Below are 144,179 nucleotides of genomic sequence, written 5' to 3'. Positions count from 1 at the left end.
GAAACCGAGAAAGAAAAAAGAAAAAGGAAAAAAGAAAGAAGAGAAATAAGCAAAGAAGCAAGGTGAAGCAAAATAAAACCACACCTTGTATTGCATACTGCCAAGAATTTAGCCAAACCTTTTTGATATAGTCCTACAACCCCTTTTTGTGATCTAACGCTAAGTGTCATAAGCATGATAACATTGTGTTTAATCGTAAGAAGAAATACACAGAAGAATAATATATCCAGCATTCTACAGAACACCCACGATGTCTTCCTTTCAAAGTCAAAGATATACTTCAAACTATATCAATCTATTGTATCGATACACACACACACACACACACACACACACACGCATATATATATATATATACATATATATATATATATATATATATATATATATATATATATATATATATATATATATATATATATATATATGTATGTATATATATATATATATATGTATATATATATATATATATATATATATATATATATATATATACATATATATATATATATATATATATATATATATATATATATATATATATAGTGAAGTGTATTGCCACTTAAGTGTGGCTGTTACTGTTGCTTTAGCCCCAGGAGGACATCTCCTCCAGCTGGCTTATCGACACACTACTGTGTCCTGTTTGTTTTGCCAAGGGAAGTTATCCCTCTCATCGTGATCGTAGCACGAACGGACCCGGGTTTCAGGGTCATTTCCCTTCGTCAGCGTCCGATAGCTACCGACCTTCGATGAGAGATATAAATGTCCTCCTGGGGCTAAAGCAACAGTAACATCCACCCCTAGGGGTCAACCACACTTAAGTGGCAATACACTTCACTTTATCGTGCAGTTACTGTTAATACTTCATTTAGAGAATTAACATTGCTTATATATATATATATATATATATATATATATATATATATATATATATATATATATATATTTGTTTATTTATATAAGGGCATTACTATACAAGAATGCCTGACGCTATGAGGGACTCTAAGGTCAGACTACGATAAAAAACACATTTTTACCGAACCCGAGGAAATGCAACTCTCAAAGCCAGCCCCTTAAAAACAGACTGAATTATAGATCATGATTTCGTAGTTATTGTAGTATTATACAACTTCTACTCGTCAGTATAATATGGTCAAGATAAATAGAAGTAAACAGAAAATCAACATACCAAACGAACACTGTGTATCCAGCATAGTATATAGAAGACTGTTTATCGCTATTTACCTATGTAAGTGGTGGGAATTTCGAATTGCATCTCGGTACATGTGTTTTTTTTTTCAGAATAAATTCAGCACTGAATATATTCTGGTTATATATTTAAATTCAATAACAGGATGAATTCTTTTACAAGAATTTATCAAGTAGCTAGTGTGAAAAAAACTTCAAAAGGGGAAAAAAAGACCATCATTTATTCCCAAAATATATTTATTTATATAAGGGCATTACTATACAAGAATGCCTCACGCTATGAGGGACTCTAAGGTCAGACTACCATAAAAAACACATTTTTACCGAACGCGAGGAAATGCAACTCTCAAAGCCATATATATATATATATATATATATATATATATATATATATATGGAAAGATATATTGAACATATGAGAGAATTATAAATCGTATTTGAACCTAAAATAAAGCAGCACTAGATTAAATTTTCAGTAAAGCAATGTCCTGGGATTTCTACTTTTTGGTCATTTCCGGCGGCCAGAAAAAATACAATATTGTGCCGTAGATTGGCTACTGCTGCTGTTACTGTTGTTGTTGTTGTTCAACTACAAATCAATCTTAAAACTGCAATCTTTTGCATGACGGTGTTCCAGTCGCAACTATCCTGTCGTTTGTATTGCAAGAATAATATAGCCAAGACTAAGTCGGTGAGTTGGTAGCGTCGTTACATTGTCAATCAGAATGTCTTGCGATATTTATTCTTACTCTAGGTTCTCTAAATGCAAGTCCTACTAAAGTTGGCTTGCCCTTCAATCCTTTCAGAATCGATAAATAAAGCCTTTATATATGCATGCATACATACATACATACATACATACATACATACATAACATACATACATACATACATACAACACACACACATACATATATACATACGTGTGTGTGTGTGTGTGTGTGTGTGTGTGTGTGTGTGAACAGTACAGAGTGGAGGATTGGCAGAATGGTTAGAATATCGAATGAGATGCCTTGAGGTATCTGTTCCGGGTCGTTGCGTCATGGAATAATATTATTTTAATTAATTTGTCATGCAAGGGTTACAAATCCAGGCATGGTTTGGTATTATTTGTCCTCTTTGCCAAACCATATACTATCCCGTACATGCAAATGTAATTCTGAGAAAATCACGAAGTAGTTTAAAATATATTGTACTCTCAGGGATCAAACCTTATGAAGAAAGCAATAATTACGTGACAAATTTAATGAAAGGGGTGTTAAAAAGTTAATTATAAATTATAATGCGGTGCTGGCTGGAAAGACATTATTTTCAATCAGTAGTTTGACATCTTCATGAAAATAAGAGATAATGATCACTAACGAATCTCGGTGGTACTTTCCCTCCCCCCCCCCTTTTTTTTTTTTTTTTGGCGGGCCTAGGGTGTTTTTTTTTTCTTTTCTTTTCTTTCTTTTTTTTTGTACAGTAATGTAAACTTCGATTCTGAAGCTAAGTCAAGATAATGTAGTACAGGTGAATTTTGAATTTTCTTTTTTAATCTATTGTATTCTTTTTAATGCTATTGTACGATGTCTAGACCACAGTAACACATATAAAAAAAAGAAGGCCAGGGAGAAAGAGAGAATTGCTCTTATTTTTCTATTTTTTTAATTTGTTTTATCCAATGCAATAAAACCTTGCGTCATCTTCAATGATGATATCACTATATCATTCGTACCTTCCAAGTTGGGTAATGCAGTCTACGTAATGAAGAATCAGAGAATCCATGAAAACTAATTCTACCGTCTTATAAAGTTGACTGTGCATACTAGATAGTGGTGCATTCAAATATCTTTTAACCTTTGCCTTCTTTGTGTATCATATGGGATACACAGGATATATTTCCTTGGCGTTCATGCATCCTCCAGAGTAATTTTTTACTTTTTTACTTGTGTCAGTCATTTGACTGCGTCCATGCTGGAGCACCGACTTTATAGTCGAGCAAATCGACCCCAGAGCTTATTCTTTGTAAGCCTAGCACTTATTCTATCGGTCTCTTTTGCCGAACCGCTAAGTTACGGGGACGAAAACACACCAGCATCGGTTGTCAAGCGATGATGGGGAACAAACAGACACACAAACACACACATACATATATGTGTGTGTGTGTGTGTGTATACATATACGACGGACTTCTTCCAGTTTCCGTCTACCAAATCCACTCACAAGGCTTTGGTCGGCCCGAGGCTATAGTAGAAGACCACGCAGTGGGACTGAACCCGGGACTATGTGGTTGGTAAGCAAGCTAACTTACCACACAGCCACTCCTCCTTGAGACTAATGAAAGAAAATCGTTATCTTACTAAGAACGTATGAAATAAGAGCTAACTAAAAGTTTAAAAACAAACATAGACGTTTAGAAGAAACATGAAAATGCTTTGGACAGGTATAGCGTCAATTTGAAAATTTTCTTGCGGTGGTAATGATGTAAATATCCAAATAAAGTTATGTGCGACATATGTATAGTATTAATACGGTTGGTGTTTAGCCTAGGGTCGGCCTTGATCCAACAAACCTGTAATCAAACCATTGATTCAGTATTGATTATCTTGTCTTCCGTTTTATCTCTTTTAAACCGAGTATTTAAGTATGCATTATCTAATTTGTTCTTCCGTTTTTGATCACAGGATGTGATTTGAGGGAAATTTGACAGCTGTATCTAGCAGGTGATACCATCACGTAGAGTAGTCAGGGGTAAACTGTGACCCGCAGAACTGTCTAAATGACACTCCTAACGAAAAATTACCTTTTTTAGTAGTGCGGCCCACTTGGTGGTGAGCCAATGTAATGCAACCTGCCTCTGAAGAAAAGGTTACCTGACACACAGGCTTCCTCTTTGGCCTGTATGGATTAGCAGAATCGTGTGAATCAAAGTATTTCAATCATTTCAGCTGTGATTTTACTAAGAAGGATTTTACTAAGTTGAAATATAGATAATTCAACTGTGGTTTAATACTCCAGTTCAGTATGGAGAACCAAAACGAACATTATCAAATATCACATGCTTCTTTTTATTTTTAAGATAAGCAACAAAAAAACAACAACGGCGGAAACCTACAGGAAGGTATGTGCTGTGTCCGGAGAGGATGCTGTTACGGAACGCGTATGCCAGAAGGAGTTTTCAACATTTCGATCGGGAAATTTTTCGGTTCAAGATGCACTTCACTCTGGTCGGCCAACTGGGATTAAAAGCGAGACCAAGCGCCGTTATACGACGAGCATGATCGCAGACATTCTTCAAATACCCAAATCGGGTGTTGAAAACAAACTGCATCAACTTGGTTATGTCAAAAGGCTTGATGTTTGGGTCCCGCATCAATTGAATGAAACTAATCTTGTCCAATGGATTTCCATTTGCAATTCGTTGCAGAAACGTAAAGAAAACGATCCATTTTTTTTTAAAGAAAATAGTGGCAGAAGGCGGAAAAATGGATCGTCTTTGATAATGTGAACAGTAAACAATCCTGGAGAAGTGTGCCGAACCACCACAAAGAATCTTTAAAGTAAGACTTCACCTGGAGAAGGTTGGGAAGTTTTGCCGCAGCCTCTGTACCCAGCTGACCTTGCGTCCCGATTTCCACCTGTTTCGGTCTATTCGAAATTCATTGAATAGAAAGTCCGTCAACTCTGAAAAGGATGTAAAAATTCACCTGGAAGAGTTTGCCAGGAAATTCTTTGGGCAGGGAATAAGGGATCTGCTCACAAGATAGCAGGAGATACTAGAACTATTATTGATTTTAAAAATCACTTTGTGTTTAAAACTTGCATCTAATTTTCGCTTAAAAAAACCGAAGGACTTTTTGGCCAACCCAATACATATATGTGTGTGTGTGTGTGTGTGTGTGTGTGTGTGTGTGTGTGTGTGTGTGTGTGTGTGTGTGTGCGTGCGTGTGCGTATTTGCATCTACCTGTTTCTTATGCCCATTCTTCATGAGATATTTTAATATATTCATGGATACACATTCACACGCTCAAACATACACACACACGTGTATATGTGTGTGTGTATAAACCTTTCCCTTGTCTTTATATGAATAGGTGTGTGTATGTATGCGCGCGTTCGTGCTTGCGTGTGTGTGTGTGTGTGTGTGTGTGTGTGTGTGTGCATGCGTGCCTGTGTCGTTGCATATTCTTGACAGATATCAAATGTATAATAAAACCAACAACACCAAAGATATCTCTAGAAACAACAACCACCACCAGCACCACCACCACCACCACCACCACCACCACTACCACTACAACTACCATCTCTACGATTACCACTACCACTACCACTACCACCACTACTACTACTACTACAACAATAATATCTATCTCGTAACCCAATGTGGAAGATTTTGTTTTTTAAGGCCACCCATGAATTTTTTGAAAGGGGCGTACAAGTAATAAAAACTATCTTCCCCCCCCCCCCCCCTTCCACGCCACCACCACTACCTCTGTCATCCTACCACTCACCACGCCACTATCCCACCATTCCTCTATCCTTCTATAACAGAACTCTGGCATCACTAACAATTACAGCCAATACTACAAAATGAACACACACACACACAAATACAGATTTATATGCACCTATACACACATATACATACATACACGCATACATACATATACTGATAGACACTTTCTCTTTCTCACAGTCAAATATGCATATACGTACACACGTACAAACACACGCACACATATATATATACTCATACCACATGCATATACGTACACACACATACACACACACACACACATACGCTCACACTACTTATCATCCACTAACTTAAACAACAAAACCAAAATGAAGCGACGTAACATAACAACGCAATATAAAATATGTAAGTAGAGCGGAAATTAACTGGAAGAAGACGAAGATGAAGAAAGAAAGAAAGAAAGAAAGAAAGAAAGAAAGAAAGAAAGATTAGAGGAAGGTGTGTGTTGATGATGATGATGATGATGATGATGAGAATGATGCTGGTGATAACGGTGATGTGGAAGATTATGATAATAATAATGACGTCAAGGACTGCGGTGAGAATGCAAGAAACGGTATAATGATACATCAATATGTTATCGTCTGCTGAAATACGACGTAGTTAAAATGACTTCGTTATGTAATCCGTTAAGATAGCGACCAGACGGCTGCCACCGACAGCATAAATTTTAAGTCACTAAAATAAAATGACAGAGACTGTATACCTTCTATTACTTTGTACTGTACAAAGGATGAGAGAATTGAGAAACTTTGTGGAAAGGTGACTAAATGCGGTACATCGGCAGAATCGTGAGAACGTCCGACAAAATATCGTGCGGTATTTTTACAACGTTTATATTTTAAGATCCAGTCTTATTGAGATTGATTTTGTCTTTCATCTTTCCACGTTCAATGAAAATATATTAGTCGAATTGAATGATATAATCGAATTGACAACGGGCTGATACACGTCACCTGTATGTGTTTGTCTCGTCATATGTTACCAAACGAAGCCTACAGACACAAACCTGAAACGGTGTTCTGTATAAATTCCCGTTGGTATTATTTTGTCTAAAATAAAATTTAATTAATAATAATAATCATCCTTTCTGCTATAGGCACAAGGTCTGAAATTTGGCGTAGAGGGGATAGTCGATTACATCGACCCCATTACTTGACTGGTACTTAATTTATCGAGACCGAAAGGATGAAAGGCAAAGTCGAATTTGAACTCAGAGCGCAAAGACGGATGAAATGTCGCTATGCATTTTGCCCAGCGTGCTAACGATTTTGTCAGCTCACCGCCTTAATAATAATAATCATTTCAAATTTTGGCACAAGGCCAGCAGTTTGGGAGTGGGGGAGTAAGTCGATTACATCAACCCCCAACGTTCAACTGGTACTTATTTTATCGACTCCGAAAGGATAAAAGGCAAAGTCAACCTCGGCAGAATTTGAACTCAGAGCGTAAAAATGGACGAAATGCCGCTAAGTATTTTGCCCAACGTGCTAACGATTCTGCCAGCTCACCGCAGGAATCATCTAAATGAATAGGTAATATAAGGAAGCTTTGATAATGAAAATGCATTGATCAGGAAAAGCAATAAAAGTTACCAACCAATCATTTGCTTGTAATGTTTTTTGGGGGTTTTTTTTTGTATTCTGAGAAAACATATGTTCATTTTGAAGTATATTTGCCACCTAAATGTGGCTAACCCTTAAGGGTTGAGGCTACTGTAGCTTGTAGCTCCAGGAAGACATCTCCTCCAGTTGTCTATTGACACACTATCTGTGCCCTGTCAGTATTTGCAAAGGGAAGTCATCGTTCCCATCTCCAGCCTGACGTGATACACAAGGACCCGAGTTTCTGGGTATTGACCCGTCATCAGCATGTGACAACCACCGGTTGGCGATGGGAAGTGATTCTCAATGCAAATATATATATACTTTTCCCAGTGACAAAAAGTCACTGATTTCGAAAAAGTGGAAACAAGCAATAATAATTCTCTGTGCGAGGTATAAACTGTACCGCACGACATCGTGAAGTATTGGGTTGGCAACTAAGTTCCCACCGTTTTTTTTAATTAAAAATTTTTTAAAGGTTTAATAAAAAATAACAACTAATTAATCAATAATGTATTCACCTTTGTTGTTTACAACTTCTTCCCAACGTTCAACAAGATTTTCAATACTTCGTTGGTAGAAATTGATTCAACCAAGGTCTCAATTCTGCATCAGTACTGAACGAAACTCCGCGCATAGTATTTGAAAGAGATCGAAAGAGGTGGAAATCCGTTGATGCCAAATCAGGAGAGTACGGCAGGTGTGGCAGCACTTCCCAGCCATGCGTTTGAATGGCTTCCTTGGTCATATTGGCGATATGAAGGCGGGAGTTGTCGTGCAGCAGAAGAACTCCATGCTGCCGATTAGGACTTTTCTCTTGAATAACCGTGTTGAGTCGTTCCATCTGTTGAACATAGAGTTCCGCGTTGACCGTTTGGTTCCGTTCAAGCAATTCGTAATAGATAATCCCTTCCCAGTCCCACCACACGCACAACATCGTTTTACCCGGATGAAGATCTTGTTTCACGCGCGGTGTCGCTTGTTTACCGGGGTGAAGCCATTCCTTACGCAACTTCATATTGATGTACAGGCACCATTTTTCGTCGCCAGTAACGATTCGGTCCATGAGTTGAGCGGTGACGAGCAAGCAAGCCAGCGGAGATTGTGGCTCGTTGATTTTTGTTGTTGTCACCTAAAGCATGCGGAACTCATGCTCCATACTTCTGAACCTTTCCCATCGAGTGAGGATGCTTCTCTATAGTAGTGTGGGAGAATTCCATTTTTTTCTGCCGGTTCCCTTGTCGTTTGACGAGAATTTTTGTGCAAAAGTTGTATTAATAGCGCTTCATCGAACTCAACCGGGGGGCAGAACGAGGTGCGTATTTGAGGTCAAAATTTCCATTTTTGAACTTTGCATACCAATCACGAGCGGTTCTTTCAGTTATGGCATCCTCTCCATACACAGCACAAATGTCGCGAGTAGCTTTTGCGGCCTTAGAACCTTGATTAAAAGCAAAAAGAAGGTGTCGAAAATGCTCGTTTTTCTTAACTTGACATTCCATCTTAATGATCTGAAAATAAACAAAAATTAACTAAAATTAACTAGAAAAAAAAATAGATTCCAAAATGACTCAAAAATAGAATTCTCGAAAAAAATAGATTCCAAAATTTAAAAAACGGCGGGAACTTAGTTGACAACCCAATATATTTGCCACCTAAATGTGGCTAAAATTTCTATCTATTGAAAAGAATAGGTGCAGGAAACAGGCAAGAGCTACTAAAAACTATCTAATTCCCTGACAAAATGGTAATGAAGAACTACAAACAACTACAGACTAATCAGTGCATTGTATTGGTCGACTTCAAAAGACCTTACGGCATGGATTTCTCCATTTGGATTAGGGAATCACTTAGCATGTTTGGCATAGGCGAAAACAGTATCAATATCCTCAGTGCTAGAGTAATACACTGGAAAACAAACTAGATTGTGAACACGAGATCACTGGGAAGTATTTTCCAGTGCGATTCTTTCTCCTCTTCGTTATTTGTTATTGTGCTATTACCTGTCCCAATGGCAGAAAAGTCAACATGAACTACAAACTGCAGAGAAATGTACATTTTCTAAACAATCTATTCTTTATGGATGACTCAAGATATTTGAAAAAACAAAGATCGATTCACTTGTTAACATGGTAAAGTGTAATGCAATAGCGTTGGAAAGGGATTTGGTGTATCAAAATGGCCTAGTTTAGCCATGCAAAGAGTTTTAAAAAAGGACCAGTTTTAGGAAGAAAGAAATTTAGAACTTGATAACATACTGAAACTCGATGATATCAAGCGAAAAGAAATAAAGAAAAGGGTAAAACCAATACATTTGGACAGATTTAATCTTGCATTGAAATTCAAACTTGATTCAAAGAATTTGATAGATAGAGTCAACACAGAGCGGTTGCTGCATGCGTTATAGTGCTAGAATATGGAATTGGACGAAAGATAAAAATAGATACATCACACAGAAAAACTAGAAAACAAAATCTTAATTATATATGGAGTGTTTCATCTGTAGCTTAATGTCAGCCTTTTTATACATGTAACGGAAGATTGGAGGGTAAGGACTTAAAAGTTTTTTTCTGATTGTGTGGAGTGAAAATAGAAGTCAATAAACCACTATCTTCAAAAGAGTGAAAAAGAACTGCTTGAAACATGTGGCAATAGAATAGAACTAGAACTTACTTCTGCTGAAATTAAATAAGATTAAGCATATCAAGGCAGGATATTTTGTGAAAGAAAGGAAGCACTAGAAGAAATGTAGTTACGTACACAGTTCTACGGAGACGCGAAGAATAAGAAAGCTCATGCTTCTGACTAATGTCTATTGCTTCGGAGTGGTGATTTAAAAGGGAAAGGTTCTTGATGGCTACCCAAGATCAAGCTCTAAACACTAATTCAAGGTGTAAGGGTATTTAGCCCACGGCTTCGAAGAACAATTGTAATCACTATGTAATCAGCGAAAAAAAAGATTGATTAGACGTGGTTGTGTGGTAAGAATCTTGCTTCCCAGCCAAACGGTTCCGGGTTCAGTCTACTGCATCGCACTTTGAGCAAGTGTCTTCTACTATAGCCTCGAATTGACCAAAGCCTTGTGAGTAGATTTGGTAGATGGAAACTGAAAGAAGCCCATCTAAATGAACCTAGTAAATCAAAAATTCTATGGAATTTTGAAACTAATATTGCGTCCATCACCAACCTTATGTCCTGCATTAACCATTAGCATTGTGCATCTGTCCCACGGAATTTCTTTTTCTTACACATTTTCTTGCGGTCATTAACTGGCAACCGTCCAAGAGGATCGTTGACGCTCTTGATTTCACAGGTCTTCAGAAGGCCTGAAATTTGTGTGGAGAAGACTAGTCGATTACATCGACCCCAGCATTTGATTGGTACTTATCTTATCGACTTCGAAAGGATGAAAGGCAAAGTCAACCTCAGCGAAATTTGAACTCAGAACACGAAGACAGACGAAATGCCGCTAAGCATTTCTCCCGGCGTGCTAACGATTCTGCCAGCTCGTCGCCTTCGTTATTATTAATAACTAATAATATTCATCGTTGGTTAGTAGTTTGGTTAAGCTACTTAGTATGAAATTACTCTCCCTGCCTCTCTCACTTCCTATTACAGTCATTATACCGCCTCCTATGCAATTACAATTCCTTTTCCTCCTCCTTCTACTGTTATTACAGCTACTAGCGAATCTACCTATCTACGATGGAGACATAAAACGAGGGAGGGAAGTCATAACAACAGTATGTATTGAGAAATGTGTAAATGTACTTGATAGATGACTGGGTGATATCACATTATTGTTGGTGATACAGCATTCTATTGCAGCTATATGACGTGTTTGCGACTAAGTGACATGTGATGACGATTCACTCCCGAAGTGAAATAGGTTCCCAACGTTTGTATCATGAATGGTTATGTGGACCACTCCTAACAAAAGTCAGAGCTTCCTTCGACCACTACATAAAAAGTATTTAGAAAAAAATGTTATTTAGATATACTTTTATTTTAGTTGTTTACACTATTTTACGCTTGTTTATTCTCTTATACATTCAAAGTTCACAAATTTCCTTCTTTAAATTATGAATCATATTCCTTTCGATAATATCAATATGATTACAAATCTTCTTTGTAGACGATATTTTCTGTTTGGTCGACACTAATTTTCAAATTACTGGAGTCTGTTGCTCTATTCATAGTGACGTATAACTGGCCGTGTATAAACATCGGAATGGGTAAAAATACACCTACACAATCTAAAGTCTGGCCCTGTGCCTTGTTTGCTGTGAATGCATAAAAAATCAAACTAGGACTTACCTCTCACTGTTCTATGTGAATAATGTCTGGATGTTCTGGTACCGTGGGTTATTTTGGTTGACAAAACTGAGATGTAAACAACAGCCGCTTCGATTAGCCTTTTCGAATCCTGTTCGGGACTGATACACTTCAATAACCACTAAATAATCACACACACTATATACTGACACATGCTTTTTCCATTTTATTTTCGCTATTAGCCGGTCTCGCGACCCACTTCGTATCTACGATGGGACTACGAACTATAACGATGAAAATCCAGAGTTACTCGTGGACGGTGAATTTTTAATAAAAATGCGAAGGTGGTTCATCAATTCAAAAATTGATATCCACGAAATAATCATACTTTCTGATTTTTTAATGCTAAAAACCTTCCTGACGACCGTCATTGTAATTCCGAAAAATATCGTAATCATTGGTCCAGCCGCCTGGCCGTGAAGAGGGAACAGACAAAGAGACGGACAGACAGACGGACATAACACCCATTATAGTAAGATAGCAAGTCTGTTTATCTACAATCGGAAATAAAGGGATGGTATTGCACATCTAAACCCTCTAAATTCACGAACTATACGGTGGGGAAATTCAGAGTTAATCCTCGTCGCCGGAATTTTAGCAAAAAAAAAATAAATAATCAATGGTGATTTATTATTACAAAACTCAATATCCACTAAATAATCATACTTTTTCACATTTTTTTCCCCGCTAAAAACCTTCCTGATTACCTCTTTCGTAATCCCAAAAAACATCGTGACCATTAGTCCAGCCGTTTGACCGTGAAGAGGAAACAGACGGACAGACGGACATAACGCCCATGATAGTAAGATTATTACTCCTCTATATTCTCCTTTTCTTTTTACTACTTCGACGAATTTCAACTATTTTCAAACGTTACTTTCGTGTAAAACTACTTCGCAGCCGATATATAAAGGTCTATACTTTCAACATTAACACATTACTGTTATAGGTTGGTAGTCCAGAGTCCATGCTGCGTTTGTTTCTTCGTCGGGGTCACCACTTTAGTAGAAAGTGGGTTATTGCAGCTCAGCGGGCTGCGTGTTCGAATCACGTCGGGGGTCACCAGTATAGGAAAGTGGGTTATCCATCATTAGATGTATACCTGACTTTTCTATATAAAATTATAGAATATAACGGAACGCTGAACTCCAGACTATCAACTTAAACAACATTTATTTAGGTGGTAAATATATATATCTTTAGCTCTTGTTTGTTCTTACAGCTTCTGTGTGTGTGAGCTTTGTTGTTGGGACGTTGTTATGTAGATGTAAGCGAGCTGTCGAGCGTAAGTCCGAAAGATGGAGAGTGACAACTAAACACGTCCATGCTCTATTGCTGGCCAGCAAGAAAGAGATAGAATAGAAGCGGGAACGCTTGGTTGTTTAATTCCACGCATGCGTGAGACTACGCATGCGCACGGCGTTACTACACTGTCATATCACAGACAATATTGGGAATATATTTCTTCCACTGTAGTTAAATATCAGGTAATTCTACATAGATACAATGATTATAATTTTAAGCATGTTAAATTCCCGCCACCTCGTGAAGCATTATAAGTATGTTGAATCCCCGCCATCTCGTGGAATTTGATAGGTGAAAAGTAAAAAACAAAGCAGACCAAAAGAAAAGTGTACATACATGGAAACAAGCAAGACAACGAGTACAGACACCTGTCTAGGGAGGAACAAGAGAATATGACTTAGTAAAGAAAAGCAAGGAAGCAAAAGGTTCGGCAGTGAGAAGTGATGCCACATGTCAGTACAAAATCATGGAAGAGCTATCAGTCTCAGCAATAACAGTTCTAAAAAGACGAAAGTGTTGGTTTTTGGTGAGGCATGTAGCAACAACTCCGGCTGAAAAGCCAAACTTCAGAGATCGTTGATACATTCACGTCCTTGGGGAGCAACAGTTCTGAAGATAGGAACTCAGAGAGTAATGAGGAAAAGAAACTCGACGAAACTGCAGCATCCTTCAAATATCTGAACCACAATAGTCCAACTCATTCATCAATCTCAGCACTAAATTCTGCCTGTATGCATCCATCGTCATGTTGATGGCGACTTATGCCATTGGCTTGACGATGGATAAAAACACTCAGAGTTTCTCTTGACTGGAAGCCAGAGAGAGGGCTGTAGGAGGTGAGGCAGACTTTTCATGATCTGGTTGAGGATTATGGTGGACCTAATCTAGTCTTCTATAGGACTTGACCTAGAAGCAAGCCCACGACAGGGTATGCAAACGTGCTCAGTAGAGATCTCTCCTGGCCCTCTGATTCATGTGAAGCGGAAGTAACTCTGACTTAGATTACACTAACAGATGCGTACATATTTTTGCGTGTGTATATGTGTGCATGCGTATGTGTGTAAGCGTTTGGTAGTAGGACCAGTGGTGTAACTATATTTTGTGTCACCCGGGGTGGTCCCGGAGTTCGCTGTTCACCCGAAGCGGCACAATCCATCGCCTTTTACCTATATTAAAGAGTAGGATATGAACTCATGCTTCTACAATTCAAAATACTACAGGTATCTCGTTTGTTCTTTTAATAGACATTTACTTTACGCTGCCTCACATCTATCTATGAACAGAACAAGTGAGGGAGCAGAGCCAAGTTTACCTATAGGGCCTGAAAATCTAAGGGTCCTCCAGCCAAGGTGTATAATATTTTTGACACTCTCATAAGCATTTTGGGATGAGAGTCACACAAATGTGGGGTCTGTCTTTATCTAAGCCCAACAATGTGAGGGCGATATCTAATAGCAACAGCAGACAAATCTCTCTTGAATCACATCCTACGGTCTTGCAAAAGAATGCAACATTCAGAAAATAAATTCTTACCTAAAATAGCAGATACATCATGAAAAGCCCAATTAACTCCGGTATTCGTTTCGATATAGTATCTCTTATTGACGTACAGTGATAAATAACACTGTATAAATACATATATAGTAAAGTCTCTTTGTGTATTGTGTATATATATATATATATATATATATATATAGCTGGCAAAAATCGTCCAATAACAGTGGTGATGTTGCTAAATGTGCATTTCTGCTTCTTTGCACTTCGTCAGCAACAAGTATTCACTGATAACCACATACTAAGACAAAATCCGCTGTTACTCTTATAGAAAAAAGGATGAATAAAAATTCGTTATGTTGTATCTGCTACTAATATTACTAATATATTAGCACTACTATTTTTAATCAAATATTGCAGTTAATCATGTTTTTCATGATGTGTCTACTTTGATCACGCATGTTGCCATTTCAAACTAATTCTGCTTCGGTAGCACATAACGAATATTTCTACTTATTATTACTAAAGCAGGATATTCATGGATGCAAAGCCCTTGATTGTAGAACTGCTCGTTCAAAGTTGATAGTTGGCGTAGACGATTTAATCCTAATAAAAGATTTTGGCCAAATTTTAGGCTATTTCCAAAGTACGTCTTCAATGTCTCTGAAGTGTTAATCGTTGAAATAATCCATATAGTGATGAATGTTGGTTAATGGCAGAAAGAGTACAATCACAAATACAGTAAGTCGAAATGAGATTCCTCCGAAGTATCTCTGAATAACGTAATTCGACAAGATGTGTTGCTCGGAGATCAGAGAGCTTCCCCAGGTTGAGTCGCTACTTTTCTATATTGAAGGGGCCACAACTCCAGCACTGAGGACAGGTGATTAGATTGAGTCAGAAAAGAATCACAAGACAGATTCTTCGAGCCAAACCAAGGATAGACCAAGAACGAGATAGTTGGATAATATCTACAGTCTCAGCTTGTCACAATTGAGAATCCAGCAGGAAAGTGTAATGGCAGTTGCCTGTGACAGAGCCCTATGGAAGAGGTATCTAAAGATTCTTAACCACAACTACCTTCCCAGGAATAAGCGAGCAGAGAAGGATGGATAGATGGAAATATTCGCTCGTTTCTGATACAAGGGAGATAATTCGAGACATTCGCCAACATTGCTGACAGACAACCATAATTGCGACTATGGTCAAAGGAAAGTAAGTGATACGTGTGCGTGTCATCGCTAGATACTTAGAAATCTTTGAACCGGGGGTGATATAAACAACTGACGGGGACAGTAAAAGAGCAAAAAACTTTATCAACACCACTGGAGCAAAGATAGGTGTGAGTGGCAGGAGAAATGACAGCGAAATATTTCAGATGCTATCTGTTATTTAATATTAAATCATCTATAGAAGGCGGCGTGCTAGCAGAAACGTTAGCACGCCGGGCGAAATGCTTAGTGGTATTTCGTCTGCCGCTATGTTCTGAGTTCAAATTCTGCCGAGGCCGACTTTGACTTTCATCCTTTCAGGGTCGATCAAATAAGTACCAGTCACGCACTGGTGTCGATATAATTGACTTAATCCGTTTGTCTGTTCTTGTTTGTCCCCTGTGTGTGTAATCCCTTGTGGGCAGTAAAGAAATAAGAAACGTTAGTACACCGGGCGAAGTGCTTATCAGTATTTCGTCTGCCACTATGTGTTGAGTTCAAATTCCGCCGAGGTCGACTTTATCTTTCATCCTCCCGGGGTCGATAAATTAAGTGCCAGTTGTGTACTGGGGTCGATCTAATCGATTGGCCCTCTTCTCAAAAATTTCGGGCCTTGTGCCCAGAGTAGAAAAGAATATTAAGTCATCTCTATGGCGGCGAGCTGGCAGAAACGTTAGCATGCCAAGGTCAGCGATGTTTTTCATCTTTTTTTGGGGGGGGGGCGATAAACTACGTACCAGTTGAGTACTGTAGTCGATGTAATCGACTGGCACCCACATCCGAAATTTCTGGCCTTGTACCAAAATTTGAAACCAATATCTAAAACCAACATAAGGCGGCGAGCTGGCTGAATCGTTAGCATGCTGGGCAAAATGTTTGGGAGCATTTTGTTCGTCATTACGTACTGAGTTCGAATTCCGCTGAGGCCATCTTAGCCTTTCATCCTTTCGGAAACGACAAAATAAGTACCAATTGAGCACTGGGGTCGATGTAATTGACTTATCCCCTACACTGGAATTGTTGACCTGGTGCCAAAATTTGAAAGAAGTCTGAAGCCATCTCTGGTCATGTCGCGAATTAAAGCTAAAGTAACCGATTAATACTCGACGATAGCAACAAATGACACACCTGCACGAGTATGAATGGGTAAAATGTTTGTGTGTGTGCGTGTGTGTGTGTGTGTGTGTGTGTGTGTGCGTGTGCGTGCGTGCGTGCGTGTGAGAGTGCACATGTATGAGTGTATCTGAGCGGGTGTGGAGTGGTGTACACGTGTGTAAAATGTCGGAATATATACATATGTGGGTGCATCTAACTGTGCACGTGCGCATGTCTGCATGCGTGTGTGTGTGTGCGTGTGTGTGTGTATGTGTGTATGTGCGTGCGTACGATGATTGCCTCATCTTTCTCAAAATATGATATTATACACCTTCCCTAGAAGGCCCCCTCCACTCCCGCCCACTAGATTTCCAGGTCCTATAGCTAAATCCGGCAGTGCTCCGTCGTTAGGTAGATCCATAGATGCTTCCGTTGCGATTGGTAGATAAGAAACATATATATATATATATATATATATATATATATATATTTGATAGTCACTCCTGTCGATTTCGACTTTTTAGTGTTTGAAAGAAAGGATTTAAGATAAAAGAAGCTGCATCTATTTGCGATGGAAGCGTGAAATTAATTTGAGTCCTGGTATGGATTTTGCTATGAAACCACACAGGACAATGAAGATTTTGATTTTTCCTGTGATTTGACAAATGTGTCTGTTGATTGAAAAATATAATTCTTTTATTGTTGCTTCTACAATTGTTTAGATGCATCATGACACATTTTACGTCACTCAGATCAATCTAGGAAATAACTTTCTCCAGATATTAAATTAAGCTGTAGGGATTTAAGTGATTGTTTCAACTTAGCCTTATACCAAAGGATGGGTCTTCCTCTGTGTGTGTGTGTGTGTGTGTGTGTGTGTGTGTGTGTGTGTGTGTGTGTGTGTGTGTGTGTGTGTGTGTGTGTGTGTGTTGTAAGAAGCTTACTTCCCAGGAACATGGTTTTGATCTATGCAGAACCAAGTGATAAGAACTATTGCATTTTCAAATAAAAAAAAAGTAAAGGGTGAAAACAGACTAAACAAATTTTTCCACTTTTGCTACTGAATTATCTCCCTGGCATTATTGTTACTTCCCTTGCACCATTAAGCCGTTTAGCTTACACTTTCGTTTGTAAGCGAATTTATTTTTATTTTCTCAAATGGTGTTTCAGATACTCTTCTATGATAAGAAACTTAGTTTTAATTTCCAGTGAAAGAGTTTACAAAGAAAAATGAGAATTTCAGAATACGTTTCAGAAAGAATATCTGTTTGAAAAATGAAGATGTTAGAACAGAACACTCAATTTAAATATATTTTCATTCGAAGTGAAATGTAGAGGATTCGTTGGACACTGTGAGGTCTGTTGTTATTGCTTGGTCTAACTCATTGTAAAGTAAATACCACTATGTGTGATATCCAGACTACAGTGGAGAAGGCAAGCTACCGCATTTGGTTTAAAAGAAATGATGAGCACGGCTTGAAGAATATTGAGCAAAACCTAATAGTCATGTCAGTGAGTGGGGCCGGTGCGCAATGATGCCGTCGAGAAAAAGGCCCCGAAACGGCGCACATTCTCTCCTGATGACTCCTCAAACTTGCTAGTATTCAATATGCAGTACTTTCAACTGGTAGCACTTGTACCTGCAAGTCGTTTGCAAAAAAAATTATATAATGCAGCGGTTCTCAACCTTTTTTTTTTTATCTATGGATCCCTTTAATTACTATTTTATTTTGATGGACCCCATAGCTTCTCGATGTTTATAAACTAGTTTTACCGATACTTCTTTCAAAATTCCTACTTTGTTTTTCAAACATTAACTTGTGTAGTTTGAGCTACGTAAGAAACCCGTTTCTTCAAATAAATTGCATCTAAAACCAAATTTTTTCATGAGACCTTACAATACTATTGTGCGACCCCCAATTCACTATTTTATTTGCATGGACCTCAAAAAATCTTATATGAACCCCCAGAGGTAATATGGACCCTTCTTAAGAACCACTGATATAATGAATAGTATATTTTGTTGTATCACCACTTTACTTTTATCAGTTGCATCTAATTTCTCTTATCCTATTATTGCTCTTGGTAAAGACATGAACGTGAAAACACCAAATTTCTCCTCGCTTAAGTTTCTTTCAGATTTTGGTGAAAGTCAAATAATTTTATTACGACTAAAACAGAGATTAAGCTATATCCCGGGTGGAGTTGTTATCATACAAGAAATGAAACACACGCACTGGTTTAATTTCACATCTTTATTATTTGGTATTTGGTGTAATGCCCCTCCCGAGATACAACTAAATTTTTTTCAACACAAGAGTTCATATCAAAAATCTTGTAAATCAAATACAAAACAGATTAAACAATATCAAAACTTAGATAAGAGTAGACGGACATTTACAGCAAATTCTTTCCTTTTGATTGTCTACTGTTGAATCTGTTATCTATCTTGCCCCATCTCTTTACATTCACAATTCGTTTCTGACAGTGGATTTCAAGAGTATAATATACAATACTCTTGATTGAGGTTGTCTGTATACTTCCAAAGACTTTTTCTTTTTTTTTTAGTTAGAATTTATCAAGCTTAAAATAATGTTTAGGATTAGAATCAGGGATTTAGTATCAAGGTTCAATGTTTAGAGATAGCCGTTTGAATTCTGATTGGGATTTGGAAGAAAATCTAGAGTCTAGCCTTCGGGTTAAGGTTTAAAAAATATGCATGCAAATAGTTCGTTTTGTTTTGAAGTGTGTTGTTTTGTGTAAAGTAAAGCTATTTTGTGTTGAGGTTGTTGAAATTTGTTACTGAGACTTATTTTTTTCAGTTGGTCTCAAAAAGTTCTTTTTTTTTCCGATGCTCAAATGTGGCATCTAATATTGAAACAAAAGTATACATTTTAGTTGAGGGAATAATCAATCAATTGTCTTTTTCTATTTGCATGGCATTTAATCAACAGACCACAAAACGATGAAGGCAAACCGACTTGAGTCGGAAAATTAGCGTTAAATAAATTTTCTCGGTATTTCACTTTCCTTGCTGTTTCTGAGTTCGCCACTTTTAGTTCACATATAACAATTAGCAATAAGTGCTTACACTGAGCCGGCAAGCTGGCAGAATCGTCAGCACGCCAGGTAAAATGCATAGTGGCATTTCGTCCGTCTTTACATTCAGAGTTCAAATACCTCCGAAGTCGATTTTGCCTTTCATCTTTTCTAGGGTCAATAAAATAAGTACTGATTACTGAAGTTGATGTAATCGATTTGCACCCTCCTCCGAACTTTCTAGCCTTGTGCCAAAATTTGAACCCAATAAGTGCTTACACTACTGAACGTAAGCTATAAGCTATTTTATTTCATTTACACAATACACACAAAAGTGTATACTTTACTTAATCTCATATAACCACATTTCGGCGAAGATAAAGAATACGTTCACCCAGTGGTTAGGGTTTGTGTTACGCCGAAAACTAGTGGTGTACGTATTCTTTACCTCCGCCCACATTTCTTCTTGTTTTATCATCTCATTTATTTCATATCTTCAATGCTTCAAGAGATACCAACAATTGAAATTCTGTATCATATTATATTAACTCAATGGTAACATTTAAATATTTCACAAACCAGTATCGTAAATTCATATTTTTAAAAATATTTCCGACTTTTGAAAATTTTCGTTCCAGTCTTTTTAAACAGAGAAATATTCCGTTATGACGTCATATAACTAGTATTCTTCCTTAAAAAAAAAAAAAAAAAAAAAAACTTCTGATACATCATTTGAATAGTGTAATATGGTTTACTGAAAGAGAAAGATTTTGGAACTTTACTGTTTTGAAATGTTTCTATTATGACGTAATAATCGTCATATTGTGTAAACAAAAATTCTACTTTCTTCATTTTTATTTCATATCTTCAATGTCTCAAGAAATACCAACAATTGAAATTGTGCATCGTATTATATTAGCTCCATGGCTACATTTAAATGTTTCACCAACCGGTATCATAGATAGATATCGGGGTCAGTCTACAATAATTTGTTGAAAGTACTGTGGATAAATCACTATAACTAATTCTTTTTTTTTAAATCAGCTACGGTCGCAGGTGTGGTTGTGTAGTAAGAAGTTTGCTTCCCAACCATATTGTTCCAGGTTCAGTCCCACTGTGTGGCACCTTCGGCAAATATCTACTATAACCTAGATCTGACTAAAGTCTTTTGAATGGATTTGGTAGGCAGAAACTGAAAGAAGTCGCGCGTGTGTGTGATGTGGTGTATGGTGTTGGTCTGTTGAAGTCCCCATATCTTAGGGGTTCGGCATGAGATACCTAAGTACCACGCTTCAAAAATTAAGTACTGGGATCGATTCGTTCGACTAAAATACTTCAAGGTGGTGCCCCAGCATGGCCGCAATCTAATGACTGAAACAAATAGAAGACAAAAGATAAGAGATAAAGATTATGAATAACAAAGACCATTGAAGCGCCCAGCGTACAAGAAAGTTCTTAAGATTTTTACCAGGTGAATTCCTAGTCGAGAATTTTGGAAACTCGCAAAATCATTGCTTCGCCTATGTTTTATCATAACAAATGTTGAAATTAAAGAAAATATTTCAACAAAACATTACTTGACTTCAAATAAATCATCCTTAAATTGAGGCAAACACAGACAACCTACATGCATATACCAAACATAGAAATTCACACAAACTTTTACATACATACATACCTTAAAAAGAGAAAAGCGGTAAAGAAAAGAATATAAATATTTTAAAGTATATCTTAAAAGATTCGTAAGCAAATTTGTTTCGATGTTGGCCGCTTTTATATGTCTTTGAGTCTAAAATGTCTATTATACTTCCATAATCGCTGACATCACAATAGCGTTTGAACATTCATCATTGGCAGGACCTTGGTCGGTCGAAATCACGTGGTCTGGTGGTCTAGGTGGTGGATGAGGCGGGAAGTTTTATCTTCCCACTAGCGATATAAACAAGAGTGTATTTTGCACCAAAAACCAAAATGAGAGTTTCTTTCATGGTAACTACCACACTATAGTTTGATTTAACAGAACATCCGCGTTTAAGTAAGGATAAATATTACCTCTCGGTGTTAATACCGCTTCCGTTGCTAATATATATATTTTAACAAGCTCACTGGCTAATCGCGACACCAGTACCCGTTCTGTATTCTCGATCGGATTAATTTACAGTATAGTTAAAATATTCAATTACGTTTTATAATAGTGAATTCAAATTCTACCGAAGAGCCAATTTAGCTCTTAAGTCTTCCAGTTTGACCATACTACCCTTGTCAATTTTAGCAGCATAAAAACATTCAAACTCACCAAAAATCCAGAAAATACCACCGCACTACGTTCCCTCTAAACATTAATGTCACTCAGTTAAAACCCTCACAATCGCTCCAAATGCTGTGTCTCATTATCACAGACGATTTATCCTGACAAAAGCAGATCTTTAGCATAGCAAGACCTGCATCCCAAAGACTAGTCCTTCTCTTTTGGATCAGGAGATAGTCTAGTCCCTAATATCCGATGACACTATAGGACTCAAGTGAGGTCCTCAATAGATTACTGCTCACACATCTGGGAAGATGTAGCTAAAACGCTACACATAATGACATCTTGGATCGCATGCAGAGAAGGGTCACTCGACTGACTAAGTCTCCATCACTAACAGAAACACTCTAACCTCTCTATTCCACTGATATGCTGTTTCTTTCTTAGATTTTTTTCTGTCACTACTATAATGGCCAGTCCTCTTCGGATCGGTACTTATACCCCTCAAACACCTCACTCCCAATTGTCTCTCCACATCTTGACACCCTCCATGCATTCACCCACTCTTTCTGTACACTAACCAATATACCTGTTCTTCATACTCAGAACGTCAGCTCCATGGAATCTCCTCGCCGCTCTTGTATTCCTTGTTGACCTTATTAGCGAGGCGCAAAGAAGCCAGCGCCATTTTGAAACATCGAGATCTCACCTGCAACCATTGACTCGCGAGACAAAAACGAGATCTTACCTGCAACCATTATTTAAGGAAAAGGCAACATTTTCCCTCTCATTCTTCTCACGCTGACACCGAACAAGACTTCGAAGCCAGGAACTCACAGTGGACTTTTGTCCCTCTGTGATACCACATGCATTGTCTCCAGAGGTTATTGAACCTCACGTGTATGGGAAAGAAGGCTAACTACGCACTGCTGTGAAGCTGGTTACTGAAAGCAAACGCCTTGTACGAAGCACCTGTGAATAAACGGTTATTGAATTTACTCCACCTGAGAACTTCATTCTTCGTATTTCCAGCTCCTTGAATCAACAGAATAATTATAATGGAAGAAGCTACCCCAAAAGTATCATAAAAACTTTCCTTCCCTTAACCTGTAATAGTTTAAGCGGAACATAAATGGCAACAATCTCATAAGTATCAGAGAGCCTGAAAGAGTAATAGGCTATTCTTCATTCCTCCAGACTCAACAAATTCAAATATGACAAGGAACACCGCTGAATATTTCATCTTCATATAGTGCGTGTGTATAGGAATGGGATTTTCATTTAGATATGATGTATTGTAACTACGACCATGTTCTATCATTAGCTATTTTATTAGAGCTGCTTTATATTTCCGTACGAGCCCCGAGTCATTAGAACATCGGACAGGTTGTCTTACAGTATTCATTCCGGTTCTTTGCCCACTGACGTTAAATACCGCTACGGTCAACTTTGCCTTGCATCCTTTCGAGGTCGATAAATGAAGTGTCTTCTCCCACTTACACAAACACAAATACACACATATTCACTCTTCCTCCTTCCATCCTCTCTCTCTCTCTCTCACTCTCTCATGCACAACACACACACACACACCTTCTCTCTTTCTCTCTCACTCACTCACTCACTCCGCTCTACTTCTACAGTAGTCCACCTTCCCCTCGATCAGGTAATCTGGACTTTTGTTGTGGAAGAAGACCTTAGGTTGGGTCCGACTGAGGAAATACTTAGTATCAGTTGGTCTTGCAGGCGGATAAAATTTAGACCTCTGCTAAGGAGGGCCCGTTCACCGTCCATGAAAAGTAGATCTCTGGGGGTGGTATAAACCACTGATGTAATTGGTGGGGGAGAAGTGGTACGCTAGCATGGGTAGACATTTTTTTTTTTTACTGAGAAACAAAATAGTCGTAAAGTTTGCTATCGAGGTGCCATATCTGAAGATATATTGAAATAAAGTTGCGTTGAAGAGCAAAGAGCAGAAAAAAAGAGGGTGGTAGTCAGTGAGCTCCTGTGTCAGATGGTCGCGTTTGATGCATTAGAAGCGGATGCTGACTTGCATAAGTCATTTTGAAGAAAAAGCGATGATGTTAAGAACGTTGTGAGGATGCTATTCATGTTGAATGATACGACGTTAGAGATGGATGCAAATTCAGTTTGAAACTACGTGGAATGATACTGAGGTGAAGACACATCCAAGAAAGTTTAAATAACTCACAAAAGCGTGGGTTTATTCGTTTATTTATTTAAATTATAGCTAAGTATCATAAGGCGATCTGGTAACAACTAGGAGAGGAGAACAAAGATAGAAGATTCCTTTCGTTGGTGTGGTACAAATTTCAGTTGGAAATACTGATAAAAGATGGTTCGCAGAATTGAGAAGGTATATACGATCAAACAGAGTCCAGAAAGATAAGGGTTGATCTGCGTCGGCAAGACTTGTAATTTTTTTAGTAAAGTCGACAAAACGAGAACAGTTTTGGATCTTGATGTGAGAGCAGTTTCATTCCACTTTACAACTTCAATATTTTGAACAGAATCATAACCGGGATCCTTGATGATATGTTTCTCGTCTTACCAACATTTTAAACAGAATTGTAACAGGAATTTTTGATGTTATGCTTCAGGTTTTTCTAACCTTTTATCTTCATTTTTATGAGCATTTGAATCTATACAATGTATTGATAATTATTAATGTCCTACCAGTTTTCCGTATCTAATTTTAGCGATGGTAATAGATATTTCTGTGCGGTCAGCAGCAGCAATTTGCTTTGGAATTTGCTTATTGATATCCATCCTGATTTTATTTAATAGAAGACGTAGCATTATCAAACCTTAAGCCGCATTTCATGCTACCACAACCACTACACCATTACTATTGTAGCAACGCAAGTCATAATAAATCTTTATCGGTGGTAATATGACGTAATGGTCATGTTGCCCGAATAGGTATAATTGCTAGTTTCCCATTGGTTAAAATTACTGCCCATATTTGAATTCTAAACTTTCGTCAAAGAGAAATTCAGGTATGAGCTGTTATAAAAACTCCGATTTCTGGGAGATTAATCAGTGTTCGTTAGCTGTCACTCGATTCCACGACACTCACTTGCAGTGTTCGTTGGTTGTCACTCGTTTCCCCGACACTCACTTTCTTGAAATTTTGGTTATTGTAATGCCATGTCTGTTACTTGATTCAACAAGACTATTTTGAATTGTTGTTTAAAACTCTAGTAGCTTAGTATGGAAGAATTAGTTATAAATTTTATGTCGTAGTTCTCTTACGATAGTTTTCTTTTGGCTTATAATAATGTACTATAAATATTAAATGTACGTAAATAAACTAATTTAGTAAATAATTTCTTTTTCTTCATTTTCTTCAACCTGTTAATGAAATTTATTTCTGCAACTATGAAACTGCTATTATAGTGGCGAAAAGTGAGCTTTATTTATCTTCGACATACATGCACGTTCAGTGTCTTGCTGTGTATAATTCATCACGGCGTTTATGCAGCCTGAGTTAAGATTTATGTATAGTGATAATACTTTTAATTAAGTTATAAGTGACGGGTTTATCACTATAGATTCCAACTCAATAAACATCTATATTTATGATCTTTTCCAAGTTCGAACGCGTTATAAATTGATGACAAAGCCGCATTTCATGCTACCACAACCACTACACCATTACTATTGTAGCAACGCAAGTCATAATAAATCTTTATCGGTGGTAATATGACGTAATGGTCATGTTGCCCGAATAGGTATAATTGCTAGTTTCCCATTGGTTAAAATTACTGCCCATATTTGAATTCTAAACTTTCGTCAAAGAGAAATTCAGGTATGAGCTGTTATAAAAACTCCGATTTCTGGGAGATTAATCAGTGTTCGTTAGCTGTCACTCGATTCCACGACACTCACTTGCAGTGTTCGTTGGTTGTCACTCGTTTCCCCGACACTCACTTTCTTGAAATTTTGGTTATTGTAATGCCATGTCTGTTACTTGATTCAACAAGACTATTTTGAATTGTTGTTTAAAACTCTAGTAGCTTAGTATGGAAGAATTAGTTATAAATTTTATGTCGTAGTTCTCTTACGATAGTTTTCTTTTGGCTTATAATAATGTACTATAAATATTAAATGTACGTAAATAAACTAATTTAGTAAATAATTTCTTTTTCTTCATTTTCTTCAACCTGTTAATGAAATTTATTTCTGCAATTATGAAACTGCTATTATAGTGGCGAAAAGTGAGCTTTATTTATCTTCGACATACATGCACGTTCAGTGTCTTGCTGTGTATAATTCATCACGGCGTTTATGCAGCCTGAGTTAAGATTTATGTATAGTGATAATACTTTTAATTAAGTTATAAGTGACGGGTTTATCACTATAGATTCCAACTCAATAAACATCTATATTTATGATCTTTTCCAAGTTCGAACGCGTTATAAATTGATGACAAAGTAAAAGTCGGGAAACTTCTCAACTACAGATTAGACGCGACGCAATCTGTGGACAACACTGTAGTGACGTCATATAGGCGCCATTGCTGAATCCTTAACCACGCATGCGTGGGTTTCAACATCGAAGCGTTCCCGCTATTAGACTGTCTCTTTACCAAGCCAGACAGCGACCAAGCAAGACGTCTAAGCCGGCTCTCCCATTTGAGTGTGGTTGAACCAAGTTGTCTCTACAACGACACCAGCTCGAGGAACCGTATATCTACATTTCAGGCTACTCTAAAACCGGACGATTGGTAGCTGTTTTATTTTCCACCGCACAATAAATATTTGTTGTTGTTGATCAGTTTGGAGTTTCTGCGTTCAGTTCTCTTCCAATTTAATATAGGAAAGTTAGGTGTATATCTAAAGATATATAACCCACTCTCCTAAAACTTCATAAAAAGTCGTGTATTCTTCATATTTGACTCTATCTCCAAACAAAGATTCTTAGTTGATACAGGAGCAGCTTGTTCCATTTGGCATACTAAACTTTTAAAAGAGAAACCCAAGCCTGCTTATTTAACACAGTTAATCAGTTTGATGTCCATTTGGACAAATTAGTTTAACTCTAGATTTGCCTTTAAGAAGAGAATATAAGTGGATTTTTCATCGTAGCAGATTTGCCTTATCCTATTTTGGGGACAGATTTCCTTTCACATAACAATTTACTGGTAGATGTAAAGAAACAAAAATTAATAGACACGGTTACTTCATTGAACATTCAAGGCGTGAGATGCAGGAACGCGACAATTAGTCCGTTATATTTTATGGCGTCCTCCGAAAATAGTTATCACAGGATTTTGAAGAATTACCATGAATTTACAAAACTATTAGCTCCAAACACCAAATGTGTTCATTCAGTCATTCATCACATTGTAACCCATGGACTACCAAGTTTTTCCAAATCCTGAAGATTATCTCCAGAGAAATTACAGATTGCTAAGGTTGAATTTCGTCACATGTTAGACCTCGGAATAATTCGTCCTTCTAGCAGTAACTGATCTACAACTTTAGTTTTGGTAAAGAAAAATCTCACAGACTGGCGTCCATGCGGAAATTTTAGACAGCTTAATGCAAAAATACAAGAGGACAAATATCCAATTCCCCATATCCATGACTTTGCAGCTTCGTTAAGTGGTTGTAATATCTTTTCGAAGATAGATTTAGTTAGAGCATACAATCAAATTCTTGTTGAAGAGAGTGATATACCAAAAACAGTAATTACAACTCCATTTGGGTTGTATGAATTCCTTCGTATGTTTTCGGATTGAGGAACGCAGCAAATACTTTCCAGAGATTCATCGACAAAGTAACAAGAGATTTACTTTTTGTATTTGCTTATATATACGATAGTGGAGGCGCAATGGCCCAGTGGTTAGGGCAGCGGACTTGCGGTCATAGGATCGCGGTTTCGATTCCCAGACCGGGCGTTGTGAGTGTTTATTGAGCGAAAACACCTAAAAGCTCCACGAGGCTCCGGCAGGGGATGGTGGCGAACCCTGCTGTACTCTTTCACCACAACTTTCTCGCACTCTTACTTCCTGTTTCTGTTGTGCCTGTAATTCAAAGGGTCAGCCTTGTCACACTGTGTCACGCTGAATATCCCCGAGAACTACGTTAAGGATACACGTGTCTGTGGAGTGCTCAGCCACTTGCACGTTAATTTCATGAGCAGGCTGTTCCGTTGATCGGATCAATTAGAACCCTCGACGTCGTAAGCGACGGAGTGCCAACAACACAATATAGACGATATTCTCATTGCTAGTCCGTCAGAAAAAAAGCTCATGAAAATCACTTGAAACAAATTTTCGAAAGACTGACTAAATATGGTATAGTGATAAATCCATCAAAGTGTGTTTTCGGTGAATGCACCATATCTTTTTTAGGTCATCTCACTGCTAAAGATGGAATTCGCTCACTGCCAGACAAAATTGAGGCTATTATCAAATTTCCAGTACTAAATTCTTTATGAAAGCTTCGAGAATGTTTAGGAATCATTAATTTTTACAGACGTTTCATTCCATATTGCATAGAAAGTCTATTTCCTTTAACTGAATTATTAAAGAATAGGAAAAGAAAAATGAAGCTATAACTTTAAAAGATGAAGAATTACAGGCTTTTCAAAGCATAAAAGAAAAACTATGCGAAGCAACACTCTTGAACCATCCAGTTCCTGAAGCAAAATTATCGTTGGTAGTTGATGCTTCCGATGTTGGAATCGGTGGAGTTTTACAACAGTTTCATTGTGGTTCTTGGCAACCATTATCCTTCTTTTCAAAAAGACTCAAGGCACCAGAAACGAAATGCAGCGTTTTCGACAGAGAATCGTTGGCAGCTTACTTGTCAATTAAGTACTTCAGACATCTTCGTGAAGGTAGGTCATTTACATTATTTACTGACCACAAACCATTAACATATGCACTAAAAAATTCTTCTGAAAAATATTCTCCCAGAGAAATTAGACACCTTGAATATATTTCACCATATACTGTGAATATATGGTAAATCAAGGGTGTTGAAAATTCTGCAGCTGATGCACTTTCTCGAATGAATGTTGATGCATTACGTTCATTAAGTACTATCAATTTAGAAGAAATGTCTAATGATCAAACTACTGATAAATAATTTTCTTTATTTAAAGATTCCAGTTCTACTTCTTTGAAATTTAAATTATTGCCGATTCATTCTTGTAAATCACATATTTGATGAGATATTTCTACAGGATTTTCTAGACCATTTGTGCCTGAAAAGCATAGAAAACATTTATCTCATCCTGGTATTGGAGCTTCATTAAAATTAATATCAGTTAGATAATTCACCGTTTATAAAACTACCACTAAACCTTTCTTATCCTTTCACTTCCCTCTCACCTCATCTCTCCCTCCACAACACTGTCGCCTTTACCCGCTTTCTCCTCCTCGTTCCATTCCTCTCTCACAGTTTCCCTTCCTGTTCACGTGATCCTGCGTTGCTTATCAGTTGCGGCCAGTTTTTTTTTTCTAACTTAGAAGATGTAAAACTCTGCTGTCTCTAATTTCACTGTTGTCAACTTTTCCCTAATTAGGGACAATGTCCGAAACGCTGGATTTTTCATTACCCACGGCAAGATCACTGTACATTTTTTCTCGATTTTACTAAAAAAAAAAGATGCAAGTGTTATTGACGCCGACCAACATCAGCCTCTTTGGAATCTGTTTAATAGTGTACACACACACGGACGGGTGGGCAGGTAGAGGGAGAGAAATTGGTTAATTTGATTGATTGATTGATTATATAGGTACTATATTGTATGACTTCGTGCATTAGTGAGTGTTCGTGTATGTCTATGTGCGTACACGCGTGCATGTTTGTTAGTAAAGGGAAAACTCTTACGTGAACGGGCGCATGGCGTGCATTTTTATTAGTAATGGAAAAACTCATACTCGCAATTTACTTATTGAATTTTTATTCGATGTTTCGTGACTGTAGACTTACTGATGTGTGTTTGCTGGTTATAGACTACGTCGATCTCTGGCTTTAGGTGTTGCTAATGAAACAAAAACAATCCGAGGAAAATACAAAAATAGATTTGGCTGACCCGAAGAAACGAGGTAACCTTGTTGACCGTCTAACATATTAGTGAACAGTTTAATTCCCCTCTTGAATTTGATATGCAATATACAGTCTACGCAATTCGATTGCTTGCGTCTGTTGAAACACTGAAAATATCAGTGAGATCAAGAGGTGAATATAAGAAAATATTTCTCTTGACTTTTGTTACGTTATAATAGAGACGACATTCCACATCTTTCCTTTTAAAATAACTGTTTTCTCAATTTAAATTTAAATTCGATCAGTAATCTTAGAGAAGGCTTATATGACGTCATATGGGAATTTTTTTTTTCTGTTTGAAAAGAAAAACTGGAACTTCTTTTTTAATATTGATGACTGTGTTGTTGTTTTTTTCTTTTTCTTTTTCTCTTTTTTGATAATTCGCAAATCCTGAAATTTTATAAGACATCAGGAAAGCAGGAGTCGGTGTGTGAAATGAAATAACGTCTATACTGTTTTGTGGTTATTGTTAATGTAAATGAAATAAACAGCAAATAAGTTATGAAAATAGGTTTTAGAAATTTGGGGTGTCTCTACGTAGGAATGGCTGTGTGGTAAGTAAGTAGCTTGCTTACGAACCACATGGTTCCGGTTTCAGTCCCACTGCGTGGCAACTTGGGCATGTGTCTCCTACTATAGCCTCAAGCCGACCAAAGCCTTGTGAGTAGATTTGGTAGACGGAAACTCAAAGAATACCCGTCGAATATATATGTGTGTGTGTGCACCGCCAAACATCGTTTGACAACCGATGCTGGTGTGTTTACGTCTCCCGTAACTTAGCGGTTCGGCAAAAGTGACCGATAGAATAAGTACTTGGCTTACAAAGAATAAGTCCTGGGGTCGATTTACTCGATTAAAAGGCGGTGCTCCAGCATGGCCACAGTCAAAATGACTGAAACAAAAGAGTACTGCCAACAAAAAATTTTCCTCTCTGAGTGAATGATAGATTGCTAGTGTACAAAATGTGATACTGTGAGCTGTTCAGACATGGGTCTTACAAGTAGATTTGTGAAGGTTAGAAAGAAATAAAGCAAACATACGCCGTTGACTGTGTTAACGGTAATGTGCATGAACGGCGGAATACAAATGAGCTCAGAGAAAAAGAAAAAACATTAAAAAGATATGAGGCCTAAAATGTAGTGCGTGGGAGAGAAAACTTTACTGACACTTGCGTGGGAGAGAAAACTTTACTGACACTTGCGTGTGAGGATAACAGCTATATAAAGAAATGCCAAGCACTTAAATTGGGTGGAACCTGTAACAGAGAAAACCTTAGGAGAAGTGGGATGAAGTGGTGAAGACTGATCTCAAAGTGCTGAGCTTCACGAAAGAGATGGGAAAGAACTGCCGCAATTGACGACATGCAGTGCAGGAGAAAGACCCGCCTATCAGTACAAGCATGATAAAACGAACGTTAAAATAGATGCTGATAGAGTCTGGCAGAGCTGGGCGTAAGTCCGTTAATCCATTAATCGTTATTTAACGAAGTTAACATTTTCGTTAACGATCTAAGTTAACTTTGAAAACCATTATCGGACTAATTAACTTCGTTACATTTAGATTCCATTAATCCCCAAATTTCATAAAAACCAATAAATGTTTAAAAGTTTCTATTGTTTTCAGATTGTCTTAGCAAATTTAATATTGTACGCGTCATTCTTTCAACCCTGATATAACCCACTTATTATTATAAATAACTTGTAGGACCTGGTTTGGCCCTACCTGGATTTGAAACCAAATCCACCCGCTTATTGCTTTCAAAGACAGCGGGAAATTTCTTTGCCCTGTCAAGAGAGAACAAAGATTGATGTGTTTCCAGTTGATCCGTGACTTCGCTGAGGTGGATGTCAATAGAGAAAATATTGACTTCCATAAAGGGGAAAAAATAAATGGAAGGAAAAAAGTTGGAAAATATTTCGGTGTGAACTCAAGTAGCTGTTACGTGGTAGCAGGTGATGCTAGAAACATCAGCCAAATCTTTTACTTTTCTAGAAAAAGGAGCTGTTTACGCGTGATTTTGATGTCACATTCGTTGAAAGTATGCAAAATAACCTGGAAAAGAAAAAAAGACCCGCCAAACAAAACTCCCTTGGTGGGAAACTTCGAGGTCCCCACCACCCCTCCCACCTTTCTTTTCCAGAAAAAAAGTGGCTTGCAGCGGGTTCGGAGGTCAGATATACAATGAATGCACCCGAAAAAAACTGTGGAAAAAAATTATTCCACACCGAGGTACGAAGTATTTACCGAAAGAATAAAAGCTTGTACCGATTAGGCCTGTATTTTAATTAATTCAAATTAATATATTTCATCTTGAAAAGTGGCAATATTTTTGTCGGTTGCCATCTGGGATAATTTTAGTAACAAATCAAACAGGTAAGATGCACTAAGAATTTCAATTTTAGTATTTATCCATAATGTTATTGCTTTTACACCTGTATATTAAATTTACCTGCCCATAAAAGTTAAATTTACTCACCACGATCAACTAAAATTACATAACTATAAACCAAAATTTCAAATCTGTATGTAAAAAATTTACAAAGTTACAAGCAAATATTGTGGACACCAAGCATTAAATTTGACAGATTAATATGAAGACTAACGATGTGTTTTTAGGCGTTTTTTTTTCTCTTACATACACACATAACACGGGCTCGCTCGGTTGGGACTAGACTTGTGTTACTTTGACATCATTATTCCATAAAATTTGTTTACAGGGAGAAAAATATTGAAAAATATCAACGGATGTGTGAGTGAGAAAGAAACGTGGAGGGAGGTTTGGGGGTGTGCTAGAAAAAGCATCCAGATCTCCCTTAAATCACACATTTTCTTCTGAAATTATTAGCAATTTTTTTTAAAACCGAAACTGTTTCTCACGAGTTTTAAGTGCGTAGTGAAAAAGAAAATGGCCAAAATCGTTTCGGGCTGGGGTGGTGAAGGGGTGGCGGGAGTGAAATAAAAATTTCAAATTTTTTTCCTATTTTTACATGAAAAGATGCCCCCCCCCCCCGTCATTCTGAAGACTTTGGTGAAAAACATTGTCAAAAAATCCCCGTCAAAACGGAGAAATTCCAACTTATGAGAGCCGTCTGATCCGAAATTCTCTTTTCCAGAAACCTCTTCCGCGCCTTTCCAAAAATTTTGCCAACAAATTTCTTTGTAATTGTAATCTACACCGTTTGAAAGGTATTTGTATAAAATTTCTCGGAAAAAAATACTTATTTTCCAGAAAGTTACGAGGGGGAAATGTCGGGTTCTGTGAATTTTCCGAAACTCCCCTCCCCAACTCCTCAGAAAAATTTTTCCAATAAATCTTTACATACAGGATATAAGCGATTATTTGGTGAACGTTTTTCTGGAAGTTATGAGGCAACAAAGTCGGTGGGGTATTAAACTGTAGTTATGCCTTTTTTCACTAGAAAGTTAACTTCCGTTACATTTTCAAAGAATTAACGGATTAACTATTAACTTCTTGGTTAACAGATTAACGATTAACAAAGTTAACTTTTCGATTAACGGTGCCCACCTCTGGGGTCTGGGATATATATATTTTACATTTGGGTCTTTCACCTAGGATGTTCTGGTTAACCTTTACCAACAGCCCTTCAATACCTTCTAATCTATCACTCACCTCCTATTCACTGTATTACACCGCCCAAGTAACGAGGGTTGGTATGGTAAAGCCACACCTCGTTACACAGTACTACCCTACTTCTCTCTCCCATCACGATGCCTGAATAGCAAAGAATTGTGTTTCATTTATACCTGATACACCCTACCATCATCCTTCTATACTGCTTGCCATCCCTCTTTTTCTCTCCAAAGCCACTGGTGAATATTTATCACTGTCTCTTGCCCTCATCCATCTCTATGACTTTCTCCTTCTCCCCTTTGTCAGCAAGCATAAGCTGTCGTTGTCTCTCTCCCATTACATCTTGTCCATACTGTCTTTCTTCCAGTTTCATTAGTGATGTTGCCATGATAAAGATGTAATCAATGCTCTGTAAATGATTGGACAAGAAAACATTTAGGGAAGAGAGGATCCTTATATCTTACTGGAAGAAATGACAAATCATAGTGAAATCATAGTCATGGTCAATGCCGGTGTCACATAACTGGCACATAAAAAGCACCTTTCAAGCATTGGACCTCACAGAGGCAATGTGGCAGATGCCAGTGTTGCATAACTAGCGCCCATGCCAGTGGCACACAAAATGCACCTTTCGAGCGTTGAGCCTCACAGAGGCAATGATGAATGACCAAGACCTTTGGCAATATGCCATGCTTGAGAAGAAGACCCATCAGGCCAAGTGAAATCATAGTCATAGCAGATACTGGTGTCACACAACTGGCACCCATGCCAGTGGAACGTAATAGAACCCAATACATTCTCAGAGTGGTTAGCATTAAGAAGAGCATCCAGTCGTAGAAACCATGCCAAATCAGACTTGAGTCTGGTGCAGCCCTTCAGCTTACCAGCCCTGGTCAAACCATCCAACCCATGCCAGCATGGACAACATATGTTAAATGATGATGATGATGATGATAATTTCCCATTAATTTTGACAATAACTATAGATTAGTTGTTAGATTAACTGAACTGCAACTTGTTAAATTATTGAGTATGCACAAACACACATACCCTTAACAGAACCCTCGGGCAGATTCAATGTGACAGTGTGCAACATGGTTAGCTCTTTGAATCATAAATATAGTTCTCTTGACAAGCTTCCATAGTTTCTATCTCCCCAGTTTAGCTCCCAAAACTTGAATTGATTTGAAGGTATCGTAAAAGACACTTGCCCAAGATGACACACAGTGGGGTCAAACCCAGAACCTCATGATTATGAAGCAAACTTCTTAAGCATTCAGTTATGCCTTTATACATATACAGACACACACTCAAATGCACACACACACACACACATATATACAGGGTGTCCCAAAATTTGAGCAACCAAAGTTTCGGGCTTTAATAACTATCAATAAATGTGATAAGATATGAAAATTATACATCATTATAAAAGCTTAAGTGTGTCCTCTTTTTGTTTCAGGCTAAATAAATACAAATTTATAAATTAGATTACAGCTATAGACTGAAATACAATCATAACCCTCCACAAACGAGGTGAAAGTAATACAGCTATAGCAAAAAAGCTTAAAATTAACTGAACAGCAGTCTGTAAAATTGTCAAGAAATTTCAAGAGACCGGTTCCACCACTGATTGACCTGGATGTGACCAAAAAGTAAGTGTGCAAACCTCTCAGCTTATCATAAGTACTAGAGAAAATACATGGCAAAATCCTCATTGTTCCATCAGAAAACTGGCAGCCACAGAAAAAATAAACTGAACATCGATGAATTGAGTGCTGAAGGAGGATCTAAGGACCAACCCCTACAAGATGATCCACCGTCATGAGCTCTTGCAAGTTTAAAAGGCTATGAGACTGGGGAGAAGTCATCTTATCCTGTGTCAGATTGCTGAAGGCATGCTACCCAACCCAGTATTCACTGATGAAAAGAAATTTGACATCAAACAGACAGTACTCCACCAGAATGACTGACTTTGGAGAGTATCAGGCTCCACGAAGAGTAGACTCATAAATCGACGTCAAAATCCAGTCAGTTATGGTTTGGGCAGCTGTGATAGCCACTGAAAGGTCTCCCTTCATTTTTGTACCCCCAGGGGTTAAAATTAACACTCAACAATACATTAGTGACATTCTGGAAGTTGAACTATTTCCATGAGTGAATGAGCACTTTCAAGACGCACCTTGGAACCTCCAACAGGTCTCAGTACCATCCCACAGCTCCAAACAGACACAAAACTGTATTTAGAAAAAACATTCCGTTGTTCAAAGGCAAGGATGTATGGCCCTCAAGAAGCCCCGATCTCAACCCATCAAATTTTTCTGTTTGGTCCATTTTAGAAACGAGGGTCTCGAGCACTCCTCATGCTTTGCTTGATGCTCTGAAGGCAAAACTGTGCCAGGAATTGGCTTTGATTCTTCAAGAACAGCTGCATTCTATGTGTGAAGCATTTGCACCTAGACTTAAGGCTCTAATTCAAAACAGAAGTGGTCATATCGAATAAATGTGGTAGTGTTATAATTGTGTTTCCTTTACCATCGCATTGCAATACTCAGACCTGAAATATAACAATATTTTGCTTTGGCAAAATTGAAAAAAGTTGGTTGCCTTAATTTTGGAACACTCTGTATATACACACCACACGTGCATGCCCATAGACAAACATCCATATATACATCTAAGCACATGTACGCACACATACAAATATATAAACACACATACATATGCATATACACACATATGTACATAATACGCACATCTACCCATATATATATGTACATACATATTTGAACATAGAAGGAAGGACCCTCTTCAGTCATGAATGACCATGGGATTGCATCAAGAAAGTTCCCCTCCAAAGTACAAGTCTGGGCAAGGTTGCTTGTAGAAGGCCAGCAGTCACCCATGCATACCAGCTTCCCCTCTCCATGCCACCAATGTTATTCAAGGGAAAGGCAAAGGCCGATATAGCTTGGCATCTGTGACGTCGCAACTCATTTCTACAGCTGAATGAACTGGAGCAACGTGAAATAAAGTGTCTTGCTCAAGAACACAAAGCACAGCCCAGTCCAGGAATCAAACTTGCTACTTCATGATTGTGAACCTGATGCTCTAACCACTGAGCCATGCAAGTCTACACATGCTAACATGCACACACATTTACACATCCGTAGGTAACATAAGAGACTAGACACCAGGTTGAGATTTCCAGTATATTTTATAATCAACTTGCAACTCATTCATTCAGCAATTATGCTTCTGGATGATAATGTTCTGAATTAACTGGGAGCAAAGGAACGGTCATTTGAACCAGAGGCACTGGTATGTCAGCTTCAAGAGAAACAGGTGTTGGAAAATTACTGCCTGCTGTGGCAGCTATGTTCAAAGGTGAAGTTACTGTAGAGTGAAACTGGTTCAAAGAATGTAGAGATGTTTGTGTGGCTTGAAAAGGACTTTCATCACCTTGATTTTTAGAGTTCTTTTTCAAAAATCGACAACAGATTAGGTCTACAATGAAACCACACAAGCCATGAAACATTCCTGAAAGAGGAAATAAAAAAGAATTATGTCAGACATCTGTTAATAGAATACTTGATAAAATTTCATAAGTAATTTATAATCGCTGACTTTGTGTAAGTAAGTGCACTTTCTACTCAGTCACTCAATACACTAATTATCAAAACCAAGTTTTTATCAACAAACTCAGTACTGACTAAAAAATAAGGACCATATTTCTCAAGTTCTAAAGCAATATTTCGCAACCTATTTTCTCCCAGACCCCACTATAACTTTCCAGAAAAATGTATGCACTACCAGTGTTTGGAAAAAGACAACTTTATTTTTAATATTTTATCACCAATATCTAATACAAAAGTATCTACTGGCAACTCTTTTATTAAGTACTGAGTACAAAAAAAAATCACAATCATCATCATCATCATCATTTAACGTCCGTTGTCTATGCTTGCATGGGTTGGACAGTTTGACCAGGGCTAAGGCTGCACCAAACTCCAGTCTGATTTGGCATGGTTTCAACAGCTGGATGCCCTTCCTAATGCCAACCACTCCAAGAGTGTAATGGGGTGCCTTTATGTGCCCCTGGCTTGGGTGCCATTTGCATGATACCAGTATCTGCAATGACTGCAATTTCACTTGGCTTGATGGGTCTTCTTCTCAAGCACAGCATATTACCAAAGGTCTCAGTCATTCATCATTGCCTCCATGAGGCCCAACACTTGAGAGGTACTTTTCCTGTGCCACTGGCATCAGCCACTTTGCTTCCATGAGGCCCAATGCTTGAAAGGTGCATTTTACATGTTACCAGCATGGGTACCAGTTACATGACACCAGCATCAACCACGACTACTATTTCACTTGACTTGACAGGTCTTCAAGCACAGCATATCGCCAAAGGTCTGTCTCTAGTCATCACCTCTGTAAGGCCTAAAGTTTGAAGATCATGCTTCACCACCTCGTCCCATGTCTTCCTAGGTTTACCTCTACCACAAGTTCCCTCCACAGTTAGAGATTAGCACATCTTTACACAGCTGTCCTCATCCACATGCATCACATAACCATCCCAGTGTTGTTGTCTCTCTTGCACACCACATCTGATGCCTAAGAAAACAAGATATTTTCACAATTCAATGTCCCACTAAAAAAAAAATTGGGGATCCCACACCTGGTGGGGCATATGCACCACGTTGGGAATCATTGTTCTAAAGCTTACATGGGTGCACCCTTCAATGAAGACAGGCTGTCTAAAACTGGAAATGCTAATAACATATACATAGATGTTTGTTTTTATATCAAGTTGTATATAAAAAACTTAAAATTAAACTGAAGGATTACTGAATACTTTTTAGTAGAGTACATATTTATTAACTTATACAAGGAAAAGGCTGACAGTCTGATGAAGGCAAGCAAGCCAAAATTTTTGAAATTACTATCAACCTTTTTGTTGTAAAGGTAATTAAGTAAATAAATAAATAAATGGATGGATGGACAGATTAGATAGATTACACACAGACACACACATACATACATAATTACATACAGCCATGCACACAAATATATACATATTTATGATGGGCTTCTGTAGATTCCTTCTAGAAAATTTCATTCATGAAGTATTAATCAATCTAAAGTGATAGTAGAATACAATATATCCTGAGATTGACCAAAACTTTATGCATGAAATTTGGTCGACAGACTCTACATGGAAAGCTATGATACATCTACCCAGTATACTGTACAGTGAAATCAAACTTGAAACTACATGGTTGCAAAGCAAACTTCTGAACCACATAACCAAGCTCTGCAGAATCTAAACAGTAATAAATATATTAAGCCTACATAAACTTTCATCATTAACAAAGGAGTCAGCATGGTATTAATGTAGTATAGCAGTTACAACTGAAAATCATAAAATAAATTCCATGAAAAATTTTACCTGATACAGAAAACATTCCACCAATGATACCACAAAGCCGGACTAAGAATTGCCAATAAGGTCTATGTTCTTCTCGTACGCGGATTTTTAAAGAAGCAATGTCATATTTAATGAAGATTCCAGCGACTCCGTGGCTGCCTTTCTCATGATTAATGGTTCGGTTCTGAAAGTATGGCACCAAAGAAAAAGCATATCAAATACCTACTATCAAGTTAAGAAACATATCTTGAACTCTGTCATTTCTTGCAGAAAAACCACAGCGATGAACTGCTTGTAGTGATTTTTTTTATAATTTGTGTTCACATAAGCTCAATGCCTCCATCAAATCGACATTACCACATGCCATATGTCAGATGATGTAACAATTGCAGAGCAACATGAAATGAAGTGTTTTGGTCAAGAACACAATGAAAGCCTGGTCTGGGAATCAAAACCACAATTTCACAATCATAACAACACCCTAACCACTAAGACATGTGCTCACCCACCCATACCAGCATGGAAGGCAGACACTGTTGATGATGATGATGATATATATACATACACCTCTCACATATACAAAACCACACACACACACATACACAACACACATGCACACACCTCTCACATACACAAGACTCACTCACATACATAACACACACGCACGCACGAAAACATACACAATATACACATACACGCACGCACAAAAAATATACACACACGCGCAAACACACATAAACACACACACACCCGTACCTAACACTCACAATCCCACACACACACACACATCCACACACACGCACACACCCACATACACACACACACGCACTTCTCACCAACACTACACACTCACACAGACACGCATACAATCACACACACATGGGCATAAACAACACACGCACATACAATAGCAAACACACGCACACACACGTACACAGCAACGCACATATACACAACATACACATACACACAAACAAAAACATACACATACACACACGCGCACATACAAAATACACACACACACGTACACGTACCCAACACCTACAACCCCACACAAACACGAACACATACATACTCAAAAAACTGCCTGTTGACCTTCCACCTAACACTGTCTATAAGCATCCACTAACCATTCCTGCTAATAATTCCTTCCACTACGTCATACACACACACACACAAACACACTAACAGATAAACCACCAAACCATGCACACACACACACACATACATACGCACACACACGTTCTGTTATCACACACACACTCGCAGACTCTCGCGCACGCACAGATATTCATCTCCCTTTTTCACTCTCCTGTCTTAGAAAGAACTTTTCCCCCACCACCTCTTCTTCCGGTCTTTTCACAATGTAACCTCGTGGGCATCGGTACCATTTTCCTCTTTCTCCGTTTTTCCATTCTCCGAACTTTCCATCTTTCCGACGAAGGGCTACGCCCGAAACGTCATACACTCTCTCTTTCCTTTCCCGAGCGTCCAATAACACTATCCGTATCACGTCCTCACTTTGTTGTTTTTTTCTTATTGTTTTTTTGAACTTATATATATATATATATATATGGTTGTGACAAGATACCAGAACATACCTTCCAGGTAACATCCAAAAACAAACAAAAGAGAGTGTGTATGTATATAAATGAGAAGTGCAGTTGATCAACTCAGGAAAGTGTCAGCATGCTAAACAAAGGATTGATGGTTCTTATCTCATCAACAGCACTGCATCCCTGGCAAAGACACTCAATTCTCTATGTCCTAGCTCACAAGCTGTAAATAAACTCATCAACATCGTTGTTTTTAATGTTTGTTTCATGCGTGAATGGATTGGATGAAGTTCATTGAGGCAGGTTTTATACGACCAGATGCCCTCCCTGTTGCCAACCTTCACCTGTTGTTTGCAAGCAAAGTAATATTTCCCCAAGGCCAGACATGTTTTTGCAGAAGATTGGAAAATGACACCACTTGCATGACAGTGACATTTATTTACAACCAAGAACAAGGACAGATTTACATACACAAATTCCAACCCATGCTAGCATGAAAGGTGGACGTTAAACGAATACACACACACAGATATGCATATATACAATGGGCTTCTTTCAATGGGCTGGCCAAATCTACTCACAAGGATTTAGGCAACCTGGGGCTATAATAGGAGACACTTGTTCTAAGTGCCATGCAGTGAGACAAGACCCATAACCATGTGATTGAGAAGCAAACTTCTTAACCATACATCCACTCTTGCACAATATATAAAAAAATTCTATACTGTAAGCAAACTAAAATTACCTTTGCTGTAACAGCAAACTGATAAGTGTCCATGTTGTTCTTATATGTGCGAACTTCAGTTGGAACAACTTGCATGAAATATTGGAACATGTGATAATCTGAAAAAAAGATAAACAAAGGTTAGCACTACAAATGGTACAGTTCTTGCAAAAAAAGACATTAACAAAAAAAGTTACCCCAGTTTTCACCCTTTTGTTGCCATTTTTTATGTTGCAATACACTGCATTTATTTCAATTAATTATTTTAAAATAAAAGTATACTTTTCTTAGGCTTAAATGATAGAAAAATGCATGAGGAATTCAGAATCATTAGTTGCATTCAACAAAAATTCGTAGGAAAAAAGTTATGAAGTGAAATGTCATGAAATACAAAATAAGTGAGAAAGTACGATGTGTAGGAACAATAAGCACTCAGAGCACATGTGACTTAGATTCTCCCAAGGGGCTCTCTTGAGGTCTTAGATAGTTTCTGTTACCTAGGTGACCAAATTATCAATGGTGGAGGATACTCTGAAAGTATTGTTTCTAGAATAAGAATTGAGTGGAGAAAGCTACTACATCTGCTGGCAACAAAAAGATTCTCTCTCAAAGTGAAAGGTAGACTGTATGATGCTTGTGTGTGAATGGCTATATTCCATGGTAGTGAGACATGGGCTCTGAATGCAGAAGACGTGCATAGACTGGTAAGAAATGTATGTAGTATGCTCCATTGGATGTGTAATATCAGTGTGCATGTACAACAAAGTGCAAATGTATTGAGAGAAAAGTTGGGCATAAGAGGAATCAAATGTAGCATGCAAGAGAGAAGACTATGTTGGTTTGGACATGTGATGTGTATGAATGAGGACAGCTGCATAAAGAAGTGCCAATCACTGAAAGTAGGTGGTACCCATAGGAGAGGGAGACCCAGGAAGACGTGGGATGAAGTGGTAAGAACCATTCTCAGGATGTTGGGCCTCATGGAGGAAATAACAATGGACTGAGATGTCTGGCAATATGAGGTTCTTGAGAAAACCCATCCACATCAGCGAAACTGAGTTTTATAAGCACTGTGTGTCCCAGCCACACTTAACAAGAAAACTTCTCACACACTCTAACACAACAAACCAAACTACATCTCTACATCTCTTCACTTCCTTGTATTTCCACCTTTTGCACCATGCTTAACTCCCACTCCCCAATCCTGTCTTCTTGGCCCTGTGCCACTATATCACTGTTCTCCACATGCCCTGTCTCACTGTATCACAGATACCTGCTAGCCCCAAAAGTTTGTGTTCCACCCACACATAACAAGAAAACTTTTCACACACCCTACCCCAACAAACCAATCTGTATCTCTACATCTCCTCTCTTTCTCACATTTCCTCCTTCACACACTATGCCTACCTCTCACTCCCCAATCCTGTTCTCTGTATCATTGCTATCCAGTACCCCCCCACCCAACACTATATGTACCCAGGTTTTCGCCACCCCACCTCCGCCCTCTCTAATCACACTTCCTCAAAATATCCTGCCACTTATATTATGACGTTCGAACCACAAGGGTACACCCTGGCATTTGCCACCATCAATATCTCTCTTGTCCTTTACACAATCATCTTGTTTATATTCTGATCCCTGTCCATTTTATGTATGCCTAGCACTTTGCCACCATCTTTATCCTGTTGTCTCCCACTCTCTCTCTCCTTCCCCTAAACTTCCCTCAAGTTGGGGTAACTCTGTATTTCCTTTGCGGCAGTGCACCTGTTTCTGTCTTCATTCCTGATCTCTCTCTCTCTCCAGCTGGGTAACCTTGTACCTCCTCTTCAGCAAGACACCTGTTTCTGTCTCTCTGTCTCACTATAGCCTTTCATCATCTGACACAAGATCACCTCCTCCAACATCCACTTCCCTCTCAAAAGAGATTTTTTTGTCTTGCAAGCTCTTGGTGACCCTGTCAGTGCAAGCACCACTTAAAAGCACCCAGTCCACACTGTAAAGTGGTTGGTGTTCGGAAAGGAATCCAGCAGTAAAAAACCTTGCCAAAACTGACCTCCCCTGTGCTTGTGCCACGTAAAAAGCATTAAGTCTACTCTGCTGAGTGGTTGGTGTTAGGAAGGGCATCTAACTAAAAATCCTGCCAATACAGTTGCAAAAGTCTGGTACAGGCTTCTACTTGGCTGGCTCTGGTCAAACTGCCTCACCATGCCAACATGGTAGGCGGACGTTAAGGTATATATATATATATATATATATATATATATGATGATCATCATCATCATTATCGTCGTTTAACGTCCGCTTTCCATGCTAGCATGGGTTGGACGATTTGACTGAGGACTGGTGAAACCAGATGGCTACACCAGGCTCCAATCTGATTTGGCAGAGTTTCTACAGCTGGATGCCCTTCCTAACCACTCAGAAAGTGTAGTGGGTGCTTTTATGTGCCACCAGCACGAAGGCCTGTCAGGCGGTACTGGCAACAGCCACGCTCAAAATGGTGTATTATATGTGCCACCCGCACAAGAGCCAGTCCAGGGGCACTGGCAACGATCTCGCTCGAAAGTCCTTACACATACCGCGGGCACAAGTGCCAGAAAGGTGACGCTGGACACAGGTGCCATCACGATTTCGCTTTCGCTTGCCCCAATAAGTCTTCGCAAGCTGCGTTTCATGTCCAATGAAGGAGACGACGTTGGCATGGGTGCCAGTCATCGAATTTAACTCGATTTTGATTTCACTTGCCTCAACAGGTCTTCGCAAGTGGAGTTTAGTGTCCAATGAAGGAAGGTACGCATAAGTGGACTGGCTGAGGCCTTAGATTTAGATCTCACTTGGCTTGCCGGGTCTTCTCACGCACAGCATATTTCCAAAGGTCTCGGTCAGAAGGCATCGCCTCGGTAAGGCCCAATGTTCGAAGGTTGTGCCTCACCACCTCATCCCAGGTCTTCCTGGGCCTACCTCTTCCACAGGTTCCCTCAACTGCTAGGGTGTGGCACTTTTTCACACAGCTATCCTCATCCATTCTTGCTACCATTTTTTTTATATATCATGGATAATATATCAGATTCAGAGTTAGGAGGGATGCCATGTCATCATCATTTTTACATCTGGCAGTAGTTTTACAGGTAAAAACATGGAATAAACTACCTTATTTGAAAGCCCTTCTTGATGCCAACCTTTTACTTGCTTTCCAAGTAAGGTAGTTTTATTCCAAATTTTTACATGTTAAAGTACCGCCAGACATTTTGTTTACGGAAACAAACATCAGCATCACTGCCCAAACATGCATGCACACACACACACACACACACACAAACATAGTGAGCTTCCATACAGTTCCTACCAACCAGTTTTCACTGAAAAGGTGCTACTCAACTTAAGGCTATAACAGAAGATAATTGCCACACAGTAGGACCAAACCCCTAAAATCAAGTAGTTTTGAAACAAACTTCTTAACCACATAAGAACATGCATTTATCTATAAATATGCTTATAAACAAAACACACACACATACATACATACATGCATATATACATACATATATATGTATATAGTTAATTCAAATAAACAAACAATTGAAAAAAAAAAAAAAAACATCAGGACATACACAAGAAATATATTAATTAGACGCTCATAGATAATATTAAAATACATAATTGGAATCTTACTTTGTTTTGTGATCATTACTTCTCCATCAAGAGGGTGAACAAATCTGGCACCAATTTCTCCAAATGAAAAATGGTCAATTCGATGAGAAAAATTGTATTCTGCAAGTAAATTATAGAAAGACACATTAATGTCTGTGTATATATATACGTGTGTGTATACTCTGTTACTCTTTTACACATTTCAGTCATTTGACTGCGGCCATGCCGGAGCACCACCTTTAGTCGAAGAAATCGACCCCAGAACTTAGTCTTTGTAAGCCTAGTACTTATTCTATCGGTCTATCAGTCTCTTTTGCCTAACTGCTAAGTTTCAAGGACATAAACACACCAACATAGGTTGTCAAGTGATGGGGTGGGGGCAAACAAAACTACATACACATAAATATATAGATACATATATATATATATATATATACACACACACATAAACGACAGGCTTCTTTCAGTTTCTGTCTACCAAATCCACTCACAAGGCTTTGATCAGCCCGAGGCTATAGTAGAAGACACTTGTCCAAGGGTCACACAGTGGGACTGAACCCAGAACCATGTGGTTGGGAAGCAAGCTTCTTACCATACAGCCAAACCTGCGCATATATATATATATATATATATATATATATATATATATATATTTAACATCATCATCCTTTAATGTCATCATCCTCAGATGAGAAAAATTTCTACCAGGATCAGATGGTGAACACAGAGAAAAAATCTTGGCTTGCCATGTCCCCAAAACATGTACTGAGAGTGATAAAAATCAAGCATCCAGTCAACTTCATGGTATTTGGAGTGGTTACTAGTGATGTCAATATTATGCCTCCATTCATCTTCCCACACAACCTCAGACTCAACACAGAGGTCTCCATCAAGCACCTGGAGGCAGTAGTGTTGCCCTGGGTCAAGAGGGTGGCTGCTGGAAGACCCTATGTCTGGCAACAGAACTCTGCCCCATGCTACACAAGCAGGAGAGCCCAGTCATGGCTGTCAGACAAGTTCTGCAACCACATCAACCCTAAAAACCTGGCCACCTAACTCCCCAAACTGCATAGAAAGTGAAAGAGACGGTGAGTGGTGACAGCGTTCATTTTGTGTTTTTAAATGTTTCAGAGAGGAAGTAAGAGAGAAATAAAAAGAGTGAGAGAGAGAATGAAAGAGACAGCGAGTGGTGACAGCGTTCATTTTGTGTTTTTAAATGTTTATCATATCACAAGAGAAGTAGATACATAGATACAAATACACATTGTTAAATCAAAAGCAGGAGAGAAGTGGGACACAAAAGAAGTGAAAGAGAAAGAGAGAAAGTGAGAGAGACAGTAGATACTTAAATTCCCAAAAAGTTCATACATAGATACATACACACAGCAAATATTGGATGTCAATTTCACTTTTCATTACCACACGAGGATAAAATTAACTCACAAATGTCCGAGTACTCCACAGACATTTATAACATTAACGTAGTTCTCAGGGAGATTCAGCCTCATACAGAATATGACAAGGCTGTCCTCTTTGAATTACAGCTACAACTCAAGACACACACACACACACATATATATATATATATGAATGTATTTGTGTATGTGTATAGTTTAGCTTAGTCAGAAAATGTTTGCAATAAGTGTCGCTTGGTGGAAATAAACGCAATTACCAAACTTTCATTCATAAATCCATATATTATTTCGTTCTTTGCATTTCAGTTTGTACATTAAGGTTCTTTGAATATGTACGATGTATTTTAAAGTTAAATAGTAATTCCATTTACGTTTGTGTAACTGAGATATTTTGGTTGGATTATATAGTCATTGGTTTTACATTACTTTCTATATTCTGTAACCCTCACAATATACTTTTCTAGGCCTGAATTTTTTGTGGGGAGAGGAGCCAGTTGATTAGATCGACCCCAGTACACAAATGATACTTAATTTATCAATCCCAAAAAGATGAAAGGAAAAGTCTATCTTGGCAGAATTTGAACTCAGAACGTAAAGACAGATGGTCATAATATACAAATATTTCTCATGGCACCAGTACACAGTTTACAGATGCTTACATTTTTTGCTTCCTGTGAATTTTTCATGGGTCCAGCTAGTTTGTATTATTATATAATTGAACGCCACACACACATTTCCAACTACGTTTATCTTAACCTTCTTGATGCGACTCTCCTCTATACTATTTTCTTCCCTCATCCTTCTTTACTTCTCTTTTTCTCCCCTTCACCATTTTCTATCTGTCCCTCTCTCTCTCTCCCTCTTTCTCTTTTTCTCTCTCTTGTTACTCACACGTGACCATCGTCCATCTGTGTTTTCCTCACATGACAATCTTTCTTTCCTGCACGACGTACAAAGGACTGGACGTTTTCTTTCTCCCTCTTCTATCTTTCCAATTTTCAAAGAAAATACTTCTCTAAGAGTTCACTATTTTCCTCTCATTCTGGTCTAACAACCCTCCATATTTGTTTTCATTCTGTTTCCTTGTATGTCTCCACTGTCCTGTTTTTGTTCCCAACTTTGACCCTCCATAAATCCAAAATTCTATTTTGGAATTTATGGGAGCAACTGTCGTTCTCGGTGTTACTTGTCCTGCATTCCATTTTCCTCTCTTGTTTGCATATTTAACTTGCTTGTTTTCATATTTTATGTTGTTTACCCATTTGTTGACGTCTTGTACCCATATATGCATATCGTCGTCGTCATCGTCATCATTTAACGTCCGCTTTCCATGCTAGCATGGGTTGGACGATTTGACTGAGGACTGGTGAAACCAGATGGCTACACCAGGCTCCAATCTGATTTGGCAGAGTTTCTACAGCTGGATGCCCTTCCTAACGCCAACCACTCAGAGAGTGTAGTGGGTGCTTTTATGTGCCACCGGCACGAGGGCCAGTCAGGCGGTACTGGCAATGGCCATGCTCAAAATGGTGTATTTTATGTGCCACTTGCACAGGAGCCAGTCCAGCGGCACTGGCAATGATCTTGCTCGAATATGTATGTATATGTGTGTGCGTGTGTCTATAGATATATGTATATTCATTTTACGCGAGCGTGCTTGTGTGTGTGTGTGGTATGAATATGTCTCTACATGTACATGTCTCCTTCAACATACACACACACACAAGAGAGAGAACTTGCATAGATTTAGGAGGCAAAGGGTTGTGGTGGGAGTAGGGATAGCTTCCTCGAATTCCGTTTTTTTCCTTTTTTTTTCACTTTCTTTTTTTTTATCAAGAAACATAACTAACAAATGGAAGAAGACATAGACAGGCAGACGCTGGGGGGGGGGGACACGCATGGATTGTGGATGTATCACAAGACAGACAGACAGAGAGACATGTTAGGTAGAAGCCAAAGATATATATATATATATGTACACAAATATATACACACAAATATATATGCATATATATATATATATATATATATATACATACATATATATATATGTATACATATATATATACATACATATATATATATGTATACATATATATATACATACATATATATATACATACATATATATATACATATACATATATATATACATACATATATATATACATACATATATATATACATACATATATATATACATATATATATACATACATATATATGTATACATACATATATATGTATACATACATATATATGTATACATACATATATATGTATACATATATATATACAAATATATATATATATATATATATATATATATATATACATATACATGTATATATATTCATATACATGTATATATATTCATATACATGTATATATATTCATATACATGTATATATATTCATATACATGTATATATATATATATATATATATATATATATATATATATATACATATATATGTATACATATATATATATATATATGGCAAATAAGAAAATGGAGAGGATATAAAATCGACAGACATCAGCCAATAAGCATTCAAGTATGTCTATTTACTCAATTGTTTCAGTATACATATATACACACACCCATGTGTGTGTGTACACATTACAGCAATACTGAAACATTCTTTTCAAACTTCCATATGCATTTCAAACCTACAATTTATATATGTTTTAATGCTCTATACTGAAGTTATTCAAAAACTACTGCCCTTTTATTCATGTCACTATTTATACACACACACACACACACACACACCACACACACACACACATAAAGTTCATATACATGAATGCATGCACGCACACACACATTCATCACTGTTGCTCAGACAATTTACAATTTTATATCAACACCAATAGTTGACACACACACACACACATGCCAGCATGGACAACAGACATTAAATGATGATGACTGATTGATTAATTGACTGACTGACATAAATAATATTTGATATTTTAAGAAAATATTTCCTCTGTATCCATTATTCACAACACTTCACTGAGTGATTCTGAATTGGTGCAAATACTTCAATATTTGTTTGTCTTGTTTTGTTTTTTTATTTTTTTTTTTTTTTTGCACCTTTTATATTTATATTCTTTTATATTTGGGATATCTCAAGTTAGTTCAACTAACTTCTGAAATATTATATTTTTTAAGTTTGTCATGAATATTGTAATGGTGTCACATAACAGTTGTGTCTTTTGTTGTAGATAACAGTTTTGATTGGTTACCTAGAAAACACAATTTATATAATAGCAACGGCTTTGCTTTGTGTCAGTGTATTTGCAGGTGTGAAAATATGAGTGTGTGTGCATGTGAATATGGGAAATATGTGTGGGTATAACATTGGGATGAAATAGGTATCTGTGTGTGTGTGAGAGAGACAGAAAGAGACACAAAGAGAGCAAACATTTGTATATGTGTGTATGAGTTGATGGGAAGTATATGTGCCACAACTATGTCTATATGAAGTGAATATGTAGATATGCCGAGGTAGAGGTATAACTATGCATGTGTTTGTGTGCATGTACGTGTGTGTGTGTCTGTGTAAGTGTCTGTGGGATATGAGCTAGCGTGTATAGTGGAGTGTCGACAAATGTGTAGGTGGGCAAGAAAATATATAAAATGCCAGGTCATAATGTCAGTAATGAAACAGGGTGTGCTGTGCATCATAATAATTTAAACATTAAACTATAATTAAATATATAGCATAAACATTATAAAATATTTCAATACTGTAGAAATACAAAGGAAACCCACTTTGACAATAATAAAGGCTCTGTAACTCCTTCAAGAGTTACTATATCATCAATAAAATTTTCAACTTTATGAAGATGAGCCAACAAAGGAACCTCTATATGGTCGCTCACCCTGCTAGAAACAGTAGCCAAATCTACCTAAAATCACACTCTAACATCTTAAAAAGAGGCACATTGAATAATATAGGATAATGATGAACACAATGTCTGAGAAAAAAATGGGATGGTCACAGTTGGAATGTTTTAGCTATGGATTCACAATAATACCAGGGACTACACAACCATTTAATGAAAAGCACTGTGGTCAAGTCTCCCTGTTGGAGCTAATCCCTTTCCTAAGGCTTAAAATCAAGCTTAAGCTATTAGTTGTAAAGGAAGTGAAAGAGATCAACATAAGGCTGAATCTTCAAAAGTTTGAACCATCAGAAGCTTAGATCAATCTACAGGGATTGGTAAATAACATTGCAATATACAAAAAAAAAGGGGGTTAAAATTAAGACTCATTTAGCTTTTGTCTATCTTACGTCTGTCTGTTTCTTGTATTCAATACAACACCACTTGAGGAGACATAACTAGTGTTATATCAAAATGGCAACTACTTAACCACAGAAAACACATTTACAATGCAATGATTAGGACCAGTAAAATAATTGTTTCTAATATGGACACAAGGCTAACAATTTTGGAGGAAGGGGCTTAGACAGTTACGGTACACCCCCAACCCACCTGTACATGACTGGTATTTTATTAGACCCAGAAGGATGAAAGGCAAACTTGAGCTTAGCCATATTTGAACCCAAAACGTAAAAAGCCAGAAGACTACCACTCTAACAATTCTGCCAGCTCACCCCACTTGAAACTTATAAAATAATAAAACTATGCATATTTCCTTTATATCATGGATCAGAAGTTGATTCTTTCTATTTATCTTCTTCAATGCATAGACTTAAAATCATAGCTTTGAATAATTCATAGTTTACACAAACATTTGCTGAGTACTCTTGAAGAAAAATACATCACTAAATCTAATTATGAAGTACCTCATAAAGTACATATTTGATACTGAATATGTGTGTGTGTGTGTGTGTGTGTGTGTGTGTGTGTGTGTGTGCGTGCGTGTGTGTGTGTGTGTGTGTTGCACACACATATATGGCTGTGTGGGTGATAAGTGAACTTGTAAACTACATGGTTCCTGGTTCAGTCCAACTGCATGGCAACTCAGGCAAATATTTTCTACTATTGTCAACTGAAAGCCTTGTGAGAGGATATGACAGATTGAAACTGAAAGAAGCCCATTGTATACATGCATCATCATCATCATCATCATTTAACGTCCACTTTCCATGCTAGCATGGGTTGGACAATTTGACTGAGGACTGGTGAAACCAGATGGCTACACCAGGCTCCAATCTGATTTGGCAGAGTTTCTACAGCTGGATGCACTTCCTAATGCCAGCCACTCCGAGAGTATAGTGGGTGCTTTTACGTGCCACCGGCACGAAGGCCAGTCAGGCGGTACTGGCAACGGCCACGCTCAAAATGGTGTATTTTATGTGCCACCTGCACAGGAGCCAGTTCGGCGGCACTGGCAATGATCTCGCTCAAATGTCTTTACAAGTGCCATCTGGCACAAGTGCCAGGAAGGCAATGCTGGGCACAGGTGCCACACATGCAGTGTGTGAAAATTTTCACTGACTTTCGTTGTTGTTTTCAGCTACCCTGTGAGTAATAAACATAGCAGTAATAGAGGGGGTTCTTACCTACAGAAACATTTGTAGCTGAAACCCTTAATCCTTTAAGAAAACAGATTAAGTACCAGCTCATCAGACTGTGCATGTCAGCACAATGACAGCTTTACTGTTTTATAACCAGCTTCTATGCTTAAATAGCCTAAAGCTAGATGACTATCGAACCACTGTTGCAGGAGTAGAACCTGTTTAACCCTTTAGCATTCTGGACTGGCTCTTGTGCGGGTGCTACGTAAAATACACCATTTTGAGCGTGGCTGTTGCCAGTACCGCCTGACTGGCCTTCATGCGGGTGACATGTAAAAGCACCCACTACACTCTCTGAGTGGTTGGCGTTAGGAAGGGCATCCAGCTGTAGAAATTCTGCCAAATCAGATTGGAGCCTGGTGCAGCCATCTGGTTTGCCAATGCTCAGTCAAATCGTCCAACCCATGCTAGCATGGAAAGCAGACGTTAAACGATGATGATGATGATGATGATGATTATTCTGTCAAATGCTTTTTCCTTCACATTGTTTTTCAATTAATCATGCATTATCTCATAACTTTGAAATTTTGATGATGATGTGACATTTTTAGAATGGCATTGAAGAGTAGGTGTGATAGGCTGGATCTGGCTGGTTAACATAAAATATGTAGCATATTTTGGTTGGATATGGCCGGTTTAAATGTTAAAGAGCTGAATAGTTCTTTTTTTTTTAAATTTGGACAGGCAAATAAGAGCAAGGAGAGTCAGGACCTCGCTCAGGAACATGAGATTTAAACCCGATTACATTGCCAGGATCTCAAACTCATAGAAATAATAAAAAACATAATAATATGATAACAAAGAATAAACTAAATTACAAATCAATAATATAATAATAATAATGATAATATTGGTTTCAAATTTTCGCACAAGGCCAGCAATTTCAGGTAAATTGATTGCCTCTGCTCGTACTTATTCTCACAACCCTGAAAGGCTGAAAGGCAAAGTTGACCTTGGCGGAATTTGACCTCAGAACATGGAGACAGACAGATGAAATACTGCTAAGCATTTTGCCCAGCATGCTACCGGCTCTGCCAGCTCGCCTCCTAATAATAATGATAATATTAGTAATATAATAATAATAATGATAATAATAATAATAATAATAATAATAATAATAATAATAATAATAATAATAATAATAATAATCCATTACACTAAAGGCACAAGGCCTGAAATTTTGTAGGAGGTGATTAGTTGATTACATTGACCCCAGTGTTTCACAGATACTTAATTTATCAATTCTGAAAGGATGAAAGGTAAAATCAAGCTTGGCAGAATTTTAAGTCAGAATGTAAAGACAGACGAAATACTGCTAAGCATTTTTCCCAGAGTGCTAACAATTCTGCTAACTCATCACCTAATAAAAATGATAACATTAGTAATATAATAATAATAATAATAGCCTTAGAAATGAATAAGGGTCAGAAAGATACAATTTAAATCCTGGTTTAACCCTTTAGCATTCAGATTTTTCTATCAAATATAATACTTATTTATTCACTTTGTTTTGAATAAATTAAACATTATCTTGTAGCTTTGAGATTTTGATGATGTGAACATTTATTTTTTAGAGTGACATAGTAGAGTAGGTGTGAGCGACCAGATCTGGCTAGTTTGAGCATAAAACAAGTAGAGTAGTTTGTCCGGATATGGCCGGTTTGAATGCTAATGGGTTAAAGTTCACAGTGACCCATAATTTCAATATAACAATAGCTGATATAATTGGTGGTTGGTTTTTGGTGGCAGGTTGATTTCTCCAGTCATGTTTTACATTGTGCAGAGGGAAAGGAAGAGAGGGTAAAAGAAAGATAGAGAAAAAGTTAACATGAATGGAGCAGTAAGAGTGCATGTACTGGGCTGGGTGGCAGTTAATGAGTTGAGAAAAGGAATACTCAACAGAGAGAGGGGGGGGGAGAAAGAGAAAGAATCACAGAGGAGGAGAAATGAGAAATTCGTTTCTTCTAATTATACTTTAAGATAATAAATATTTTTCACTTGAAAGTTAGGATTCATTTCATCATTTTGTATAATCACCAAGAAATTTGATAAAGAATAAATAATTATAATTGTTGAATATATTCTGTCTTTCCTGATATTACCCACCGTAGTAAAAGTATATTTGCAACATTACCCATCATATGATGGCTAACATTTGCATATGTGTATGTGTGTGTGTGTGTGTGTGTGTGTAATCATCATCATCATTTTATGTCCCTGTTTCCATACTAGCATGGGTTGGTTGGTTCAACATGATGAGCTAACAAGCCAGATGGTTGTGCCAGGCTCCAATGTCTGCTTCAGTATGATTTCTACAGCTAGATACCCTCCCTAACGCTAACCATTTCACAGAGTGTGTGATATAGTAGAAGATATTTGCTTCAGGTTACACGTAACTGAGCTGAATCTGGAACCATGTGGTTGAGAAACTCACCAACACAGCCATGTGTGTATGTGTGTGTACATACATATGTATATATGTATGTATATATTATCATCATTTAACTTCCAGTCTCCATGCTAGCATGAGTTGAATGGTTTGACAAAGAGCTGGTTGTCTGAACTCCAACTGTCTGTTGTGGCATGGTTTCTATGGCTGCATGCCCTTCCTAACACCAACCACTTAACAGAGTGTACTGGGTGCTTTTATGCAATACCAGCACATGTGCTTTTTAAGTGGCACTGGTACCTATATATATATATATATATACACACACACACATAATGGATAATAAATATATATATTAATATATATTATCCATGATGTACTATAATATTTCCAGTTTTATCAACAAACATTACATGAGAGACAATGGCTTTGAGATTTAAATGAAAGATGACTGACTTCAATTACTATTAGTTCAAGCCTTGTTGCAGCCATCGTGTGTAGGAAGGAGGAGTTGCTTATTAATATACTTGCCAAATATTTGCCTAACTAACAATACAATCCACCATTACACGCTCATGGTGTAATGGTTACCAGTAGGAAAAAGTATTAAACCATAAGAGATAATTAACCTAAAATACAAATATTTTCAATTAGGCAATTTTATGAGAGAGAGAGCGAGGGAAAGAGTTTTATAACTACCGCGAAGGCTTGAAAGAAATGAAGCTAGCATACTATGCTGGATGGGTAATGTTGGGTGTGCATGAGCGACAAAGTGTAAATGATTTAAGAGGATAACTGGGTATAAGAGGCATCAGATGTTGTGTGCAAGAGAGAAGACTATACTGGTTTGGTTATGTGATGTGTATGGATGAGGACAGCTGCATAAAGAAGTGTCAAGCTCTAATTGTGGAGGGAACATGTGGAAGGGGTAGACCCAGGAAAACATGGGAGGAAGTGGTAAGAAAGGATCTTTGGATGTTGGACCTCACTGAGGAAATGACAAGGAACCAAATGTGGCAATTTGCTGTACTTGAGAAGATGTGTAATGCTAAGTAAAACCACTGTCTTCCACACATACAGGGTTGTCCTTTCAGGAGCTGGTGCCACATAAAAAGCAGCTGTGCTGGTGGCACGTAAAAAGCACCTAGCATGCTCTGTTAAGTGGTTGGCATTAGGAAGGGCATCCAGCCATGGAAGCCATGCCACAATAGACAGTTGGAGTTTGGACAGCTCCCAGCTGGCCAGCTCCATGTCAAACCATCCAACCCATACAAATATGGAAAGCGGATGTTAAATGATGATATTGATGATGAGACTATAGTATTCTTAACAAAGGCTCTATTCTACTATCTGTTGTTGGCTTCATCTCATATCCAAGAATTTAGTTTCTTCTTTGCAGAATGCTTCCCTCATCGTGATGGCGTTGATGACTGAGTAGATCAATTCTTGCATAGAAAAGTCAGTGGTACTGATTGCATCGTAATGATGGTGGAGGATAAGGTTGATCTCGTCAAGCTGTTCTCTCCTGTCTTTTGATTTCTTCTTTTTCTCTTTTAGAGGCTTCGAAGTTTTTGGTTCCGCTGGTGATGGAACACTGCGACTTAGTACAGTCTCAAGCTTGTGTTTCAAATGACTTCACATATAAGTATAAATAAAGAATTGATATATAAATGAAATGTGCTTAAGGTAAACAAGGAGTATGGATTAAACAGGCTTTACAACAAGTTACAACAGGCCTGTTGTAACTATTTTGATTCATTTTTGTGCTATTTGCATAATGATTGATTGAATATGGAAAAATATGAAGATGAAGGTCAAAAGAGTTAGATAAAGCATGACTGAGAAATAAAGGGTGCATGAAGATAAAACAGAGGTGCCAGGAATTAACAGAAGAATAAGGAGGGATTATAAGAGAGACACAAAAAAGAGAGAGAAAAGAGAGGGAGACAGAACAGCAATAAAAAGATAAGAGAGTGACTACAAGAGGAAATAAAGTTTTATACAAACCATTCTCGCCAACAAGAAGAGCTAAATGAGCATGACCTCGTGGTATTACTGGTATGGACCTGCAAGATAATCAAATGCAGGTATATAAGAGTGAGGAACAGTAAACAAAATATATAAATATGAGAACAGTAAGCAAAATATATAAATATGGGAACAGTAAACAAAATAGTTTCCACTGATATATATTTCTGAGACTGAAGAGAGTATATAGATCAGGGGTGAGGAACCATTTTAGTGCAGCGGGTTAAAATTTCCAAAGAAAAAGATGCGCGGGTGGATCACAAGTTCTAACTCTGTGTGAATTTTTGTAAATCTTGCATATAACTATGTATAATTTGATATACATTAATAAAGATAAGTTTAACACATTAAATTAAGACTGTAATATCTTCATTAATACCGCTACTGAATTTAGGACGTTTATATTACTTATGAGGCATTCTTTATTTTTCAGCTAGAGTGTAGTTGGATCTCAAGGGGGTAGTACAAACCTGTGGAGGCGCAATGACCCAGTGGTTAGGGCAGCGGACTCACGGTCATAGGATCGCGGTTTCGATTCCCAGACTGGGCGTTGTGAGTGTTTATTGAGCGAAAAACACCTAAAGCTCCACGAAGCTCCGGCAGGGGATGGTGGCGAACCCTGCTGTACTCTTTCACCACAACTTTCTCTCACTCTTACTTGCTGTTTCTGTTGTGCCTGTAATTCAAAGGGTCAGCCTTGTCACACTGTGTCATGCTGAATATCCCCGAGAACTACGTTAAGGGTACACGTGTCTGTGGAGTGTTCAGCCACTTGCACGTTAATTTCACGAGCAGGCTGTTCCGTTGATCGGATCAACTGGAACCCTCGACGTCGTAAGCGATGGAGTGCCAACAACAACAAGTACAAACCTAGTGAAAACAAAATTTCCATACAAATGGTAATTACTGGACAATTTTCTGTTCGACTCTTGCCGTTATAAGTCGTAGTAGAACAGCAACCTATTTCGCAAACAGGCATACGAATATTGTATAAATTTTATAACTGCAAAATTTACTATATTTTGTACACACAAATATACCAGCCTGTGGGCGCAATAAAGTGGGCTCGCAGGCACAATAAAATGGGCTCGCAGATGCAATTGCACCTGCAGGCAGGGGTTTCTCCACCCCTGATTTACATTAGCTAAACAAAAGAAGTATATTAGTAGAAAATAGACTTAGATAGGAACATAAGTGAGACAGTAAATAATAACTTGAACAGCAACAGTGACAGAAACAGAGGCAGGTGTAGGCATAATAGCTGAATCTTAATTTCTAAATTTTGAGAGAGAGAGAGCGGGGGGTAACTGCCAATGAAGACAAGCTATTATTAGCTATCTTTTGTCAAGTTTCTTCCAATAAAAATTAACTTATTTATCTTTTATAATTATGCATGCAAATTTCATTTGGTTCTCATAACAAAACACCAAATTTAGATTAATTTGCAATAAGAGTGGTTCAGTATTTTGTTAATTAATTAAAAGCAGGGGAAAATAGGAGTAGTTCTAGAGTGACTTTGAGAAGAATGAAGTACGGTGATGTGAAATCACATTGAGTGTGGCCCTGTAAGTTCATATTTTTGAAGTTCAATGCATTTAGGAGAGAGAGAGGGAGGGAGGAATGAAGGTGTCACTTATATTTTACTAGTTATCATTATTCTAACATCCTACTGCTTTGCAAATATTCAGTATTGCTTGATATGTTAGATACTCAAATGCCATAAGTGATGTATGCCAGCTCACTGCCTTTAATGCCATGAGTAATATCAGAATGTATTTCACAATGGAGCAGCTCAGAAGATGAATAAGATATTAAAGAATTCCAGCGGTTCATGAGCCATGACCTCCTGCCAGGCCTTATCTCTGCCAAAATGAGATACTTGCATCAGTATCAGTGAGTTTACTGGTAATAGCAGAAGCAATGAGAGAGGTACTGTTCTACTATTCTACATCTTCTTCAATCATTATATCTTAATTACAAAGTGGTGATTATTCAGAGCAGAACCTGGCTCAGTAGTTAGAGTGTCAGGCTCACAATCATGAGGTAGTGAGTTCAATTCTCAGACCAGGCTCCGTGTTGTATTTTCGAACAAGACACTTTAGATCATGTAGCTCCAGTTCATTCAGCTACAGAAATGAGTTGTGATGTTACTGGTGCCAAGCTGTGTCGGCCTTTGCTTTTACCTTGGATGACATCAGTGGCATGGAGAGGGGAGGCTGGTATGAATGGGCAACTGCTGGTCTTCCATAAACAATCTTGCCCAGACTTGTGCCTCAGAGGGGAACTTTCTAGGTGTATCTCATGCTCATTCATGACCAAAGTGGGTCTTTACCCTTGATGGAGCATCAAATAATGTTAGGATGAAAATGAGGGCCACAAAACTATTTTTTATTTTTTAGTATGCCACTGTGTTAACCACTGGCTTGAAATTAATGCAGTGATACTGTAAACAGAGTTGTAGGTTCAAATTATCTTCAGATATTTTCTGATAAATTAGGTGCCTTATAAGTCTCTAAAGAATCAAAATGAGTTAATAGCAGGGGCAGCAGTTCTTCATAATCAACTGATGGACATTGAGCATATTTCCAATGTGATTTAGGCTGCTTCATCTTGCCAAACTGTAAAAGCAATCTTTTAAAAGTTACTTGGAAACATTTTGGTTAAGTGATCTGTCATGCTTCAAGACTCAATGCAGAAAGAGTAAAGTATAAAGGGCAGAGAAACATCTTAAGAGTCATTTATCATCATCATCATTGTTTAACATCCACTTTCCATGCTGGCATGAGTTATTTGGTTTGACTGGAACTGGCCAGGCATGAACCTGTACCATACTTTTGTGTCTGTTTTGGCATGGTTGTTATGGCTGGATGCCCTTACAAACACCAACCACCCAGCAAAGTGGACTGTTGACAGAATGCTTTCTGCATGGCACAAGCACAGGAGAGGTTGATATTGGCAAGGTTTTTATAGTTGGATGCCCTTCCAAATGCCAACCTCTTTACAGTATAATTTGCTCTTATTGAAGCACAGTTTAGGAAAGTTAATCTGAACTCGCACTTAAATTGAATTTGTACACCTAGTAAAGCATACAGAAGAAATTAAATGAACTATTATGGTTCTTGATTGTTAAATAGTGTCACCAAAAACATATAATGCTCAAGTGCAGAAAGGTAACAAGCCAGACATCTTACAGTGTGAATTTGAGGAATGGTAAAGTACCTGCTACAATGTAAGCAAAGTTTTTGAAGATCTTGATAAAAATTAAGAAATCCAAGTTCTCTGAATTTATGACAACTTTTAACACCATCATCCTCACTATTTAATGTGTGTTTCATGCTGACATGGACTGGACAGTTTCACAGGAACTGGTGAGCCAGAAAACTGCACTGAGCTTCTACTGTCTGATTTGGCATGGTTTCTACAGTTGGATGCCCTTTCTAATGCTGAACACTTTACACAGTGTACTGGGTGCTTTTTCATGTAGCACCAGCGAAGTCACCAAGTAACTTGCAAGTTGAGACCCCTTAATTGAGAAGGCGAGTAGTATTAAGGAAGGTAGTTTTGTGTCAGGTGATGAGAAGTTAAGGTATGCTAGAGGGACAAAAACAAATGTTTTGCTGTAGAAGTGATACATGGCAACCCCATTTGGAAGGGAGAGAAGATGCATTAGAAGATATGTTGGGGTTGTATCCTCAAGTTACATGGAGGTGAATATAAGCAGATAATTCAACAATAAATGTAAAAAGTGAACTAGGCAAAATATTTAGGTATTAGCAATATCCCCATCACCCCTCAAAAACAGTTAACTTTCTATCTTTGAGAATAATGATTTAAACAAATGGCAGAACAGTTTGGGAACATGGTGGGTTATACATCAGGGTGTACAGGGAAATTAAGAAATATAAAGGTAACGCAATTTTTAGCTGTTACTAACAGTTGTAAGTACAGTGTCTACAGTAGAATAAGGTTTTCTCTATCAAAATGAGACCCTGGAAAATATGTGAGGACATGACTTTTTAAAAGCAGAAGATATACTGAATAAATGACAAACAGGTTTGATTCCCAGACCATGTGTTGCGTTGTGTTGAGCTCTTGAGCAAAGCACTTCATTTCATGTTGCTCTGCAATCATTTCGACATCTGACATGTGGCACCCGTTGCACCTGTACAGGTAATATCAATCTGATGAAGGGAGTGAGCTTATGTCTACATAAACATTTGATGACTATAAACGAATCAACTGTGTGCTTGTTCGGTAAGAAGTTGTCAAAACCTTTCTGGCGTTTAATGACAGGAGAGTCCATCATATATATATATAGCGAAATCGGGATGGCACCTGTGCCCAGCATCGCCTTTCTGGCACTTGTGCACGTGGCATGTGTAATGGACTTTCGAGCAAGATCATTGCCAGTGCCCCTGGACTGGCTCTTGTGCTGGTGGCACATAAAATACACCATTTGAACGTGATCGTTGCCAGTACTGCCTGACTGGCCTCATGCAGGTGGCACATAAAAGCACCCACTACACTCTCAGAGTGGTTGGCGTTAGGAAGGGCATCCAACTGTAGAAACTCTGCCAAATCAGATTGGAGCCTGGTGTAGCCATCCGGTTTCACCAGACCTCAGTCAAATCGTCCAACCCATGCTAGCATGGAAAACGGACGTTAAACGATGATGATGATATATATATATATATATATATATATATATATATATATATATATATATATATGTATATATGTATATATATATATATATATGTATATATATATGTATATATATATATATATATATATATGTATATATATATGTATATATATATATATATATATGTATATATATATATATATATATATATATATATATATATATATGTATATATATATATATATATATATATATATGTATATATACATATATATATATATATATATATATATATATATATATATATATATATATATATATATTGCTGATAATACTGAGGAAGTGAGTTGACTACATTACATAATAGAGCCAACAAGCTAACAGAATAATTAATAATGACAATTGACTTGTAGAAACACATGTTAAGTTATAAGTTATACAAAGCCTAAAATACCAATTATGTATTTTGTGAGTACACATACACCTGTGTGTATGTATACATGTGACATGTGTCTATGTATCTAATGTAGATTATATATCACCAATATAACTCCTACAGGCCATCCCCATGTAAACCCCAAGCATAAATCTTAGATTGTGAACTTAGTTCCCAAACTTACATCCATCAATGGATACAGAGAAGCAAATTATGAAAATGAGAGATGGGGGAGGTTTATTACTTGCAAGTAAAATCATAAAAGGTTCATTACTTGACAGAGAAAGGGGGATACTAGGAGAGTAAAAAAGAGGAAGAAAGGGGTGTTGAGAGAGAGAATAAGAAGAGAGTAGAGAGAGTGAAAGAATAGAGACAAAGACAAGAGTACAGGGAGAAAGAGAGTAGAGAGATAAAATGCAGAGACAAAGTAGAAAGCAAGAGAGTGAAAACTATAGAAAAAGAAAGAAAAGGGGGGAAAATAGAGAGTGAAGGTATAGAGGGGGAGAGTAGAGAGAGAGAGAGAGAGAGGGATTGAACAGAATTTTGATTCTACCAAAGACACACAACACTGAACAAGTAGACTGATTATCCAATTACTTCGAAATGTATAATACAAACAACAGACGTAATGTAGTTCAGAGCCAACAGATGGCATTGAAATTAACATCTGAATGGCAACACTGCTGTGAACAAAATTATCGTAAAATTGTTCCACAATTCCATTCAGTGGACAAAACATGAACACAAAAGATTGTTGTACAACAGGTATCGCACACACACAAGCAACTTCACATAGACAGATACAAGTAATATTATTGAAGTAACAAGTTGTACAATGTTCAGGTCGCCAAAACTCTTAATTAACAGTTTTCTATTTTTCATTTAGGCTGGGCAAAGTTCAGAGAGTTTCTGCCTCTGTTAGTAACAAAGAGCCCCTCCTTCAGAATGAAATGTAGACTGTTTGCTACCTGTGTGCGAACAGCCATGCTCCATGGCAGAGAAACATGGCCTGTGACTGCAGAGGACATGCAAAAGCTTCAAAGAAATGAAACTAGTATGCTTTGTTGGATGTGCAATGTCAGTGTGCAGGAGTGACAGAGCATAAGTGTCTTGAGAGAAAAACTGGGCATAAGAGGCATCAAATGTAGTGTGCAAGAGAGACGAATGCACTGGTATAGTCATGTGAAGCAAATAGATGAGGACAGCTGTGTAAAGAAGTGCCGATCTCTAACTGTGGAAGAGGTAGACTCAGAAAAACATGGGACAAGGTGGTGAAGCATGATCTTCAAATGGACCTCACGGAGGTGATGACTAGTGACAGAGACCTTTGGTGATATGCTGTGCTTGAGAAGACCCATCAAGCCAAGTAAAATTGAAGTCATGGCCTTTGCTGGTGTCATGTAAATAGCACCCATGAAATTGTAATTGTGGCCATTGCTGGTACCATGATCTTCAAATGTTGAGTCTCATGGAGGTGATGAGGTGATGGCAAGTGACCAAGACCTTGGCGATATGCTGTAGTTAAGAAGACTTGTCAAGCAAAGTGAAATCATAGTTGTGACCATTGTCAATGTCATGTAAATGGTACTTGTGAAATCGTAGATGTGGCTGTTGCCAGTATAATGTAAATGGTACCTGTGCCAGTGGCATATAAAAAGCACCCACTACACTCTCGGAGTGGTTGGCATTAGGAAGGACATTCAGCCGTAGAAACCATGTCAAATCAGATTGGAACCTGGTGCACCTCTCCAGCTTACCAGTTTCGTTCAAACCATCTAACCAATGTCAGCATGAAAAGTGGACGTTAAATATATCACAAACTGTTACTCAGAGTTTCACATAACTGACCATCAGGTCAACTTTTAGAACAATACAATGTTTTATAAACAGTTGTCAACTTTCAAAAATTCCTTTCTGTCTGAATTAGTTTGTGGAAGTTTTCAACTTCAATAAGGCATTGTACTTTACTCTACCTTTGGTATTTGAGTTCTATTTTCTCCACTTCACTTCGCACTTATGCACTCAAGTGTGTATATGTGTGTGTGTATATATATATATATATATATATATATATATATATATATATATATATATATATATATATATAAGCAATGTTAAATCTCTGAACGAGGTATTAACAGTAACTGCACGATAAAGTGAAGTATATTTGCCACTTAAATGTGGCTGACCCTGAGGGGTGGATGTTACTGTTGCTTTTAGCCCCAGGAGGACATCTCCTCCAGCTGGCTATCGACACACATCTGTGTCCTGTCTGTATTTGCCAAGGGAAGTTATCTTTCCCATCTTGATCTACAATAACTACGTACTCGAGTTTCAGGGTTATTTCCCTTCTTCAGCATACGACAATCGCCGACCTTCAATGCAAAAGATGATTCTTCGCAAATATATATAACTTTTTCCTGGGACTAAAAGCAACAGTAACATCCACCCCTCGGGGTCAGCCACATTTAAGTGGCAAATATACTTCACTTTATCATGCAGTTACTGTTAATACCTCGTTCAGAGATTTAACATTGCTTGTTTTCACTTTTTCGATATCAGTGAATAATTTCACTGGAAAAAGTTATATATATTTGCCAAGAATTATCTTTTGCATCGAAGGTCGGTGATTGTCGTACGCTGAAGAAGGGAAATAACCCTGAAACTTGAGTACGTACGTATCGTAGATCAAGATGGGAAAGATAACTTCCCTTGGCAAATACAGATGGGACACAGATGTGTGTCGATAGCCAGCTGGAGGAGATGTCCTCCTGGGGCTAAAAGCAACAGTAACATCCACCACTCGGGGTCAGCCACATTTAAGTGGCAAATATACTTCACTTTATTGTGCAGTTACTGTTAATACCTCGTTCAGAAATTTAACATTGCTTGTTTTCACTTTTTCGATATCAGTGAATAATTTCACTGGAAAAAGTTATATATATTTGCCAAGAATTATCTTTTGAATCGAAGGTCGGCGATTGTCGTACGCTGAAGAAGGGAAATAACCCTGAAACTCGAGTACGTACGTATCGTAGATCAAGATGGGAAAGATAACTTCCCTTGGCATATACAGACAGGACACAAATGTGTGTCGATAGCCAGCTGGAGGAGATGTCCTCCTGGGGCTAAAAGCAACAGTAACATCCACCCCCCGGGGTCAGCCACATTTAAGTGGCAAATATACTTCACTTTATATATATATATATTTATATATATATACTTTTAGTGTTAACATTCCAAAGGAAGAGTACTCCCTACCAGATTAGAGGTTAATATATTGATACTTTGTAAGGCAGTGAGCTGGCAGAAATGTTAGCAAGCCAGGCAAAATGCTTTATGTTCCGAGTTCAAATTCCGCCGAGGTTGACTTTGTCTTTCATCCTTTCAGGCGTCGATAAATTAAGTACCAGTTGTGTACTAGGGTTGATCTAATTGACTGGCCCCCTCCCCCAAAATTTCAGGCCTTGTGCCCAGAGTAGAAAAGAATGTTTAGCTTGGTCAAGTCAGTCTCTTACTACAATTGAGTTTTGTCTGTGCATTCTCGAGGTCATCAGGCAAGTTATGAGATATATATATATATATATATATATATATATATATATATATATAATAAATGCCAAAACAAATTTCTGTGTGTCAGTGTGTCACACTTTGACCCCCTCTACTATTCCTCCTGCTGGGGTGAATGTAATAGTAGGCGTAGAGACAGTGAGGGCAGTAGTAGGTTGACAGTTGTGATGGTAATAGGATGATAGTAATAGTGTGAGCTGTAGTTGTGATAGAGGCGGGGGCAACGGTGATGATGGTGCTGGTGGTCAGGGATGACGGTGATAGTAAGTGATGTGATTAAAAACAATGGTGATGGTGGAGGAGGGGAAGGCAGCAAAGTCAAAGGTATTGATGGTGGTGGTGTCAGTAGTCTGAATGGTGTGTGTATGGCAGTTGTGGTGGTGATGATGGTGACACTAGTGGTGATGGCTGAAAACAATCAACAGAAAGAGAGAGAGAAAGAAAGAGGTTAGACATAAAAAAGAATTGTACTGATCTCTGAATGGGAAGACAAAAAATGTTTATCATGCAGCTTTGCAATAATTTCCAAGTCGACAAATTATATTGTTGTTTTGATGAAAATTGTTCATTGCTTGAAAAATATTGGTCAAGTTTAATAAAATATACATACATACATACATACATACATATGCACACACATGTTTGTGTGTATATGAATATATGTATGTATGTGTATGTGTATCATGATTTTGATTATCAAGTTATATCTGCTCTGAATGTGGAGGCGCAATGGCCCAGTGGTTAGGGCAGCGGACTTGCGGTCATAGGATCGCGGTTTCAATTCCCAGACTGGGCGTTGTTAATGTTTATTCAGCGAAAACACCTAAAGCTCCACGAGGCTCTGGCAGAGGATGGTGGCAAACCCTGCTGTACTCTTCCACCACAACTTTCTCTCACTCTTACTTCCTGTTTCTGTTGTGCCTGTAATTCAAAGGGTCAGCCTTGTCACACTGTGTCACGCTGAATATCCCCGAGAACTACGTTAAGGGTACACGTGTCTGTGGAGTGCTCAGCCACTTGCACGTTAATTTCACGAGCAGGCTGTTCCATTGATCAGATCAACTGGAACCCTCGATGTCATAAGCGACGGAGTGCCAACAACAACAACAACAACGACAACATCTGCTCTGAATACATTTGTAAGCTGTTGTGCTGTAAGAAGAGGATTGTCACATTTCAAAACCAGCTTCTTTGTTTGAGACTGACAAAGATCTTTTAACTGGGGGGTTTAGAAAGTACTGAATACATACAAGGACAAAAAAATAAAAGTACTTTTTGTGTTGGACAAAGTTTAGTATATATGCATGTAGAAATAGTGAAAAATAATTGCATGAGGTCAAAGTACACAAATGAGAATAGTAAATAGTTGTGGAGAATAGTGAAAATTTTATATTGACAAGTAGGTGCACAAGTGACAATATTGAATCACTGTACATAGGTGAGAAGGTTTAGTTTGAGTACTTGAATGAGAATAATGAAAATAGTCTTTTGGGTGTCTACAAAAAAGGTTGATTGAGAGTGCTAAAGTTCAGCATGTGCAGGAGAGATAGTGATTGTCATAGTTTTACCTATGTATAATGCATTAGAAAGTTTGCAAGTAATGTGGTATATGAGGTAGACAGAAGTGCAACTATATGAGGTAGACAGAAGTGCAACTAAACTTTTGAGTAATTATATAGAAGTGTAGCTTAGCTTTCATATTGACATTAGACCATGCATTTATGAGGTGCATCATCATCATCATCATTATTGTTTAACGTCCTCTTTCCATGCTAGCATGGGTTGGACGGTTTGACAGGAGCTGGCGAGGCAGGAGCCTGCACCATGCTTCTGTGTCTATTTTGGCATGGTTTTTATGGCTGGACGCTCGTCCTAAACACGAACCACTCCGTAGAGTGGGCTGAATGCTTTTTACATGGCACTCGCACAAGAGAGGTAAGTTTTGGCATGGTTTTTACAGCTGGATGCCATTCCAAATGCAAACCACTTTACAGTGTGGAGTGGGTACTTTTCAAGTGGCACCATCTGTTATTTCCCACCTTGTGGCTGCAGTTATATTGTTCACTTTTAACTCCCAGATATATTTAGACAAGAATGCTGCAGTTCTTCCGTATATACCATATTTTAACATGTATAAGGAACCCTCGTATATAAGGAACCCCCTAATTTTGGAGGCTTAAAATTTGGAAAAAAAGGTTTTGTAAGGGCTTATAATACTATCCATAAAAAAACTCCCATATTTTTTTAACCTAATTTTTGACAAAAAAGGGTTCCTTATACATGTTAAAATATGGTAGTTTGGATGTGTGCAGCATGTGTACACATTCTGTTGATAGTGTCAACATAGTTCTTTCTACAACCTGTCCTTTTTATACTTTTACTTTGTAGATTATGTAATTGACTAAATTATAAATAAATATATAAATATATATATATATATGATATTTGCATAGATATGCATACACATACATATAGTCATAGTTTGAAATGAAAGGACAAGAGCATTTGAAGTCATCATACCCAAATTTCCATTACTTATTTCTTCTGGAAAAATCAAGATCACAACAGTCCTAGCCACCACTTCCTTGTCTCCACTTGCAACTCTCCCATAAGCACTTTCTTTGTTACCTCAAACAAACTGTTGTCACCTCATGTTTCTGCTTACCATTTCCTATTAAAGACACCACTCATGCTCTAAACCTCTTCAATGTCTCATTTCTCTCTGGGCTTTCCAAACTTCTTTTTCCTTTTGACCCCCCACCACCACCACCACAATGATGGTTTCTCAGCTTTAAAATACTTCCTTGACCGCTGCCCCTCCTTACCTCTATCCAGATTGACCAACCTCAACTCTCTAACTGAAATCGTTTTTACATTCAAATGTCTCACCCCCTCCTCTTCTGGTGATTTTACTATCAAAGATCAGAGTAGTAAAGGCAGCTAAGACAAGCTCTAATCACACTTTCTAGACCATTAAAACATACACTTCTCCATAAATTCTGCTTTCTAATCTCAAAGTTCACTGCTTCCATCCAGTCACACTCAGCCTAGTATATTCAAATGCTCAAACTTGATGCCACATTCGTCCCATCACCTCAAACACATTAACTATAAATAGCCCTATATCACAGCAAACTGTCGCTCAAAACCTTAGCTGCAGTCCAACTAACCACAACTACTGCATTACATGCAAACTTTGCACTGCATCGTATGCTGGCAAAACATGGTACTGCTTAAATGATTTTGCACACATCTTCACAGCTTTCCCCACCACAATCAGAGTAGACCCCCAGCCCAGATTTCATTCAACTCATCAGGCTACTCCACTGATCAGCTCTTAGTGACAGAGGTTTCTTAACACCACAGTCCTCCACATGAACACAAACATAAAGTGAAACAAATGATCTTTGCACTTTGCTCTAAATATTCTGCAGGACTTAAGAAATGATTCTTCTTTTCTCCAAAAAATATTTCAATTTTGTTTTTATTAATTAAGCATTAACAACTATGCATTTCCAGTTTCATTCTCACCACTGACTTATTACCTACTTTTCCATTCTCCTTCTCACCTTCCCACCTATATGCAATTTCAGTAAAAGGTAGACTATATGACGCATGTGTGCAAACAGCCACGCTACATGGCAATGAAACATGGGCCATGACTGCTGAGGACATGTGTAAGCTTGCAAGGAATGAAGCCAGTATACTCTACTGGATGTGTAATATCAGTGTGCATACACGACAGAGTGTAAAAGTCATGAGAGAAAAGTTGGACTTAAGAATCATCAGATGTGGTGTGCAAGAGAGACGACTGCGCTGGTATAGTCATGTGTTGCATATGGATGAGGACAGCTGCGTAAAAAAGTGTCACACCCTAGCAGTAGGGGGGTCCTGTGGTAGACCCAGGAAGACCTGGGATGAGGTGGTGAAGCATGACCTTCAAACGTTGGGCCTCACTGAGGCGATGACAAATGACCGAGACCTTTGGAGATATGCTTGAGAAGACCCAGCAAGCCAAGTGAGATCACAACTGTGGCTTATGCCAGTGCAGCCCAACCAGCCATTTAAGAGTACCCTTCAATCATTGGGCAATAAACTGCGCTTGCGAAGACCTGTTGAGGCAAGTGAAATTGTTGTCGTAGCCCATGACAGTACTGCCCGATTGGCACGTAAAAGCACCATTTGAGCGTGGTCGATGCCAGTGCCAGCTGACTGGCTCCCATGTGGATGGCAAGTAAAAAGCACCATTCAAGTGTGGTCGATGCCATGTACCACCTGACTGGCCCTCATGCCAGTGGCACATAAAAAGCATCCACTACACTCTCAGAGTGGTTGGCATTAAGAAGGGCATCCAGCTGTAGAAACTCTGCCAGATCAGATTGGAGCCTGGTGCAGCCTTCTGGCCAGCCAGCCCTCAGTCAAACCGTCCGACCCAAGCCAGCATAGAAAGTGGACATTAAACAATGACGATGATGAGTCAAGAGTCCAGAACCACTGTGAAAGATAGTGCATAGTTTATTATTTCCCATCTTGTGGTTGTGCTTTACCAGACACATTGAGACAGGGACACTTTCTTCACTTTGCATTCCAGAATGTATGCATGTGTTGTTGTGTGCCTGTGAACATTCCTTTGGTAGTGCCAATGTAGATGTTTTACAATCTGTGCTTATTTTGTTGTCATGTAAATAATATTACTATGTATATATTACAAATGAATGAATATATAAATATAAGAGAGAGAAAGACAGAGAATGAGATAATATGAATGAAAAGTAATAAATTAACTTACTTCCCAGCTGTAATATGAAAATTGCCTGCAACCCGGTTGACATGTAGTGAACCATGAATTCGGCAGGCATCAGGTGGTCCATCACGTTTAAGCCCACTGCAATAGCATATACAATATAATGTTTAGATACACGAATACACAAACATATACACATGTATGTGTGTAAGTATAAATATATATATGCATATATGGGTACAGGACATCACCAACTGTGTAAACAACATGAAATACGAAAACAAACAAGTTAAGTATGCAAACAACAAGAGAAAAAAAACGAAAACAGGGCTAGTAAACAGAGAGAATGACCCTTCATCAGTATCGGCTGCCTATCTATTCCTCATTTCAAGTATTCAATACACACACACAAATATATATCATCATATAGTGTCCATTTTTCCATGCTTGCCCGAGTCAGATAGGATTTGTTGAAGCAGATTTTCTACAACTTGATGTACAACTGTCAATGCTCACCTGATTCCAGGCAATGTAATATTTTTCATAGCCAAACATGATTTTCCATAGCAGACTGAAAACACTTGTATAATGATGATGCTTGTTTACAACCATCACATGATGTCAGACAAGGGTACACATATGCACACACATGTATAGCATATATATACACTTACCCATAGTACGACACAGTGGAATTGAATCCAAAACCAAGAAGCTCTGAAGTAAACTTCTTAACCACACTGTCATATATCTATTTTAATGTATGTCATTTCAGATTTTTAGCATAATCTTCCCCAACTTATATTTTCCACAGACCACTTTTCCTGTGTTGCCAGTCATCACTCCCTCTCCCTTGACTCACTTCCTATTGACACTCATACTTCATTCTCAACACTGTTTACCGAAGAAGAGTCTCAAAATGCTTATCTCAGCCATCATTTGGAAGAGTATTTCTATAAATGAAATTCTACTTCCAAAGTAAGGTAATCATCACCTGTCTCAGAACTACAAAGGAATCACAATCTCACCTCTTGTCTCAAAAATCTAGAACTCTATACTTCTTAATAGAATTTCCCTTATAATTCTTAATAGAATTTCCCCAATCACTGAGATGAGCGCCACTGGTTGTCATAAAGAATCCACTTTTCATCGCAAGTCACAATCTGGTCGAGAAACGGGTCATTCTTATTGCGAAAAAGAAGGGAAGATGACACTTCAAAACAACATTTGTTTTTGGTTGTCGTCCAATTCATGCAGCACTCATTTCTCAAGTATTTTTGTTTTTCCAATCTCTTTCAAGTGGTTGGAAATTGTCGTATACATAACGCCTAATTCAGAAGCAAGCTCTCGAACAGTTGTGTGTGGATTGGCTTCGACTAAGGCTCTTAGTTATCGTTGTCAACATCCGATGGCCAACCACTATGCTTACCATCTTCAAGACTCTTGTCACTGCTACAACATTTCTTGAACCACCATTGAACTGGGCGTTCATTAGTGGTTCCTGAGCCAAACACATCATTGATATCGCGAGCTGTTTCAGCAGCTTTTCGGCCTAGCTTGCACTGGAATAAGAAAACTGTGCGAATTTGCTTTTTGTCCATGTTGTATTCAACATTCTGGAAAAAATGGCCTAATTATTCAAAAAGGAAAAGAGTAACACGATTAGATAGAGTGAAAAATGGGCTTTAAAATGATATATAAAGTCAAAGTAATTCAATGAAAATTAATTTGAAAATACATCATTTAAAACCAAAATTTAAAATTCCGCAAGAACTTTCTTGACAACCTAATAATAAAATTATCACGGAAACAACCTAAAAATAAAGATTCATAACAATTTTTTTATCACAGAAACCTGAAAATAAAGATTTATTAGAAATCAACAGGAGAGCCACTGAGTCTGATAGACATGGTTGGACTGCCTTTTATCTGTACTTGATCAAGGTTAATAAACTACATACTGGGAAATAAACTACATACTGATTTATGAATCCAGCACAAGACATTAATTTTATGGAAGGGAGAGGACAGTACATTAAATCAACCACAGTATTTCACTGGTACTTATCTAAATACTTGCTGACAGATGAAATGCAAAGTTGATGCTGATGGAATTTAAAATTATAATGTAAAAGACACACTTAAATACAACAAGACATTTATCTTGAGCAGACCACAACCCTAATAACAACAAAAAGAATATATAAATAATACATACGGATCTGGCATGTTAGCAGCAAGAGATGATATCCCAGATGTGAGCCACAAAACTTCCTGGATAGCATGGTAATCTTCTCTTAAATATTGGTTAAATTCTTGAAGTGTGTTATGGTAGTGTTGTTGCTGTGGAGTGAGATCAAAGTAAGCATCATCTTGCTGTAACTGACCAAAGGCTTGAACATCTTGGCCAGTGATATCTAAACAATCAGCTCCAACAGCTAGAAAATGAAAAGTAAAATATAATAACAATAATAATAATGATAATAATAATAATAATAATAATAATAATAATCCTTTTTATTATAGGCACAAGGCTGGAAATTTTGGGGGAGGGGGTTATTTGATTACATCAACCCCAGTGCATAACTGATACGTAATTTATCGACCCTGGAAAGATGAAAGGCAAAGTACACCTCAGCAACATTTGAACTCAGAATGTAGCATTTCGCTTGATATGCTAATGATTATGTCAGCTTGCTGTCTTTAATAATAATAATAATCCTTTCTACTATGGGCACAAGGCCTGAAATTTTGGAGGAGGGGGTAAGTCAATTACATAGACCCCAGTACTCAACTGGTATTTATTTTATCAACCCCAAAAGGATGAAAGGTAAAGTCGACCCCCGGCGGCATTTGAACTGAGAACATAGTAACAGATGAAATGCCACTAAACATTTCACCAAGCATGCTAACAATTCTGCCAGCTTGCTGCCTTAATAATAATAATAATAATAATAATACTAATAATAATAATAATAATGGTTTCAAATTTTGCCACAAGGGCAGACATTTTTGGGGAGGGGATCTGTCGATTACATAAACTCCACGACCCCGAAAAGATGAAAGGCAAAGCTGACCTCAGCAGAAAGAATAATAATAATAATCCTTTCTACTATAGGCACAAGGCCTGAAATTTTGGGGAATGGGGACTAGTTGATTACAGCAACCCTAGTATTTCACTGGTACTTAATTTATCGACCCTGAAAGGATGAAAGGCAAAGATGACCTAAATGGAATTTGAACTCAGAATGGAGCGACAGGTAAAATACTACTAAGTATTTCATTTCATCCATCATGCTAACGATTCTGCCAACTTGGAGAGGTATAGAGAAAATAACAAAGTACCAGGACCTAGCCACTGAGTTGCAAAGGCTATGGAAAGTATAGATAAAATGTATCCCTGTGGTTATAGGTGCATTAGGAGCTAATCCTAAAGATTTGAACAGCTGGATAGAGGAAATAGGCATAAAACTTAGTTTAGTGCATCTCCAGAAAACAGTGTTATTAGGGACAGCAAGGTTACTTGTAGCTCAATGGTAGGATTCATGTGACTACATGAAATGATAATAATAGTAAAAATAATAATAATGATGATTGGTTAGCATCTAGCATAAGCAAAATTAGTATAGAAAACAGAAATGAATTGATAAATAATCAATAAAGTTTATTAACTAATGCATCAAACACACTTCACCCCATATTGAGATTAGACAGAAAATTCCAATAAGATGGAAAATGCTATGCAATTTCAGTTCAAAAGCAACAAATGTTGTTTCTTATGTGATAATTAAGTCTGTAAATGAAAGGAGCAGGAGAAGCAGTCAACTTTACAGCTGTTTCAAAGATGGCACTGAGTACATATCGTATAATATTACAAATATTTCAAGGCGAACCAGCATCCTTTCACATCAGGTGCACATAGTTGTTCTGTTGGAAATTATTTGCCATAATGAATTAAGAAAAAAAAAGCAATAAACTAAAGAACATATAATAAAAAATCAATTACATCAACCCAGTACTTAACTAGTACTTATTTCATTAACCCTGAAAGGATGAAAGGCAAAGCTGACATTGGTGGGATTTGAACTCAGAACATAAAGACAGATGAAACATCACTAAGTATTTTGCCTAACATGATGGAGTAAAGTAGAAACGTATGATAAGGGAAACTTATAGATAAATTTTGACAATAAGGATAAACTATATGGTCACCAATATCTGAATGTGAAGTTGAATTAAGATGACTACAAAATGAACTTCTTCACCACACAACAGCGTCCCCTATTAACTATTTATTAAAACAAATGGAACAAGTGAATGATGGATCACAACATTACTATATTTGTGATCATATACTTACTTGGACATTTCATTGCCACTGTAATATCAACATTAATTTGGAGAGTGCTGGAGAGTGAAAATGAAAAAAGAACATAAACAAAATTAGAAAAAAAAATATCAAGTTTAGTTAGTAATGAATAATTGATAGAAAATCGTTGTTCAAATATATAAGAAATAATGGTCAAAACCAAAGCAGAAATGGACCACGAAAATCTTATTGGGAGAAATGAGAATGGTAAGGGTGATGGCTTCCAGAAGATACTTCACAGGTTTGATAATGCTTCTGTGTTACATTAGATGCTGGGTAACATTGTTGTTGGCACTCCGTCACTTACGACGTCGAGGATTCCAGTTGATCCGATCAACGGAACAGCCTGCTCGTGAAATTAACGTGCAAGTGGCTGAGCACTCCACAGACACGTGTACCCTTAACGTAATTCTCGGGGATATTCAGCGTGACACAGTGACAAGGCTGACCCTTTGAATTACAGGCACAACAGAAACAGGAAGTAAGAGTGAGAGAAAGTTGTGGTGGAAGAGTACAGCAGGGTTTGCCACCATCGCCTGCCGGAGCCTCGTGGAGCTTTAGGTGTTTTCGCTCAATAAACACTCACAACGCCCGGTCTGGGAATCGAAACCGCGATCCTATGACAGCGAGTCCGCTGCCCTAACCACTGGGCCATTGCACTTCCACGCTGGGTAACATAGGTAACACAAATATCTTTTCGGGGATTGATTATTTCATCAGTTCATCTTTTAATCAGTCACTTACCTAATGAACAATTCAAGAAGGAATAAAAGTGGCAAGATCGTACAATCTGTTAAGCTAAATTAACCACTGTTTTGTAAAAACACTTAGAGTAAGGTTCCAAGCTAAGTCTATGAGCTTGTTGGGGTTGTTTTATGGTTTTATCAGACAGACAGTCTGTAACTATGATATATTACATTTAACAATAAGGTTGATGTGATTTATATCCCATTTGAACATCGGTAGGTCATGACTAAGCTATTTCACTTTATTTATTCCTTGTCTGTGTAATTTCCAATTGTAAACAATAGCCTGGAGATGATGATATGATGACACAGTATGAAAACAGAAAATTTTAATGGTGATAGAATAATGACCTATCAAGTATCACAGAACATGTTTGTATTGCATTCAATTAGAGCAGTGTTAATTTTCCAACAGACCAAATCTGTGACGCACATTTAATATTTGGTTAAACAATGTCTTGTCACTAGCCCTTATCAGCAACTTGTGGCAGCCCTCATTAACCTGGAGGGACTTGAGCTTCAGCATGATAATTTAGTACAGACAGATTATATGAAGACATGCGTACCTTTCCTTCTTTGGACACTAAACTCTGCTTGCGAAGACCTGTTGAGGAAAGTGAAATCGAAACCGAACTAAATTCGACGACTGGCACCCATGCCAACGTCGTCTCTTTCATTGGACACGAAACTCAGCTTGTGAAGACTTATTGGGGCAAGCGAAAGCGAAATCGGGATGGCACCTGTGCCCAGCGTCGCCTTTCTGGCACTTGTGCCCGTGGCATGTGTAATGGACTTTCGAGCGAGATCATTGCCAGTGCCCCTGGACTGGCTCTTGTGCAGGTGGCACATAAAATACACCATTTGAGCGTGGCCATTGCCAGTACCGCCTGACTGGCCTTCGTGCGGGTGGCACGTAAAAGCACCCACAACACTCTCAGAGTGGTTGGCGTTAGGAAGGGCATCCAGCTGTAGAAACTCTGCCAAATCAGATTGGAGCGTGGTGTAGCCATCCGGTTTCACCAGTCCTCAGTCAAATCGTCCAACCCATGCTAGCATGGAAAGCGGACGTTAAACGATGATGATGATGATGATGAATGACCCAGTGATTTGTGAAGGTTAATTGGGTCTTTGTTTCATTAACTTTGAGCAATAGTGTAATACCTAATTTAAGACCCATCAGTGTCACCTTTCCTAAATTCATTATCAGTTCAATAAAGGTTGTTTGAGAATTTTTTTCTATTCATCTATCTGTTACTACAATTCTCAACTTTTTCAACCAACTTGTTTCATCACTTACTCATATTCCAGACTGTCATACAGACATCCCAAACACTTGACCTATTTCTTGTTGCAAAAATCTAACCTCTTCCAACCTATAACTATCTCAGCATCTATCAGATCATCTAACTATTGCCTAATTGTAACTAACCAACACAAAATCACATGCTACATGGCACCCTATGGCACTTCAATTCAGCTGACTGGTCAGAGTTCAGCCTGTTTTATATCAATTTTCGCTGAAAGCAACACTCATACTTCACTCTTGGCACTAAAATAATCTGCTAGAGAAGTGATGTTAAGGCATGTTCCTCCACATCTTACACACTTATAGCTGTGCTGTGGCTTTCATAGCAAAAAACAAGGCCTATAATACCTGAAGAATTCTACCCACTCTCCAAAATTGGTTGGCAATCATCCAGCAGCACAACTCTTATAAGACTATTATTCAGTCAGAAAGGATACCTTCATACAGCTCTCAAGTTTTCCCACCATCCAAAATATAGCAGATCCAACTAGTCCTTAAATCTCCATCAACTTTGCTGTCTCTTTTTACCTCATCTTCTAAATGATGGCTTCACTTTGTGAGAAAGTATCCACCTTTACAGTTCTATTTCACATCTAAATTCATACTATGCGCTCTCAGACAATCTCCTCTAAATTTATCCCCTTTCACTCTAATGGGCTCCCCACCTCACATACATACACATGCCAAGTGCAGAAATAATTCCATTTGCTTCAAACAAACATGACCTTTGCCCCTAGAAATGTCCCTTTTATTAAACTTAAACAATGTGCTCCTGAACTTGTTCCTATATTCACCAGATTCTTTAATCTCCCACTCTCAAGAGGATATACTCTAAGCATTTGGGAAAACACTACAGTGCATCGCATTCCAAAGAAAGGAAACTTCTCTGACCTAGTTAACTACTGTCCCATTTCCCTCACTTCTAACATATCTAAGGTAATGAAAAACCCATTAACAACAATGTTCTTCAGGACCTGGCTCACTCTCTCTGCTCAATGATCACTAGTCCAGCTTCCACGGAGCCAGATCTACTGGAAACTACTCTCTTATGCTACTCACTAGATGGCCTTCATGATGAATGCAACGTTAGTGCTTTAAACATCAATAAAACTTTGAACCACATCTGGCACATGAATTTCTTATCAAATCTTTCTACCTATGGGCTTCAACCATCTCTCACATTTTGCACTGGTAGATTGCTATCAGGCTGCACAATTGTGACGTGTTGATAGAGCTTTTTCTGCTCAACTCTCCATCAACTGTGGTGTACCACAGGATTCAGTTTTGTCTTCCACTCTCTTCCTTCTATTCATCAATGGCCTATTTGCTGCTATATCCAATAATACGATTGTTATGCAGATGATGCCAATCTTGTCACTTTTAACAGCAAAAGAATCCAGTCATATCAATAAAGCAATTGTACCAAATCCTGCCTAAACATGAATAGCACTTGTCTAGTGCCCTCGCAATCACTTCAAATGCTAAGCCTCACTATTACTGAGAATCTTAGCTGATAAAAAAACACATCAGTAGCACAGCTAGGACTACATCCCAAAGACTGCCTCTTCTCTTCAGGGTCAGAAACTATTTCAGCCTCCAACAATTGACACTCTACAAAGCTCAAATCATCATCATCATCATTTAACATCCGTTATCCATCTGGCATGGGTTGTAGCTAACAGGAGCTGACTGACTGAAGGGCTGTTCAGGCTCCCTGTCTATTTTGGCATGGTTTCTATAGCTGGATGCCCTTCCTAGTGCCAACCACTTCACAGAGTGTATTGGGTGCTTTTTACATGGCACCAGTACTTACAAGTACGCAAATGAAGTCTGCAATAGGGTATGTTTCCACATCTGAGACCGTGCTACTGATGCTGCTAATGTTAATCTGTTGAAAGTGTCTTAAATCTCACACAGATCTGTTTCAGCCTCTTTCTGGCTTTTTTATTGCCACTACAATGGCTTCTGTTCCTTGAAACTGGTTAGTCATATACCTTCCCCACCTGTCTCTCCACCTCTTGTCACTCCTGTGTGTCCAATCTCACATACCCTGCACTAACTACAATTCCCATCCTACATGCCCGGAATGTCACCCCTCTGGAATCACCTCTGTTCATCTCTTTCTAGGAGGTAGCAAGTTGCAACAGTTTAGAAAAAATATTAATGGCATCAATCTTACCAGACTTGGTGAGTCTGCAAAGGTCATAGACACTGCCCCTTCCTCCAGACCCAGCAAAAAAAAAAAAAATATGCACTTAACTAAGTGAAGACATAAGGGAAGATATAAAGGGCTCAAGAGTTCCAATAAAGACAGCAATTACTTACCCATCTACACTGGAATCCACCATATAGTCAAACTCCAGTTCTGACTCTGAGTAATATCTGATTTCAGATATAGTGAGGATGATGATGATGATAAATGTAATGATGGATACTACAAGAAAGAGAAAACAATTACACAATGAAAAAACAATTACACCATTTTACACAGAGGAAGAGAAATTATAAGTCACGTAAGTCAACACACACACATACATTATATGATGAGCTTTTTTCACTTCCTTGTACCAAATCTACTCATAAGGTTTTGATTGGCCCATGACTATAACAGAAGGCACTTGCCATAAGTGCCATGTAGTAGGACTGAACAATGTATCTGGGAAGCAAATTTTTTAACCACAGGGCCATGTATGCACCTGTAATTATATAATCTACAGGAGTTCTAAATGATTACTGCTTAAATTTAAGTTCAGTTCATGACTTTATGCAGTTGAGAAAGAAATCTGTGCAGCATAGATCATAATTTACTTTGGACATTTCTTGAAGAACCTGTAGTACCAATTCATGATGCACAACAGGAATAAAACTTGTAGATTTAACTTCACAAACACAATGAAATACCTTGAAGAGGATTTGAAATGAAGATAAAAACAAAGTACTAGTAATATACTAAGGATGATTCAATTAACTATATCTCCAATACATCCAAATGACTCTATATATGGTCATAAGGAATCACTAGTATAATACATTATCATTAATATCATTATGGGTTAGACAATGCTTTTTGAGGCCTACTCTTTTAGTAATCATACAGAGATAGTGTCATTGTCATCAATTAACATCCATATTCCACACTGGAATGGGCTGGATGGTTTCACAATATTGCATATATCAATATTGTCAAACCAAAGGGCAATATCAAGCTCCAATGTCTGCTTGGGCATGGTTTCTACAGCTGGATGTCCTCCCTAATGCTAACCACTTTACAGTATGTACTGGATACTCTTTTTGCAGAATTGGTATGAGTGAGGCCACCAAGTAACTTGCAAGACAAGTCCCCACCTCCCAACTGAGTGGATTGTGTAGTAGAAAGGAAGGAGACTTTATGCCAGGTGTTCAGAGACTAATGTATGATAGATGGGCAGGAACAGGTATCTTACCATAGAAAAGGTACATGACTATTCCAGGTGGAAGGAGAGAAAAAGGTGGTGGTGACCAGGTGACAGGGTTACCCTCAAGATACAAGAAGGTGAATATAAGAGGGAAAATGGACAGAGGATCAGGAAGAGCAGGTGGGTAAGTTTGCAAGAGTGTGTACTTATTCTAAAAACTGTGATACAAATGGAAAACATGCAAAGAAGTTGTTTTACCCTCCTAGGTAATTCCATATCTAAAATGTAATGGAACTATTTTATTAAGGATTACAGTTGGCCTTACTGAGAGTATCCCAGATTGCCAGATCTTAGTTTCAATCAAAACCTTTTCTATCAAGCTCTTAATTAGGCATTATGGGACAAATGTATATGAATGCTGTAGACAGTAAAGGCTCTATATAACAAAGATTTAGTTAGCGTGCAGTAAAGATCTGCAATCAAAGTATCACTTGATCAGTCCTTCCAATGGTGTCTCTATCATCCAATGACTCGTAACATTCACCCTGAGCTAGTTTATTAGATAAATGCACTGGTTATGAAATTAGGTTAATTTGAATCACCTAACTCCAAATTTACCCAAAATTAACCAGAATATATCCTCTGCAAAATTGTAATCAAATACATAATGATGTTAATGCAACTGTGTTTCCAACAATGTCTTAGAAGATTAAAATTTTGAAGAAATGTGTATATTCAATAAAACTATTTATTCTTATGCATAACAGATGTTGTCCATAATATATTTACTAAAAACAGCACTAACTATGGCTGGGAACCTGCTGTCTTTATAGCAGTAGTTAAATCATAAAGACAGCAGTAACTATAACTACGGTTACATACTTTTTTGTCTTTGAGGTGGTAGTTAATATATATTTAATAAAAACAACAGCTGCTTATTAAAACCAGCATTAGTTATAATAGGGTGAGCATTTCATATCAGTAAATAGACTTAGTAATAAAAGACAGCAGTTACTATACTTAGTAAAGAGAGTAGTCAGTAACTATAAAATTGTAGTTGGATGAATAGTTAATGGCAGTTAATATATATAATAAAGATGATAATTACTATACATAATATACTTAACCATTTTACCAATTAAACTGGTCATATCTGGCCCAAATAGTCTACCTGTTTTATTAGCGTTGTATCTCAACAATCAGACAGAGCTGAAGGCTGATATCTAGACCACTTTGACTTCCATCACACCTGAATTGCTTGGTTTTCTCTATGCCATAATGTTCTCAGGTAGTCAGAGCTCCAATCAAGTTCTATATGGAATTTCATACCTTTCTCTCAAATGTTGACCCACTTGCTCCATTGTAATGATATGTTTTGGATGTGAAGATATCGAGTAAGACCTTTGGCAATAAGCCGTGCTTGAGAAGACTCATCAAGCCAAGTGAAATCATAGTTGTGGCAGGTGCCGTTGCTATGTAACTGGCACCCATGCTAGTAGTATGTAAAACGCATCCATTGTACTCTTCAAGTGGTTGGTGTTAGGAAGGGCATCCAGCTAAAGAAACTATGCCAAATCAGACTGGAATCTGATGCAGCTCTCCAGTTTACCAGTTACAGTCAAACTGTCTAACCCATGCCAGCATGGAAAGCAGACGCTAAATGATGATGATTTTGAGATATTTGGACACCTGTGTGGAAGCCATTATTAGCTTATATCGAAGAATAGATTAGTTTAGATTTATTGAGTCTACTACCAATTGAAATTTTAATATGTTGACTAAACTAACAACAAATATATCCAATTTTTGTATAATATTCTAATGTTCTGAGATGTACTTCTATATATGTAACCAAAACACTAAACAATCTTTCAGATCAATGTTAAATGTGAAATTTCAACTTTAATATACTTTAACCCTTCAGCATTCAATTTACTCTATCAATTGTAATGCTTATTTATTCACAATGTTTTAAATTAATTATGCTTTATCTTGCAGCAGCAAGATTTTGATGTGATAGTTTATTTTTAGAATGACATTATAGGGTAGGTGTGAGAGTCTGAATCTGGGTAGTTTTAATATAAAACAGGTAGAATATTTGAGCCAGATATGGCTAGTTTAAATGCTAAAGGTTAATATATATATGAGGGTGCATGGTCTAGTGGTTAGGGCGTTGCACTCATGATTGTGAGATCACAGTTTCAATTCGTACACTGGGTGGTGCATTGTGTTCTTGAGCAAAGCTCTTCATCTCACATTGCTCTACAATCACATCAACTCTTGAAGCGTGTTACACCATGCACCTGTTCAGTCAATATCAATTTGATGGGGATAGTGAGCTTGTTCAACACATACATTTGATCTCTATAAACAAATCATTTGTGCAGGTCGTTCAGCAAAGGCTGAACACTCATACGTTGAATTCAACAGGAGAGTCCATCATATATATAATGTGTATACCTACATTCCTCTATATATATATATCATCATCATCATCGTCATCGTTTAACGTCTGCTTTCCATGCTAGCATGGGTTGGACGATTTGACTGGTGAAACTAGATGGCTACACCAGGCTCCAATCTGATTTGGCAGAGTTTCAGATTGGAGCCTGCCAAATCAGACTGGAGCCTGATCGTGAAGTATATTTGCCACCTAAATGTGGCAGACCATAGGGGACGATGCTACCGTTGTTTACAGCCCCAGGAAGAGAACACCTCCAGCTGGCAAACAACACACTGTCTGTATCCGATTAGTATTTGCAAAGGGAAATCATTGTTCCCATCTCTAGCCTTACATGATACACACAGATCCAGGTTTCTGGGTAGTAACTCGTCATCAGCTTGTGACAATCACCAGCTAGCGATAAGAACTCATTCAAAGTGCAAAATACCATTTGCTTTTTCCAGTGATAAACTGTTGCTGATCTCGAAAATGGAGAAATAAGCAATAATAAATCTCTGAGCAAGACGTAAACAGTAGCAGCACAGAATCGTGAAGTATATTTGCCACCTAAATGTGGCGGACCCATAAGGGACGATGCTACTGTTGTTTATAGCCCCAGGAAGATATCTCCTCCTGCTGGCTAACAACACACTATCGTGTAGTATATTTGCCATCTAAATGTAGTGGACCCCAATCATGAAGAAAAATAATATACATACCTCCACCACCAGTGGCACTGGTTTCCTTGTAATTCTCAGGAACTTTGGGGAAAGCATCAAGTTCTTTAACAACTTTTAAAGTTTGCTTCCTATTAACAATGTTCAAGCGTCGCATTTTTGTTTGTAGTTAAAATATATCACAAAAAATCTTGAAAGGAACAGAAACAAAACCAGAAATTAATATTTATATTGAATGACATAATTAAAATCAAATACTATATCCCATATTTTAACGTGTATAAGGAACCCTTTTCTGTCAAAAATTAGGTTAAGAAAATATGGGAGTTTCTCATACATGGATAGTATTATAGTGCCTTACAAAACCTTTTTTCCGAATTTTAAGCCCCAAAAGTTAGGGGACTTCTTATACATGTTAAAATATGGTACATATAGATTTTCCTTTATCTTTTACTTGTCTCAGTCACCATGAAAATTTTTAGGCAAACAAACCAACCCCAGTACTTAAAGATAACAATAATTGCTAAAATAATAATAATAATGATTTCAAATTTTGGCACAAGGCCAGCAATTCTGTGGGCAGGAATAAGTTGATTACATTAACCTCAATGCTCAACTGGTACTCATTTTATCAACCTCGAAAGGATGAAAGGCAAAATTGACCTCGGTGGAATTTGAACATAGAACATTAAGATGAACAAAATGCCACTTAGCATTTTGCCTGTCATGCTAATGATTCTGTCAAGAACAAAGCCTCAAATTTTGGTGTTGGGGTTAAGTAGATTACATCAACCCCAGTGCACATCTGGCACTTTATTTTATCAACCCTCAAAGGATAAAAGCAAAGCTGACTTCAACAGGATTTGAACTCAGAACATAAATAGCAGGTAAAAAGTTGCTGAGTATTTTGTCCAATTTGCTAATGATTAATAATAATAATAATCCTTTCTACTAAATTTGTCGGGAGGGGACTAGTCGATTACATCGACCCCAGTGTTTCAGTGATACTTAATTTATCGACCCCCAAAAGGATGAAAGGCAAAGTCAACTTCGGCAGAATTTGAACTCAGAATGTAACGATGGGCGAAATACCGCTAAGCATTCTCTCTAGAGTGCTAATGATTCTGCCAGCTTGCTGCTTTAATAATAATAATAGTAATAATAATAATTATAAGCTTATTGGATACAATGCACGGGTGAACTACAAATTGTCAGAAGAGGGTAAAAAGGGACTGGTAGCAATAATAGGTCAAGCAAAGAAAGACAGCAATGACAGCCAAAACTACATACACAGTATACAGAAAAAAAGACAAAAAAATTATAGTAAAAGAGCCATAAAGAGAAAAAGAATGCATAGATACATCAGGAGTAGTGGTGTTGAATTTCAGGAAGCGAAGAATTTTTCATGAATGATGCAGTGTACTGACAACTGATGCAGGTTGTTTATTCTGTTTTGAAAAATTGTTCCTAAGATTCATGGGTGCTGTGCTGTTTCCTTTTTCACTTTATAAGTAATTTATGTAACAAGTTTCCGTGAAATTTAAATTTTAAAATTAAATATATTTTTTTTTTACAGGAACAACATGGTCATCCTATTTTATATTCTAAGATATGCTGTCATAAGATTTATGGTTGAAACACATGAACTTCCATTTGAAATGCAGAAGAAATTACGTGCAAGGAGATTGAGCAGGCTAAACAAATACATCAACTTCTTCCCTGGCTCCTATGAGAATTCTATGCAAGAAAATAGCTGAGAATATTTAGACTTTTAATTGGCACCTTGAGCAAATGTCTTCAACTATAACCTTGGGCCAAACAAAGCCTAGTGAGTGGATCTGTATGTGTATATGTAGACAGACGGACAGATAGATAGATAGATAGATATATATAGATGTGTGTGTATGTGTGTCTTAGTTTGTGTGTATGATCCATAACTTAGCAGCTCAGCAAAAGAGGACAACAGAATAAGTACCAGGCTTTAAAAAAATGTACTGGTACTGATTCCTTTGGTTAAAAATTCAAGGTGGTGCTCCAGCATGGCCACAGTCTAATGACTGAAACAAGTAAAAGATAAAAGAAAAAAAAGGATAATAAAAAATGATGAGCATTTTCCCCAACAAAATCTGATGCCAGATTTTGTGTTTCCCAGTCTCTCCTCTGAGATCAACAAAGTTAATCACTCCATCAAGGAACTCTCAATGTGATCATTGAACTTGCTTGAAATAGCAACCTAATATCCATCAAATTACATTTTACCATCTTAAAATAAGAGCATATTGGGTAACATGGCCTGCAGTGGGGTACAGTATCTGAAAAATTATGTGACAGCCATTTCTGGAATGGCTTTAACTAAACATCTACTCAGTTAGGAGCTAAATAACAACTGGATTAACAACTGGCATCGACATGAGAAAGTGTTTGTCATAGTATTTACCTGAACTCCTCACATTTTATGATAAAAGATGAAATACTGAATTACTGAAAACCTAAGTCCATATTGTAAACGGTAAGTATAGTTACATATGTGTGCGAGCAACAATATCAATAGAACAGTCTTTCAGGGGGTTGACTTGGTTATCCACATCAGCATTAAACCTTCAGTGAATTTTGAAAGAAGATGAAGCTATAATCTGTGTTGGTAAACTGAAGTATAAAAAGTTTACAAAGTGCAGAAGAGAAATATATCCCCACAGTAAAATAATTTATTCTACCTCATGCATTATTTTTGTATTATTTATCTAGCTAGCTATCAACCTCTTCCTTTAGCTCGCTGAGAATCAATTATTCAATATATTTAGTTACATATTCACCGCTTCACCTAACAAAATATCAATTCATCCAACTGTCCATCAAGTTGTATTTACAGTTAGTTAGTCAATATCTGTAAATAAAACTGCTATATACTTTAAAAAAAAAGGCGCAGGAGTGGCTGTGTGGTAAGTAGCTTGCTTACCAACGACATGGTTCTGGGTTCAGTCCCACTGCGTGGCACCTTGGGCAAGTGTCTTCTACTGTAGCCTTGGGCTGACCAAAGCCTTGTGAGTGGATTTGGTAGACGGAAACTGAAAGAAGCCCGTCGCATATATGTATGTATATATATATATATATATATATATATATATATATGTATGTGTGTTTGTGTGTCTGTGTTTGTCCCCCCACCATCGCTTGACAACCGATGCTGGTGTGTTTACGTCCCCGTAACTTAGCGGTTCGGCAAAAGGGACCGATAGAATAAGTACTAGGCTTACAAAGAATAAGTTCTGGCGTCGATTTGTTCAACTAAAGGCGGTGCTCCAGCATGGCCACAGTCAAATGACTGAAACAAGTAAAAGAGTAAAGAGATGAAAGTTTTTTCATTTTATTGTTTTAACTAAGAAACCAAGTGTTTCAGCAAGAGATAGGCTTTTAACATTAGAAGCTCAAAACCACTCATTTTTGTGGGACAGTATTGTTAATTCAGTTGAAACAGTTCTTGGACTGGTTATTTATCCTAGAAAGGATAAAAGGCAAAATCAATATCATTGGGCTATAACTAAACACAACATGGTGTTTTGTTTGTTGTTTTACCAAATCTGACATTTTCACTACAGACTTACCAGATGAAATAGTGGTTTCAAATTATGGTATAATGTCAACAGTTTTAAGGGATGGGGTAAGTTGACTACATTGACCCTAGTGTTCTACTGGTACTTATTTCATTGACCCTCAAAAAGATTTGAACCTAGAATGTAAAAAGCCAGAAGAAATCCTATTAAACATTTTGTCTGACTTGCTAATGTTTCTACCAGCTTGCTAACTTCCCAATAGATGAAATAATGAAATGAAGAATTTAGGAACTCACAATCTCAAGATATATCAAAACAGTTATCATAATAAAGAAGGAAGGGATTTTTTTTTCTTAAATTTGGCAGCTTAAATTTTAATTTGAGAAACTTACAATCTCTGTAAATTCCTGCAGTGTAGTTATTTGGCAAGTGATTTAACATCCTGTCCTGAGACTATGACTTTAGTATCACGGTGGGGTCAAAAATGGAACAAATAAAACCTTATTGAAAACTGCTAAAACTGATGCTTAAATGATCATTGTGTGTCAAGCGTATCGCCTATGTCCGTTAGTTTAATGTCCTAACATGCATTAAAGGTACACAATAATTGGTGATAGTTTACAGTAAATACACGACCCCAAAATAAAACTAAGCTGAATAAAATTGTCTCTATGTGTTTTAAATTGATATCGTAACTTTTTAATAGTGTCGTCCTTAAATATCCATTTTCGTGATTTCTAGTTCACATAGCTGTACATCCCATCCTAATCGATAAAATAACGCACCAATCAAGTACTGAGATCGATCTAGAGGGCTGTTCCTTTGACTCCAGATTTTAGCGCTTCTACCCATGCTAGAAAGTTATTATTTTGCGATAACATAAAGAATCAAAATCTTTAAAGCTACATTTTAAGATTTAGTTAAATCTCCTAGTTTAGTAAAGCATAATATACACACACAGCACATACATAGATGTGTATTTGTGTGTTTGTAACTTGCGCAAATATAAATAATGTATAGAATTATTAAATTAACATGAAAATTCCTTTGGATCAGCTTTTCCTGTTAACAAAAATGGGTGGTGGTGATGGGGAGGGGCATATCAGTGGTAAACAAATGAATAACACCTAGTTACTATAGAAATTTATCATACATCTTCAACATTTATAATTAACGACCGAAATAATTACAATTAGCAATTTTTACAAAATTACGACACAAGTTGGACATAGTTTGTACACGACACCAACTAGCTATACGTGTAATAAACACCTGACTCAGTGGTCGTTTAAACACTGGTTTTTGCGGTTATGAAAAGGCCTGATATATTCTGCATTTTATTTCTTCATTTCTGTCTTTCCTTACATTTACGTGTTCCCCAAATTTTTTTTGTGTGTACACTTTCAAACTCTGGGTCCACAAACTTCGTTTTCTAGACTATTCAGCTCAGTGCGTACACATCAAAAACTAACTTATTTAACTAGCCACATATACATACACAAAAAATTTTATTCTTATATCTATATTCAATGTAATTTATATCTAACATCAATAATGTTTATATATTTTTGTTTTATATAGACGGTTATTTTGTTTTTCATGTGGTGGTGGTTTTAAAACATCGAACTACAGTTCTAATTTACTAAGTGATTGGGACTGCCAGGTTTTATTTTAATAACGAGAATGCTCTATCATCATAATAACAGTATCATCATTATAACTCACCGGTATTTTGAATTATAGCCTGAGAAGGCATGTGTCTGAGGTCGTTAATAAAGACAACACCGGCGAGTGGACAGTCTCAGCTTGTTGACAAAGTATTTTTCCACGTCACCACCATTTTGAAACAAGGGGAATAACTCAACTTCAACTCCTGGAATTAAAAAAATAAATATGGTCAATGAAAATGTCATGGAAAGGAAACGGGAAATTAAGGGATTATTTTACTTACATACATTTTATCTTTTACTTGTTTCAGTAATTGGACGGTAACCATGCTGTCGCATCGCCTTGAAGTGTTTTAGCCGAACGAATCGACTTCAGTACTTATAGGTCTCTCACTTTCCTTCTACCGAACCACTAAATTACGGGGCTGTAAACAAAACAACACCGGCTGTCAAACGGTGATGGGAGAGAACACAGACACGCAGGTATACATATATATACGACCGGTTTCTTTCAGTTTCCGTCTACTAAATCCACACACAAGACTTTGGTTAGCTCTGCGTTATAGTAGAAGACATTTGCCCAAGGTCTGGGACTGAACCAGGAAACATGCTACATAGCCACATTTATTTATTTATTTATTTATATTATTTATTTTTCAATAAAATTAAAATGTAAAAGGAACAGAATTCTTACCAAACCCTATTGTTACTGCAGCTGTACTATTCCTGATTTTATTTTGTTTTTCGATTTATTCCTAAAGAATACAATTAAAAAAAAAAGTAAATGGACAAGAACAGAACTGGCACTCCATCGGTTACGACGACGATGGTTCCACTTGATCCAATCAACGGGACAGCCTGCTCGTGAAATTAACGCTCAAGTAGTTGAACTCGTAGTTTTCAGGGAGATTCAGCGTGACAGAGAAATACAGGTACTACTCATTTTTACCAGTTGAGTGGACTCGAGCAGCGTGAAATAAAGTGTTTTGCTAATGGACACAACGCGTCGCCGAGAATTGAACTCACGATCGTGAGTCGAATACCCTGATCACTAAGCCACACGTCTTCACACGAACAGTAAAAATTAATTAAAATAAAATACGCACATTTCCCCCAGTTCTTTTTATTTACTTATTTATTCATTTATTTTGTCAAGCAAACCCAAAATTCTTTCGAACAAACATGATGCGCTTATTTCTCTTCCAACTGTCCCTGACAGAAACAACAAATTCAATCATATCTGGAACGCGATTTTCTGAACAAAACTACCCATTTATGGGTTTCATCCGTCTCTCGTCTTCTGAATTAGTTGCTTCCAATAAGCTTTGAAATAACCTGTCATATGACCAATCAACAATTTAGAACTGTAGATATAGAGATATTAATATATATATTCAATTGATTAGGGCAGCGAGCAAGCAGAATTGTAACCGCGCCGGGCTAAACGCTAAGCGGCATTTCGTCCATCTTTATACATTCTGAGTTCAAATTCCACCGAGGTCTACTTTGCCTCTCATCTTTTGGGATCGATGAAATAAGTACCAGTTGAGCAATGGAGTCAATGTAAATGACGTTAGCTCCCTCGACTGAAATTGTTGGCCTTGTGCCAAAATTTTAAATCAATATATTCACTTGATTGGGTTTATTTCTAGCATTTGATCAGTGTCGTAACATTAGCTGTGTCATTTAAGGTCGTGGTGTAGCGTTTCCTAAATTGGAACCGCAGAGGAGTTATTCAGTTGGATATATTAGACAATCAGCTGGGACATGCAGCGGTCGGTGATTCGTATTCTATTATAAAGGAAGAGTATTGTGTCTGCACTCCAAATACAACTCTCCACAGTCCACCACCTTGTAGCAAATATGTATAACTGGACACTGTTGTTTCAAGCAGCAATAAATCTGTTGTTTCGTTGATTAGCTGCAGACTGTCGTTGTATCTCTGTTGGGATTTATCTCTCGACTGTTTGACGCCACACAAACAGGAATTAAGCTTAGTTCTATGGGACTACTGAAGGCGTATGGCCTAGTGATTAGGAGTGTTATCTTCATCATCTTAAGATTGTAGTTCGATTCCTAAACCGGGAGGCGCGATGTGTCTCTGAACAAGCATTATATTTCACGTTGTTCCAAGCTACAAAATTGAAAACGAATATGATCCAAGTACCGAACTACTCTCTCTCTCTCTCTCTCTCTCTCTCTCTCTCTCTCTCTCTCTCTCTCTCTCTCTCTCTCTCTCTCTCTCTCTCTTCAGGCTGTCGCCTTCTCGATGTTCTGCTGGTTGAAGTGTGAGAGGTTCTGAAAATGTGTCAATATTTGCCTAAAATTACATAGGCGTCCACAATAGTTATTTAATGTTAACAGGTCAAACTCGCTAGGGAGTGACGGATAAGCGTAGAACTCAATACGTATTCACTTTTGGCTTAAAATTCAGAATATTTTGTAGTCTTCAATTTCTGAAGACTACAGGAAATTTACCGAATAAAATTCAAGTACAATATTCAACAAAGCGAGCGACTGCATAGAAGTCGATTATACTGACCCTAATATTTGAATGCTACTTAGTTTATCAACCACAGAAAGAGAAAAAGTGAAGTTGACTTTAGTGGAATTTAAACTCTCGGAAAACAGAAAAACGAAACACAAGCATTGTAAATTATTTAGTTTGGTCTTCTATGAATTTTTCATTTTTTTTTTCTTCTTGTCAACTCACTACTCAATTAAAGTAACCTTGACATTTCTCATGTGCAAGTAAATATGCCAATTTCTGGGAGTAGCTAAAAGTCAAAGATCTGCGAGTGCTTTTATGAATCCACTTTTATGTATGATAACAGACATCCTAGAGCATTTAGGCAGAATTTGAATTAACTGAATGAATTTGTATTTTAAATTTGGTGAATGTTCATCTCAATTTTTGCTCAGTCATTTATGTATGCCCAACTAACTGCTTAACTTTCTAATTACGAGTTTGTGAACAAACTTTTATGTAGTTGCTTGCCTTGTTGAATATTGTAGTTGAATTGTATTCGATAAATTTCTTGTAGTCTTCAAAAGTTGATAACATAATATTCTGAAATTTAAGTCAAAAGTGAATACTTATTGAGTCCTACGCTTATCCGTCACTCCCAAACGTATTTGACTTGGTCGTTTTTGCTAACCGTTGTGGGTGCCTATGTTGATGTTTGTTCCTGCAATGTAGCATCTTGAACAACAGTCTTTCATTATGTTTTTGTCTACCTGATTTGATTTACAAAATCATATGGCTTTAATTTGTTTTGATTAAGTCTTACAAACAACGTCGTCACATCAACGTCTCTCGAACAATTTAAAACCAGGCGAAACCCATCCCTTCACGGGTCCGACTACAGTTGATCTCTTCCAAAAAACAATCAGACAGAAAGAACGAGTGAAAGAATGAGAAGGTTGATCTCAGTTCAAAACTGGTATTTTATCAGCCTCAAAATGAAAAAGAAGTCGGAGAGTAGAGAATTGGAACGATTAGCACAGAGCAATCTAATCAACACTAAAGATTAGTCATCTTCAGATCAAATAGTAGATAAACGGAAACTGCAAGGAAACCCGTAGAATGGACTGCACATGGCGTGCTCACGATTCTGCCAGCTAGCCGCCACGGCCCTTAATGTTTGCCTTCGTCGATTGTTTACTCTGTACGTCCACTCAGTCGTTGTTTGTTCGTTCGAAGTTCTAACTCTCCATGAATTTATATTTTAAACATTTCTGGATGCTTCTGTCTTATAAAGTTTTCCTATCTTGTCGTTAAAGGCACGAAATAGGGAGTTATAAACAATCCGACAACTGATGAGGAGTTATCTTCTTTTGGTATTTTGTCCTGTACTTTTCTCACGTGTGTTTACGTATTTTTCACTCGTTGGTGATGTCCTGTACACAATGTGTAATATACATACATACATAATACATATATATATATATATATATATATATATATATATATATATATATATATATATATATATATATATATATATATATATATGTATATATGTATATATAATTTTCTTCTTTTTGTTTTGTTAGAAAAACATAAATCCAGAGAAGAACCACACTTTAAGAAGTAGTGCAGCCTATATTTATTACTGGTGAAGGCCGGTTGATAGGGTTACCCTGGGTTTCTCACCATAAAGGGTACCTTTATGGCATATCTTCAGATCTTAAGACCTGTTGGCCTATGGCCTCTTCAAAATATGGAGGGGGAAACGATACAGACGTAAACAATGGGGATTATCTTCCTCTGCCACTGGTCATCGGCTTCCGGCTGTGTCGTCCTCCCTCAGCTACGCCACCAGTCGGCTACGAGGGTAAAAAGTAGGGGGTCATTTCCCACTTCCATCAGCCATCAATTTCCAGTTGTAGTGTAATTATCGCTAATACCGCTATTTATCCGGTTATACGGTTCCCAAAACACTAACAGAAATCTACTGAAATGCAAGCACGGATCGAAAATCTCTTTTCTGGAGTTCAGTATGGTCCCTGGTATGTGCGAGTTTTTCACGATTTCCATGCGTTCGGCTACGCATAGCTTGCAGCGATTCGTTCCATTGATGTGCGGACCCGGACGGTGGGGGATTTTCCATGATATCGAGTATGGAATTCCATCTTCCTTCTGTTGCCAGATATGGCTGGCCAGCGACGTTACATATCTCCTTTCCGGGACCCCGAAGGAGGATCTATGGTTGGAAAGACGTTTCTTAAAAGAAGTTCCGGCGCATCTAATGGGTTTCCTTGGATGCGTGGAGCCGATGTGGTGCCTGCTATTGCTGTTGTTGCTGCTATTGTGGTGCCGTTATTGTTGCTGTTGCTGTTGTTGCTGCCGCTGTTGTTGTTGCTGCTGTTGCAGTTGTAGTTGTTGATAGATTATGCACATTATTTACATTATTTACAATTGACGGATATTTGTCAACATCTTGTTTGTTGTTAACACAACTTTTCGGCTGATATACCCTCCAGCCTTCATCAGGTGTCTTGGGGAAATTTCGAACCTGGGTTCTCATTCCTAAGGTATTTTTCGATCTTATTATTATTATTATTATTATTATTATTATTATTATTATTATTATTATTATTATTGTTATGCCCACGGGCATATGGCGTTGTGGTTAAGAGCGCGGGCTACTAACCCCAAGATTCCGAGTTCGATTCCAGGCAGTGACCTGAATAATAATAATAATAATAATAATAATAATAATAATAATAATAATAATAATAATAATAATGTCAACCAGAAACACACGTATCAATGGTTACGAAGCTCAGGGCTAAAAGCAGAGAGTGAAGGTTTCATATTAGCTGCTCAAGACCAAAGCTTATTAACCCGGAACTACCAAGCCAATGTGATAAAAAATGGAGCTGACCCAAAATGCCGATTCTGTAACAATGAGATTGAAACTATAGACCACCTAATCTCAGGGTGTAGAGTCTTAGCACCTGTAGAATATAAAACAAGACATGACAGAGTCGACCAGTATTTACATTGGACAATATGTCGGCATTATAAAATCAAAACCGCTGACAAATGGTATAAACATCATCCTGAAGCTGTGACTGAGGGAGAAAATGTGTCGATTCTCTTGGACTTCCCCGTACATACCGACAAAACTATAAAGGCTAATAAACCGGATATTATTATAAAAGATCAAACAAAGAAGATGTGTTTATTAATTGACATGAGTATTCCCTGCGATCATAATATAGCGACGAAAGTATTTGACAAGATCAGTAAATATAAAGACTTGCTGATAGAAATTGAAAAAATGTGGCACCTCAAGGCGACTACCATACCAGTGTTTGTAGGATCTCTAGGAATGATAAAAAAAAAAAAGGGCACTGAAACCTATTTGAAAATGATACCAGGCTTACCATCCCTACAGGAAGTGCAAAAAATCGTGCTAACTGGAACGACTCATGTACTGAGAAGAGCATTATCGCTGTGAATACAACATCCATTCATGAATTTATTTATTTTATTTTAATACATATTTTACCTGTGAATTTGTGTGTGTAAACTGGGAATGCTTACAATGAGCTTCTCTGCCCTATGTGTACGAAAAACATTCGGCGAGAAATGGAAAATTTGAAGAAAGAAGAAGAAAAAAACAACATAATAATAATAATAGTAACAACATCAAAAAATACCTCAGGAATGAGAACCCAGGTTCGAAATTTCCCCAAGACACCTGATGAAGGCTGGAGGGTGTATCAGCCGAAACGTTATGTTAACAAGATGAGGACAAATATCCGTCAATTGTAAATAATGTAAATAATGTACATAATTCCTCATCTCTTAAATATAGAACTGAAGTTGTCGATGTTGTTGCTGGTGCTGCTGACGGTGTTGATTCTGGTGATGCTGGAGCTGGGGGTGCTGGTGGTGGTGCCACTGGAGGTGGTGGTTGCGTCGGTAGTGTTACTGTCTCCGCGTGTGTTATATATATTACTTGTTCCAGTCATTTGACTGCGGCCATGTTGGAGCACCGCCTTGAAAGGTTTTAGTCGAACAAATCGACCCCAAAACTTCTTTTTAAGCCCAGTACTTATTCTATCAGTCTCTTTTGCCGAACCGTTAAATTACGTAGACGTAAGCATACCAACACCGGTCGTCAAGTAGTGATGGAGTGGGGGGGGGACAAATACCGACGCACGCACGCTCATACACACACACATGCATATACACAACGGGTTTCTTTCAGTTTCCGTCTACCAAATCCACTCGGCCCGAGGCTATAATAGAACACACTTGCCCAAAATGTCACGCAGTGGGACTGAACACAGAACCATGTGGTTGGGAAGCAAGGTTCTTACCACACGGCCACGCCTAATCTTTATTTAATCTAACCTTGAACAGTTACATTCAATTTGTTACTTCCAGAATTAAATAAGAGGATAAGAAGTTGTAAAAGCTGTCATTGTTGTTTAGTGCAAGGTTTACTCTGATCAGATTGATTTATGACCAAAAGATCAAAATGAAATCTGGTTGCGACCATCCTGTCTTTATTTTTTTGTTTTCTAAGATATAACATATCAAGGAATATAGTATCGAATGTGTCATTCCTTTAAGACGATAAGTTGTTGTTTGAGAGAGAGAGAGAGAGAGAGAGAGAGAGAGAGAGAGAGAGATAGGAGAGTGAGAAAGAGAGAGAGAGTTTATATGTTATTGCTATTATTTCTACCAGATCGGACGAGTCGAGTGATCACTTGTATGTTCTCTTTGACTCAGGGATTGTTGTAAATCGTTGAAGTAGTAGCTGGGGATCATATTAACCTGGCTGGTGAGTAGAAATAGCTGTGTGGTTAAAATGTTTGTTTTGCAACGACGTGACTTTGGGATCAATCTCACCGTTGGCTAGTGTCTTCTACCATAAATCTGGGTTTAAGTTGACCCAGATTTATGGTAGAAGACACTAGCCAGAAAAAATTTAGCAAAGCAGAATAAAACCATGTTTGGGCCCCGAAATGAAGAGCCATCGCATAATTCAAGTGATGAATTGAGTTTCTTTTTTAGAAGTAGGGCAAGGCTTAGAAGTTGGTCATGGGCCTTTACTGAGCACCCCACCACATCCTGTGGTCCCTTACAAATGTACCAGCTGAATACCCCTTAATCAAAATTATGCAAGTGAAATTAGACAGACAAAAACTGTTCATGTACTCGGGTGGTAGACTTTGCTTTCCGTCTTGTTTAACACCACTGCCTTGTCCTTGGGTACCATTAGTGGACCACCCTGCTGCAAGCATCCAGGCCAGGCCTCTAATCTAAGGAGAACTTTATCCTTTCCTCTTAGTAGTCTTGAAAGACATAAAAAAGGGTCATGAACGATGCCTTTCTGTCTCATATTAACCTGTTTTGCAACGACGTGACTTTGGGATCAATCTCACCGTTGGCTAGTGTCTTCTACCATAAATCTGGATTTAAGTTGACCCAGATTTATGGTAGAAGAAAGATGGCGTAAACTAAGATAAAATTTTCTGTTAGTGAGAAAAACTATCGCGATTTCAGGTCTCAGTTGAACCCACTGCATTTCACTAACACTTTCTACTTCATTCAAACAAGCCAATGGTGGTTGGGGGGTCTCTACGTGATCTACTAGAAATATCAGTCAAAATTCCCCGAATCATATCTGGGATATCTCAGAAGAATATATTATGGTGCCGGATACACGAGCGGGTTATAAGAAAGGAACAATTAGAATATCTTTGATCATACGTCTTCTTGATCAGGACCAACCAAGGGCTAAGCAACAAATAATTAACGATGGATCCTCTATGCAGTCGCTCGCCGTGCTAGAAATAGCCAAAATAGCAGTCAAATCTCCTTCAAATCATCCCCTAGAGCGCATAGTGGATAAAGTGAACCAAGATACACTGAATGTGAAAAAAGATGAGCTTGCCACGGTTGTAGGTCGTAGGTCTGTTCGTTCACACTGATCCGAAACTGTTCTACCAATAACAAACAACCTTATACAAAAAAAAAATACTAAAGTGAAAATATACAAAAATAAATCTTATTTTCCATCTAACTGTTAGCTTTGTATCATTTCGAAAAATATATATTTTATTTTTTTATTATTGTTTATATTTTGAATTACGTATATATAGGGGTACCGAAAGCTTTCAAGTGCTTGGGACCTCTATGGATCTTAATCCGGCCTTGATCATATTGGAGGATAGAGTTAGTCTATCGCCCGGTTTAAAACCCCCACCTGGTACTTGGATGCCTTTACAAGAGCTCACTTTGTTGCAAGCATTCGGATCGCCGATTCGAAGATACCTCCTCCTCCTCCTCACTCGGATATCCTAGAAAAGGCCACGAACACTGACCTCCACCCACCAGCTTGGCGATAAAGAAGAAAAAGAGCAACAACAAGAACGTTAATAACAACAGCAGCGATAACAGCAACAGTAGCAGCAATAACGTTAACGATGACAAAGACACCAGCAAAATGACTGGGGCATTTTATTTTTAGTTTTATGATTCTGACATAGTACAATGCGTTACGGTGTATATGTGTGTGTGTTTGGGATTTTTCTTTTATAAATCTTTTATCATTTATCTTTTACTTGTTTCAGTCATTTGACTGCAACCATGCTGGGGCATCGCCTTGAAAAAAAAAAAAATATATATTTTTCGAAATGATACAAAACTAACAGTTAGATGGAAAATAAGATTTATTTTTGTATAGTTTCACTTTATTAATATTTGAAAAGTTTTCTCCTTTTTGCAATTGCAAAGTCTTTGATCAGATCCTCACTGACACCATGAACATTTGGAAATTATATTTCCGATCATATAAACAACTTCGAATATTATTTTAGCAAGTTTAAAGTGTTTTTTGTTTCTTTGTGTGCCGTAAACCATTTACCATTTTTGTGGTGTCCCCACTTCCTTTGATGCCCTAAGAACATGCTATTTTGCTTAATGGTTATAAATGGCCTTAAATATAGGCCACGGCTGGATATGAACACCGCAAGGCAACTCGTTCGACAATTCTAACGATTTCACCACACTAATGTGCAAGACTAGTACTTTATTTATCGACCCTAACGGAATTTGAACCCAGAAAGCAAGGAGTCGGGGGAAAGTGAAGACCAAGTTATGTCGTAACGACGCTTTAATGCATCTGCCATTTTGCCGTCAAATCAGTTTGGATTCCCGATTGCCGCCATTTTTTTTTTTTTTTTTTTTGTAAGTGAAAGCTCTGAGAAGGGTATTAACAAGATCTTTTGTTTCCATAAAGTCACACACATACACTTACACACACACATACACACCCATACACCCACACACGCATGCAAATACACCTATGTAAATGTATATACACCTGTGTGAATGCTTTGTATGTACCGTATACAGCCTTTATATGTCTGTGGTTATGTAGCTATGTACACATAACTGAGAAAGACAGAGGGAGAGAGAGAGAGAGAGAGGTGGAGTGATGGTGGGAGAGAGTGAAAGACGGAGGGAGAGAGAGAGAGAGACAGTGTGTGTGCGTATGTGTGTGTGTGTGTGTAAATGTTTGTGAGTGTGCACGGGAGCGAATGTGTATGTGGGGTGGGGGAGTGAATATGTGTGTGTGTGTGTGTGTGTGAGAGAAAGAGTGTGTGTTGGTGTGTGCGTGGGAGCAACTGCATGAAAGAGAGAGAGAGAGAGAGACAGACAGACAGACAGACAGACAGACACAGAGTAAGAGCGTGATGTATGTGCGTGTGTGTAAGAGAGTGTCTGTGTGAGCGTAAGAGTGAATGTGTGAAAGGGAGACAGACAGATAGACAAAGACAAAGAAAGAGCGTGGTGTATGTATGTGTGTGTTTATATAGGTGCGAGTGTTTACGTATAGGTGTGCGTGAGAGTGAATGTGTGTATGTGTGTGTGTGAGAAAGAGAGAGAGAGAGAGAGAGAGAGAGAAAGAGATACAGACGTAGACAGAGAAAGGTGATACGTGTGTATATTTATATGGGTGTTTGTGTATATGTGTACATTCGAGCGAATGCATGTGTTTGTGTGAGTGTGAGAAAGAGAATGTGTGTGTGTGTGTGAGTGTGAGAAAGAGAATGTGTGTGTATGTGTGTGAGTGTGAGAAAGAGAATGTGTGTGTGTGTGTGTGTGTGTGTGTGTGTTTCTATAGGTTTGTTAGACATGACCTACATAAAACTACTCGCCTAAAGATTTTCTCTTTTGTCGACAACTGTTGCTACAAACAAATTTTGTATGGGCAAAAAGTTGTTTGCTTTGAAACAAAATGCAACGCTTCACCGAACACCTATCAGGTCTATTTCATTTTCTTTACTGCATCACTCATTTCTTTTCTATACAATATTAATTTATAACACACACACACACACACACACACATATATATATAGGTGTGTTTTCATATCTACGTGTAGTAGCAGCGCTTAGTCTTTATGATTTGCAACCGCCCTACACAGACACATACATACGCATATATATATATATATATATATATATATATATATATATATATATATATATGGACGCCTTTGTATGCAAGGGAGAGAGGTGTGAGAATACATAAAGTGTTATAGATATGTGTGCACATACACATACATACACATACATACACACAAGCACACATTTATGCATGTACTCATATACATAGACAAAACACACGTGTATTACAATCCGTGTACTTACAAAAATGATCACAGAGATACACGAACTTATACAAGTACTTTACATGCACAGAGAGAGGGGGAGAAAGAGAGAAGTGGCGGAAAGAGGAAAAGAGAGACGTGATAACAATATTAAATTGCTCCAATAAAATTCATCCTGGTTTAATGGTGTAGGATGGTTTTTGACCCAAAATTGTATAAAAACTCACCTTTCTCTTCATCCATGCAAAATTTTTATATTATGCGAGACAAAAAAGAATTCTCTATATTAGCTTTACTCTCCCAGAAATCTTACTCTATCACCTTAAACGAAAGAACTCAAAACTGTATAATTTTTCTTTCTTTTAAAGTAAGGATATAGAATAATTCATCGCTCGAAAATGAAATACTGAGTCATCGTTGTTTAAGATAAAACAACGTACAACTTTGGACCTCAGAATCTGCAGGGGATTCAACATAATTAAAAGGCATTTATACAAGACCATTACTATGAGACCAGTGGAACAGTGGTGTAGATGGTGCTCGTGTTGCCTGATACAACCCTTGAGTTTGCTTGTCCCTCATGGAAAACAAAGCATAATACACGTCAAAATGTCATTCTGTAAGGATCATCCTTTCAGCCCTTCACTTCTTTATCCCTGCATCAGCCTTCTGGCTACACTTGTGGCAAGTCTTCTCCAAGTTTTATATAACTAAGGGCCTCATCAAGTTTAAATCCAGCCCTAATAATAAGCTTTCTTTATTTAGACTGATCTAAAGTTAAACAACAATTTATGGTTTGTAGTTGAGGTACAAGGCCTCAAGCAAGGGGTAAGTCGAGGATCTTGTTCAAAACGGGGGCACCAGTATTTTCTTAACGAAACATTTTGAAACTTGAGACACTGGTAGAATGTGTCATATAAAACATCTTTTTCTCTTAATCTTCTTAACAAAAAAACGTACATCGCAAGTTATTTCATGTAAAAGTTGTCGTATTTCTGTAATTTCAACCAATGACTGACGTCCATTCAGCCGTAAAAATTAAGTGCTGACTACGTAAACAAACAATTCGCGGCGGTGATAAAATTATTATTTCCTTGTCAAAAAATGGCTGAAGCATATTGGCAGTAGCTAATAAACCTTTCTATTATAGGCACAAAGCATGGTTTTTGAGGGAACGAGCAAGTCAATTAGGGTTAGGATTAGGGTTCTGCAAAATGTCAGAAGTAATGGAGATTAAATACGCTTTACACCGCTTAGGAGTAACTGCAAACAGCTGAATACTTGTCAGTGATTGGTTGAAATTATCGAAATAAGACAATTTTTTACATGAAATAAATCCGAATACAAAAATTTTTTTCTGTTCTATAACACAAAATAGATAAGTATACGAAGTTTGAAAGTCTTTCGGTACCAAAAACACTACATAAAACATTAATGAAAACTGGTGCCCCCGTTTTGAACAAGATCCTAAGTCGATACCATTGGCTTCCAGCATTTGAATGGTACGTGAGATGAGAGAGTGAATATGTGTGTGTGTGTGTGTGTGAGAGAGAGAGAGAGAGAGAGAGAGAGAGAGGGAGAGAGAGAGAGACAGAGAGAGAGAGAGACAGAGAGAGAGAGAGAGAGAGAGAGACAGAGAGAGAGAGAGACAGAGACAGAGCGTGTGTGTGTTAGTGTGTACATGAGAGCGACTGTGTGAAAGGGAGAGACACAGACAGACACATCTGGAAAGGATGAAAGACAAAGCTGATTTGAACAAACACCTAACAACAATATACGACATACCGTATAAGCGATATATCTTAACAGTAGGTCAATTCTATATAACAACAATTATTTCTAAGTTTTTCTAATTTCAATGCAAGGCCAGCAATTTAGTAGAGAGTAGGCAAGTCGATTACATCGATCCAGTACTTGACTGGTACTTTATTTTCTCGACCTTGAAAGGATAAAAGTGAAGTTGACCTTTTTCAACGTAGCGATAAAGAGTGGTTACTATTTCATGTTAATCTAATCGAGAGAAAAGGCATTGTATTTCAACAAAAAGCAAAAAATCTGCTAGGAATCAGTCATGAAGTGTCAGGCAGAGTGTTGGTTTTTCTTGAGTGATGAAACAAGTTTTTAAATCTTTTAAGCAACGTTGGGCTAGTTTTATTCTCAACAATAGTCCAGATTAGTCAACTTTACTGTAAATAGGTGCAATAAATAGATCTAGTGTTCAACACATTGTCTGCAGTGATATCATAGTATATGATTGACGTCTATTTAAAAAGCCTGTTGTGCTGATTTTAAATTTTCCCATGAGTTTTTTTTTTTCTGAGAATGAGTCGTACTCAAATCTTTATGGTTTTTAGTCAGTGGGAGAGGCATTGAAACCAAGATTAGTGACATTGATACATGTTCGGTGTGACTGTCTTGTTCTCGACTTTCTTTCAATGCTTTTAATAAGGCGGTGAGCTGGCAGAATCGTTAGTACACCGGGTAAAATGCTTAACGACATTTCATCCGTCTTTATGTTCTGAGTTCAAATGCTGCCGTTGTCGACTTTGCCCTTTATCTTTTCAATGTCTATAAAATGAGTATCACTTGAGTACTGTAATCGATTTAATCGACTTAGCTCCTTCCTCTAATCTGCTGTTCTTGTGCCTGTAGAAGAATGAATTATTATTATCCACAACTTTATTTGTGGAGGCGCGTGGCTTAGTGGTTAGGGTGTCAGCATCATGATCATAAGATTGTGGTTTCGATTCCTGGCCCGGATGACGCGTTGTGTTCTTGAGCAAAACACTTCATTTCACGTTGCTCCAGTCCACTCAGCTGGCAAAAATGAGTAACGCTTCGATGGACTGGCGTCCCGTCCAGCTGAGGAACACATACGCCATTGAAACCGGGAAACCGGGCCCATGAGCCTGGCTAGGCTTTAAAAGGGCGCATTTATTTATATTTTTACAACTTAATTTATAAAATTTTTCGCTGCTAAGAATTTTGCGGGCAGGCCGTTGCTCAGAGTAAAGATCTAATAAAAGTCATTAATAAAAGCAGTGCTTCTTGAACTTTATAAACAATCGCCCCTTTTCTTTTATTAACACTATTTCAACACCCCTTCTCATTTATTAATACTATTTCAACGCTCCTTCTCGAAGATTCAACAATATTAAATACACCACAAAACACTATTAAAAAATTAACTGCACATAAATCATCAACATTTATAGGCGCAGGCGTGACTGTGTGATAAAGAAGCTTGCTTCCCAACCGCATAGTTCCGGGTTCAGTCCCACTGTGTGGCACTTTGGGCAAGTGTCTTCTACTATAGCCTCGTGAGTGGATTTGGTAGACAGAAACTGAAAGAAGCCTGTCGTATATGTGTGCGTGCTTGTATGTATGTGTGCGTGCTTGTGTGTATGTGTGTGTGTGTGCGCGCGTTTGTGTGCGTGTGTGTGTGTGTCACCAGTCACTTGATAACCGATGTTGGTATATTTACTTGCCTGTAATTTAGCGGTCAGTCAATGATATTGTCAGATAATTTGTACATAAAATGACGATTCTGCCTGCTCGCCACCCTAATGTTGAATTTAATTATTACATATAAAAAAGGCGGCGAGCTGGCAGAAACGTTAGCACACCGGATGAAATGCTTATCGGTATTTCGTCTGTCTTTACGTTCAGGGTTCAAATTCCGCCGAGGTCGACTTTGCCTTTCATCCTTTCGGGGTCGATAAATTAAGTACCAGTTGCGCACTGGGGTCGATCTAATCGACTGTCCCCCTCCCCCAAAATTTCGGGCCTTGTGCCTAGAGTAGAAAAGAATTATTACATATAAAATACATATGTAATACTGTAGACTGTGACAGTCAATGAAATGGAAATAAAATTTGAAAATTTATCTTTATGTGAGATCCGGTACCAAATGATCTACGGCCCGATACTGGTCCGCGGCGCGTGGTCGTAGACCCCTACTGAAAAGCGTCCAGGACATCAGGCGAGGCATTACTCCGAATATTTACAGTACCCAACAACTGAAAGATATCTGAAACTAATCTGTTGTATATGTGTTTTACTAGTAAACGGTGGATATTATATGTCGGTGTCTCAAGCGACATGTTTATATTGCGGGTGTTGAGTCGCTGAGCTGTTTGTGATTTAATAGCAATATAAGAAGAGGTAAAGATTAAAATGACATGACAGACAATAGGTGTCATGTTGTTGGTTTAGGTTTTAAAGTTTAAACGTATAGGTAGATGAGTTGACAGAGACAGGTCGATATTTAAATAGTCGCAAAACAAATAGAGAAGTAGATAGATAGATAGATAGATAGATAGACAGACAGATTGTTAGACAAGCATACATACATACATAGAGACATGCATACATGCAAACATACATACATACATACATACATACATACATACATACATACATACATACATACATACATAACTGCCTAACTGACTGTTTGGATAAGTTTGGATTTCAGAAAAAGAATTCAACCATTTGACTTGCGCATTATAAATACAATTTGTAAGTGGAACAGTAAGACTATGCAAGACTTTTCTCAGGCTTAAAATGTGACGTTGTTTTCGTTTTCTACATTCCAACGTTGGAGCTTTGTATCTTTGCTAAAAAACCATGTCCTTTTTCAAAGGAAGAATTAAAATAATTAAAAACAGAAAAGAACGTACATTCAATCATACAAACGTACACACACACATACATACATACATACATACATACATACATACATACATACATACATACATACATACACGAGGGGGTGTCGCGAAAGGCCTGATTGGAGGCCCAACCTTCCGAGTTCTTTTATGTGGCTTGGAAAAAACTGAAGGACCGCTGCGCAATAAGTGTGTGAAACTGAGAGGGGAATATGTTGAAGAAAATCATATATTGACTAATCCTCCTCTATTTTCTTCTACTGAAAGACAGGAACTTTTCAGCACCTCCTCGCATATATATATATATACTGGCATAACCTCAACATACGTCGTCTGTTTTATTTTTAAGAAATTAATGGTAAACAAATAATAAACTTCAAGTTCATTCGATTTATCCGACTTTCCGTCCATCTCAGCTAACATTTAAAAGCATAAAATATTTTTTAAAAACACCTAAAAACCGATGCTGAAGTGGAAAATAAAATAAAATACAAGTGAAAGTATGCATTGTACAAATCATTTATTGAAATAAATATAAACTAATAAATTAAAAAATATTTTCTATGTGTTACATCGTTTTTCGAGTTAAGCCGAATATCTGCATGTCTTGAAACCAATTACTGGCGTAAACTCAGATATACCCCACCTCTCTCCCTCTCTCTCTCTCTCTCTCTCTCTCTCTCTATATATATATATATATATATATATATATATATATATATATATATAGATAGATAGATAGATAGATAGATAGATAGATAGTAGAAGCAACAAAGTAACTCATGGTCCGAGGATTTCGTGCGTTAGCACTCAGTGCCAACACAAGAAACTCACGGACCTTGAGTTTCTCTGTTGCTTCAGCTAAATTTTAATAAAAGTATACATATACTCATATTTTGAGTTCTATTTTTCCTGTTTGTATCACCATAGGTGTGTGTGTGCGTATATATATATATTATGCTGAAACCACCTTCGGTCATGACTGACCATGGGATTGCACCTAGAAAGTTACCCTCCCAGGCACAAGTCCGGGCAAGGTCGTTTATGGAAGACCAGCAGTCGCCCATGCATACCTAGAAAGTTGTCTTCTGAGACACAAGTGGACGGAGGTATTAAGAGCGGAGTGGTGTATTCTGACAGTAATGTCGAGATATTCGACGGATGAGTTAGAGACAGTGCAGGATACACATACATATATGTATACATACATACATACATACATACATACATACATACATACATACATGTGTGTGTGTGCATGTGTAGATAGATAGACAGATAGATTTAGATGCCGATATACTCATAAAGATAAACATAGATATATAGCCACATGCGTTTGTGTGTAGTTTAATCCCACTGTGTGGCCCAATGTGCTACGTAGATTTGCTAGAAGCAAACTGAAGAAAGCCTGTTGTATGTATGTATGTATGTATGTATGTATGTATGTATGTATGTATGTATGTATACGTGCGCGCGCGTGCGTGTATGCACTCTCGCGTGTGCGCATGTGTTACTATCTCCTTGCCTTAACTTCATGTGATGGTTGTAAACGAACGTGATCGTCAAGTAAGCAGTGTCCCCTCGGTTCCCATCGTCTGTGAAAATATGTCTGGTTATGGGGAATATTACTTTGCTTGGAAACAAGTGAAAGTTGACGACAGGAAAGGCATCCGGTTGTAGAAAATTCGCCTCAGCAAATTCCGTCTGACCCATACAAGCATGGAAAGTCGAGGTAAACAATGATGTTGATGATTTATATATACATATATATATATATATATATATATATATATATATATATATATATATATATATATAGATATATATATATATATATACACCACACAGCTCTAAACGTGAACGGTATTAAGTATATGTTGCTATATCATTATATAACAATCGAGAAAATTTATATCAGCTTTTTTTTTTTTTTCTCACACATAACCGAAATGAATTCATGTCTCATTTTAAATCAGAAGCTTTTTTCGTTTTTCTTTCTTCTTCTTTTTACCTCTTTTTCTTTCTTTCTTTCTTTCTTTCTTTCTTTCTTCGTTTCTTTTCTCTCTCCCCACTCGCTCTCTCTCTCTTTCAATTTTTTTTTTATTGTGGGTTAAGCGAATATACTATGAAGTTAACATTATTGATTGCAAAGAAAAAGTTGGGAACGATTGACCTAAATAAATGACTCATCTCTTCAAGTTATTCTATCTCGCTTTTCAAGTTGTAAAAAAACTTTATCAGGTTGATTTCCCCACTTTATTTTTACATTTACACCCACATTATTTATTTATTCATTAGTATGCTTAAGTAATCTCAAATGTTTTAGTAGACTGGAACAACAGAATACATAGTCTTAGAAGATTAGTCAAGCAATAATTATAACTACTTTATGACGCCATTCATTTTTATTTGATGCCTTCAGAGATTAGAATTATTTCCCAGTCCTTCACAACATACCAGATTTTGAGAATCACACTGTCACAAACCTTTAGTTTTATTTCTCAACTTTATAGTATGTTCAGCCAAGCCAAGGTTTCTTGAGGCAGAATATAAGCAATTACATGATTACCTTGCATTATATATTTGTCTATATGTCGATCTCATGTAAAAGTCAATTCCCTGCATTTGACAATTTTGTTATTGTAGAATTGTGATGCGAAAACACTTCAAGCAGGTATTATTAAATACACCAACGGTTGAGCAGGTATCGACCATATGCATATTATCACGGTAAGCCAATGGCATACAATAGTTTAGAGACTTTGGCTTGATCATTAGTCTGAAGAAGATGGAAGAAGATCAAGGTACTGGGCATTCCCCTACCATTACTATCAACTTCTAGCTCAAGGTAGTTCACTAATTCACATACCGCGGCTCGACCATCATGAACAACCTCTTTCTAGAATCTGAGATCAATAGACGTATTGGAAGGGCAGTCTCATAATTATCTAGGGTGAAAACAAGAGTTGGGATAACAATAAGTTAACTGCACACAAAGGCTGCAGTCCACGGATTTTGTATCCTCAGAACATTGCTTTATGGCAGTGAGACCTGGAACATCTATTCCAGACAAGAGTGATGTCTCAATCTCCTCCATCCACGCAACTTGAGATTTATTCTGAATTTCAAGTGAACAGACAGAGTCACCGACAATGAGGTTCTGGATGGCGCATAGGTACCCAACCTCGTCATCCTACTGCAACAGCGATGCCTCTGCTGAATGTATCTTGTACACCGCATGTGAGATGGGAGGATCCCAAAAGACTTGCTATATGGTGAACTGGTCTCCGACAGAACACAAGGACGACTTCTAAATGTTTCAAAGATATATCCATGGGAGATATGAAGTCCCTTTATATGAAAGTTTAAACGTGAGAGGACATTATTGATGACAGCTCCCACTAGAGACTGGAATTAGAAAAAAGGCTGAAGTCGAGAGAAGTGTCTTGCAAATGAAGGAAAATAAATTGACAAAAAAAAAAAAAAACACCAGATCAAGACTGGCGGACAGTGATCTTCAAATGTGTTCTTCAAATGCTGTTAGTGCATCTGAGATTGTCACTCACATGAGGGTCTCTATTAATAGCAGATGTGACTCTGCTAACAAGACAGAAGCAAGACTTTCCATGCGCAGATCCCTGATTCTCACAAGACTAACGAGTGCCTCTAGTAAATTTATGTCACTTAGCTAGTCTATTAATTGCGACAAATGTGAGTCAAGGAGCAAGTATGAATATTTATGTATTACATGACCTTATTTATGGTTGATATTATTAAGTAGGATATGTGTTTTGATGCGTAAAATCAGTATTATTACGACAATTCATTGTTTATTTGTTTAGTAATTATTTGGGCTTCTGCTACTGATACGGTGTTTGGATTCTAGCGTGAATTTCAACCCCTCAAAAGTAGTATTCATATGCAAGTCGACCTAGTAAATTTAACTCACAAAAATGGCCAAAAAAATTTGACTTTTACACTAGTATATAAGGCATGTTTTGGATAGTGATAATGAAAACCGCACACTTTTCCACATCCAACTGTTGAACATTGAGTGATATGAAGAATATCTGGCTTTTGTAAGATAGTTTTCTCAGTGTTCAAACAGTTTATAGATGTGAATATGGTTGAGTGTTAAGAAACTCGCTTCACGACCACGTAGTTTCGGTTCTGTCCTCATACATGGAACCTTGGGCAAGTGTTTTCTACTATAACTCCGGACAAACTATTGATATGTGAATGAATTCGGTCAAGAGAGACTATATGGAAGTCAGTTGTTGTCCTCTGCTCCTATTTCTGGAAGCATGTATTGCAACACAGTATTCGTATTTAATCAAGTTATCACGCGTGTGTATATGTGTGTATGTGCATATGTGTGTGTATGCGTGCGTGCGTGCGTGTGTGTATGTATGTGTGTGCGTGTTAAGTTCAGGTTTTTTTTATTGTTTTATTTTTTCCAAACTAAATAAGGGTGGTAGTGTTCTAAAGGTATTGTTCTATTCATATTCTGGATTGTCCATTGTATTAGTGTTCAGGCCTAGATTACCCAAGCATTGCTGGATTTATCGGGGAGTAAATAACAAACTAAAACAATATATCTATCTGTCTCCCTCTCTCACTTTCTTTCTTTCTGTCTGTCTGTCTGTCTGTCTGTCTGTCTGTCTCTCTCTCTCTCTCTCTCTCTCTCTCTATATATATATATATATATATATATATATATATATATATATATATATATATATATATATATGTACATGAATAGAAAACGAACAGTTGAAATTTGGTATTTTGTTTGTTGCCCTAGTTGTAAATGAATAACTGCTTTTATTGTTTGATGTTAAATAAATTAAATTGAAAAGCGAAAACATATATTAAAAATATTGTAGGGTCTAACTTGGGAGATGGTCTACTTAAGAAAAGCGAATGATCAAAAGAGCACTATTTTGGAACTGCTCAGATCAGCGGTTGGCTTTAATAATAACCTGGGTGTTGTACAGGGGACCATAAAGTCCGGATACATGGAAATAATCACTTATATTTCTGGGGGAAGGCGGGGCTCTATCACTAATATTCTTGTTTGTGTTTTTTATCTTCTGCTAATTGAATATGAGTTTGTCTAAAGGCTTTACGACCACCATATAAACGTAGCTGTGTGTTGAAGACGTTTCTGAATAAAAGCTGTATATGGTTACTTATAGATGCATCTACTTTATAGACATGTTTAGTTAGAGATGCGCCTAGCTGACTTGAATATGTAGTAATATAGGCTGCAGACTTACTGCAGTAACAAAAAAAGTTCCTCTCACCTGTCCATATAGGTTTTTATGTCGTTCATTCTTATTCTTCTTGTGTAGGTGGCCTATGGGTGTGGTTTGCTTAAAACTGCAATATTCAAAGTTAGAGTGTTCTATTTATTGTACCCATTACATTAAAAACTCTGTTTCCTATGAGGTGGGAGGCTCATTATAATAAACAGGTTTTCAGTAACGTCTCTAAAGTCTAATTATACATATCTACTCTGTGTAAGTGCACGCGCGCGTGTGAATGGATGTTTATATCTATGTATATATATATGCATGTATATATTTAAGCATGTATACATATGTATCTTTATATATATATATATATATATATATATATATATATATATATATATACACTTTATTATTATTAAAGCAGCACAATCAAAGCAAAACTATTACAAAAAAACTGTTGCTCAGAGTTTTACTTTCCCGTTCGTCGGACAGTTTAGATTGAGAATTCTCAATCTAAACTGTCCTACAAACGGGAACGTGAAACTCTGAGTTGCAGTATTTTGTGGGGGTTGTTTTTTTTTGTGATGTTTTTGTAGCTTTAATGATAATAAAGCATATTACTCTACCTCCGGTATTCGAGTACTAATTTTTTTCACCTTGTTTCACATTTATGTGCTTACTTTGGTGTGTATGTCAATGTATACACACACACACACACACACATATATAGTATATACTAGTATGTGTATGTGTGTGTGTGTGTGTGTGTGTGTGTGTGTGAGAGAGAGAGAGAGAGAGAGAGAGAGAGAGAGAGAGAGTGTGTGTCTATCTATCTGTGTTTGTCTGTCTGTATTTGATCCACAACTCGACACAGTTCGACAAAATATATTTTGGTTCACCCAGCTTATAGACTTTTAACTTTGACTTCTTTATTATAAGTAAGCTGACCATGTTCTGATGAACTTGTCCCACCCAGAATAGATATATATGTGTATAAGTATGTATGTATGTATGTATGTATGTATGTACTAGCTTAAAAGATAGGGCGACTTTTAAGCTAGAGTATAGCTTTGAAGCAACTGACCCTGAATGTGAAGATCTGGAAACAGATCCCTGACTTGTTTTGGAGAATCTGTTGCAATTGCTTCCTCCAGAGTCATATCCCAATGATGATCATATTCGTCACTAAAAATCACGTAAAAAAAAACTGCCGAAAACAATCGCAGTAATGAAAATATAGGAATCGAAAATTTCAGGATTGCAGGTCTGGATTCGGCCCGGAATGTTTTTAATTTACTCACAGAGTTAGCCTTTGGGTTATAAAAATTGTCATCGTACAAAACAATTTGTCGCAAAAAGTCACGTAAAAAAATCGCCGGAAACAATCACAGTAATGAAAATTTGGGAATCCAAAATTTCAGGATTCGGCATGGAATGTTTTTAATTTACTTGTGGAGTCAGCCTGATTCCAAAATGGTATGATATGTTGGGCTACGGCCTTTAGGAGTAAAGTTGAAATAGTGTGACACACTGACATTCACGTTTATTATACTATATTATATTATATTAAGACAGCGAGCTGCCAGAGTCGTTAGTTAGCACACCGGACGAAATGCTGAGCAGTATTTTGTCTGCCGTTAGGTTTTGAGTTCGAATTCTGCCGATGTCAACTTTGCCTTTCATCCTTTCGGGTGGCTCCTTAGACTCCTTGCCCTCGATAGATGAAGTAATGAAATCAATAAGTAAATTGAATCTTGGTAGGGCACCTGGAAAGGATGGAATTTGTGCTGAGGTCTTGCGATTCGGTGGTAATTACATCATACAGTCCCTTCATTAACTTATTAGTGCAGTCTGGAGGGATGGTGCAATCCCTAAGGACTGGAAGGATGCAATTATTCTTCCTCTATATAAAGGAAAAGGAGCCAGAACAATGTGTGGTAACTACAGGGGTATTGCTCTACTATCAGCTGCTGGCAAGGTTCTCGCAAATATTCTTCTTACCCGTCTCAACAGGTGTCTCGTAAATGATGTCCTATCTGAATTTCAATGTGGCTTCGATCTGGTTGAAGGACAATGGATATGATTTTCACAGCAAGACAGATGCAGGAGAAGTGCTATGAGCAGAATATGGATCTTGTCCAGGTATTCATTAATTTAACAAAGGCCTTTGATACTGTAAATAGGGCCTTTCTATGGAAAATACTTGGCAAACTTGGATGTCCGGATCACTTTGTATCTATAATTAAATCATTTCATGATGGGATAGAGGCTTGTGTCAATGTTGGCGGTGGCATGGTGGGACCCATTCCTGTAGAGAATGGTGTCAAGTAGGGTGACATCCTTGCCCCAACTATCTTTTCTTTGTACTTTGCTGCTGCTTTTACTCATACTTTTGCTAAGGTTAGCTCTCTGGGAATATATGTCAGATATCGATTTTCTGGCCGCCTCTTTAATCTTCGCCGATTTGCTGCCAATTCAAAGGTTCTCCAGTGTATTATTCGTGACTTCTTTTATGCAGATGACTGTGACTTAGTCACTCATACAGTGGATGACATGCAAATACTCATGAATTGCATTTCTGCTTCTTGCAAGGCATTTGGATTCAGCATTAGCCTGGACAAGTCTGTTGTAATGTTCCAGCCTGCACCAGGAAATCCATATGTGAAACCAGCTATCTTGGTTGAAGAAACAATTCTGAAGGTAGTAGACAAGTCTGTCTACCTGGGCAGCACACTCAGCCGTTCTTGCTCCCTGGATGAGGAAATATCTTTCAGGTTGCAGAGAGCAACTAATTCCTTCCGGTCTCTTCAGTCTTGTGTCTGGTTCCAGCATGGCATCGCAAGGCAAACAAAAGTTGCTGTGTATCGTGCATGTGTGCTGACATCGCTCCTCTACTCATGTGAGACATGGTCTCTGTACAAATGTCAAGTAAGGGTCTTTGAACGCTTTCATCAGAGATGTCTCAGGCACATTCTCAATGTTGGCTGGACCTCAAAAAATCCAGACACACAGGTCCTGAGGACAGCTGATATCTTGAGTATTGAGGCAATGGTGCACAAGCACCGGTTATGTTGGACTGGACACCTTATGAAGGATAGCAGGATTCCTAAGCAGATGCTATTTGGAGAGCTTGTGAATGGAAGGACAACTCCGGCAGAAACCAAGGCTGCGATTTAAGGACTGTGATATGCAGCACACTGACTGGGAGAACAATGCCTGTCATCGCCACAGATGGAGGAAGTAGGTTAGGGAGGGGATCGACACTTTTGAGAGAGCACGTATTCAACATGAAGAACTTAAGCGAGCTGCGCGAAAGCGAGCTGCGCGAAAGCGAGCTGCGCGAAAGCGAGCTGCGCGAAAGCGTACGGCTCGTATAGTGAATGGGGAAAGCTTGGTCTGCAATGTTTGCAGTCGTGTATGCTTGTCAAGAGCAGGGCTCATTAGCCACCAACGGAGCCGCAAATGCAAATATAAGTTAGTCCTAGAGCGCACAATGTTCCTGAAGGTCAGCAATGGTCTTCCTCGGTCATGAGTGGACGGCCATCATGTATGTATGTATGTATGTATGTATGTATGTATGTATGTATGTATGTATGTATGTATGTATGTACGTATGGCGCTTCAGTACAATTAATTCACATCATATGCCTATCTATAACGATGTCAATTCCGAAGATTTCTTTGTTGGTGGCAATTGCTTGACAAACCATTTGATTATTGCTATGAACCAGCCATGGGCCAAGACCGAAACCTCATACTGAATTGATTAAACATTGATCTTCATGTTCTATCAATGCCAGCATTCTTCTGTTAACAACGAAGGAAAGTTAGAAATATTGAATGGCAATTGGCTTTTCAGAGAAGCATACCAATATACACTCTATATTATTTAGCTAACCTCAAATCAATCCCTTTTCGTATCACCATGAAAGTTCCAAGTCGAAGCTTTCCTTTCTGTGTGCTCATGCGAAAATTTGTTCGTTCGTTCACAAAATTCATGCAGGTTGAATTTTAAGATCTGAACTTTTTTCTTCGTCTCTCTAAATAGTTTCTGTCCTTATACTCAACCTTATTTAGTAATGTCATAATCCATGTAACTTTGTTTTACACAGTCAGACCACCATTTTTATTGCTTCTTACTATTTTCAACATTTCACGTTTTAAATTAGTCAATAGTTTCAACATGTGTTCATCGTTTTATGAATGCTTATCTGCGTATATCTATATACATGCATGTGTTGATTTTTCTGTACAGGTTGAGTTCTTATGTACAACTGTGTTTTGTTTGTACGTATTGCACTGCTTATGTATTGAGAATTTTAGCGTATAAATACGAAGTCAGTACAAACGTAAATATATATAGCATATTATTACTATAAGAAGTATACTTATCTCCTTTACACAAATTTTCTTTCTTTGTTATATTTTACTTACAATTTAATCACTTTGAAATCTCATCGAATGCATTCATTATTCGATCATTTTTATGGCTCTCACGGACAAAATGTTCTTCTTAAATTCTCATAATCTGATTCCTGATCATTGCCATTAATATATTTTGTTCTATAGTTAACTATTTGCATTTTTAATACTTTTTAATGTTTTGTTTCTGATTTAACTGTATGCATGCTTTATTCTATAAGCGTTATGGTTCACACGGCCTTTCACCATACATGCGAATTTTTCTCTATGCATTTATTATATTTTATAGTTATGATTTTTTTCTAGTCATTGTAATCATTCTCATCTACACCTACTTCATTTCGATCTATACTTTCATGGAATTTTGTTGAAATCAGACATTTCAGCAAACAAGGACTAACGGGTTTCTTTCAATAGCCGATCAAAACTCGCTAGCAATTTTGTTTATTTTAAGCGCCAATATTTGTATGTGTATGTGTGTGTATGTATGTGTTTATGTATATATATATATATATATATATATATATATATATATATATATATACATAAACACATACATATGTATATGTATGTATGTATGTATACTTAGATAAATACACATAATTATATATTAAAGATATTTAATATTAAATAGAGCCTGTTTATTCGAAGTTTCGACGCCAAAACTGGTTTCTCAAAGTTTTTTTGAGAAGTCAGTTTTAATGGAGAAACTCCAAAGTATGTATTTATGCATGTATATATGCACACGCGCACACTCGCACACGCACTCACACACGCGCGCGCATACATATATTTGTATACATGTATATATATCTATACATATATATATATATATATATATATATATATATATATATATGACTGTGTCTCACGTATGTCACCTTGGTTTAAGACTGATACTTATTTTATCAGTCTTTTTTGCCGAAGCGCTTCATCACTTGGACGTAAACAAACTAACATTGGTTGTCAATGTATGAGAGTGGTCAAATACAAACACAAAGAGACACACACATCTACATACATAGCATGGCTGCAGTCAAATGACTGAAACAAGTAAAATAATAAAAGAATGCATACATACATACATGCATACATACATACATACATACATACATACATACATACATACATACCGTGTTTCCCCGAAAATAAGACCTACTCCGAAAATAAGCCCTACCATGATTTTTCAGGATGCTTTTAGTATAAGCCCTACCCCGAAAATAAGACCTAGTCAAAAATGCATCAGCTTGTTAGCAAGACCATGTGATGTTTGCAAAATAAACCAACTGCCGTAGCTTGGCTAAAATAGTTGACTCACTTGTTCTCCAGGCAAGATGAGCGCAAAATGAAAGAGTTATTCCGTGGAGTACAAGAAAGGAATTGTGGAAGTGTCATAACAAAAATCATATGGCTTTCTGTAAGTTGTTGGGTCACCGAATGGTTCGAAAGTGGTGAGCAGAGTACGATGATTTCAGTAGACAGGTGGATGAGGGAAGTGTTAAGAAGCACAAGTGTGGATCAGGTCGACAACCGTTATTTTCGGAGATGGAACATATTACCTCAAGATGGATTGCTGACAGAAGTACAAAGGCTTTGGTTCTACGCAGGACTGATATTCAAGAATTTGCTCTTGCAATGGCACCACATTTGGGTATACCCCCAGAGATATTCAAAGCATTACCTCATTGGTTGGATAACTTCCTTCGGCGATATGAGCTCTCTCTAAGAAGATCGACAAAACTGTTCAAGCTGGAGGATGCTGAAGTGAGTCAACGTGGACTTGCATGCAAGTCCTTCGTTGATGGCATCGACTTTTCTAAATACAATCTCTCCAATACAATTGCTATGAATGAGACTGCAGTATTTATGGGCCAAGGATCTAAAACAATTGAACAGACAGGTGCCTCGTCAACCTACGTTGCCTCAACAGGTTACAAAAGTGCAAGAGTTACTTGTATTTTAGCAATTCGTCTTGATGGAACAAAAGTCCCACCGCTTATCTTCACAAATGGCAATAAAGAGAAAATAGAACGAGTTTTGGGTATTTATATCCTTGAAACGGAAAAGGCTTGGTGCACACAATCTGTTATAAGAAAATGGGTTGATTTGACTCTGCCACTTGTTTTACATGGTTTTCAAAGAGGTCTTTTAGTTTGGGGTTCAGCCAGTACTAATCGCGCAAAAGATATGAAAATCTTCCTTTCTGAAAGAAGAATTGACCACATAATGATTCCTGCGGGAATAGCACCATATCTACAAACATTAGATCTTGTAATAAACAAGTCCTTCAAAGATTATTTGCGGATGGAAGTGAATGAATATATCGAACATAGAATGGAGAGAAATCAGCGTGGAAACTTTGTCAAACCCAACCTCCAAGAAGTCTTGAATTGGGTGAAGAATTCATGGAATAAAATTACCGACAGTTGCGTTGCTAATGCACTATGAACAGGGTACTTGGACAAAAAGTGTTCATTTAAGGAAAGTTATATTGCCAAACATGAAAGATTTGGATCCATGATTCTACAGGAAATGGGTTTGCAAGAAATTCAGTCTGTAGTTCGGGGTTTGATGATTTGTAACAATGTTCCAGAAGATGACGAAATGATTGTACTTGACTAAAAACAATAAGCAAATGAATAAACTTTTGATAACTAAAAACATGGATTTCCTTTTATAATTTTTTTCTTTCACACGAGGGCATGAGACTTTTTTGTCTTTCTAGGATATTTTCCGCAAAAACGTAAGACATCCCCCGAAAATAAGCCCTAGTGCATTTTTTGCATGCAAAATGAATATAAGACCGGGTCTTATTTTCGGAGAAACACGGTATGTTAGAAACACACAGATACACATGTATATACACATGTATGTGTACATGTATATATATGTATATATATATATGTGTGTGTGTGTGTGTGTGTGTGTGTGTGTGTGTGTGTGTGTGTGTATTTTCCGAGTTACAGCCCAGAGGTTGTGATCATGCTGGGGCACCGCCACCTGTTGCTGCTAACCTTTCATTAATTCTTTAATAGTTAGTATTTGTTGAATGAGGGAGCTTGATGCTGGTGCCTTCATTTCTTCTTCCTGTCGTGAAGTTGGCTTCTCTGGGATTCTTGACAATAGATGATCAGTTTAATTTTGAAGATATCTACATCCACTCCATGTACGTCTCTCAGATCCTTCGATAGGATATTGAAGAGCAGTGGGAACTTGAACACCAAGCTATTGCAGTGCCTGGTCTTGCATTTTGACGGCAGAGGCAAGATTTTAGACATTATGCAATTGTTCCCTGTTCTGGCGTTTGTATAACTTTCGACACCAATGTTTCGGACAAGTGCTTTCAGGATCTCCGGGTGGATATTGCTGTTGATCTTTCCCGCCTTCGTTCCACAGAGTATTAACCTCTTGAGTTTTTTCCCAGTAGCTAATTTGTTGCATTGAGGATATCTCTTCCGTGTAGTTTCGTTGGGTTGCTTTGAGTTCCGCTATTAATTTCACACTGTGTGGTGACCATAGTTGGGAGTAATAGTCAAGACAGCTTAAGATAAATATCCTCCAGAGGATAGTGATTTCCTGTACCCTTGTTCTGGAAGTTCTAAGAATTCCTCCGATCAGCCGCCTGTGTTTCTTGCCATCTTAATAATATGCACATGGAAGGATGCATCACTACTCATATTAATGCGCAGGTTACCGACTGATTGTGATTCTGGAACTGCGATCCTTCCAGCTCCAGTGTATTTTGTCTGTATTGCGTTTAACGTTGTCTGCTGATAGCGTAGAGCTTGGAACCTTCCAGCATTAAACTATGTATTATTGTTGTCAGCCCACGTATATGTTGCATCAAACTTTTGTTGTAGGTGCATGCCATCTTCAGGATTTTGTATTACCTGGGAAAAGTTTGTACCATCTGCATAGATAGTGATGGTAGCTGAGTGGATGAGGGCATATCTGAGAGGGCCACGATAAAAAGGTAGTGGCCCCAGGAGAGTACCCTGTGGCACACCACTCATCATTTGTGTTTCCTTGGAGGTAACCACGTTGGGTACTGCTACCTGATTTCTATCTTTCAGAAAATTATATAGCCACTCTCCAAATATGCCGAAATCATGCCGTTTGTGACATATCGTTCAATGATCGACTTTATCAAAGGCCTTCGCAAAATCAAGAAATAGCACATTCACATTTGGAAGGTTAAGCAGCTGTTTCAACACACAGTCGTAGTGCTGTTAGAGCTGTGTCAGGCAGCTTCTTCCTGGTCGGAAAACATGCTAGATATCAGTTAGCAAGTGATTTTCTCCCAGGAACATTTTTAGTTTCCTTCGGGCTCTCCGTCCCACAACTATGTTGATGCGCAACGTCCGAGAGATAGGTTTATAGTTTTTGGCATCCACGCTGCTGCTTCCTTCAACTTGCACGGAAGTTTGTCAGGTTTGGTGACTTGCATGTGCCTTAAGTGTGAGGTGAAAACACTTTTGAATTGATCATTCAGTGTTACATTATACTCATTAGGTTTCCTGTGAGGAAGCCATCTTTTTGGAGGAGTGGCTCTACTCTGTAGGCAGTTTTTTTTAGCAAACTTCAAGAAAGTTTTAGGGTTAAATTTTATATTTTCTGAAACCTAGGCTTCTTTGTCTGTTCTCTCTTTTTCATGGAAGTGTTTCAGATTTTTCTCAATCTCCAGCAGTTTCGTTTTAAGGTGGAATTTTCACTGCCGTCAACGAAATTTAGCAGTTCGGCAATAAAAGACCGTTTGAATAAGTACCAGTCTTGGAAAAAAAAGTACCGGGATCGATTTGTTCGACTAAACCCTTCAAATCGGAGCCCCAATATGACCGCAGTCTAATGACTGAAACAAAAGTTAAAAGTCAGAATTTAAAGGCTAAAGCCATGTTCCGTAACCAGGACCTTTCTTGTTTTTTTTTCTGCCGTAAGCAGCCTGATTAAAAGTGCAATGTGAGAGGCCTGATGGTGGGCTCATAAAATTGCTCCAGGTGGATGATCATGAATTTTAATCACATTTATTTTATTACAAATGTTTCACGTAGTTGAATATCAATTTACAAGTGTTACCACAAGCTGCTTTACTGACTACTTCGCAACTCTTCTGTATCAAACCGATACGCATAAACACATACATATATGACACTAATCGCTTCTTTCTTTTTTAGGTTGAGAAGTTCACTTTGTAACGAATTTGTAACGATATCGGCCCCACTGCGTGGTACTTTGGGAGAAGCATCTGCCAACACACACACACACACACACACACACACACACACACACACACACACACACACACACACATGTATATATGTATGTATGCATGCATGTAGTATCATATATGTATGTGTGGACGTGTGTGGTGTGTAATATGCAAGACACATTTTATTACAAATGCGTACCAGCAATAAGAGATACATTGCGGTAAGAAGCTATTTATTTTGAGGAGCAAATTCTTTCATAAGTACTAAAATATCACCGATTACACAAGGCATTTAAAAAAAATAACGCAATCGTTCTAATAAAAAAACCCCAGAAAAACGTTATATATTATATCAAAACAACAGGAAAGCCGATACCAACGTTTGTTTATCACTAAACTGTGTTTTATAGAAGAAGCATGGCTATGTGGTAAGAAGTTTGCCTCCCAACCACATGGTTCCAGGTTCAGTCCCACTTCGTGGCACCTTGAGCAAATGTTTACTATAGCCCCAGGTCGACCAAAACTATGTGAGTGGATTTAGTAGACGGAAACTGAAAGAAATCTGCCGTCATGTGTGTGTGTGTTTGTGTGTGTGTGTGTATGTATGTAAGTATGTATGTATGTAAGTATATATGCTGGTTTGTTTTCATCCCCGTAGCATAGAGACGGAAGAAGTACCGAATTTTTTTTGTAAAAATAGATACTAAGTTCGACTTGTTTGGTTAAAACCCTTGGTGCCCAACACGACCGCAGTTCAATGGCTGGAAAAAGGAAAAGATAAATGCATAATCAGCATCTATTTTATCATTTGTGTCTTTTTCGTCGTATCCTTTAAACTGGATGCAGCTTCATACCATTTCTGGAAATAAACGCATTCAAATGAACGTTTGCATGACTCTCGCACAAAACACAGTATCTTTGACTGTTACATTCCGACTGATTTGTTTTTAGAATGAAATTCACATAACTGTATGTTCCGGACTTACTACGTGTCTTTTTAAAATAATTTGTGCTGCTTCCAAACAATTACCGTATTTGGCGAAGTCAAGGGCATAAATTTTTTCCCATAATGTCACAAAAATTTACCGTTCTTTCTAAAGAACGAAGGTTAAATTTGTGTGTTGATTTGAACCTTAAAGGAAGTTATTTATGCTAAACTTACACTGACTTCCTAACGTACTTTGGGCTTTTTCAACCACTAACAATCCTTCAACTATATTCCTTCATGCATCAAAGACATCTATTTTACTTCAACCTTCTCTGAAGTTATCGTCCCGGTTGACTTCAAAGCTCACAACTCGTCTCAAAATCATTTCATACTATGACGCCGGTGCAGAAACAGAATTCTTCGTCGTTATCCTCGTCTCTCTATATTAACTTAGTTTCATCCTGAACACGAATTTCTGTCAGATATACGCAATATTTGAGAAAGACAAGTGAAGAAGGACACACTGGTTAGCTTTCTTACCTCCAAATCCAACCCCTGCCAAAACACCACCGTTTCTAGTAGCAAATATGAAGGTTTTCTCCGCGGGAAGATCCTTCGCAAATTCTCCCGCAGTAGCCAATATTTTTGTTCCTTTGCCAAAAGGATTTCTACTTTATGGAATTTTCTTTTTTTTTTTTTTACGGCTCAACTTTCATTGTCCAGAAAAATTTCTTAAAAAAGTTACAGAGGTTTAAATTTTCGTAATTTTTACCGCGTCAGAAAATAGGATTTGGAAGCTGTCATTTTGAGCGTGGCTGCACGTGTTGTCAACCGTAAACAAATGAAATATTGCCAGACCTCATATGTTTTAAGTATTTAATAAGCGAAAAATGACCACGTGGGTAAGCAGCTTGGTAACAATTTAGCTTGTTACTATGGAAACAGGAACCTATATGTCTGTAGCTTTCGATTGGCTAAAATTACCCAAAATTTGCAAACTTTAAAAGCTATTAACTCTATTTATTGATTTATGGCGAAAATTAATTTCATCTCAATGATTATCATACAAAAATACTTCATACACCAAACATGAAATCAATTGGAACAAAAATTGAAGAAATTGAAAAGTGGCAGCCAAACAGAAAAGATCCGAGATCCGGAGACATTGATTGGTTCGAGAGTATGTCTAGGCTTTACATCTAGTGAAGTGACATTCTTTCCTAAAAGCAGACTAGCTGCGTACCAACGCCACACGAACTCTTCCGAGTCACTCGTTTCTCTTCCTCAAGTCTCCCCGCTCAGGGTAGCAAACTACCTATTACGCCCAGTCCTTTCTAATCTGAAGGTCGACTCTCTAGAGTGTTCTCCTTCATATATTTCCTCTGCAAAGGTTGACTTCAAAAGAAATGTCATATACACTACCTTCATCGGTTTTGGGTGGGGTACACAACTAACATACCTATACGTGTACAATATTGTATGCACACTAACTTGAGCAAGTATGATGAAATCATTGCTTCGCTGAATGGGTTTAATAACAACAAAACATTTCCATTGTTGACAAAATAATTAAATTTTTTAGTCATTAAATTAATGTTATCCGATTTTTTAAATGTTCATTGCATTCAATTTATCAATATAAGAAGGCCCTTCAGGTTACCTGACGCAACATGTCGACCGAATAATTTGCCGCTTTATTCATTTATTCATTTATTTATATTACTGAAAATATATCTGTCTATTGATTTATATTTTGTTCTATCTAACTGTCAATGCCTTACTATATTTTTTGTTTATTTATCTAGGACTATCATCACACATGACTGAGTAGCACTGCATACATTTATGGGAAATCGACACGTCACACTAATATTACTCGTCCCCTACAAACTAGCATTACTCACCGCCCTCAATACAAGAAATAAAGACATATTCAGATCATTCTGAAAGTCAATTATTTCTAACGTTTGAACTTTTCCACCGACTGTGGTCAATAAAATAACTACTAGCCATCTGATAAATTCGATTTAGCAGTAAATAGGAAGAATCGTTAGCGCGTCGAACAAAATGCTTTATAGTAATTGTTCCAGTATTTTACGTCTTGGTTTCAAATTCTGCCTAGGCCATTGTCATGTTTGCTATTCATCCTTTCGAAATAGATAGAATAGTATAATAAGGAAATAGTAAAATAATTCTTGCTACTATTGGCTTGAAATTTGAGCAGGAGTTGATTTTATCTAACCCAGTGTTTAACTGGTATTTTATTTCATCGACCCTGAAAGGATGAAGGGCAAAGTGGACCTCGGTGAGATTTGAGTTAAGAACGTAATGAGTCGGAAGAAAAGCTGCAAAGCATTTTGCCGGCGTGCTAACGATTCTCTTTTCTACTCTAGGCACAAGGCCCGAAATTTTTGGGGAGGGGACAGTTGATTAGATCGACCCCAGCAACTGGTACTTAATTTATCGACCTCGAAAGGATGAAAGGCAAAGTCCACCTCGGCGGAATTTGAACTCAAAACATAAAGACAGACGAAATACCGTTAAGCATTTCGCCCAGTATGCTAACGTTTCTGCCAGCTCACCGCCTTAGCGAAATAGGAAAATAATAATAATAAAAAATGTACCCAAACAAGTAAGTATTGTGTTGCCACCCTATCTTCCTCCAGCTTTTGCATTTTGGGCGTTCCACTGGGTTAAGGAAGACAGCGTAGGTGGAGAGGGTGTCTATGTTTGTTTGCGACGAAATTAGAACCTAAAAAACATCAGGGAAATGTATGGTGCATACAGAGTCTGGAACAACTGCATGTGACAGCCGCATTGCACCTTTATTATGAATGTTGGTAGAATCATTAGCACGTCGGATAAAATGCTTAATGGCATCCCTTCCGGCTCTTTACGTTCTGTATGAAAATGCCGCCAAGATCAACTTCACCTTTCATCCTCTCAAGGTCGATAAAATGAATAACTAGACCAGCACTGGGGTCGATGTAATAGACTTAACCCCTCCCCTAAAATTGCTGGTCTTTTGCTAAAATTTGAAGCCATTAGAGATTGTGTGACCTTGTAACAAATTGATTTATAATTATGAGAGTCGGTTTATTGTTGTTGCTTAGCACTAGGTTGGATCCCCAACAAGCATTGCACGATAATCTCATTTTTCTTTTATATTTTAGACATAGTTTATCAAAGACTATATTACCCGATGTCTTCGTTTTAAGAGAGTTTGGTAATTTGAAGGAAATTAGGCTGCTATTTCTGACGGATCGAATGGCCACAAAAAGGTACTTGCTGGATTCATAAGATTTTCGATGATAGATACAGTAAAGGGCTCCCGCAAAATCAACACAATATTCTGTGATGTCCCTATGGTTTGCTTTGAAGTGATGCATTTGGAGCTAGCCAACTCTACTATTAACTCAAGTAACAATATTATAAGGACTAGCAGAAAGACCACCCACCGGGCAGTTTAGCCCCTTGATAATATTTTCATATTTGATTCCCATTTCTAATATCTTTATATTTTACGTCTAATTATTTCTTTGTATAATAGTGCTCACTTGCTTAGTAAATATTGCTTTCATTATTTTATCACAATCATAATCTCTCTTTTTAAAACAAACATCACAGTAGCCCAACAACAGAGGGAGAAGCAGCTTGCCAAGTTTTACCTTCCCCTCAAAGCAACATAGAGATTTTAATTCAGCATCCCATCTGTAAGCTTTGCAGTGTATGTGAGAGAGGGAGAATATTGCAAACAATGAAAGAAATAAACATGAAACGAAAAAATCGTATAAATGAAAGGGCATTACTACCGACTTTGTTGCCTCATAACATCCAGAAAAATGGATACTTTTTAACAAAATTTTCTATAAATACTGCTTAGATGTGGCTTCAGAGTGTATAGGGATTTATGGGAAAGAATTTTTGCGAGGGGGTGGAGAGAGGAGCTTCAGAAAATTCATACGATCTGATTTTTTTCCTTCATAACTTTCAGGAAGATGGGTATCTTCTAAAGAAGATTTATACAAATTCCTTTCAAACGGCATAGATTACGATTATAAAGCAAGTTGTGGGGAACATTTTTTCGGGGATATATCCCCATTTTTTAAAAACTACAGCCTTCTAAATGATGGGGTTGGAAGGATCTTTGTATGAAAAAAGTTTTGAGAACTCTTTATTTTTACACCCACCTCCTTCATCATCCCACTCCGGACCAATTTTGGCCTTTTTTTTTTTTTTTTTTGCACTTCAAAACCGTGGGAAGTGCATTTTCGGTAAAAAAAAAATTTTAATTGTTAATATTTTCAGAGGATAAAGTGAGTGATTTAAGGGCAATTTGGCTGTTGTTTCTAGCACATCCAAAGACAACCCTTCTCATTTCTTTATCACTCTCGCATGTAGTAATGTTTTTCAATATTTGTTCCCCATAAATACATTTATATGTTGTAAAAAGAAAATTTGAGAAATTATGACTTTTTTGCAACCCCACTCCTTGCCCCCGATTGTTTCTGTTTAGAAATTAAAATATTGCAGAGCCCGAGAAGGTCATTGCTGGCATTTATCCACAGTGATTTTAAAAAATTATGGAGATGTACTTGCATAGCAAATGACTTGATCTGAGATCGTGTGCTGAAAGAAAAACAATTGCAGCGTGGAAGATGTTTCTAAAACATTCAAGAACACACAAATACAGTTAGTTTCACTTCAACATTAAAACTTCACAACTCCTGAAGCTGTTTCCTGCGAAGATATTCTGGAAAGATTTCCGTCCTCGCCCCCACCCCATTTTCTCTACTTATTCCATACTTCGCTTAGCTTTTATCTTCACTTTTCTTAAATTGGATACGTCTGCTATTAATTCTTACATACAATTCCCCCGTTAATTCTTACAGCTTCATTTTTCTCTTTAAGCAATTCTTAACGTCAACTTTTTAATGCCGCTTCTACTTTTTCCTAGCCACCATAGACAGAGGTCCAATAGAATAGTTCTCAGAAACAGAGTACCTACATATCCTTACTTCACAACTCTTGAAGCTGTTTCCTGCGAAGATACTTTGGAAAGATTTCCGCCCTTCCCCCACCCCCACCCCACCCCATTTTCTCACAAATTTCTTTATTTCAAAAAATTTCTTTTGCCAAAGATCCCGTTTTCGGATACGAATGACTTATTCCATCGATTAAAACTTTCTCTAATTCAATTCCCCTTTCTTCTGCCATTAACACAACCAGTTGCTCACACACCTTACAGTTTTTCATTTAAACTACATAATACGCAGAATTATAAGGCACAGGGTCAATCATTGCAAATGGTTGGTTTCAATCTCACAGAGCAAGTGTTCTCCCACGGTCAACTTTACGTTGGATGCTCCCGTGTTGGCAGGCCACACAGTCTATACATTTGTGCATCAGAAACGAAAACGAGAAACGTTGCCTACAAAGAAGCACTCTACTGAAAAGACGGCATTTCTTCACATCTTCCAAATCACCCCTGTCATCTGCCGCCTCAAAAGCTTCGTACTTGCCGTGCCAGCCAACGTAAGTCGCTGACACACAACTTCACTCACTCACTCTGCCTCTCTTTCTCACATAAACACACACACACACACACACACACACACACACACACACACACACACACACACACACACACACACACACGCACGTCCATTTCATATATATTTTAATTTCTGCTTTCTGCAAATAAAATTTTTACGGAATCAACTGCTTACAAAAATTGGGATTAATATATAATTTCTTTCTATGTTCATAATTAAATAAATGTTTTAATTAGACAGACGTCCAATAGAATAGCTCTCAGAAACAGACTACGTACAAATTTATTTCTTCACAACTCCTGAAGCCATTTTCTGACGAGGTGGCGGGGTGAAATCTTCATACAGCTAGAGGCTCCAACCGAAACAGGGGACCCGAAATGATAAGGTTGAGATAAGGTTAGATTATGCCTAACCGAAAACGATCACAACCAAACAGACCGGGTGAAACCGGGTTTAGCTGCTAGTATATATATATTGAAATACATCTTATCAACAGTAGTTACCTTCAATGCGATCTTCTAACATGAAATGGTTTTCTACCTCTGTTATAGGATGTTATTCACAAGAAATATGGCTGCTATTTTAAACTGGCCGAGCTACCACCCACAGGTTTCATTGTTGACTCAAACCTTACTCACTACATGTGAAATAACCAGACACTGTCCTTCAAAGCATAACTATATCACACAAATATGTCATAACGAATTCGTTTATATTATTAGTTGTAAACTATAAGCTATTCTTTTATAATAATAATATTTTGTATTCTTATTTATTCAATTCAGAAGTTTGAGAAAACATTTTCTTCCCATGGTAAAAGATATCCTTTTGTTCATACTGAAAAATAAAGTTGTTGGAGCAACTTTACTGCACTTTACAAACACCAATTTTACTTATTAATTTATTTATTACCAAATTTATAACTGTTTATTCTTTTTTCTTTTTTACGTAGGTGTAAAACTATTATTTAAAGAGGGCACTCGCATAGTTGGTGTTGTAAGTGAAACATTTAATCAAAATTATGACTTTAGTGATGAGTACAATCACTATTTAGATGATTAATTCAGTTAAAACAAATCTGTTCTACTTTAGCGTGTGGTCTACCGCTATCTCGTCTACGCAGTGAAACACCCAAGTTAGGATTAGGGTTAGGGTCATAGTTAGGATTAGGGTTAGGGTTGTAGTTAGAATTATGGTTAGGGTTTAGTGTTCGAGTTAGGATTTAGGATTAGGATTAGGTTAGGTTTTTAGGGTTAGGGTGAGAGTAGGGTCAGGGTTTAGGGTAAAAGCTGGAGTTTAGGATTAGGGTTATACTGAAGGTTAGGGTTAGACTGAACGCTAAATTGCAAATGGCCAGGTAGACCGCACGCTTAAGTACCACCAAAGACTCTACTAATCCAACAGGGAGAGTATTTACGTAGCCGTTCGTCTCTATTAGAAACAGCAGTCACATGTCCTTCATATCATAGCTTACCGTCTAGAATAAGAAATATATTGGATAGTGTAGAATACCTTTGATCATAAGTTTGCACAGGCCTGACCTGGTGCTAAATGACGACAGCAACAATAACAATAAAGCCTTGTTGAGAGTGTACCCTCTTGCATAGACACAAGGTCTTCAGGTAATAGACTGTAAATGAGTGGGGGGAGTGGGAGAATTGGATAGCATAACGTTCGTGTCTTTGTCAATGTTATAGTAACTATAGTAATTTCTCACCGGGAAATATTATAAAATACACGTTCACATTCTATTGGAAAGTTATGTTGTTGTTATTGTGGTGGCGGCGGCGGCGGCGGAGGTGGTGGTGGTTGTGGTGGTGTTTGTGTTGGTCATCGTTGTCGTCTTCGTGATCGTCGTCGAGGTTGTCGTGCTTATGGGTGTGTACCTGGCGGAACGCTAACTTTGGCGGATCCAGCCTAGACTTACCCACTCTCTATTTAGACTGTGTTCAGGACTATATATATATATTATCCAATGCGTTCATGGGTGTAAACTGAGAGATATTTGGTCGTTATTTCTAAGAGATCGAGTAATTCCGTGAGGCAGCGAGCCCTAACCATTTTGCACCTCGGACCTGTTTCATGTATAACAGTTTTTCCACTTATTGAGGGATCTCACGCATAGCAAAACACAATAAAGTGCATAATACACATTGTAATTATTACGTACTTGTAATTATACACATTGTAATTTACTGCATACTTGTAATTATACATACTCGAATATATTAAATATATGCATAGTGCATATATAATGTAAGAACACCCTGTAGACTGCAATAACCAATAAAATAGAAATAAAATCTTAAAATGCATGCTTTCTGTGCTGCCCGTTCTGCTCTGCGGCCCGGTATTAATCTGCGGCCCGGTACTAGTCTGCAGCCCAGTTCTGTTCTGCAACTTGGTACTGGTCTACGGCCTGGCACTGGTCTGCGGCCCGGTACTAGACTGCAGCTCGTTTTCTGTTCTGCAACTTAGTAGTGGCCTGGGGCCCGGTGCTGGTCTGCGGCCCGGTACTGGTCTACGGCCTGGTTCTGGTCTGCGGCCCGGTAATGGTCTACAGCCCGGTAATAGTCTGCGGACCGGTTCTGTTCTGCAGCTTGGTACTGGTCTGCGGCCCGGTACTGATAATTATATTGTACATGATAAAACTAGTAGTGGTTATTAAAATAAAATGGGATATCATCGGACCCAGGGAAGTCATTCACTTGCAATGTATAAAGTAAATTTACAACTGTCTTTATTCATCTTTTACCATTTCACTATTAAAAGCTTATACAATCCATTTTTAGAGTATAATTTATAAATTACCATGTTAAATTAGTTTAGTCGTGATACCCCAGTCACCACTCAGGTGGGTGATAGGCATAACAACTACTTAAAAGTGGGGCCGCTACAAAACAAAAGTTAAGAACCACTGAGCTAAACCATCATTCGTAGTTCGACATGCTATAATAGAGCTATACAATACAAAAAGCAAATCGTTCTCGACAAACTCTTTTTGTTTCTCTATCAAGTTAGAGAACAGGTTTTTTAAGTCTTAAATGAATGGATGACCACACCTAAAAATGTCTTGGGTGTTGAGGTCTACCCAAAGTGATTCACTCTGTGTTATATCTGTTGTTTATCAATCTTCTTTTCATATGCGGCTGCTCAGAAACTAAAAATTTCGCTAAGTGATATTTATGCTCGCTTAAACGTGGATATTCTCTGTTAGAACAAACTGTACTGTTGTAGAAACCATGAGAGAAATTCTCACATTAGCTTTTAGTCTCCCCGTTAACAATATAAACAAGGGAGCATTTTGCACCAAAAGCCTATGTCAGAGTTTCTCACCGTATCTACTGCACTATAGTGCGTTCTAACAAGATATACACGTTTAAGTGGGCATAAATATCGATTTCAAATTTTGGCACAAGACCAGCAACTTCAAAGGAGGAATATGTCGACTACTTCGACCTTCCTGTTCAAGTGGTACTTATTTTATCGACCCCGAAAAGATGAAAAGCAAAGTCGACCTCGGCGGAATTAGAACTCAGAGCATAAAGATGGACAAAATGCCGCCACCACCTTAAAGTGGGTATAAATATTACCTCTTGGTATTAATACTACTTCTGTTGCTAATATATATATTTTTTACCTACAATTACACCAGCGGCAATAGTGATTTCGATTTTGGGCATAGAGTCAAAAGTGTTTTTCTTTCATTTTTTTTTTGGTGGGGGGGAGTCAATTACATCGATTCCAGTACTTTACTGGTGCTTCACGAAAGGATGAAAGAAAAAGTTGACCTCAGCGGAATTTGAACTCAGTACATAAAGATGGCCAGAAAAAATGCCGCTAAGCATTTTGTCTGGCGTGCTAACAACTCTGCCGGCTCACTGCCTTAACAACAACCACAATCATAATATCAATAACAGTGGCCACTCAATCAACTAGACACAACAGCGAAATCTGTTTTCAACCAATTACGTAATCTTAGAAGGCGGCGAGCTGGCAGAAACGTTAGCACACCGGGCGAAATGCTTAGCAGTATATCGTCTGTCTTTACATTCTGAGTTCAAATTTCGCCGAGGTCGACTTTGCCTTTCATCTTTTCGGAGTCGATAAATTAAGTACCAGTTGCGCACTGGGGTCGATTTAATCGACTGGCCCCATCCCCCAAAATTTCGGGCTTTATGTGTAGAGTAGAAAAGAATAATGTAATCCTAGATAATTCCTCACGCAAGTAAGAAGGAATGGTCATGGCTAGAATGCTCTTTTTCATAGCTGTGCTGGATCATGGTTGACTTAATGCTGAATAACAATAGCTACTACAGCAATCGCAGCAACGGCAATTATATATTTAACGAATTCATTCATATTATTCATAGAATGCTTACCTGTTTATTTATTTATTTATTCATTTATTTATTAGAACATTCACCTCAATTCTTCACAGTTGCTCTATAACACACACATACACACACACACACTCACAATACGTGAGTGTGAGTGTGTGTGTGTGTATCTCTCTCTCTCTCTCTCTCCCTCTGTATACACACACACACACACACACACACACATATATATATATATATAAATACTTGTTATTGGCGAATAGTCTGAAAGATAATTTGATTTAATTGTGAAAATTACTTAGCTTTATTTGTTACATATGACAGTAACTGATATTCAAGCCAAGACAACAATTGCAGCTGGTGTATGAGAGAAGAGCTGAACAATTAAATAAATAAATAAATAAATTAGCAAATAAATAAATAAAAGCAAAAATAGAAGAAATAGAACATTTTAGTTAGCACCTAGTTTTGTAATGTCGTTTGTTTTTATATACGTATCCTGATAAAAGTAAAATTAAAGACCGTTAAAATGGACGATTAAATGTGTTGCGTAGTATTATTCGGTCTGGCTCTTTCCACCAAGATCAAATTTTCTTTTGACACTTTAGGTATTGATAAATAAAGTAATCATTGGAGTCCATCCTTCACTCTGTTTCTCTGTAGTGTATCTCTTTTTGAAGTCATCTCTACAGATATTCTATAGAAATCTGTAGAGATGACCAGCACTGATTTTCTTTTACGACGTTTTGTATCCGAGACGCCTAATGTAGACGATAATGAGGTCGAATATGAAAAATGTCTTAGTGGATGATTAATAGGTCGGATGGGTGCTGATGAAAGAAAAAAACTCCTGAAACAAGGCGTATACACACTCATTACCCATTTTTCATCTTCGATCTCATTGTTGTTTACATCAAGCGTCACGGGTATGAAACGCCGTAACAAGAATCAGTGCTAGCTATAATTTCTATAAAATATCTGGAGAGATAACCTTAACAAATGATGTAATAGCACTGTGACACTGTAGAACACAGGGTGGATCTATTTTAAAACGGGGGCCACATTTTTCATTAATGTTTTACGTAGTGTTTTTGGTACGGAAAGACTTTCAAACTTCGTATACTTATCTATTTTGTGTTATAGAACAGAAAAATATTTTTGTATTCGAATTTATTTCATGTAAAAAATTGTCTTATTTCGATAATTTCAACCAATCACTGACAAATATTCAGTTGTTTACATTTACTCCTTTTGCTGATTAAGCGATGTAAAGCATATTTAATCTCCATACCTTCGTTTTATTTGCTTTTTTCATTTTAAATTTGCTTTAACCCTAACCCTAACCCTAACCCTAACCCTAGGGTTAGGGTTAGGGTTAGGGTTAGGGTTAATTGTTTCAGAATCGTTTGTTTATGTAGTCGGCACTTAATGTATATCGGCTGAATGGACGTCAGTGATTGGTTGAAATTACAGAAATACGACAACTTTAACATGGAATAACTTATGGATTTCTTTTTTTTTTTAAGAAGACTAAGAGAAAAAGATGTTTTATATGACACATTCTACCAGTGTTCCAAGTTTCAAAGTGTTTCGTTAATGAAAAATGTGGCCCCCGTTTTAAAAAAGATCCCACAGGGTTGACTTATAAAAACGTTTAATATACTTTGTGGTATACTATTGTTGCATAAAGAAATACGATGTCTTTACAAATCATTAATATTAGATTGTATTTGTAATTCAAAGGCTCATTTCTGATCATAATGTGAGACGCTGATTTGACCCGAGAATTGCGTTTAATGCACAGCTGACTGTGGAATATCTAGCTGTTTATACGTTAATTTTACGTGCAGGGGTTCAGTTAGTTGAACAATCAAATGTTCATTGTCAAGACCCACACCATATCCTGGTGTCAATGATTCTTATAAGAGCTGGGTGAGATTAGGTAAAAATTACGTATGACATGGATATGATTCCTTTTTAATACCCCTTTCATAAAAACATGTGTAGGAGGTTCGGTATTAAAAAGTCATTCTGTACTTGTCATGTATAATTGTCGCAACCCCGCCCCATCAATCAGTTATTGTACGACTCGCCAACACTAAGATGCGTAGATCTCGGCCATCAACGTTTGATAATTCAACTAACAAAATTAGTGATTGGGAATTCAGGTTTATCTATCTATCCATAAGTACAGTTCTATATTTAAGAGATGAGGAATTATTTACATTATTTACATTATCTACATTTGACGCATATGGCGTAGTGGTTAAGAGCGCGGGCTACTAACCCCAAGGTTCCGAGTTCGATTCACGGCAGCGACCTGAATAATAATAATAATAATAATAATAATATAATAATAATAATAATAATAGTAACATCGATAGGAATGAGAACCCAGGTTCGAAATTTCCCCAAGACACCTGACGAAGGCTGGAGGGTATATCAGCCGAAACGTTGTGTTAACAACAAACAAGATGAGGACGAATATCCGTCAAATGTAGATAATGTAAATAATGTATCCATAAGTATACACACACACACACACACACACACACACACACAAGCACACACACACACACACACACACACACACACACACACACACACACACACACACACACACACACACACACACACATACTAGCTGACGTACCCGGTAATTCCCTGAAAAGTGGCACTTGTCACTTGGTTCCGTTCTCATAATTGTTTCGCTAATCCAATAACAACAATACTAAGTATGTAGCCCATAAAACGGTTTTTGTGCATTTACAGAAAATACCGAACTATCTTACGCAGGATCTTGTTTTCAGGAATTCACAATAAGTTATGAATACTCAAATTGTGTAGTCAGCTATATAATGACATGAAATTAGTTACCCGATAGTAAGAATTCAAATAAAGTAGTCCCGAAAAGGGATTTAATGCGGTAAGTAGCTTGCTTACCAACCACACGGTTCCGGGTTCATTCCCACTGCGTGGCACCTTGGGCAAGTGTCTTCTACTATAGCCTCGAGCCGACCAAAGCCTTGTGAGTGGATTTGGTAGACGGAAACTGAAAGAAGCCCGTCGTATATATGTATATATATATATGTATATGTATGTGTGTGTATATGTTTGTGTGTCTGTGTTTGTTCCCCCCCCCCCCAACATCGCTTGACAAACGATGGTGGTGTGTTTACGTCCCGCATAACTTAGCGGTTCGGCAAAAGAGACCGATAGAATAAGTACTAGGCTTCCAAAGAATAAGTCCTGGGGTCGATTTGCTCGACTAAAGGCGGTGCTCCAGCATGGCCGCAGTCAAATGACTGAAACGCGTAAAAGAGTATACATACATGCGTATACGCATGTACACATATGCATACGTACATACATACATACATACGTACATACATATCATGAGCTTCGTGACCTCGGTTTGAAATAGTTTTTTTCCTTATTTTTTTGTTCGGGGCATTCAACGTTATCTCACTTCCAAAGATTTGGCTGCTATTTCTAGCACGCCCTGCTACCATGTAACAGCTATTTGTAATAAAGGATCGGACATACCAAGCTACCCTGCATGGGGGTAGCTTTCAAAGTGGAATGTCATATATTTATAAAGATTCCATGCCAAGCGTTTGACATGATCACTCCCTTCTATGTTTTGTGTTTTACGTACAAAGTACCCATGTACTACTTTTTCAGCGAACCGGTCCATTTCTTTTAATTCTGTTTTTCTGATAAACAGATTTTACTAATGCTTCTCGAGGAGACGTCTGTATCAGCTCTTATTCCATACGCCTCTTCAAGTTCATTAGCTATCCTAATTATGATGTTGATTTCACGCTCACAAACTTGGGCAAGAAAGTTACTGAACTCTGTCCTTTGCTGCAAATGTTGATTCAGTGTTACAATATGTGCTTCATATGACATCAATATAGATTTGAGACCACGACTACCATCCTTGCTTGGGAAGTATAGCCTATCTACATCTCCATTAATGTTGATGTTTTCTGTAACACTGAGAAGCTTGCGAGTTCGAACTTCTATCTCATTGAGTTCTTATAGTGACCAATTAAGAAAGCCAAATCTAGGCATGAATACAGGCACTGCGAAGGTATTGCGGGAAATATGCTCGTAAGCTGAGAGTTCTGATTGCCATACTCTCTTTACTCTTCTGAGGTATTCATTTCTGGTCTTGTCCTCATTTATGGGTCCATCATATCTGACATTCTCATCTTGTCCAAGATACCTATAATTGTCACCTGACAAGAGGTTGTATTGTCAAACCGTTTATTTTCAAGTATTCGGAGAGCGTAACGTTTCCACGTTTTATTGTCAGCAATGCACATTCGAACTCACCGAATTCCATTCCAATGTCTAGAAAATTCGGCTATGACGTCAAATTGATTTTTTATGCGGTCGATATTTGGCCCATACAGTTTCAGGTTGTCGACAAAGAAAAGATGGGAAGCACCTCTGGGTTCATTTTAATGTAAACAGGTATGGTTGTGGGTTTAATGAGAGGACAAAGAGCAACACCGACAGAATATAACCCTGAAAGATATCTTTTTGGTAGTGAATGCTATCTCAATTTGTTCCTCATCACTCCTAAGGAGCAAAGAGGTGTGCCAAGCCTTGGTCAGATGTTCCTAGCACTCACTAGTGGTTGTGAGACTGGCTAACTGTAAAAACCTTGATAATCCACCCATGGATTATGCTATCAAAAGCCTTCTGGTAGTCCAGTCACACTTCATTTAAGTTACTGAGATATCTTACTGTTTCTTGGATCATTTTGTTAATTAGTAGCAGCTGTATACAGCCCCCACACCTTCTTCTTTCCTCCAGCTTTCTCAGGTGTTATGATGTTGTTTTTGGTGGCACAATGATCTTGCAAGAACAGATTGAGACACCCAATGTATAATTTGTACATGATGTTCTGGTTGGCTATTGGGCAGTAATTTTTAGCAAGGGTGGTTTAACTATTTTAGGAAATGAAAAGAGTAGTTGCAATTGATAACCAGTGGGGCAGTTCTTGTGTGCCCTTGATACTTTCGCCATACATCCGTATGAGATCTCGCCGAGAGTGGAGATTTGCATGTATAGGTGATTGTTATTATTCCACAACAAAAAAAGCTTACCCAGATGTGCGCCTTAGATAGGAATTTTCGTGGTGCAGATCCACAATCTCCCGAAAAATACGGAGACCTCGGAATAAAACAAGAGAAAACAGGGATTGAAAAGTATGTCACCGTAATGTTACGGTATTATCAATGATGTATTTATATCTTTTCATATGTGTTGATATTTGATCCTGTAATACAAATAATTTGCAACAGTATTCTACCATGAAATTTTTTTTTATCATTTACTTGTTTTATTCATGTGTTGGGACACCACCTTGAAGGGTTTAGTCAAACAAATCGACCCTAGTACATTTATTTTTTTAAGGCTGGTACTTATTGTCTCTCACTTTTGATGAACCGCTAAATTACGGGCACGTAAACAAACCAACATCACTTGTCGAGCGGTAGTGGTGGGCACAATATAAACACAGACACACACGCACTTACACATAAATACACAAATACACACATACATACACCCGTATACATACATACACCCGTATACATACATACACCCGTATACATACATACACCCGTATACATACATACGCATACAGATATACACATATAAATGCATACGTATATACATATATACATATACATACACACACACGCGAGCGCGCGACGGGCTTCTTCCAGTTTTTATCTACCAAATCCACTCACAAGGCTTTAGTAGGCCCGATGCAGAACCCACTGCAGAACCTACTGCAGAACCACGTGGTTGGACAGCGAGTGCTCAACAAGACAACCACGCCTGCCTCAAATATTGAAGTGATCTTTATAATTAAATGTTCTGGTTTTCTTGTACAGAATATCCCTGAATTGTTTTTTGTGAATACGGAAACGGTTTAAGCTGAAGATTATAGGGTAAATTTTAAGATCGCTTATAAGATAAATGACATTGTTTCAAATGACACTATAATATTGTTTAACGAGTACAGAAAATTCAAAAAAAGTAGACAGTATAAAAGTATGTTAACATTCCACTTTGAATGTTTATAATTTCACGGGCTTAGTGCCGCATCAACTTAAAACATTAATTAGTTATTTCTGAACGGATTTTCCAATTATCACGAATATGCCAATTAGCACACCCTCGTGCTAGCTGAGAAGTTTTTTCTATATGGTTATGTGAGCGGTCTGTGACAGAAGCATTACAGGGACTGGTTAAATTATTTTGCTGTATTCATTGATATCTCTTTGTGTTCTGAGTTCAAATCCTGCCGAGAACAACCTTGCTTTTTCATCTTTTCATGAGCAGTAATATGATAAATATAACCACAAGGGGTCAAGTTAATCCACTGTATTCTGTCTTCACATTTCATCATCACAGCCATAATTATCAGTTATAGTTGTAATGATGAAATGTTAAGGTAATTATCATAGATATGAGTAACACGAGCAAGTATAATTAAAATGCTCTCTGGTGGGAATTTTAATTGTCCTAATCTGCGTAGTCAGTCTACGTTTCGTATTCTTTTCTTGATTTTAGTCGTTAGAATACGGTCATGCTAAGGCACTGTCTTCTCTGAGATTTTAGTTGATTATACTAAATCCAAAACTTTATTTAATACATATTTTCTCAACCTCTATTTATCGAATGGTGAGGTTCGTATGAGCTTTGTCTCTCTATGGATATAAAATATTATAAAATATTTCACAAATTTACAAAATTTTTTCTCTCCTTATCTTGAAGTTGTCTATCAAATTCAATGACAACCACTTCCTCGTTCAATTAGGATTATTTTGATGGATGTACGTCCGAATTCTTGTTGTGCTGCTTTGGTTAAAGACAGAACTTGCAAATGCTTGATTAGAGAGATTAGATATTAAAATGGTATTTAGCTTCGCCCTGAGGTGTTCGACTTGTGTCTCCAGTGTTTTTTTTTTTTACTTTATCTATCTTTTCAGGGTTAATAAAAAGAAATAATAAGTATCGTCTGAAATTTACAGAGATACATTTAATCAAGTACACCACCTTCTCCTTGGTCCACAGACAACACTATTATAAATAATGGATCTTTGCTCCATTAAGTTACTAGAGATTCACAGAAAGCTACTCAGAGCATTAAGAATAAATGCTGCTTAATATTATTTGAATAACATATGTATATATATATATATATATATATATATATATATATATATATATATATATATATATATATATATATAATTAAGAAATGGAGTTAAATGCAGGTGTCATTCAAATCGTTATACTTCCGACATATGTTTCGAAGAAAACATTGATATTATTCCGGAGGGAACAAAATGATGTAAAACAATGCAATCTTCTCGACAGAGAAAAAAAAAGAGAAACAAAACACATCAATAAACCATTTTAACCGAATGTGATTACCGTGTATAGGATGAATGGGAATGCTGGCAAGTTATTTTTTTAAGAAACCGTTTATAGATTTAACGTCAAAGGCAATTTAGAGAAAGAGAAGGAACAGAAAGAAAGAAATTAACAGAAAATTAAGAGTGGAGAAATATAGTGTGACAGATGAATGGGAATAACGCAAATGAGATTTGAGCCCAGCAAAAGAAAGGCATGGTCTGTCACAAATTGTGCACACAAAAAGGTCACAACCACAGCTCGCACATTTTGATAGAATTTGTAAGGCAGTTTCCATGGGTATTGTTTGATTTTTGTAGAGTCATCTTAAAAATTTTATAGCACTCATACACAATTAGATACACGTCCTCTGTTTTATTTAACGATTAATCGAATCGCATTGTTGTAGCTTTCGAATGATGATGCCACTGTGCTGGCTAGGCGGGCAGGCCAACATTCTCACTGAACATAACGCCAGATTGTCGCAGGGTTCCCCATGCACGTCTTCTATTTTCTTTAACGATTAATCGAATTAAATACAGTAAAATATATTATCGGTAAATAATTCATATCACCGTATCGATCAGACTATTAAATGTTATTGTGCATTGCTGGTCACAATGCGCTTCCTCGCATTGTTGTAGCTTTCGCAGGGTTATTCAATTTACAGCTGATCTGACTGAAGCAACGTGAAATGGGGTTGCTAAAAAAAACACAACTTTCCTGCAGGCTAGGAATCGAAACCCCGATCTTGAGTGCAACACCTTAACCACCTGGCCACCCGCCTTCACTAGTAACGAAAGTATCTGCTCGCCACTAATTTGGTTGAGTAGTTTAAGACTTTTGCACTACGATCATGAAATCCCGGGTTCGCTCTCATTGCATGGTATCTGGAGCCAATGTCTCTTACCATGGTCTCGTGATGTTCTAAGCTTTTTGAATGAAACTGGGTAAACTGAAGCTATGTGGTAATTCCGTCGGGTAGATTCTACCTGGAATTCGAGCGAGCCAACTTTGTCGTACATTGTGTAATGCTGATTAAGCCTGAGAAGTACATGAAAGATACATGCGTCCGTGATGCACTCAGCCACTTACGCTATAAAATCAATGTGTAAGTAGTACAACGAATGGAACAAATGGAATAGTCATCGTTGAAAGGGACATAGGATCCATCATCATCTCGTCATCATCATCGAATTCGTCGTCGTCATCATCCTCATCATCATCATCATCATCATCATCATCATCATTATCATCATCATCATTATCATCGTCATTATCATCGCAGTCATCATCGTCGTTGTTGTCGTCGACGTCAACATCCTCATCATCATCGTAGTCGCCATTGCATCGTCACCATTCACACCACCATCATCATCATCATCATCATCATCATTATCATGTCATCATGTCATCATCGTTGTCGTTGTTGTCATCCTCATGATCATCACCACGATCATCATCAATCATGTCATTATCATATCATTCATCTTGAGGCGGCGAGCTGGTAGAGTCTTTCACACATCTTTGTTGTAACCTGTTATTTTATTTTATTTCTTGTATGGTAATCATTGTATTTTTTAACGGAGAATAAATCGTCGCTTACCAGTTCATTTCATCTCAAGTCGTATATCATTTTCACATTTTCCTTATTTATCATCTTCGTTTTAATATAATAGAAGAAATGTGCTCAAGATGCTGCACACTGGAATTGCACTTTGAACCACGTGCTTGCGAAGCGTACTTCATAACGACGCCGACACGTTCCTGCCATTTAAGTTTTGAGTTCCAATTCCTTTCGAGATCGACCATATCTTTCATCCGCCAGAGATCGATACCTACAAATACAAGAGTCAACTGTAAAACTGTGACCTAGAGCCAGTATTAGAAATCTGCTTTTCCGCAAATCTGTATTTCTGCAAGTAAAAATATGACGCAAACAATTTTGTTGTGATGTTCTTTGCTTTTCTCAGAAACTTTAGTGATTTCATTAAAGTGATGGTGTCCTTCAGCTCAAAAATCAAAAACCAGGTCACACAGTCACTCGGTTCACTCGAATGTTATCCCCTCGTTTCTACAGTACTCGACACTTAATGATTAACACAATATTTTTTATAGACAGGGAACAGCTTTCCTAATTGCCTCATAGGACTGGATGGAAAGCTAAGAACCAGGATGCTTGTAATAGCCTTCCAATAAGTTGTCAGATACCATAACAGAGTAACAGAGGATGTTGGTTTCAAGTTTGGAACTTATTTCCACTTAACAGTGTAATATTAATTAAGGAAGTGCTACTGAAGTTGTATTTTAATTTCTTACTGTCTGCCACTCAAGCTTCAGATCTCAACAACCTTTGTACATGGAGCTGAAACACAGCGTGTATCCTGTGTTCTCGGTGAAACTGGTACAATTAAGTCACTGCTTTAGTATTTGACGTTGTGGTTGTTGCAGTTTATGGTGTATCTATTGTTTTTTTAGTGCACTGACGTTACTAAAAATATCAGAACATCAGACTGAATTTTTGGCAATATTTAGATTCATCTCTAGAATTACGAGTTCAAACCTACCGGCTTTGATATGCTGTGTAACTTTTATAGCATGTATTTTGTAAACAATAGTGGTTATGGTTATAGGTTTCCATCGCCAGTGTAACTCAGTGTGGGAACATACGCAACACGTGTCGCAGTTTTTACTGATATGTGTCGGCTTAATTCCGCAGATCGACACACAGGCATACACATATACATACACATATATGAAAACTCACGCATGTGAATACACATGCTTAAACACACATATTCATACAGTTCTATATTTAAGAGATGAGGAATTATGTACATTGTTTACATTATTTACAATTGACAGATATTTGTCCTCATCTTCTTTGTTGTTAACACAACGTTTCGGCTGATATACCCTCCAGCCTTCTTCATTAAGTGTCTTGGTGAAATTTCGAATATGGGTTCTAATTCCTAAGGTATTTTCGATGTTGTTGTTGTTGTTAATAATAATAATATTCAGGTAACTGAAAAATACCTTAGGAATGAGAACCCAGGTTCGAAATTTTCCCAAGACACCTGGTGAAGGCTGGAGGGTATATCAGCCGAAACGTTGTGTTAACAAACAAGATGAGGACAAATATCCGTCAATTGTAAATAATGTAAAAAATACACATATTCATGTACGTTACATATGTGCTGTGCATGTGTTTGTGCATGTGTGTGTGTGTGTATATATATATATACATATATATATATATATATATATATATATATATATATATATATATATATATATATATATATATATATATATATATACATACCTTCAGGAAATTCATTATATCAGTAAAAGCAAATATAAACACAATTCTTCCCTAGCATATACGTGTTGTATGAAGTTCGTAGACACTTTAGATGTAGCAGAATTTGATCGATGGATTTTGTAAAGATATGACAGTCATCGAGAGGTAATATCTATCCCCACTTAAACGTTAATGTTCTGTTAGAATAAACTATGCTGAAGTAGATAATATGGGAGAAACTCTCATATTGGGTTTTGGTGCAAAATGCACTCTTGTTTATATCGGCAGCGGGGGCGATATATATCGCACCAAAAGTCAATATGAGAACTTCTCGCATGGTATCTACCACAATATAATTTGTTCTAACAGAACATCCACGTTTAATTGGGGATAAATATTACCTCTCGGTATTAACACTGCTTCTGTCGCTAATATATATGACAACTACCATCTCAAAGAATTTTTATTCATTGGAAAATTCAGTGTGCATAGCTGTGTTGGGTGAAAAAAAATAGTAAGAACTTTAGATTACAAATACTTCGAAGGAAAGCCCAGTTGTTTCATCAGCAGCAAGAATGGTAACTTGCAGAAGTTCTATTCTATGGAGAGAATATATATATATGGTAGATACCATGCGAGAAGTTCCCATATGAATTTCCTGAAGTTCGTCCTTCGTGGGTGAAGATCGCTTACAGCATTGAATAGTTATTGAACTTAGGAAATGGTATATCGTTTCCATTTTCTTCATACGAACATTTAATGCCACTGATACAGAAGAAAGTAATGCTACTAATATAGATATAAACTTAGGCTTACTCCTTAAGTTCTGTTTACATATTTAATGTAATCGGAAGCTGAGAAATGCTTCAATGTATGTAAAAACAACTCGATAGTTAACAAATTACATATTGTATAATTTTTATTTCTTTATTGCCCACAGGGGGCTAAACATAGAGGGGACAAGCAAGCACAGACAAGGGGATTAAGTCGATTACATCGACCCCAGTGCGTAACTGGTACTTATTTAATCGACCCCGAAAGGATGAAAGGCAAAGTCAACCTCTGCAGAATTTTAACTCAGAACGTAACGGGAGACGAAATACCGCTAAACATTTCGCCCGGCGTCCTGACGATTCTGCCAGCTCGCCGCTCTAAAATCCATATTGTATAATGCAATTAAAGCCTGACACACTTCAATGTATCCAGAGGAAATGAAGAAAAGTGTCAGTCAGATAAAAAAATGACTGATAAAGTATATGACAGAGGGATATCAAACGTATCTTGATAAGAGAAACATGGTACATTGTTACAAATATTTTTTACATTATAGATAATGCAGTAAAACTCTACACAACAACGAAATTAGAACCGTCAAGATTGCATAATCACGTCTCCACCCCCTCTCTCTCTCTCTCTCTTGCTGTGAACTCGCTCTTCCTCTCTCTTTCACTTTCAAATTACACCCTACCGCGTTAAAAAACGTAGAACATATTGGTCATTGAAGTAATAGATATACAAATACAAGTGGGGGTAATTGCTATGTTCAGATCACGGCTGACATGGTGCAAAACAACAACACCAACAGCAGCAGCAATAGCAGCAAAAATAAAAAAAGCAGAAGTACTAAGATACTAGTATGTCTGTATTGTCAAAAATATTGACAGGTTTATTAATGATAGAAAATAGTATCTCAAAACAATGGGGAAAGAAACACTTATAAATATCAGCAATCGAGTAAATATATATACATACACAGAACTGAAGAACTTGAACAATCAGATACAGGCGTAATGTCTCAGTTGAAAATATTATCATCCACGTCCTATGTATGTATAGATCGCTGACCACTACACATATTTTTTTCTCTCCTTGTTTCTCTCCTTGTTTCTATCTGTGTTCTTTTCTGTTGAAGAGCGTAGGCTCGAAACGTTAAAGACTTTCACTATTCCCGAGCGTTATACTAATACATCCATTTGTTGTTTACACCACCTGTCCTCATCTGCTGTTTTTTCGTGAATTCTCCATATATATATATATATATTCAATCTGAAAAAGCTGGAGTTTTCAGAAAAAAATATCAGCCAGCTAACACGCGCATTAGAAACACAAACTGTAAGAGGAACATTAGAAATATGCAAGATTTTTCTCAAGTTTAACATGTAACTTTTTTATGCGTGCATCTTTATTGGAAAACAACTCCTCTTACACGAAGGCTTCAAATAAATAAAAACATAAGGAAACGTACATACGTACATCAAAACAATATGAAGAATGTTTATAGAAGCTCCTTACTTCACCTACAGATAGATTTCGTCAATATTTAAATATATAAAAATATATATGTTCTCATTCTACATGTTCCAGCAAAACGGATGCACACAAGTCTTTTCTAGTAGGGCTGAAGAGAAACTAGACAATAACAATAACGATTAAGATCTACATCTATAGAAAAAAAATGAAGATGGTTAATACTAAAAGTTCAGCAAAATGAATAATTGTTGTCAAGAAACATCTACAAAATCTTTGAATTGTTGGCAAAAGTGATACTACGAAATTTTCTCACCAGTCAAGTAATTTATGCATGTCATGAATAACAGAAATGGGCGGAAAAATGCACTTTCTGATAAGTATTTTAATATATACAACCTATACATATTGGTTTAAACAAATATACGCACCGTACAAACACGAGAGTTATTGTATTTCAAGAAATACTTTAAATACTCTTTGATAGCGTGTCGTTTCTGAGAAATACTTTCCATATTTGATTATTTGATTACTACCGTCATATGTGCAGTCCAATATGACTTCATTGAGAGAAATATAACATGTTAAGTTGGTCTACGAGTACTTAGCATCGGGGATAGATAATAAAGTGACCCTATATTTCAAGTATCTAATTAGCATAGCAAGATTTCTTATAAACTTATAAAAGCCTTATTCGCAGGGAAGGGGCTACAGTCTGTCTAAATGGTCCTTATAACATGACTGATACTTATTTTATTGACGATAGCAGAAAGAAAGGTGCAATAAACCCTGTGAGATTTTGAACATAGAACTTTGAAAGTGACGAAAATATATGTCAAGAAATTTTGTTCAGTTTTCAATTATTTTCGCCACTACAGCTTTTCCGCCAAAATATGAAAAGGACGAAGAAAACGATTTAATATCGCATGAGATTCTACAGTTTCAACTTCTAATTCTTCTTGAGCAGTGGCCCTTAACCTGTTTAGGTGTACCCTTTTGTGGGACATTGTGAGATCACAGGGAGACGGCAAATGTTATGAGAGCACTTTAGGAGATGCTGGATGTTTAGAGTAGACGTGATTTTTCTTAGAAATAACATATTTAAACTATGCACAAGACTTTACATTTGAAACACATTATCAAAACAAACGTTTTCGGGATCAGAATATATGCAGGACATAGTGTTACCTGTGGGGAAAAGAACATGACTAATGATATGCCAAAGTCTCATATAATTTCATTGTATAAATTTTTGCCTTGCTTCGTAATTTCCGTAAAAATTTTAAATAGTAGATTCTAGTCCGCGCAAATATCTAAAAGGAGACAATGTTAGATGTGGGTAATATAAACCACTGCTCATAATTAGCTTCCTTTGATTGAAATATTGTACTCTTGGGTGTGTTTTTTTAAATAGATACGAGGTGAGGGTGTTTGTAAAATGTCATTCAGTGAAAGGGGGCTCTGAAATACAAAAGATTGAAAATCACTATTCTAGAGAAAACTTAATCTCGTTTGTGACAAATTTAGAGTATTCCTAGTATCAGGTTCATGTGTATTTGCCACGAAACTAGAGCAATCCCAATACCAATACACGCTCTTTATTTAAAGCTAGATATTATGAAC

General features: G+C 37.5%; 1 protein-coding gene and 1 long non-coding RNA gene across 2 annotated transcripts; one reads left to right on the top strand and one right to left on the bottom strand.

The window, feature by feature from the left end:
* Window positions 1-26,823: 26,823 nt before the first annotated feature.
* On the top strand, window positions 26,824-85,974 carry LOC149134710 (uncharacterized). Its single transcript, XR_016242636.1, has 2 exons — window positions 26,824-28,929; window positions 84,401-85,974. It is a non-coding gene; the product is annotated as an uncharacterized LOC149134710 (long non-coding RNA).
* Window positions 36,937-88,223, bottom strand: LOC106867688 (endoplasmic reticulum-Golgi intermediate compartment protein 2). The gene is made up of 11 exons (XM_014912632.3): window positions 88,101-88,223; window positions 82,867-83,014; window positions 78,635-78,743; window positions 74,249-74,295; window positions 72,107-72,326; window positions 69,934-70,029; window positions 56,470-56,528; window positions 45,122-45,220; window positions 41,471-41,568; window positions 39,191-39,353; window positions 36,937-37,278 (listed from the first exon to the last, which is right to left on the bottom strand). The coding sequence occupies exons 2-11, from the start codon at window positions 82,979-82,981 to the stop codon at window positions 36,989-36,991; spliced, it is 1,296 nt and encodes a 431-aa protein (XP_014768118.1). The 5' UTR covers window positions 82,982-83,014; window positions 88,101-88,223; the 3' UTR covers window positions 36,937-36,988.
* Window positions 88,224-144,179: the final 55,956 nt, after the last annotated feature.

Source organism: Octopus bimaculoides, chromosome 7 (assembly GCF_046866305.1).
Source record: "Octopus bimaculoides isolate indiv1 chromosome 7, ASM4686630v1, whole genome shotgun sequence".
In the NCBI taxonomy this organism is placed as follows: Eukaryota; Metazoa; Mollusca; class Cephalopoda; order Octopoda; family Octopodidae; genus Octopus; species Octopus bimaculoides.
This window is presented reverse-complemented; position numbering and strand designations above follow the sequence as displayed.

Excerpts from the sequence above, each read along its gene's own strand:
- LOC106867688 (XM_014912632.3), bottom strand. The coding sequence starts at position 82,981 with ATGCGACGCTTGAACATTGTTAATAGGAAGCAAACTTTAAAAGTTGTT. Across the intron at positions 74,296-78,634 it reads GTGGATTCCAGTGTAGATGG|CACTCTCCAAATTAATGTTG; the intron begins GTAAGTAATTGC and ends TTCACTCTCCAG. Across the intron at positions 70,030-72,106 it reads GCTGCTAACATGCCAGATCC|TGGGCTTAAACGTGATGGAC; the intron begins GTATGTATTATT and ends ATGCTATTGCAG.